Source organism: Ursus maritimus, unplaced genomic scaffold (genome assembly GCF_017311325.1).
Source record: "Ursus maritimus isolate PB19 unplaced genomic scaffold, ASM1731132v1 scaffold_6, whole genome shotgun sequence".
In the NCBI taxonomy this organism is placed as follows: Eukaryota; Metazoa; Chordata; class Mammalia; order Carnivora; family Ursidae; genus Ursus; species Ursus maritimus.
The window spans coordinates 46,078,186-46,222,364 of NW_024426774.1; positions in this window are offsets into that span (position 1 = coordinate 46,078,186).

Below are 144,179 nucleotides of genomic sequence, written 5' to 3' on the forward strand. Positions count from 1 at the left end.
TGCCTCCTAACAACTCAGTTGAGGCAGAAAACAGAGTGTGAACCTACTGGCTTGCTTCTAACAAATATAATATGGCAAAAGTGAGAGGATGTCATCTCAAAGATTAGATTGTAAAGAGTGTGGTTTCTATTTCATTTGTTCTTTCTTACTCTCTTGCATGCTTGTTCTTATGAAGTCAGCTGCCCAATTGTGAGCTGTCCTAGGAAGTGGTCCCTGTGGCAAGGAACCAAACGAGGCCTCCAGCAAACAGCCAGTAAGGAATTGAGGCCCTGAGCTCAAAATTTCATGAAGAACTAAATCCTACCAACAACCACAGGAATAACTTGGAGTGACTCCTCCCCAAGTTGAGCTTTCAGAGGAGACCACAGCCCTACTTCACAGCTTCACTGCACCTTTAAAACAGACCTTGACCCAGAGTCACCCAGCTAAATCACACTTGGATTCCTAACTCACTGCTGAGACAATAAATCTTTTTGTTTTAAGTCATAAAATTTTGAGGAATTTGTTACACAGAAATAGATACATCATGTACTAGAGAAATACGGGGAAATAAAAGTGTACTTTCACTGCCAGTGGAAATGTAAACTGGTAGAGTTGTTCTGGAGGGTAATGTGGCAATATTTAATAAATATATGAATCACATTATATGATTCAGTGATTCCACTCCTGAGCATATTCCCTGAAAAACTGTCACAGACATTCCAAAAAGACTATATGTAGGGATGTTACAGAGTGTTGTTTGTTGTAGCAAGGAGTTGAGAGCATCCTAGATGCCCATTATTTGGGGAATGAATAAGTAAAATGTGATGGATGCACACTGTATCATACTATACCACAGATCTAAGCAATGATACAGCAAAGGAGATGGGTTATTGATTGAAAATAGTGAAAAAGGCATGAAATTATAATATAATACTATTTAGAGAAAATTAAAATATTTGTTAAATAACACAATGTATTTTTCAAGGATGCATAAGTATCCTAATACATGTATCAAACACATTAAACTAGGTGTCTTTATATAGGGATGAAGTATGATAAATATTTAAAATAACAGAAAAACATTGAAAGGACAAATTGTAACAAACTGTGCTATTAAATACGGGATATGACTAATTCAGCTCTGTTCCTAAAACATCAACAGACAAGCAAACACAAAAGGGTATGTCATCTTCTTTTCCTAAGTTCTCATTTCAACTGCATCTCAGGAGTCTTTTCAAGTATATCACATCCTTACTCCTTTTTCCAGTAAATCACTGAAGAAATGGAGTTCATTTAAGGCACAAAGGTGCCTTCTCTTTAGAGAAACAACTTCACCAATAACTTTCTTTATTCTGAGGTTGCATTCAAAGGAAATGAAAAGCTTTCCCAATATCAAAAGTACCAGAACTATATTAAGAAAGTTTTAGTGACTACTGAAAAAATTCAGGCAAAAGATATTAGGTAAGAATACATTGTGGTGAATTAGTGAAAAGTATTATAGGATTGTTCACATGTGGAAGCTTGGAGAGTGACAGGCTTATCAGGTGATACAACATATTCCCAGTTGGTCAGCTCAACTCAGTAAGTATTTATTAAATAACTATCAATTTATACAGTGTTTTTCCCCTCACCTACATGAGGAAATACAACCAAAGTATGTGATAAATATGATTCCCTTCCTATAGTAACTTTTTAAAATTTTTATGTTGGAAAACCAAGAGACATTGATATAAATACAGAGAAATATAAAAGACAGAACTAAATAGATAATGAATTGCAAAACACCATCAAATGTGAGGGAAAATTATTATCCCCATGCAAAAATACCCCTCTGAAGATTAAAAAGAATTCACTAATAGTAAGAAGATCAGTAATCCTATTTCATGGCTTGGCAATACTTTTCAGATGTGATAACTAAACCGAGAGGAGCAGGAAATATAAAAATCTCTGTATGACTAACTTACACCAAGACATTCTAACTTAATTCTTAGCTTTAACCACTAGACAGAACTGCTTTTATCAACTGTACTTTCTCTAGAGCTTATTCTGTCAAAAGATAAGAAGTTCTTTAGCCAATGGGTGGTTTTGAATAGAGCAGAAGGAAATAATTCTATGCAATCGGATCAGAAAAGACTGTCATTGTGTTGGGTAATAATATCCTGTTGTGAGACTGGTCCTTTCAGGCAAAAGGTTTTAAAGAGTCATCATATATATGTTCCTTATTATTTTCCTCTCCATCCACTAGCTTAAAGAGTAGGTTATTCCTGACAAACACCAATTATCAAGTATTCTAACAGTCCTGGGGATCTCTTCTTAAAAATATAAAATAAAACAAATTAAAAGAGAGAATGAGCAAGAAAAATGCATAGTATTTTGTAAAACCATCAGAATAAACCATGACATAGATCTGCTTCTGAGGGAAATAACTTAGAAGAAAACAAAATATGGTTTTCTTTTTATCCTTCGTCATTGAACTCAGCGTAAATCTTGGAAAGATTTCTTGGCTAACAGTAATATATGACTTCTAGATTGAAGCTTTGTTTTGTTTTTCCCTCCCTCTCTCCCTATTATATTGTTAAAATTGATGATAAGAAAAACTTTCAAACTTGTGTTAATAAGGCAAGCTGCTCTAGCCTTACACGTGATAGAACTGCGTGGACATGCTCAGAGTCTGGCAGCTGTGGCTAGGACAGCGAGAACGACGAGATCAAGGAATTCTAAGGAGTATTACATACATCTGAACAGACAGGCTTTTCAAGGGTAATAGAGACAAAATTTGGAGGGAATACCAGTTATAACTGGATTAGCAAAGTTAGAATTGGATTAGCAAAGTTCCCAAGTGTCTGACTTTTCTTAAACTTCAGTACATTGAGAAAATGAAATTAATTGTTCAATAAATCTGATTTAAACTATGTGATTTCCTCATCTAGCTACAAGGCTCTACGTCACAGGGGACATTCCCCTCCTAAAAGAAAACATTTGGATTATACTCATTATGAGCATAACAGTATCAAATACCATGGTTCCAGTGAACTGTGACATTGAAGTATGCTTGCCATTTTTTTTGGACTAAGAAATATCATTCTTTGACCATCAGCTATGCTAATGATAAAATTATTTCTATTTAAACACCATATTTTTCACAACTCTGCAGTTATAAATCAAAGAAGGAGGATTGTACTCATCTATAAACTGCTCATTTTTTTCCGTAAACTTTCATTTTTCTAGAGTGGATTTATGTGCAGTGGAACCTTCATTGATACAATAGAGTCATCAATTCAAAAACACTCCCAGCCACTGCTTTCGCAGTGTATATACATTGTGTATATACATTTGTGTCAGTCTGTGTGACTGTATTCCTGCACATGTGTGTGCGTGTAAATGGATGTTTTTTCACATACAACTGAGACAATACTTTTTGATAAAGCCAACCATCCACACTGAATGTCTACATTTTCCCTCCAAAGAATATATTTATTGCTGCTGTTTGGTCTTTTTATATTGGAAAGAGCAAACTTGCAATTTACAAGAACACTCCCCGAGGTTGAGCATGCAGAAGCAATCTTGAACACCTACTTAATAATTTTCTCTTAAATAAATAGCTATGACTTTAGCTGTGATCTTTTCATCTCTACTGGGTTGCTAATTACTATGGTAGATTATTAATTCTAAGCTGAATGTTTCAGGGTGCCATGGCCTGCTGGGGCAAAACAGGCCAATCTAATGGGGGCATCCAGGTCATTAAAGGGTGTGTGCTGCCAACAACACGAACATGTAAATTAGTTCAGGGAATGACACTATGAATAAGTGAGTCTGATAATTATATTGGGACTTATTTACATTTCCAGGCTACAAATGGGCTATGCTCCAAAAGTTCTTAGGCAGGTTGGTGCTCGTTGAGAACTCAAAATGCACAGAAACAATGAAGTTAAATGGAGCCTAAAGTCTCAGACTCGCCTGAAAAACCTATTTTACCCATAGTAGCTTAAAGACTATAGATTTATATTTAAAGTAGAAAGAGACTACAAATAAATAAGAAATAAGAAGTGGATATATGTATTTTTTTTTCTCAATCTATATTCTGGAACGGAAAATACGTTAGGTGATCTTGTAGTCACCATCAATTTAGACATACCGACTCTGGTTCTCAGCAGCAAGAGAGGGAAGATGGGGTTCAAGGAATATGTCTGCCACATAGTAGAAACTGATGCTATTAAAGAAGCCCTAAAGTGATGGTCCCCAGTACTTTGTCTAGAAGCCTGTTGGAGCTTTGCTCCTCTCCCACTAACCCGGGAAAGAATCTCTGGCATGAAGCCCAGCCCAAGACGTCTTCTTCTAGAATCTAGAGTGAGGAAGAAATTGAATGTGCTGTGCTGGGTGTGTGCGTGTGTGTGTGTGTGTGTGTGTGTATGTGTATTGAACTGGGGAGGATAAGGTAATAATCCATTACTCTGGCTTCAACCACATCTGTTTATTCCTAAAGTCCAGAAAATTGTTTAAGAGCTACCAGTTGCTGTCTCTAAAGGAGTTCACATCTATCAATAAAGAAAGACTAAGCCCATGCCACAGCATTTACTGCCCCTACTCTGCCTTGTTCCAAAACTTTCCCTCCCCAAAACCCCACAAGAATGTCCTGGGACACAGAAGATGTTGTGATGACCTATTTTTCCATCTCATCTTCCACACACCTCTGGTGGGAGCCTGGACTATAAGCAAGTTTTCTATTCCATCTGACACTTCGATTTCTATGTTATCAAGGATTTTATGATGCAATTTTACAGACCAATTATACAACAAGGTGAATCCCAGGTTTCCCCCTGACTTTAAATTGGTCACAAATATGAAAGCTTTGTACACTGTTCTAACTTCAACAACTAGTATGGAAACTGAGAACACCTTAAAAATTGAAAATTGTACTTAAAAGTGTGCTCCACGTTATCTTTTGTCTTTCAACTTGATGAGTATTTGCTAAAGCCCTTTGCTTTTTAGGGATATGCCAATAATAATAGTTACTGTAGTTGTTATAAATGATCAGATGAAAGAAAGGAGTTAAAGCCACCAGCTTATAACCCATTCATTCTCTTTACTGGAGGGGTGCCCCCAAGGTCAAGAAAAAAGATAAATAAAAGAAAAAATAGAAAAAAGATACCTAATATCCTTGTCCACTAGACCGCTGGGTAATTAGACTAATGATATTTCCTAAGAGAAAGAGACCTTATCTAGCAACACTCTGAACAGGGTGCCTATGGTTAAAGGATCACTTATAATATATAAACCCATTTAGTGACAACTAATACATTCATGAGTCATGGCTTCCTTAAGGATGTCACATTAACTATACAATAAATAGCAAGGGTATAAAGGGGCAATGTTTCATAATTCACACAGTGCCTATTGTGGCAAATACCCAGAAAACCTCACTTGGTGATCCCATTATTCCAGCTAGAGAGAGTAGGATCCATGTGGGAAAGTACTTGGGGAGCTGCCCTTGATGTCTCAGACCTCTCTTTGCTTTGTCTTCTCGATCTTCTATGGACTTAAAGTTATTAGCAAAGTTTCATACAGGGTTAGATTTCTGGTTCTTATGAGTCTGATCTGATGGTCTGATTCCATGTGTTACCTTGTCGGGTTATAAACTCAGCTGTGAAAAAATACAACTTTCTTAATTTTTTTTTTACTCAACATATAATCTGCACCCTCTTCTTCTCACTGGTTTGGCAAGAAACTTCTGTCTTTGTCCTCAGTCTCTTCGGAGCCCCCCTCTTCATTCCTTCTCTAGGATTAGATGAGTTCCTGAGTTTACACAGTATCAAGGTGTGGGAGGAAAGAAACAATTGATAAAAAATTAGATCACCTTGTGACATTCCCTGTTCTTTGCTGCATGGCCCCTTCAAGTCTGGTAGCCTTCTGCTGCTTCCATACTGTTCTTCACACCCATTCCTGATCCCATATATCTAGACTCATGGTACCATATTTCCCCTCAGGAACTTGCCATCTTCTTTCTCTCAGACCCATGCCCTCTCTGTTCTCATAACTTCTCCAAACTCAGGAAGTATTTTCCCAAACTAAAGAAAATCTCTTTCTCCCTTTCTCTCTCTCAAAAGAGGAAGTGTATTAGTTTTCTGTACTGCTGTGACAAATTACTGCAAACATAGTGGTTTGAAACAACATTAATTCATCTCAGTTCTGTAAGTCAGAAGTCCCAATACAGGCTAAAACCAAAGTTCAGCAAGTTTGTGGTCCCTGGCAAAAACTCTAGGGGAAAATACGTTTCCTTGTTTTTTTCCAAAGTCTAGAAGCCACCCATATTCCTTGGCTTGTGGCCCCTTCCTCCATCTTCAAGGCCAACAACATCCCCCTATAAGTACCGTGGGGAAAGTTGCTCCATTAAAAATGGACCCTTGTAATTACACCCAGATAATCCAGGATAGTCTCCCCATTTCAAGATCCTTAACTCAAAGTCCTTATGCCATGTAAAGTAACATATTCACAGGTTCCAGGAATTAGGATGTGGAAATCTCTGGTGGGCCAATATTCTACCTACCAGAAGAACCTAGCAAGATATCTTTAACAGGCTTAAATTTTTGTAAAATAAATCCAGGAAGGTGTTAACATGAAACAGAGCTGAGCAATTTTATTTAAGTAAAAATGCGTTTATTCAGGAAAGCAGAGGAATGGCAAGTTGGGACAAGCAAGCTATGGTGAATCGTAGTCAGGTCCAAAGAGACAAATGGAAGGTTAGCTTTTTTTAGGTTTTAAGGAAATTGGGGAGATTTGCTTTGAACAAAAGTTTACTAGGAAAGAAGAGTTTGAGTCGTAATGGTTTTTCACTGGCTGCAAGCAGTGGTTAGTGCCTTGTTGCTGGGCGAGGGAGGGGTGTTCCTTCCTTTCATTAAAGGCAGGAGATAAAATTATTGTGTGAAAAAGGTCCTCCCTTGTCAAAATAATTCTTATCTTCCTTCTCCCTGCTGGTTTTGCAAGCTGCAAGGAGTGGGTCAGCATGAGAGCGCCCCCTTCAGGACTGCCCACCTCCATTTTAAATGAGGTTTCCTTTATTTTCACAAAGGCTAACGTGTTCATGTCCATATTCTAAAATACTCTTTGGATATAGGAAGTTAAATAATTGCATTCAATGTGCTATAATTTATTTAGTGATATCCTCTTGTTAGACTTTCAGGAATTTCCCATTTTTCATCATGAATCATGTAATAATATACCTTCTTACATGTGAATCATTCTGTGCATTTTTAAATCATTGGTTTAGCGTAAGTCCTGGAAGTAAAATTACTGAATTATTGATCACAACATTTTTAAGACATTTAGCATGATTTGTGGTTTTCTCCCATCCACCGAAGGAATCTAAAGGCCCCTGAGGACCAGGAATGCTGGAGTGGAAGGGACTTATTCCTGGAGGTGAATCATTTGGGAAAACTTGGCACTGGGCCTTGGAGGAAACCGCTTCCTTTTCCTTGATAAAAATCCTTCCACTTGTCACTGCTTACATTTTCTGGAAATAACTTTTTCAATTGCTTTTTAAATGAAAATTTTAAAATCACTCATAACCTCACCAACCACTATTTAAATTTTAATCTGTATTCTTCTACATACTGTGTGTATGTGTATACATAATATATACATACATATGATGCAAAATATATTACTTATATTATTTTGTACATGTAAGATCAACTTTTCACAAATATAAAATAATGTTTCAAAACAGCTTTATAGTTATATCATTGTATATAAAAGTAATTATTTTCTTAAGACAATAATCCAGAAGTAGCACTGCTAGAATATGTATGTTTTAAGAAAACAGTTATTACTGGGGGCACTTGGGTGTCTCAATCAGTTAAGCGTTGACTGGCGATTTCAGCTCAGGGCATGATCTCATGGGTGGTGGGATCATGAGCCCAAAGCAAGAGTCGGACGCTCAACCGACTGCGCCACCCAGGCACCCCTTCGTTGTCTTTTAACTGTATTGTTCTTATTTTTACTAGCAGAGTGATTATAAATTTTATGGACAGATTTAATAATTTTTAATTTATTGTTTCTACTTTTGTACTAGTGTTCTGGGAATCCAAGCAAGATATCTTCAAGTTACACTATGCTTTTGTGGAAGCCTGAGAATCCCTGTATACCACAGCCCCTCTCTAGATCCCTAAACCTCCGCTGACCACTCTCAGTAAAATATGACTAACTACATAATTTGTGGCACTCAGTGCAAAATAAAATGGAACAAATTTCCTTGTTCAAAAATTATTAAGAATTTCTAGATAGTGAAAGCGGAGCATTAAACCAACCACGGGGCCCTTCTAAGCATGGGACCATGTGTGACTACACAGTTCACATACCCATGGAGTAGGCCCAGCTTAGAGATATTTGACCCAACACCCAAAGATCTAGGCTGGCTTGTCCCTATAAAGGCTGGTGTGAATCCTCTACTCAATAAGATGCCTTACACTAAGTAACCACTGGTAGAATCATTCAGTTTCACAGTTCTGGAGAATTTAAACTTGAGAGAGAGTGGGAGACAAAAAGAGGAGACAGAGAGCTGGAAAGCCTATACCTTTCTCAAATGTTTAGCTACTTGACATACCCACCATCACTGCAAAATCCTCTTTCCCTCTACCCTCTGACCTTTACCAGACACTAACTTCTTGGGTATAAAGTATTTGGTTGTTTCCCTGGGTGTTAAATTCTAACTCATTTAAAAAGAGTTCTGCACTAATCTAAGTTACTTTTGTGATCTTTTGGCATCATCACTTTTCACTGACACATCCTAAATTTTTGGACCGAGACAATAAGCACATAGCAATACATTACTGGGAAGGACAACGAGAAGGAGCAAAAGTCAAAGGTTCTATTTCAGCCAATGTTACATTTGAGATGTTCACTGGACATTCAAGCAGAGATGCCAAGTGCTCCGTAGGCCAGGGAGAGGTAAGAGACAGGAGATAATAGATTTGGGGATCATTGACATATAAACACCTGGGACTGCATAGACCTGCCCGAGAATAGTGAGGAGAGAGCTCATAGAGGGACCAGGAATGATGCCTGGCCACTCAGGATTAAAACAAATGATTCCTGGGTTATGACATTCTTCACAATTTTTGTTTTCCAATTTGGGTTCTTTCTATTCCATATTTTCTACCATAAACAGGTATAATGCTTGAAGCCATAAAAAAGTAATTAAAAATTGAGGTCATTTATTTTTGTTTTTATAGACCTGCCAAAGACCTGGCTTTCAAGCATTCAGTTGTTAATTAAAATGTGAATGGTAAATACTTAATACTTACACATTTTACTGTATGTTAAATGTACTTCCATAAAATGCAAATGCAAAAAAAAAAACAACCCATAATTGGTAAGGATTGTTGTCGTGCAGATATTACAGTTTTTTGGGGGTTTTTTTTGTTTTTTTTTTTAGAAGAGGACAGAGCACACTAAATGTGAAAACACTTGATAACTAACTTATATGCTTACAGGGCTTTTAGTTTGGAGTGTTTGGATTTTTTTTTCTCTTGCCAGAAAGAAAAACCTCCTAAAAATGCTTTCTCTCAGTCTATTGTAAAAGAAAGCACACTGGGAAAAATGAACAAGGTAAAAAAAAAAGAGAGAGAGAGAGAAATGTTACTTCAAATGTCATTATCATAAATTCAAGTTGCTTAAGGAAACCAAGTTGTGCCCTTTGGTGGCAAACTCGAAAATGCATCCTTACATCACCAGCTCATCTACTCAACAATGGTAAAGAAAACAGACATGTTCTCTGACCTCTTTTGGCTTAAAGTCTGGTGAAGGAGGCAGGTGTTAAACCAAAAAGTATTTGAGATGAAATAGAAAGAGAGGGTTTGCTGAACAAGGCAATGTGAGGGAGCACCTGGAGAATGGAAGGTCAAGTCATCAAGACATAGAAACCAAGATGTGGAAGATGAATAGTGTGGGAGGCTGAATAATGCCCCCAGAAGTGTCCACATCTTCATGTCCAGAACCCGTGAATGTTGCCTTCGGTGGTGAATGGACTTTGCAGATGTGACTGAGTTAAGGATCTTGAAATGGGGAGATACTTTGGATTTATCTGGCTGGGCCTTAAATAGCATCACAAGTGTCTCTGCAAGAGGAAGGCAGGAGCAGCCAGAGTCAGAGGAGAAGGCCATGTGATGACAGAAGCAGGGAGTGAATTGTGTGCTTTGAAGATGGAAGTGGGGCCACAAACCAAGGAATATAGGCAGCCACTAGAAAGAGAAAAAGGCAAGGAAACAAGTCCTCCCCTCCGAGTCTCCAGAGCAGTCAACCCTGCCGATACCTTGACTTCAGTCTAGTGAAACTGATTTTGGAGTTCTGGTGTCCAGAACTGTAATTGTGTTATTTTAAGCCACCAAGGCTATGGTAATTTGTTACAGCAGCTCTAGGAAATTAATGCAAGGAGGGATTATCTAGAAGAAGAGAAAGGAATGTGAAGATGCCCTCTAGAGAACTGTAGATACCCAGTGCATCAGAAGAAAATGCTTGGCATTCAATATTTTGGAGGAATAATAAGTGAATGGGAACAAAAGCATGAGATTAGGTTGGGAAGAGAGGACAGCGATAGATTATGCCAGGCCTTGCAGGTGTTAAGGATTTTTTTTTAATCATAAAGGCAATAGGGAAAAAATGAGGAATTTTAAGCAGATGAGTGATTTTTCAAAGATGACTTGGGCTCTTGCATGAAGGATATAAATTGTAATGAGGGCAAAAGGGAAGACAAGTTTGAGATTATTGGAGGGAAGGAGCTGTCCATTAGAAATACAGGTTCGAAGGAGGGTCAGATAAGGCGGTAGGAGCTGGGTGCCTAGTGGGGGTACTAATGCCAATCATCCATGAGATGGATGCTGAGGGTAACAAAGGTCTGCATTTATTTTGTCTAATTTATCTTGCAGTTCCATTTTGATAGATGCCCCAATGGCTTAAGATGGTTTCCCATGGTTTTGTAAATATGGAGTAGAGTGAAATAATTTGGCTTATTTTAGAATCAAAGTGATCACTCTTTAGGTAGATCAAAGGTCAACAACCTATGGCCATGGGTTAAATCAGTCCACTGCCACTTTTTTATTTTAGATATTTCTTCCTTCTAACATAAGCATTCAATGTTATAAATTTCCCTCGAAGCATTGCTTTTGCTGCATCTCACAAATTTTAAGAAACTGCATTTTCATTTTAATTTAATTCAAAATGTTTTAGAATTTCTCTTGAGATTTCTTTGACCTATTATTTAGAAGTGTGTGGTTTAATCTCCAAATATTTTGGCATTTTCCAACTATCTGTTTTTGATTTCTAGTATAATTCTACCATGGTCTGAGAACATACTTTGTAAGATTTCTATTCTTTTTAATGTGTTAGTGTGTGTTTCATGGCCCAGAATGGGATCTATCTTGATGAATGTTCCATGTGAACTTAAGAAAAAATGTGTATTCTGCTGTTGGACAAAATAATCTGTAAGTGTCAATTAGATCTAGTTGACTGATGGTGCTCTTCACTTCAACTTTATCCTTAACTGAATTTCTGCCACCTGGATCTGTCAATTACTGAAAGAGGGGTGTCGAAGTCTCCAACTATAATAGCGGACTTGTCTACCGCTCCTTACAGTTCTGTCGGTTTCTGCCTCATATATTTTGATGCTCTATTGTTAGACATGTAGGCATTAGGGATTGTTATGTCTTCTTGGAGAATTGGCCTCTTTATAATTATGTAATGATCCTCCTAATCCCTGATAATATTTCTTGTTCTGAAGTCTGTTTTGTTTGAAATTAATATAGCTATTCCCATTTTCTTTTGATTCGTGTTAACTCAGTATATCTTTCTCTCGCCTGTTAACTTTTCATTCATCTGCGTATTTATATTTAAAGTAGGTGTCTTATAGACAATATATGACTGGGTCTCTGGTAATCTCTGTCTTTTTAATTGGTGTTTCTCACTGCCTGTTTTTGTAAATAAAATTTTAATGGACTGTAGCTGTTGTATATTGGTTTGATATGATTTCAAATCCACTTGTATATGACAAAAAATGAAATTGCTTTTAAGAGTCAAGTTGTTTTGATTAAGAGTGAAGTAAGCTGTGACAGGATATTGTAATCTCATCTGTTGTCATTGGTAAGTACTCAGCTCAGCTGCTGAGGGGCCTGGATGGGGCTTATCGATAAAAACATAGGATAAAGCAACTACGGCAAGGGGACATTTGACTATAAATACAGAGAGTGTGTGAGGAATACCCGAGAGTGTTCAGTCTGGGCAAGGTGACACTTTCCTGATCTGAATAGCTCTCCAAACCTTGGGGCAATTAGATCCCACTGAGGTAAAGGCAACTCTTTTATGGGCAGTAATGAAAGCCAAAAAGCAACCCCAAGAAAGATCCTCTTGCCTGTCAACACCAACACCATGGTTCCCTAGCAACGTACTCTGGTAACAGGGGACTTGTACTTTTGCAATGGCAGCTGGACATCAGCTCTGGATCGGCCAAGCCATCTCTCCCGAGGACCGACTCATATAACGCTACAGCTCCAATTTAGACGTTACTCCTTCCCTCTTCCTTTGCCAGAAACACTAGTGTGATTAATCTGTCATTGACTTGGAGTTTCTTATTTCTTTTTGCTTATAAAGAAACATTTTCCAGTATGCTATTGGCCTGTGAAATTCCTACAGTGAACCTGTGTTAAATAAATTGCTGGCAAATACAAACTCAAGTCTCTGAGCATTAATTTGCCTCCTGAAACAAAACCATAGCCATCATCATTTGTTTATGTGTTGTCTGCGGCCGCTTTCATGCTACAGTGGCAGAGCTGAATAGTGCAACAGAGATCACAGAGCCCACAAAGGTGAAAATATTACATCTTGGCCCTTTATAAAAAAAAGTCTGCCGACCCTTGTAAGATCCCTGCCCTCTATTACTTGTTTCTTGTCTTATAAATGATTCCTGACAGTTTGGGTCTTTTGTGGATTATTTTTCCCCAAAAGTGGAACCATTCACAAACCAACTGATAGAAATATTGTAGACAATATGAATACTGTTTTACTTGTCACTTAAAAAAAAAAAAAAGCATCAACGCAACAAATGTCCTACCTCTAGCCACCTCTAGGGGGTGATGCACTACTACTCTGGGTTATATTAGCAGAATTCATTAAATACGTTTTTTAAGAAGTTTCATGGTAAGTGAAAGAATGTTTCTATATAAATGTAATGTATTAATAAAAATGAGTAATATCTAACATAAAAAAAGTACTTCTGGGTTCTATATCGTGCATTTTCTTCCCACCCACTGCCTACATAAGTCTCTGTAGGCTTAAACCAGCTGACAAATTCTGGTGTTGCATAAATCATATGCTGGCAATTTAAATGTATGGACTTTTAAAAGAAATTCATGTTATTTTAGCGAGCCAAATGATGAATATAATTCTTCTGTGGTTGGCAATGACATGCTGACATCAGCTTTCACGAAAGAGCTTATCCGGGCATCCATGTTCCGCCTAACCACAGCAGTGACTTAACAGAGACCTAACATTGCTACCTGCTAATATGCTATTGACCCGCGGATATTGATGGTGACAGGCCAACCATTATGCCACAATTAAAAGCTTCTTTCAAAAGAGAAAAGAAAAATCACCCCAAATATAAATTTTAAAATGCATCATTTAATATTTATGAGAAATGCCCCCAAGATGCTGAGTTTAGCAATTGTATAATGAAAGTGCCACCTTTTTTAGAGAAGGATTATTCCCCACTGTTGCACAATCAAGGAATTTTTAAGTGACCTACGAGTCAAAGAAAAGAGAAGGGGGGGAAGGGTGATTACAAATTAATAAAGCATGTAGTACCGTTTGATTACCAGCCACTGCAGTGTGAAATGAGTTGGTTTTAGTCCAGCTGTGCCGACTGATGGCTATCACCAACCTGCCTCCATGAGTGCCTGATGAGCCGGCCCCCCCAGGAGGGTTCTGGGGAGGAGGTGGAGGAGTGGGTGGCAAAAAGCAGGTCAGAGCTCTGTGTGGGGGCGAACAGAGTTTCCATCAAGGACTTGGTCAGCCTGCTTTGTGACCCTGAAATACCAAGTGACTGCAGAGCCTGGCTATCAAATTTTAAAACTTTTTGAGAACAAAGTGCACTTTACAAAAAAAAAAGAAAAAGAAATTCTTCATTTCATAGAATCAAATGAAATGGAGTTGCAAGTGGCCCGAGAAAGCATCTAATCGAGTGGTTCTCTGCAATGACTGATCATCAAGATGGTTAAGCGCCTACATATTTCTAAACTCAGCCAGAGACCGGCTGATTCAGAACCTCTGGCACGAGGCCCAAAAGTGTGGTTTAAAAAAATCAAAATAAAAAATCCCCAGTTTGAGGTGTCAAATGACCCCCTATCCACACTCTTGCCATGACCTCATCACTGGTACACTATACTTCTCCACCCTTTCACGTGCGCCAGTCCCTCTGACTTGCTTTGGACCACGACATGTGAACAGAAGTGACATGGTCATTGTGCCAATTTCAAACCTAGGCCTTTAAGAAGCCTCCCATGTTCATTCGCACTTGCACTCTTATGTCTGCACCACTGATACAGAGAAAGCTCCTGTGGTGGCTTTAGAATACCTGCAGAATGATTATATGTGGAAGAGAATCATCCCGGCGGTCCCAACCGACCCACATATCTGCAGCAGGAGGCAGAGCTAACCCAGCTGAGCTGAACACATGTCAGCAAGTCCAGCAGGACCAACTCAGTGGAGTCGCAGACACATGATAAATAAATGCTTTTTGTTGTATGCAACAGAAATTTTTGGTTGGGGACTCTATTCACAATGTATTGTGATGCCAGGCAACAGATACCTGATACGTTCAGGAATTCTAATAATCACTCAAGTTTAGAAACGATTGTCTAGTGCACAGGTCAGCAAACTACAGACCTTGCGTCAAATCCAGCCAGTTGTAGGTTTTCGTAAATACAGTTTTATTGGAACACAGCCACACCCATTCATTTACCTATTGTCTACCACTTCCTTCTTGCTAGTTGCAGCAGGGACGGTCTGGCCCCCAAAGCCTAAAATATTTACTATGGGGCCCCTACAGGAAAAATTCACTGAGTCCTAATCTAGTCCAAAGTCCTGAATTTTAACCCAAGAAATACAGACATGGAAAGAACAAGTACTTTTGCCAAAATTCACAGAGCAGAGATTCTTCTAGAATTCAGGCCTCTAAATTCTAATGCAATGTTCTTTTCACAATGATACACGAATTTCTGAACGTTTCGAAATTATATTTTAGAAAGGGGAGTCTCAAGCAGCTTGTATTTTCCTCTCCTCTATATTTTTTCTCTATTTTTAAAACTTGCTGCAAGCTAGTTTTCTGATTGAAAAAAATTAACAGATTTATACCAAGGTTATTAATGGAAAAGCATTTTTTTGTACTCTAATCTCCAGGGTATTTACATCATAACAAAGAACTCTATTTAGCCCCCAAAAAAGCAACAGAAAACTTTGGTTTTTTTGATGCCACTAGCTGGCCAGTACTGAAGGTACAAGGCGATCTGTTGGCAGCAACGAGGGATATGGCTGACCCTGGCCCCTGTGACCTCAGAGAGAAGGAATTAAGGCCTATATATATATAGGATTGAATGGATTTAGAAGATCCTTCAGCCCAGTTAAGAGAACTCCTCAATGGATAACCTTCCCATTCAAAAAAAGTTCTTCTAGAAAAATACTTAATTCCGTATAAGCTAGTTGTTTTTTTTATCCAAAGCAGCATGCTTGTTAACTCACAGGATATTAACACAACCCATACACGAGATGGTGTTATAACTAAGATCAAGATCTAAAAGCAACAATCAAGCCACCTGGGTGGCTCAGTCGGTTAAGCTTCTGACTCTGACTCTTGGTTTCAGAACAGGTCACGATCTCGAAGTCGTGGGATCAAGCCCCAAGTCGGGCTCTACACTCAGCGCAGAGTCTGCTCAAGATTCTTTCCCTCTCCCTCTTCCTCTGTCCCTCCCCCTGCTGGGTCGTGCTTGCTCTCCCTCTCTCTCTCTCAAATAAATAAATAAAATCTTTTTACAAAATAGAAATAATAAAAATAAAAGCAACAATCAAGAATTGCTTTCAAGAAAGGGATAAAGAAAGGGGGGGTAATCAGAAGGGGGAATGAAACATGAGAGACTATGGACTATGAGAAACAAACTGAGGGCTACAGAGGGGAGGGGGGTGGGGGAATGGGATAGACCGGTGATGTGTAGTAAGGAGGGCACATATTGCATGGTGCACTGGGTGTTATACACAACTAATGAATCATCGAGCCTTACATCGAAAACCGGGGATGTACTGTATGGTGACTAACATAATATAATAAAAAATCATTATTAATAAAAAAAAAAAAAAGAATTGCTTTCATGTCTTCCAGTTGAGACAAGATGACTACAAGGCATAGAGGTCGTGTGGCCATTGGGTACTTCGAACTCTTAGGAGGAGGGTCTTATTTAGGTGTTAATCTTTAACACCCAGTAATCTTCCTTTAAAGAATTCAAAGGGATTACTGTATCAGAGACTGAGTTGAAGCAATATAAATAATACCTAGCTTGCCCCCTAGATTTCTGGTACCCCCTGTACTTCCCATTGCTGATCAAAAAGCAGGAATAGGAATATCAATTAAACCAAGCCATTGTTTAAGCCATGCAGTGATTTTTTTCTTTCACTCAAATTCTAAATCTGGTCGAATTCCTAAAACGTGTCCTCTGGAAGCTGGGTGTTCCTTTGAAGTTACTCAACCCAAGCAAAAAGGAGCCTTTCTACCATTCTGACCTAGCAATCAGATTAGAATGTTTTATAATCAGACATTATAATTTCTCATATCCCAGAACCCTAAAATTGTGTTTCAAGACTTTCATTTCCACAAGATACTATGATGCATTTGATTTGCAACTTGCCTTATCTATAACATGAATGTAATCTCATTTGATCCTCACAAAAAACAGTGAGAATAATATACTTTATATGTGGAAACTAAGGCTCAGACCTGTGAATTTATTTTGCCCAAACTTACATAAATGCTAGATGCTAGGGAATTTAGCTACAGAAAACAAATGAAAATGCAATTTGTGAAGATAAATCGAGACTCCCAGTAGCAGACTAGTGTTTCCAAGATAAAGACAGTTGTAGTAAATGGTGTTCCTTGTACAGAGAGCTCTTCCTTCAGCTTGGAGGTATTTAAGCCCCCGGCAGCTGGGAGTATTGATGGCTGACAACTCAAGAGCGCAGTCTTTGGCCAAAGAGCACCACCTCCACTAAGGTCATGCCCTCTCCCCTAAGCCAGCCCTTGGTGACGGAAAGGGGAAAATACTGAGGTCAAGCTCCCTTGCTTTAGGGCAGAACAATTCAGAAGGGCCACACAAATTCCAAGGTTCCTGGTGGGATTGACTGAAGCCTATGTGGTGAGCGCATCTCAGCTGAACATCTTCCCCACCCAAACTACTTCTCCCATCCCTCAGGACATGGTCACAACAAGCACTCTCCAATAAACATTCTGTCGGGTGTCCCAACTGGGTGGGGGCCAGTGATGCAGGTGGTGAAAGAATTCACCCAAGACAGAACAAAAGAGATAGAAGTTTACTGAATACACCACAAGGGAGCAGTGGGCAGGACAGAAGAGAAGAGACTGTCTGCAACAAGGCAGTGGTGAGGGGCCGCAGTCATAGGGTAGAGTGAGGGAGTATGGAATTTTCCCTTTTTTGGTAATCTTAGGAACAGTGCGAGGTTGTAATTGGTCAGTTAGGGCCTATGATTATTTCGAGGCAGGTCACTTAATGCACCTGTTTGCATTCTTTCTGTCCGTTGCTGTGAGCTCTTTTACCACACTCAGATTTCCATTGCCCAAGCCTGTTGCCTAAAAGCAGCCTCTATACGTTGCATGCAAATCTCTCCTCAGAGTCTATTTCCCAGGGAGCCCAACCTACTAAGTAGTCTGCTTCACACCTCAGAAAGACGGTGTCTGTAGCAACTGACAATTAACCTGAGAAAACCACACAAGAATCACACTAGCTTTAAAATTTCTCTAGTTTGTAGAATCAAAGAATTTGTGAACTGCAAGTGAGTTCCAAAACTAAGGAGGGCCATGGTCTCCACAGAAAAAGATTAGTGGACATTCAAATGCTCCTTTCCATGGATCTTAAATCTTACAGTGAGGACGAGCCATCTTAATTTGCAAAACATGCCCTCATAATAGGACCTAATATTAGTATATGTTTCAAACTTTTATATTTATTCTATCTCTTCATCTTCACAATCATCCCGTGAGTGAAACAATTATTAAGCCATCTTACAGTTAATGACCCCAAACTTGAAGAATGCGAAGTGACATGCTCTAGGGCAGAGAGGATGAGAAAATAAAACCAAGTCTTTCCGATTCTAAGTGTGTTTTTCTCACAAGTCACAGTGGCCTCTGCAGAGTCAGAGGCTAGAGTCTATGCATGTTCCTTGACTTGCAAAGAATCTGAATCCAAGACCAGATAAAAAACTGTTTTATGGGACAGAACAACAGCAAAAGAAAAAAAAAAGAAGAAGTCAATATTTTATGTTGAGCAGAACTGGCATTTCATTTATTAATGTAAGTCATTACCCGATCTCAGAGTGCTATTTTAGCTGTTATTACTATAAGTTGCCAAATGTGTTTCTTAACGTGATAAGTAAAGGCTTCGAGCTTCTTGAATTATTGGACAATTACCAGCTTTTGCCTCTTCAGAAATAATCCTTAAGGTATTTTCTCCCAAGAAAGTTCATAGGGGGCTTCCCGAAACGTCATGCAGTTTCAGATATCCAGCCCCCCATGCCAAGTTTCTATTAAAATAAAAGGACAGCAGAACATTAATCCAGGCAAGAGTCTACAGCGGATGTAGAAGGAAAGAAAAAACGCAGCCCCAAATGGGGATCTCTGAAGAATACATGCAGATGAAACGTTGAAGACTATCGGTGAGATACACTCTGTAGCTCCTCCTCCTGAGAAAACCGTGCAGTGTGGGGGAAGTTGCCAAGGAAACTGGAAGACCCAAGTCAAACCTTCCCAGTTTGGAAGGTTGTGCATTGAGAAGAACGTTGACTGTGGGAGGGGAGGGTGTGGCTCCACTTGGGAGTTCAACTCCATGCTGCCTAAAGCAAGCAGGTAACTCCTTATTAACAGCATCCAAAAGCACCTCGAAGGCCCCAGATTTGTCACACTATCCTTGCCAACTGAAAGACAGCAGGAATCAGCAGAAAGGAAGCAGAGAACTAGTAGAGCCAACCACGTGAACCCCAGGGGCCAGACAGAAAGACAAAGTAAGGCAGTCCCCTCAGCCAAGGTTCCTCCAGAAGAAAGAACTACACTGAAAAGCATGGATTGTTCAAAAATTGGTTATGAAACAGACTGTAAGAAACCAGAGGGAAAATGGTAGAGACCCCCTACGTCATTCAGTAGGTAGAAAATCAATACTCTAAGGAATAAGTGTTCACTGTTTTAGTTACAGCAATACTATTGTGGTTATATCCATTTAAAGAGATACCTAAAGAAATATATACAGAAGAAAGAGCTGACATCTGGGATTCACCTCAAAGTAATCAAGAAGAAAGGAGTGGGGGGCGCCTGGGTGGCACAGCGGTTAAGCGTCTGCCTTCGGCTCAGGGCGTGATCCCGGCGTTATGGGATCGAGCCCCACATCAGGCTCCTCTGCTATGAGCCTGCTTCTTCCTCTCCCACTCCCCCTGCTTGTGTTCCCCCTCTCGCTGGCTGTCTCTATCTCTGTCAGATAAATAAATAAAATCTTAAAAAAAAAAAAGAAGAAGAAGAAAGGAGTGGGTAGGGGTATAAACGAAACAGGATTGACCATAAATTTGTAAGTGCAAATCTCATTATTATGCACAAAAGAGCTCCTTACATTATTTTTCAATATTTTCATAATAAGAAGTTAAAAAAAAACATTTTAGGAGAGTTAAGGTTTAATATAAATAAAAGGTTTAAATAGAAATAAAAGGTTTAAATATAAATAAAAAACCCATAAAATATTAGGGAAAATGTTGGTAAACATATATTTAAGTCTTTGTAACGCATAACCATATAGGTAGAATCTATCCAGGAAAAAGCTACTATGTTTGAATACATAAAATGGAAAACATCTACATTTATATCTACCTATAGTTATACATATAAATACAGTTAAAACACATATATATAGTTTCAGAAAATACTTAATAACAAGGGAAATTGCACACGTTAATTTTTAAACAGATTATAAAACTCATACAGTATCATTCAAAATTTTGCATGTTTGTATTAATTCGTTCCTTTTGCTAAGAGCTGGGCCATCAAAGCAAAGAACTAAGACAGAGTCTGTGCCTCAAGGGGAGATGGATAATAAATAATCCACTACACCTAAAGTGTTTATGTGCTATGAATGAGAAGCACAGAGAATTATGATAACATATAACAGGAGATACGATCCAGTTGAGTTGAGGAAGGGCAACAAGGAAGAATCCCTTGATTTTTTTAGATGACAACTCTGAGAGATACCTGGGAACTAACTAGAAGGAAATAAACCTTAAATAAAAGTATAATTTTCTCATTCCTAGAATGGCAGATAAATTTTTATTTTATTCAATATACTTTTTTATACTTTTAAATAATATATTCAATTGCTTTTATAAATTGAGAAAGCAAATCACATATTGCAAAAATAAAATATAATGAACTAAAAACTAGTTTTTCTTTCATATTATAGCTTCTTTCTCAGTAATTCAAATGCATTTTGTTTGAGAGGACTTCAATCTTCAAGTGAAAAGGTGATTTTTTTTTTTTTTTAGTTTCTCTTGGAAAGTTCCAATGTAATTAGTAAATTAAATGTCAAGTGAATCAGAATTTTTGTTGAAACTGAAAACATGATTATTTTTCATTTGCCAAGGCCTGGCAAAGTGACTAAATATATATGCATCTTGAAAGGAGATGGAGGAATTTGGAGTGGGCACAATGCACACAGAATATAGGTGGGTATTGATTTCTAAGTGTCAAGTGAGAAAACTAGAAATAGAACACAGAGTGAGAGACAGAAGAAAAGTGAATGGGAGGGAAGTAGACAGAAGGGGCCAGGAAGGGAAAGGTGGGGGAAGGGAGGGGAGGAAGAAACAGGTATCTGGGTGCACAGGTGGTAGGCACACATATGCATGCTCATATATACCACCAGGGTGTAAAAACTGCCAATGCCTCAAAATAATGGGATGCTGAAAACATTCTTACTTTATTTATTTGGTTTTGCTAGCATTGCTCTTGTTCATAGGAAGAAACCAATAAGCAGTTAAGTTTGCCAGTACAACTCGAAGCACATAGAGTATTTAAATTTACAAACCCTTCTAAGAAATATAATTTCCTAATCACAATCTCCTCTGCAAGAAATGGAAAAAATGTTTCATTTGCAAAGAATCTTTTGTTTTTGAGGCAAAGAAAAATCTAGCAATAACTCTTTTTTGTTAGAAATTAAGAAAATTTAAATTTTCTGTCACTTTAACCTAATGCGTTCAGATTTATGCCAATATTTGGCTTCACCATGGACCATAATTTCTGTACTTAATGTGATAGGAATCATAATGAACAGGATGATGGAAAAGGAGAGGCATAATTTTAAAGTTAGACTGGCGTGGCTGTTTCTAATATTAGGGAAGGTTATTTAGCCTTCCAGAGCATCCGTTTACATCTGTAAAAATCAGCTGTGTCAAAATGACATGGTATGTATGTAAAATCAGTTTTTGGTAAGCAGTAGAGAAATGAAGAAAAGAGGACCTGGTAATGTATTAATAAATACTCAGGACGGCATACAAATGTTTTAACCAAACTACTTTTGCTGTTCTATCATTCTGTTCTTTGATTAAAACTCAAGAAATGGCAGGGTTGTTCTTATTTTTGTTTGTTTTTTGCCTGTGTTCAAAGTTCTTATTCGCAGGTGATTTCCCTTATATGTCCATCTTTTATGTTTTGATTTAAGATGACAATAGTTCTATTCAGAATTATGAAAAATAGTCTTCAAGTGAAAAATAATTCTAAGCTATGTGTCTGTCATAGTAAATAAATTAAAAAACCCACCAATCCACCTAAAACCAGGGAAAACTATGAGTGGCCATTTTTGGTAGGCAATTTCCTGGCACAGAAATACCCTATGGTTGAATTACAGGAACGCCTGGATGAAAAAGTCATTAATATTAACTGAGGAAGCCCAGACTGCATTTTACTCACGAGATTTAGGTATGAGCTGATTAAAGAGTACTTAATAAATCCACTTGGGCAAAGTTATGGCACTTGGGGGAGATTTGAAATAGGACTATAATTGTGAAAAGTTCATGGGATGCCAATTCATACCAGCGACTATAATAAAGGTGGCCAGAAGTAACAGGTCTGGGACTGTGGCTCAGATAAATTTTCCAAGGTAAAACAGCCACTAAAAAGGTGTTATACCCAAAAATAGAATTTTCTTTCATGATTCACAGAAGCAAAGGCTTTCAAGAGACAAAGAACCTAGCAACTCGATGGATAATAGTGTGTTTGCTACTGGAAAGCAGAGGAAATAAGGAGCTGAAGATGGGAGGCTTGAATAAACCAGATAGGACCGAAATGCCAAATGCTTTGATATTCATAAGCAAAATACAAAGTTTAGACTGTGGGTAGAGACCTTAGAACTACAGAGAAAGGTATCTTTTTTTTTTTTTTCCCACTTCACTTGTTAGATTATGTAGAGAAGAACAGCCTTCTGCTTAAATGGTCTGCTGCACATTCATCTATTTGGGGACAGAATGCGAGCATCCTAAACGGAATGAATCCATCCTGTCTCAATGGCATATCTGATGCAATATTTTATAACCTACTGCATTAAAAGCCACCCCTGTATCTGTTGTCCACAATTTGCTAGCATTAGGCAAATTCTAAAACCAAGGGTCACTTGACTCTCTTTTTAGAGCGTTTTTCTATAATTAGGAATCACCTAGGAACCTATGAAAAATTACAATCCCCATCTCCCACCATTCGGATTCTGATTCAGTAGATCTCAGGTGGAGCAGAGTTAACAAATGTCTGAAGTGACTCCAAAGGCAGGTGGTCCACAGGATGAAACCATATTCGAGAGAATAACACACTCTATACCCATCCATTTTTCAAAGAAACAAATGAGAAATTCACTTAAACCTAATTGTTCCATTTTTTCTTACTCCTTAGCCTTCAAGAAAGTAATAAATTAAGAAGCTGACTCATCAATGGATGCTAAAACCAGTGGGTGAAGTTTGATATTTTCATAATCTGAAAGTAGCTCTCTGAGAAATATGTATTAATTATTGTACTTAATAAGTAAATTTAAATTGACCTTACAGTGATGACATCTGGCAGACACCTTTTTAGCCAAGTGATAAAAGTGAACATCAGCTGCCATGGGACAATTCAACCTCGAACTGAATAGAGTAACAAGTCTGTGATATTTCTGCCAAAACCACATAACCTGAATTGGAAATATTTAATGATATGTATGAGGAAATATTTAACAGATATGTAATGAAATTAACTGGGCTCTACAGTTTATAAGTATTAAGTCATGAAAGCCAAGGAAGGACTGAGAAATTGTTCCAAAGTAAAGGAGACTAAGGCAACGTGACAACTAAATCCCATACAGGATCCCAGATTCAATGCTGGACTGGAAAGAAAAGAGAAAAAAAAGAAGCAGGTCATATATGTTTGTTTGTTTCTTTCTTTGTTGCTATAAGTGACATGCTTGGGCTAGTGGAAAGAAATTTGAATGGAGTTTGAGGGTAAGGTGGTCATACTGTACCAATGTTAATTTCCTGATTTCGATGGATTTATTGCTGTTATGTAGGGGAATAGCCTTGTTTTAGAAAAATATACATTCAGCAATTTAAAGATAACAGGGCATCATATCTGTGTCTGATTCTTAAATGATACAGAAAATATAGAGAAAGCTAGACAGACAAAGCGAGACAGAATGATAAAGCAAATGTGGTCAAACGTTAAGAAAGGTGGAGTTTGAGCAAAGGGTATGCAGGTGTTGTACATTCTTGAAACTTTTCTATGATTTTGAAATCACTTCATATTGAAAAGTAAAAATTGAGAGAGAGGGAGAGACAGCGCAATCTCAAATTCATCATTATAAAAATAGCTATATGAATCCCTAGGGTGAGCAACAAGCACCAGGTTTTATATTTATCCCACGACATGCCATTTACAAGGGGTAGATCTAATATTTAAAGTCACATAAATGTGGAAAGTCAAAGGTATGTCTGGCGAATACTACCCAAAACAAACTGGTACAGGTATACTAATGAGAAACAAAGGAAGCATTAGGTACAAAGCATTGATAGAAACAAGGGAAAGTTATGATAGGACTTCTAATTAGTCAGTTATAAATTTATATATGCACTGAATTACACAGTATCAAAACATAAGTTAGAAAGCAAAAACTGACAGAACCGTAAACAGAAAAAGACAAGTTCACAGTGAAATGAGAAATTTTAACACATCATCTGGAACCAATAGATCAAGCAGACAAGAATCAGTAGCACATGGGAACTTGTACCTTAGCAAGCTTGACATAAGAGCTTACATAGAATACTGCACCCATACCTGCAGAATACATATTATTTTGAAGCACATACAGAATACTTACAAAACTTCCCAAATATTTGCACCATACATACAGCAAGTCTCATTACATTTTAAAGGATTGGTATCACACGGCCGACATTCTCTAACCAAAATGCAAATAATGAAGAAATCAATAACTGAAAGATAACTAGGTATATTATAAATGCTTGGAATCCCCTGTAAGTGGGAATTTCAGATATAGTTTACCACAGTCCCTACTAGTCCCTATTGAGCCAGAAGCAGGACAGAATGAAGCGGCTATTCGTCATGAAGCAATGATGCATTATCATTACTAGCCATTCTGTTGGTTTGCATAGTAAACAGATTTCCTTGATACTCATGTCACTATCTAAAATGGGCAAGGAGAGACAAGCCAATGGGAATATTTCAAGAAAAATGGGTACAGAATGTATTCACTGTGCAAAGAAAGTGGGTATTAGCAGAATATGACTTAGTATGTTATTATTAGGCAAGCCATAATGCAATCTATGATCAGTATACAGACAGAAAAGGTGAGTGATGAAAAATCAATGAACTTTAAAGAAAGAACTGAAATTTCTAAACTTTTCAAGGTAAATAAAATAAGCACTGCTACAGTGCAATGCCATTATGTATTAAGTGAAAATTTCCTCAGGCTTTAAAACCTTTTGCAGGTGGTGAGCTTATTAAAAAAATAAAAAAGTGTCTAGGGGATGCATCTGAAATTATGTACATTAAGCAGAAATAATCAACTGCAAAAACACGTCCAGCCAGAAATATTGTAGTTCAATGTATTGTAGATTTGGCTAAGCATTTATAGGACACAGTGCATGAAAAAGTTAAATCTTTTGTGGCATTTTCTATTGCAGCTGATGAAAGCACAGATATAAATAACACCACACAGTTAGCTATATTTATTCATGATGTCATAAGGAATTTTGATGTGACCAGAGGACTTTTGGGCAGAATGCCCACGATAGGAATAACATCAGGAAATGATTTTTTGTGTATGTTAGGAAAATGGTCATATTGGACAAATTCAAAATTAGTAGTCAAGACTACAGACAGTGGGCCTATAATGGTCAGTGCTACACAAGCTTAATTCAAGATAGCAACATGATCTTAGGTCATAGAACATTACATCATTCACTAGAGAGATCTTTGTGCTAAAAGTTAAAAATGAAACTTACTGTCAAAGCAGCCACTACTACACAGACTGTGTGAATCTCAGACAACCCAGTAGTTGGCTTGATGAATTAGACACTGCACTGTTTGAAAGGAGCTGGCTTAGTGGTGATACGGGGCTGAGGGTTATTTTTTAAACTATTCAAAAAAATTTACTTGCATGTGTTATCCAAGAAAAACCCCCAAGATAGTTTACCAGTCAAATATTGGATCAGGCTTGCTCTTCTCGGTTGACATTACAACCCATCTAAACCCTGAATATTTCTTTGAATGGTGGTCATACGTACCTACACAAAAATGTATGATTCCATTCACTGACTCCTAGAAGAATTGGGAAGGTCTTGGTCAAAGAATAATTACTAGGTCACCTTCCTACCCTAAAACTGGTTTCTAGAAATGAAAGCGTTGCCTCAACTACACTCTCGAACTTGTGGACTAAATACAAAAACAACTGTGCTAAAATACTATCCATATTCAGAATTACCTATATCAATTATTTTCAAATTATGAAAATGGATAAAATGAAACACTACCCCCACTTAAAGCATTATGGTTGAATATTATTGAACATTGAAATTCAAAATGCAAGACTAAGGGCGCCTGGGTGCCCCAGTGGGTTGAGAGTCTTGACTCTTGGTTTTGGCTCAGGTCGTGATCTCGGAGTCGTGAGATCCAGCTCTAAGTCAGGCTCTGCGCTGAACAGCGAGTCTGCTTGAAGATTCTCTCCCTCTGCCCCTCCCCTCACTCACTCCCGCACATACACTCTTTCCCTCTCTCTCTCATAAATAAATAAATGTTTATTTAAAAATGCAAGATTAACATTTGTATCTGCATTCTGTTAAAATAAGCTATAAGGGGTTGGGTTCCAAATCAAAGAAATAACAAATTATGAAAGATCATAAATAATTATATTGTTCCATTTGTAGTTTTCATTTTCTGAATTGAAAACAATCTCTAGTTCATACATTTCTATGTTATGTATTTCCATCCTTTATCACTTATTTATGTCACTTCCCTGACCCTTTTAACTATATATGTCCCTCTTTCTTTTTTACCTCCAGATCTACATTTTTAACTCCCTCCTAGCTATCAATATTTTTGGATGTCTGTGGCACATCAAACTCAACACCTCTAAATCTGAATTTAGAAGGCTTTTCTCAGGAATTCCTAATACTGGCTTATCAGCCAGTCCCTTTAACCAGCCCTTCACGCTGAATCCAAATTGCCTACCACCTAGAATGTCTCCTTCTTTATCACCCAATGCAGCCAGCTTTCATCACAAAAGCTCTCCTGCCTATCTTCTCCTTCCCAGTCACATTGCCTTGGGTTAGTTTTCGGTCACTGTCACATCAAGTATCTGCAGTGCCCTCTTCGAAAGATTTCCTGCCTTCAAATTCTCCAACCTCGGTCCATCCTATATAATGTCCCAGAGTAAATCTTTTTCAATACCCTGCTGATGCGGGCCCTCTTCTGCCTACACTGTTACCGACCTTGTGCTACTATTGACCACCCACAGTATAAAGGTTGTGCTCCTTCGCCTGGCAGACAGTCCCTGTAGTCTGCTCCCACCCTAACTCTCAGAGTCCTGATGCCCACGACTCCCCATCATGCATATTTCTCAAGTAACTAACTGATTATCCAACACACTGCAATAGTATTTACCCTTTCCCCCACATTCTTATCTCAGCTCATGACCAGAAAGTCCTTCTGCCCCATTTCTACAGGTATTACACACCTGAAATTCATTGAGAGTAAACCTCAAATGTTCTCACCACAAACACACACACGGCAACTATATGAAGCGATGGATATGTTAATTAGCTTGACTGTGGCAATCATTTCACCATATCAAAAATATCCCATTTGTGCCTTAACCAGCAATTTTTATTTGTTGAAAAGAATTTCCTCACTGCTAGAACACGAGCAGGACGTGGATTTCTTTGTCAGTTTTGCTTATTGCTATGTACATGATATGCAAACTAGAGCCTTGCCTGCAAGAGTGCTCAATCAATATCTGTTCAATAAAAAAAAAAAAAAAAAAATGGAGAAGACCACCCAGGTTAATAAAACACTTCTTGAGAATCTAGAGAAGACCATTCGTTCACCCAACAAATACCCCTTTGGTTTCAGTGATGATTCAGGGGCAGTGCTAGACACAAAGTGTATATGGTGGGGGAAAAAAACAAAAATGTAAATATAATTGTTACCATCATGGAGCTTACGGTCTAGTGTGGAATCACTGAGCGAACAACCAAACAACAACGACATGCACCTGAAGACAGTGGTCAGCAAGGAGCTGTTCGGGGCACGCGTGGAGTTCTGAAATACTACCTATAGGCAGCTGGTACTCTCTGTTGGTCTGCAGTGAGTCCCGCCATGCTGCCCTGAAGGTGAAAGGGGAAAGAAGGGTGGGACAGACACAGCCAGCACCAGCTCTCCTTCCCTCTGAATTAAGTTAGTGGGCTGGCAGCAGGGACGAGGCACAAGTAAAGTCTATTTTCCTGGAGAACGGCGGAGTTTAGATTCGGGCACTGGCAGGAAGGCAGTTTTTCTAAAGTATTCCCATGGCTGCTTTCAGTAAGGTCCTCATTAGCCTTGATGCAGGTTTCCCTTGATGATGCCCTTTACCCTGACTTGGAGAGACTGCAGCTTTTAAGGAGGCAGTTCAGTCCCCACTGTGGCTCAGTCCTTGGCCTAATTTGGGTAGTACAATAATTCTCTCCAACTGTGAAGATGATGAGATGATTTTTCTGTGATTTCTTGTTTGAGAATTGGTGACCAAAATCTACAAGGAAACCACCCAGCCTGTGAGTCTTTTGGACTCTGCTGCTGCTAAGCCGGTGCCCTGTTGGTATAACGGGCTCATAATGCAGCTGGTCCCAAAGTGAAACGTTCCTGCGGCTCCCATAACTAGCTGTTTCAAATCATCACAGACTTTAGAATTTGAAAGTTCTGACAGATCATCAGACCTAATCCCAGCATTTATTAAAAAAAAAAACATTAGGAAACTGAGACCCTAAAAGGCTCAGTTGTTTCTATTTGACAAATAATTTAGGGGTTAAAGAGACCTGGGATCTCGATGCAACCTAAGTCTTTAATGAGTGAAGCTTGTTAAAAAGTTCAGGATCTTTCTTACATAAAGCGTAATATTTTAAGGTAGTAGGAAGAGTCCCTCCCAAGGTGTGTGTAATCTTTCATGGCCTTAATTCCATGTGGATCATGATATGACACAACACCTCACAGATACCGTTTTCATCCAGGCGAAGAGTTCTTTACCTGTGGCCTTGGCTGCCGGTCTGGGCTGTCTCATTAAGAGGACACACTTGGAAAGCTTTCATAGTGAATGCCATCATGAAGCAATGCTGAAAACCATCCATCCTGAAGTCAGAGTAACGTTGCAAACTTAACAATGGGGCTATTGGAGGCCAGCACATCCAAAGAATCATTCGTTTTCTTGAACTTTAAGGATGTCTTTTAAAAAGCAATATAATGAGAATAGTATATAGTCATCTTTCCTTCTGTTCCTCAACAAATGTCTACAGAAAAAAGTAATAAATGGAAAGCAACGTTTCTGTTGTTCAGTCACTAATAGAAACGGAAATTCTTGTATGGCATGTGGTTTTCCACTTCTAGCTATCAGTTTTTAGAGGCAGGGATACCATGAGACAGAGAGAGAGAAATGATAGAAGATAGATACATAGATAACTAAAGATAGATAAACAAGAGAGAGGTGGGGGGGGAGGAGGGCAGGAGGGAGATGAGAAGGAGGGAAGGGAAAATATTCCTGCTTTGGTTAGAAGTCTCCATTTGGGGGGATAGAAATATATATTTTATTTAAGTCATAAATTTCTCTGACCCTATGCCGGATCCCCTTTTTGGTTTTTTTATGACATCTTGGATTCCATACATTTCCGATTATATTCAGTTATTGACCATGTTCAATTAATTTTAAAACGTTACCCTCCTATTTGTTCCAAAATGCTTCCTGTCCTCCAAAATGCCTTCCATGTCCAGGGTAGGCATGTGGCTGAGGTGGGGAGGAGGATGTGACCGTTCATGGCACCCTTCCACTCCCTTGCTAAGAAGTAGAAAGGGGCAGTGAGCAGAAAGAAATAGGAGAGAACAGACTGGTCTTGTGTCACATAGGAGAGTGCAGGATGGTGCTGGCCTCCCTCTCATCACATCTACTGCTAGTAACCCAAGGTGATGTGGTGGCCTCTGAATGGATGTGGATGTTTCTCCTGGGAATGACATCTAGTATCACTTCAGTTGCCTCCTTCCTTGGGCGTGTTTTTAGAGGAGGACAGCTACATCATCCCCCAGTCCTGCCAGAGGTACTCACCCACAAATCTGCGCTGGCATAGAGACTACTTATGCGCCCCTGAGCAGCCATGCAGACTGACCCGTGTGTCAGGCCCCTTCTCTAAGTTCCAGTTCTTTCACAGGACCCACTGGAAGTGCTGAGATGAAGTGCTCAGATGGAGTGCTACACCCCATCTGAGAGCCGTGGGGGTTGGGCACAGTGCACAACCATCTGTTTAAGTCCTGCTCTTTGAGATACTCAGAGCAGATCTTTCCTTCCAAGACATTAAGGTCAGAAGTAGATCAGCATCAATCTTTATGATCACATGTGTCCCCAGATTTTCAGGAGACTCATGTCAGGCTCTCTCAGGAGCCTTCCCACCTACTACGGCCAAGGCAGCACTGAGTGGGCTATAAACCATCCATACAAAAACATTTGTTTGGGACTAGTTGCCAATCTCCGCATCCGGCAGTTCCCTCAAACTTTATGATTGATTTTCTAGAACCCTCTTTGCTTGCCTCAAGGGGTGGAAAAGTCTCTCACCATAACACTGCACCCTGTGTAAGGCCAAGGTCTGCTCACTCCCACATCCCCATACCACCTGCTTCTCAGACTTCTTATGTGGACTGGGGAGTGGTGGTGGGATGGTGCTTAATGGTGCTGAACTTACATCTCAGCTCTCAGTGAGTCCCACAGAGGAAGAGTCTGGCAGCTTGGCAGGGCAGTCATTGTACCTTTTATTGGGGGTTTTGTGCCTAGAGTAGAGGAGTTCCCCAAACTTCAGGTTTATTAATTCACTAGAAGAACTCACAGAGCTAAACAAACTCTGTTATATTCATGTTTATGGCTTATTATAGCAAAAGGAGATACCTTAAAATCAACAATGGGAAAAGGTGCCTAGAGCAGGGTCTAGGCGAGTTCCAGGCATAAGCCTCCAGTTGTCCTCTCCCATAGAGCTATCCAGACAATGTTTACCTCTCTGAGGAATGGTGTGTGGCAACATGCACAGAGTAGTACCACCCAGGGAAGCTTACCTGAGCCTTGGTGTCCAAAGATTTTATTAGGGGTTGGTCATATACACATAGCTGATCTAACCCTTCCAGAGGTCGAGCTTCCTTTAGAAGTCATATTGTCAGCATTGACTATCTGACATGGCTCATGGCTCTCAGGTAAATAAAGACACTCTTTTCAGGCAGGATACACCAAATGCTTAGAGGTTACTTCCAAGGAGCCTGGGAGAAAGGCCAAATCTTTCTTCGGGCAAGGTTAATCCCTGACCACACAATGCCTTAGCTGTAATTTTCGGATAATAGGAAAAGTTCACTTGATGTCCTGCTACACATAGAATTCTTACTTTCAGACCGTGGAGAAATTTGAAGACCTTCAATTTCATAGTGCTCTGTGGCACATCAGGAGCCTCTGCAGCCAAACTCAGCCAATTTCTGTTTTAGATGCAAACCTCTGCTTACGAATTCACTGGAACAAACAGGGATTCTGTAATTACCCAAGTAGTCCAAACGTGTGTATAAAAATGGGCGCAATAGAAACTTAGCAGGATTACATTGCTGATTGGGGCAGGACCACGAGTAGAACACAGATGTTCGGTAACCAAGCCTACGCTTGTGCCACCACAGAAAATGTGTCTGCTTCCCCATCACAAAGATGGGTTGAGCACCTACCACATGCTTACCATCGAACTCGTGGATAAGTGGGTGCAAAGGGCAAGTATAAGTTTTAGTTTCTGCCCTCAGGGTTCTCTGGTAATTATAAAGCACCAAACAGATAATGATAATAAGAAAATACATGTTTTAGACAAATATTCCAAAGAAATTAGAGAAAGGAAACACCACCAAAGGCAGTGGTTTCCCAGAGGAAGTAACACTTACATCTGCTTTTTATATCCCTCTGCAAAGGAGAATAACCACAAACTTTTTTCTCCACCACACAAAAGTGACAAATGCACACAATCTTCAAGTAACTCATCCTTTTCCTATTCAATCTCACCTAACTCAAACTCACAGCATCTCTCTTTAAGCCTTTCCAATTTTTTTCTGATCTCATATCTTCCGGGTGTCCCCTACAATTTTATGACAATATTTATTATTACTGATTTCCAATTATATTTGCTTCAGCTTATATTTCTCATGGAATTCATCATGAACTACATTTAGCTCACTTTGGACATTCCACCTTCTCAAAAATATTAATTTTTTCATCATTCTTATTCAGAAGACTCAATGTGAAACCCCAAATTTTTAAACAGTTGAGGATGTAAAGAGAATGATTCATTAGACAACGTACCAGACTGTCAAATGGGGAACAATATTTGTCACTGATGATCCATAATCTTCCTACAACAAACCTACATTCATTTTTTTCAAAAAATATTCATTGAAGGTCCATTGGATTTAAGACATTACTCTGAATACTCTATATATAGCAGAGGCATGACCAGGGCAGATAGAGTCTGTATTCTCATAGAGTTCTCCTTCTCATTAAAAGAGTCGGATAATAAGTAAAGAAATAAACAAAATGGGGGGAAGGGACTGGATGGCTCATTCAGTTAAGCACCTGCCTTCAGCTCAGGTCATGATCTCGGGGTCCTGGGATCAAGCGGAGCTCCATGGCGGGCTCCCTGCTCAGCGAGGAACCTGCTTCTCCCTCTCCCCTGCCTCTCCCCCTGCTTGTGCGCTTTCTCTCTCTCTGTCAAATAAATATATAAAATCTTTTAAAATAAAAGAAATAAAATAATTTCAGATCAGAATAAGTCTTAGCAAAGACTACAAAATAGTGACGTAATGGCAAGTGACTGAGAAACAGAACTACTATGGATCTGATCTTCAAAGGAACATCTCAGATAGGAAGTGACACTGAACTTGGCCCTGAAGGATGAGAAAACAAACATGGGGAAATCAAATCTGGGGACAGAGAAGTTAAAAGGAAAAGAAGCCGCAAATGCAAGGCCTGTCATGGAGAAGACTCGGTGAGTCTGAGGAACAGAAGGCAGTCAGTGTGTCCAGGACGCGTTGAGCAAGGGAGAGAGAGTGATAAACTGAGGTGAGGTCGCAAAAGTAGGCAAAGATCAGCTTAGTCAGGCATTTATAGGCAATGCGGAAAAGTTTAAATTTTTTCCTAAGTGCAAAGGGAAGTGACTGGAAAGTTCTGCAATTAGGTTTCCATTTTTAAAGGTAACTGACTGGCCTGAAGCGAATAAATTAAATGGAGACAAGGTGAAAGCAGACAGCTAGTTGGAAGTTTACAGCAATAATCTAGGTGGTTTAGGTTAGGGTGATAGCAACGGAGAGGCAGAGGTGGGTTGGTATAACTGGGAATATGATGATAGAACCAGCTGATGGATAGGTTCGAGGGAAGACATTGAGAGAGAAATTGAGAATGACTTCTAGGTTGAGAGCTTGGGAAACCGGGTAGGTGATAGAGACATTAACTGGGATCAAGAAGAATTGAGAAAAAAAAAAAAATTGGTTGGGCAGGAAATGAAACAGCTGGGTTTGTTGCTTTTTTGGAGGTTTTTTGATGGTTTTATTTATTTTGATTTGTTGGTCATTACAAATCTGAGATGCTAAAGAGATACTAAAAGAAGATACCAACAAGCATATGACTCAGAATTGGAGTCAAAAGAGGAGACATAAATTGGAGCATTACCAACATAAAAATTACACTTAATGCCATAAAATTGGTAAAGTTCACCCAATCTGTTGACAAATGAAGTAAATTACGTTAAACTAAACCATGAGTTGTTTTCACATTAGCGGTAGTGGACTCAGCATCCATATATTCTTATTCCCTCTAAGTGTTTATCAGGATAATTGGTTCACAATCATAAGTCAACTGGGGTTAACAGTGTAATTGAGGCCATATACCAGAGCAAAGTTACTGGTGGATTTTCACATCAAACCTGTGATTTTGGCTTCATTATCATGCCCTCTAGCCACTGGCAATGCTAAGCTCAAACAAATTTTGTAAGGGAGGTATTTGTCCTCTTTAGCTTTTTAATATTCAAAACCTAGCAAAAGAACAATTGTTATTAGATAGGATTTTCAAATAAGCAAAGACCAAAAAAACTCTTGATTTCTGAGTTTATAAGGGGACTCTGCTTTTTATTAGAAGTGACATGATTTCCAATAAAGTACAAATGCTCTCCAAACCTTGATCACAAGACTTAGACTTGCTTTACTCTATTTTAAATCTTGGCTCGCTGCTTCAAATTATAGATGACATTTCAGTGAGAAAAAGCAACAGAATTGGACCACTGTGGAATAAGCTTCACTAAAAAGGTTTAAAAGTTTCCAATATACAAAACTGAAACATTTTTATTAGCCAAATTACCACATTTAAACTCTGACTGTCTTAAATCTTATCCATGAGGCTTTGCCTAATAAAGCAATGTTTGTGTTTCAGAGAAAAACTAATCTGTGGATTAGTCTTGAGGTTAGAGAGGACCTGTAAGTAGCAGTTGCCTTCTACTTCCAAATTTATAACCAAATGAGAGATGGAAGCAGTAATGAGTAGAGAAGTCAGGTATGTTGCTCTAAAAATTCCACCATGTTTAAACATGAGGCAAATGATAAGATGCAAACAGAGAGGGAGGCAAATTATAAGAGACTTTTTTTTTTTTTAAAGATTTTATTTATTTATTTGACAGAGAGACAGCCAGCGGGAGAGGGAACACAAGCAGGGGGAGTGGGAGAGGAAGAAGCAGGCTCACAACACAGGAGCCTGATGTGCGGCTCAATCCCAGGACCCTGGGATCAGGCCCTGAGCTGAAGGCAGACACTTAATGACTGAGCCACCCAGGTGCCCCTATAAGAGACTCTTAACCCAAGGAAATAAACCGAGGGTTGCTGAAGGGGAGGTGGGTGGGGGATGGGATAACTGGGGGATGGTCATTAAGGAGGGCACTTGAAGTAGTGAGCAGTGGGTGTTCTCTGCAACGAATGTATCGATAAATTCTACATCTGAAACTAGTAATACAGTATATGCCGATTAAATTGAATTTAAATAAAAATTTGTTAAAAACATGAGGCAAAGGAAAGAATACATCCTCTTACAATGATAAGAAAAACTGGTAAGTATAGAGGGTGTAAGAAAAAGAATTAGACTAACAGTTGTGATGTGAAGAGATACATATAACATGTATAGAAAAACATTAAAATGTCACATAGAGAATCACCACATCTGGCCAAGGCTATGTATTGTGTCCTCCACACAGTATAATTCACATAGAATAAGACGTGAGTGGTACCATGGGGGTTGTGAATATGAATATGGATATGGATATTCCAAAGGAATATTCTGAAGATATGACACCTCAGAAGAAAGAGCATCCAACTCTTTCTAGTGAGGTTAAATAAAGCTTGATGGAGGAAGTAAAATTTTCACTGATTCTTGAGGATAAATAGATGTTTTCCAAAGTGGGGGGGGGGAGGCTAAGAAATAGATTATAGATAGAAAGTGGGGTTCTAGTTCACAAGGGACCTTGTGTGTGATATGCCAAGGGTACAGGTTTTACCTTGTAGGAGCAAGGAACATTGATGAAAGGATTTTAACCAATCTGTGAACTGAAGGGACCCCACAAGCAAGATACCTTGGTTTACATAAACCTATTGAACAAGGAAGAAAAGACCTTCACTATTAAACATTTAAGCCAAGTCTTGTGGCTAAGGCTGCATCCCACATAACGCTAAAAGAACCAAGACCATAGGGTGGATGGTTGGAGTCTTAAAAGTCATGAAGCTTAACCCTGCTCCAAGCCCATGCTGCAAACCAACATACAGCACACAAACCGACATCCACACACAAATGAAAAGAATTAACATTCATCCTTCAGAGTTAATTAAGGTTCTTGGGTTCTTTCCACATAATTTTCACTTTTCTTGTCTTGTAGACATAATTGGACATATGGGAAAGACAGTTGCTAGGCATAAATATGTGAGGGAGGTGAGAATTTTCTCCCAACCCACCTGGTCTGCGCAGGCTTCCTGCATGGGATAGAATTTGTGGAGATTTATGAATGAGGGCAAAAAGGTGGCATGGAGGATAGGAGGATGGAAATCACTCTAGGCCTATCACTCACTACAGAAAAAAATGGAATATAAATGCCTTGCTTTAACACTTTCATATTTTTAAAGGTGATTTGACCTACATAATTTCATTTGACCCTTATATTAACTTTATATAGGCCTCTTTCCTCATTCATTATTTAATTCATTCATTAATGAATATTTATAGAGTGACTACTATGCTCAGGAAATGAGCCAGGCACTTGGGAAACAGCAAGAAGAAAAATGTGTTCCTGCCTCAGCGACAGAGACACTAGAGGGGAAACGATACCCAAAATAGGTTAAGGGACCAATAAAGAATTATAAAACAGTCATCGTAACTCCTGTGAAAAAAAAAGGAGATGCTGAGATGAAGAATAATGGAGTGAGGATGGGGAGTATATTTTACTTCAGTTATGGTGGCTAGAAACACCCTTTTAAGGAGATTTAAGCTGAGATCCAAAGTATGAGAAAGAAACTAATTACACTAGGAATGATGGAAGGGATTCTAAACCAACAGAAGAGAACGTGCCAGGGGCCTGAGGTAGGAGAGAATTTAGGAGGATCCAGAAAGTGAAAATAGACCAGCATGACTGGAGCTGGGAAGAGAATTTCAGTTTCTGGGAAGCTGAGATTCAGCTGAACAGCTTAAATCATGTTGACCCATAGAGAGCACTTTAAGGAGTTTGGGCTTAATTTAGATGCAATGGAAGTCAATGAAAAACTTTCAGCAAGATAGTGGTATGGATTTACTGAAAGCTTATATTCACGTAAGATACCTAGGTTTGGGTTTGAAAAATAGGGAGAGGAGGGGAAGTTACAAAGTTACAGGATTCTTTGAGATGTGAGGCAAGAGTTTAATTTTCCTGGTTAATATTTAGACTTTAATGTTCCAAGTCACTTAAGGATACCTCTAAGACATCCAAGTTAAGATAAAAAACAGGGAACTGACTCTGTAAACCTAGAATTCCTGCTAATGATTTTTAATTTCTCAACATAAATACTGTTGATAAATGCAAGGAAAAGAAAAAGACCACCTGATGAGGAAATATAACTAAGGAATTAAAACCAGGATGGAACTTCCAACTACTCCCACATACGGTCAGATAGAGAAAGAGGAGCTAATAATGGAGCCCTAGAAGGCATGTCCAATGAAGTAGAAAGAAACCAGAAGGCAAAGGTGTCATAGAAGACAAGAGAAGAGTGTGTGTTAAGAAGAGCATGGTTAACTCTACTAAATTCTGGGAGAGATGGAGCAAGATGAGGATAAAAACATGCCAGTTGAATTCAGCAATATGGAAGTTGTAAATTAAATGATCCAGTAAAGAAAAAGATGAAGAATTTGCTTTCACTAGGAGCAGGAGACAAAGAGAAGATGGCAGTAAACTTACAAAGATTTGTAGGGTTCCTGGTGGTAAGATACAAGAGTTTGTTTCTTATGACTCTTACTTTCTCCATAAAGTTTGAGGCAAGGTTTTCAGCTGAATGTGAGAGTAGGAAATAGGTGTTAAAAGTTTGAGGAGATAGATACTCCTTAGTGAGTAGAAAAGTGAACCTATTAGAGAAATATAGTCAGAATTGGGAACTATACTAGGTGCCAAATTGAGATAATTGATTTAGAGTGAAGTTTCAATCATTTGATTTTTTTCCCCAGCAATGTTCAACTTCATAGATATAGACACGAAGAAGATACATAGCAATGTTCATGCAAGGTTTGTTTTTCTCAAAAAAATAAAATTGAGGGAAAAAGATACAAGAGAATTATGATTACTTACAAGGGAATGATTCTAAGGGCACAGCAGAATTTGATCTGAGCAAGGAGGAAAAGGAGTCCAGAAGAGTATGGGTAGATAGTGGAAAAAGCTATAATCAACGGATTGAAGACCTTGCAGATGTTAGAGGGAATAGAGGGGGAGATTTGGGAGGACCAAGCAGAGACACTGAGGGGGGGCAAAGAGCAGCACAGGAATGAGGGTCAGAGGATGGTGGGTGACAGAGGAGGTCTGGGCCCTCTAATGACTGCTGGAGGTAAGTACAGATAGGATGTGTGGCAGGGTTAGTCCTCGTTTCTCTTTAAGGAGACCTCACAACCAGATGTATCACCAGGAACTGAATGCTGCTTTGGTGGTGCAGCAAATACTAAAAAGCAACTGGGAAGGGCCAATAGGACACAGGGCAAAGGAGAAAACCAAGTCTTGAGGTAGCTCCCTTATGGGGCCAAGGTTGTATCACCCAGTAAATAACAGAACCGGGATGGATTTGAAAGTTATTTAATCATAATCTGCTATTCTTCCCACCATCCTAAACTTTATGAAGTGAAGTGCAGCCAGCCCCAGACAGGAAAAGGAGATACAGGAAGCCAAACATGTGTAGGTTTTCTTAATGAGAATAACCATACATTTAGACTTTAAGTGGAAAAGAGCCTGTTCACTTTAATATCTCATCCTTTTTTTTTATTCTTGAAATGTAGTTGTCAGTAACCCATTTTGCCAAAAGGGAAACTGAGGTACCAAAGAAGAAATAATTTGCTCTCCATTGTTCAGCAAATTAATTTTAGAAGGAGGAAAATGATTGCTTTTTAGGCCTACATCATACTCCCAAATCAAGAGGGCTAAATAAAAGAGTGGAAAATTAGTTTTGCTCTCTGTACCCTTGCCTGGTAATGAAATATCCAATTAAAAGAAATTATGAGCCTTTAAGGATGATTGCTCTTGCACAAAGTGAACTGGAATGGAAATTCATAACCACAATCCCATATCCATCATATAAGACTATTAATTGGAACAATTTTCATAAAAGCCTAGGTTGAACACTCTCATTAAGAAGGCATACCTTGTGAAGCAATACCCAGCTTCAAGTTTGGAAAATATTCCAGGGCTCTCTGCCCTTTGAGCCCCAGGATTCAGAATTGCTTTAGAGACGTCACTTATAGCAATGTTTACTGACATAAACAGCTGAGAGCTTGTCCAGGCCATGTTAGGTAACAGATCCACGGCTTTGCCTGATAAACACAAAGTTTTTGATAAGATCTTCAAGAAATGAAATTAGATGATGTGCATGTACTTTATGTATATATTCTTTTTTTGGTAGAATATTGTGTATGTTCTAACACATTATTGGGGGGGCAATAAAAGTCCATATCCAATTATCTAAATTTTGAGTAAAATTTAAACTTCTGACCCTCAAAGTCCTCTTAATAACATATCCATAAAATATTTTTGAATCACAGTTTGCTAACACAAATGTATTCACAAATATGTCATGAAATTTCCTTTGGCAGCTCTAATATTTTTCTTCAATTCTGTGAATACTCAATCTCTGTTTTTGTCAAATACATAAAGATATCAGAGTAGGAGGAAGTTTTTAAGCTCACTGAATACCGACTGACATTTAATTTTTTCTTTAGTATTTCCTGTGTACCATTTCCACAAAGAAATATTATTTCACAATTAATCATTTACCCAGACCACTATGTATTCTGCCAGGATTTTTATGTATTCTCATACAGGCAGTGTTAACAAAGAATAGAGTTCGAATTTGACTTGGAGTCTGGTTCTGCTTGCTGGGGTTTGCTCCTGTTGAGAACTATATTTCAGTATTTGCATAGGAAATCAATGAAAGGCTACAAGAAAGGAAGTAGATAATTAGCATCCACCTTTGGCACCAAACAGAGAATAGGATAGTAGCAACAATAATAGTTAATATTTCTTGAGCTCTTATTATGTTCCAGGCTCTCATCTTTGACCATTACATGTATTAATTCCTTAAAAATCTCCCCAACTGGTCCATAAGGATGCAGCATTCTTACACTGTTCTTACAGTATTCTACAAGCTATAATAGTTTCCAGTACCCATTAGGCCAATAGGAAAATTATTATAGAATCAGTCAATTCTATTTATTAATATTCTTACATGAGCTTGAGTGTGTAACTTGACAATGACACTGTGAAGGCAAACATTAATTCCAATAACAGCTAGTAGAAGAATGGTTGCATTTTTGCTCCAGGACCATAGATTTAAGCCAAGGAAATTCTCTACTAGGATAATATGCAACAAGCAGGCTTAAGATGATCTGCCATGCTCACGGAACAATTAATACGTAATGGATGTGATAAAGTCAAGGAAATCTGTAAGCATCATGAGAACCAGAGTCTTGGGGACATCATCAGGATAAATGTAGACTCAACAGTTGAGTAAAATGATTTCTCCTCTGAACTAAATCTATACATTTTTCTATTCTAATTATTACCAGCTAAATTTTACTAATCCTAAGTCCAAGTGCCACTTCTAAATCAGTACTAGCAACCTGGCATCACAAACACAATGGAGTACCCTGAAACCCATCCCCTAGGAGACTGATTCCTGAGAAAGTACTCAAATTCAGTCCACTTAACCTAGAGTTGGTGATAGAAGAGCACAGATTTCAACTCTGGAAACAACAGAGCTATAAAAAACACCGAAATGGTTCTCAGATTGGGTAATGCTTTTCTTTATATCTTTAGAGAAAGGAAATGTAAGTCCTAGTGAGGGGCCCAGGGTGGGAGGCTCACAGTGAGTGAGAAAATCTTCACAATCGGGTGAAGAGAATTGTACAAGCAAATTTCATGAAGCCAAGTGGAAAGAAATGATCCCTTTGGCCACAATGAATGAGACAGATACTACTCCCTCAGTGGGATCTTGTGGGTTACCGTTGAGTCCTATTTCCTCATCAAGATGGTGGTTTAACATGAGGGATTAACCACGGAGAATGATGAGTCGATTACTGTAAAATTAAATGACACCACATAAAAAAGGCAGTATTCAGGTTAGAAATTTGATTTGACTCATGCAATTTACAAAGTTAAGTGGCCAAAAAAAATTCTACCAGAGCCATGCACTCTTTACTCTCCGCAGACTCCTGACTCTGTTTGTGATTCGTTTAAGGATTATCTTTATATTATGAAGGAAGCATCCCTGGACTTGAAGGAGGAAGAAATTACAAAAAGCTGTACATGACCTATGTGAAAGGCAAGCAGAGTAAAAACTAAATCTTTGGAGAATGGTTAATATTGAGAATTTTGCAAACATAAATGTTTCTCTAAATGTCCACATAATTTTATTTTCTGTTTAAAAATGGGGTTAGAAAATTTTCAAGTGAAGAAATCTGTCCTTTGAAAGAAGACTAAAAATAAATTTTATGATTGTGTTTGGCTGAATATAAAAATCTGTGCTCCAGGGTTATTTCAATGGTTCATTTGTATAAGGACTTTGATGTCTCCGTAAACCGATAAAGGAAGCATGTGATTGAACGAAATGATTTCCAGAAAACGTCTAGAAATGTTCATAACAAACTCGGGAATTTGAGGGCAGAGGAGTCATAATAGGAATCAGTTACTATATATCTTTCTACATCATTTTGTATGTATATCCTTTTACATTATTTTTATTTTTATAAAAATAGATTATTTGTAAAAAAAAATGTTAAAGAAAAATAAGCATTTGTAAAAACTTCTGAGAATTTTTATTCTGTGTCCACACTGGTATTGCCATTAATGTTTCAAATATGTATGTCTTACAATAAACAAATAAATACATATGTGTTACTATAGCACACACACACACACACGCAGACATTCAAACATATAGATAGCATTTAATGTTCTCTTTTCTATGGGTATTTCTGAGTCCATTATTTTTTGCTAAATATTCAACAAAAAGAAAACTTGGTTGACTATTTAAATATAAAATGCTGCTAGGAGTTGGATCTTCATGAGAATAAATACTTGTTTATTTAATGTACTTCCTGACTGGTACTACAGGTGTGTGACCAATAACAACCACACAGGGATTCAAATAATGATGACCATCCATCTTTCTTCACCAACTTGGTTTATCAAATACCTTCATATGCGCATGTAAAATACTTTTTAAATCTCTAGACTCAAACTTACTAAAATGTGAAATGTTTTTCTTTCCTCCCTCAAGATTCCCTGCCTATATGGTGATAAGTCCAGAATCTGAGAGACTGACTCTACCCACTAGTTGATCCTCTACTGTTCATGCTGCTGTCTCATCAGGTTGGTGTTGTGATACCTTCCATGTCCCCTCACTGCAGTGTCTGAGGAATGCTTCCCACTCCAGTCTAGAGGCCAAAGAAAGAGGGGGCCATCCTCATCATCGCCCTCCTCTACAGTTACCCAGGTTGTCATGCCTGGGCTCCCAAAGCAACTGGTGCAAGCCTTTACAATGTACCCATCATGGCAGATTTTTAAAGACCACAAATTGTTTACTTTAAATTGTTTCCATAGAGATAGAATTTAATTCTCCTTCTCTTAAATCTGACTGGCCTTAGTTAACTTCATTGACTGAAAGAATGCTATGAGAGTGATATTTTGGGACTTCTAAACTAAGGTCATTTAAAGCTTTGCAGCTTCCATCTGGTTTTTTGATTGCTTGCTCTCAGGGAAGCCAGCAATTATATAAGACAACTAATCCCCCTAAGGTTGTCATGCTGCAAGGAAGTCCATGTAACTACATGAAGAAGCCATATGAAGAAAGAATGACGTCCAGCTGTCCCAGCACAGGTCAGAAATGTAAGTGAGGAAGCCATCATGGGCATTCCAGTCTCGGCAGACATGAAGTAGAAACCGAGGCCTGGTCTATGGCCCCCACTGAGCTGTCTCAGCCACCTCCAGCTGCTTGAATCTCCCCAGCTCATCATGGAGCAGAGACAAACCATCTCCCTTCAGAACTGCCCACATTTCTGACACACGAGTTAATGACCATAATAAAATGCCTTGGTTTACTTCACTAAATTTTGGGAGCAGCTTGTTTTGCAGCAATAGATAAGAAGAACAAATACATACACACACACACACACACACACACACACACACACACAGAGCCATTTAGCAAGGCATGTGCATGACTGGCATTCAGAACACCCCTTGATCTATTAGTTCCAATACACATTTCCTCCAAAAGATATTATGGCATCAGTACACTTTCAAATGTCTACAATTTAATCCATAATTATCATTTGTTATAAGTAATCTTTCCTTCACCTACCCAAAAGGAAAAAAAAAAAAAAGTCTTCTTGCAAATGTCAAAAAAGGATCAGAATGAATCCTCAAGTGACATAAATCCCTCGATGCAAGAGTGTGAAGGCTGAACTGGAGGTTGCCTGGCAGAGATCTAAATTCGGGGGATTGGGGAGAAGGAGGAATCTAAATTTCCCAAAGCCATAACTAAAGTAAACTGTCAGAGCATAATAGGTGGTTTGAGACCTACCTATTTCCTGGGATTTTCTCTGTGCTTAGTATAGAGCAAAAAATAGCAATCTACTTTCTTTGACCTGTTTGCCCAGTAAGTGGGTGTTTCCTTCCTACCAGGTCAAGGCAGTAGCTAAATGCTATCAAAAAGCCAGAAGGAGGAGGACACTCTTTTAAAGCACAAAAAAGCTGAAATTGCATATTGGAAATTGAAGGCTAATTGTTACATACATTTTTAGTGATTGTTTAAAATTGGCACTGCTCTATGTTGTAAAGAAACATATGAAACAACAGAAGAAATTGTGCAACTAAATTGGAACTTTACACCGGGTAATATTTAAAGAATTCCTCTCTTTTTGTCCGTTTAAGGGATTTCCCTGTTGATATTCATTAAGCAGTAGAGAATTTTTTAGTCAAAAATACATGTTATCAGGGAAAGCATGCAGCTACCTTAGAATCCCTGAGACATTAGGATGTCAGCACAGCACGCTAACCATATGACTATGTGCACAGAAACTGCAATGAACTTGATTAAGAAATGTTTAATAATGGCTGGGCCACAATTTTGGTGTTTGATTTTGCTTGGCCAATGTTTCTGGGATTATGCCAAGCTTGACTAGGAATTATTCACTGCAGTCTTGGGTAACATCTAAATGTAATGTGAATTTGGACCTGGAGTACAGATATGTTGGCTCAGCACACCGCCTCAGGTGTGGATTGAAGCTGCACCTGTGATGTTCTCTGAAGGACAAGATTTCCAAGTTCGGCTTTTTGTATCCTTACTGATCTGGGTGATAGCATTAAAAAAATACATGGATTTGTACAAATTGTCCAACTAATCTGTTTAGTTCAGTGCTTTAGATATCTACTCATAGCTTGTTTGGGTTTTTATTTGATTTGGTTACTATTTCAGTTTTTTGCCTATAGATAACCATGACAAAACTTGTAGATAATGATTTAACAAAGCCATTTTATTTTGGTCACAGTTCTTCAGTTCAGGAATTCAGGAATGATTCATCTGGGCAGTTCATGTCTGTGACCTTAATTGGGGTGACCAGGGCTAGAAGTTACACGCCCAATCTCTGGCTTTTTCACTCACATGGCTGGAGTCTCAGAGCTCTTTAGCCACTCTGTCTCCACCTGGTGTCTCATCCTTCCATGGCCTCCCCATTTCTCACAGCCTGGTGGTTTCAGGATGCTGACATTTCATAGAAGACAACTGGCTTCCAGGATACCTGGGCAGAATTGCAAGGCTTCTTAAGACTCAGCTTCAGAAATCTCAAGATAGCATTTCTGTCATGTTCTATAGATCAAGCAAATCACTAAGGCCAACCCACATTCCAGGAGAAGAGAATCTGACTCCACTTCTCAAGTGGAAAGAGTAGCAAAAAGTTTGCAGCCATCTTGAATCTATCAAAGTTACATTTTTATTTACCATTTTGTCTTTCAAAGTATTTGCAAGACTGTTAAATTGAGATATGGGCTTTCCCCCAAATCCCACCAAGAAATTGGAGTAATGGTAGTAATTTATCCACAGACACTTAGCATCTGCAATGACTTCTGTCTTTCATCTGATCTGTTGGTTAATTCCAAAGAGAAGTCATTTCAAGGAATCCTCAGGGTGGTCTCTGGCTATTACCCTTTGCAGTCCATTTTGATCCTGAAAGCCTCTAGAGAGGAAATTGGTCTATGTTCCTGAAATTCAGGAGTTTGTTTTTTTTTTTTTTTCAAAGGACCAGAGACCCAGAAAAAAGAAGTAATGCTTCATTCCAAAACACAAGCAGAAAAAAACACCATGTCCAGGAACCACTTAGCTCCACCAAATGCAGTTTGCTTAAAAAAAGAATTGAATGAAAAAAGGCTCAAAGATTCTCTAAGAATATTTCCAAAGGAGAAATGGGGTCGGTAACAGAACATCAGATGACAGAAAGGTGAGAAATGCCACCAGCAAGGAGAAAAACAAAAAAGGTAGAATGTAAATGCAAGTTTCCAAAGGAGGGGCTGGTTTATACAACTCTTGGCCCACCTGAAAGAAGAGTGAGAGCAGGATTCTGGCAATTCCCTTAAGTTAATATTTTCCTCCAGGCTATTTTGGATGGTTCTTTGCGTCCTTGGAAACTTTATCTGTTCTTTGGGGAAAGGCTGGGTTTTCTTTTATTTTTATGGACTGCTATTTTGTACTATCATGTTTGCTGGATGCTGCATGAACATGAACACCAACTGAATCAATCCTGAGACACTGCCAGGTTTATTAAAAATTCATTCATAATCGCCTGACAGCACCCCTGTTCCGGATATACCCTGGGATTCATTTGTACATTAATTCTCATTTGTAAACCACATTAGTCTTTCCTGCAGGAAAAAAAACAGATTGGGGAATCTAATGTGTTTACAGTTTAATGGACTTTAATATAAAGAGAACTTGTCTAAAGGGTTGTAGCAAGTCAGAGGATGCATTTCCAGAGAGGAGAAAGAAAGAGAAAACACTGACTCTAAATCAAGCCCGTAACCACAGCAGAGTAGAAAGCTAATAGGTAATCCCACCTAGTACGGGGCTAACCCAGAAAAAGCATAATGATCCTCAACCTGGATGTGTTTCTGCTAGGCTTCTGTTCAGACACATGTGAAAGAATATGCATACCAAATTTCAAGATGGACATTCCATCCACCGAGAGTGCATGAGAAAATCAATGAGCACATTAGGTGCCTATCTAAAAGCATAGTGAAAAACAACATATGGTGGGGTATACATCTGCTCCAATTCCATGAATCACAACCACCAGGAGGGATTTAATACCAGGACGCAGCCACATGAATGTTGGAGGCAGCTATTTGGTATCAGATTTGAAGCAGCCTGAATATTACAACATAATAAATGAAGAGATGAACTGTGATCAAATGCTCAGAATTCTACGGGTGCCTTCAAGGACAGGGACTTAGAAGATCTGGGCCAACAAAAGTGGGCTTTGGCTTGAAGCCTCAGAATTCTTCCTTCAGAACAGACTTTGCAATAGTTCTGGCTCTGTCAGAATGATTTTTCATTTAAGCTCAGCACATTTGGATATGAAAAGAAATAAGTTACATAGTGATTCCAGAGCACAGGATACCCTTTATATATATTACAAAATTGCTAATTCTGTGCTCACAAATGAAAATGATGTTTGAGAGACATGTTTCATGCCTCTGGCTTAAGATGATGATATGGGTCCCGGGTTTAACATCCTCAAAGAAATAAAATAGAGAAAAAGAGAACCAGAAACAGAAAATAATCCGTGTTATCCTTGGAAACTAGAGACAGGCCTATACACTCTCAAGAAATTTAAAGATTTCTACAAAAATAAAGAAGCAGGACTGAAGTGATAAAACGGAATGATCAAACCACAATTCACTTCAGAAGACATCTACTTGGAAATCAGGCTCAGATGATTTCTCATAAGGGAGTGAAAGGCAGAAAATGTTTGGTGGCCTCTGCTAGTAGTCAGATTCAATTATATCTAAATGCCATGTGATATTCTGGATTAGATCCTGCAACAGAAAAAGGACATTAGTGGGAAAACTGATGAAATCCAAATAAAATCTTTAATTTCGTTAACAGCATTTTATACCAATGTCAATTTCTTGGCTGTGACAAATGTACCTTGGTTATGTAAACTGTTATTCAGGGCACCTGAGTGAAGAGTATACAGGAACTCACTACTATTTTTACCACCTTTGTAAATGTAAAGATATCCTAAAATTAAAAGTATATGTATTTTTTAAATGTCAGTCATAGGAGCACATCTAAGAGTTAGTTACAGATCCCCAAAACAACATGAGGTCAAGATCCATCCTTGATGCATCTGTCCACAACTTGCCCAGAAAGCAGAGGTGGGTAATGCAGAAGGACCACCAATGCTGACTCCTCACCAGCGCTGACTGCCATTCTGTTTAGAGAATTCTGAGCACTGGATCAGCTAACTTACTTCTGGTGGCCATGACATCCACAGAAATGTAATCATTCAACACAAAGGCGATGCTCTCTGTCACCACCACCACCATCTGCATGTCAATCACCTCCTAACCAGGTCATGTGACCTGGCTAAGGCCAACCGAGCTACATCTAAGTATCACCTGTCTCCCTTAGCCAGACCTGCACTCCTCAAAGTGCACCCCACACAACTGTTGATCTAAGCAAACTGAAAACCAAATACTAAACTGTGTCGGAATGAGCAAAAGGAAAAGAAAATTATTGGATATACAATAAGATTCAACAGTTCCAAAGAAAATGATCAATTTTAGAAATTAGAATGTTTTCCCTCATAAACAGAGCTGCAAGAAACAGGAGAAAATTTTAGAAAATATCTCATTCATATTCTCAGACACATTCCAAAGATATTTCTAACGATGGAACAAGAAAAGCACCCATGGAGCCTGGAAAATTGGATATCAATTAGGATTGTTTGGAAATGAATAACATAAATGCAAAATTTAATGTTTTGGGAGAGCTGCTGAACAGAAGATTGAATCTTATAGGAACTGGCTCAGCAAATTAGAAGATAAGTGCAAAAAATCCTCTGAGAATTTGGAAGAAAAGTGCTATTATGACATTTTAGAGATTGAAAACAATGGCAAAATGGTAAAATATCCAGAAAGAATACATAGATATACATATATATACACACACATTCACATACATACATACTACTGTTTCTCTGACTCCTCAACAATAATTTTTATTAATTTGATGGGCAAAAAAAATATGTGATCTCTGGTGACCTATTTTACTTATACATTCATAGGATTTTTCAATATATCCTTGAAATTCAACTTTTATCGGAACGTCTTTCTTACAGCTTAGTTATTGTTTTTCTCCTATGGGAGACAGAGTTAGAAATAGAGACAGGGGCGCCTGGGTAGCGCAGTCGTTAAGCGTCTGCCTTCGGCTCAGGGCGTGATCTCGGCGTTCCGGGATCGAGTCCCACATTGGGCTCCTCCGCTGGGAGCCTGCTCTCTTCCTTTCCCACTCCCCTGCTGTGTTCCCTCTCTCGCTGGCTATGTCTCTGTCAAATAAATAAATAAAATCTTTAAAAAAAAAAAAAAAAGAAATAGAGACAGAAACAGATCTAGAGATAGGCCCAATGAATAAAATTACATTTTTCAAGAAAAAGAAAGAAAGAAAGAAAGAAAGAAAGAAAGAAAGACCGGCCCCTGGGTGGTTCAGTCGTTATGCGTCTGCCTTTAGCTCAGGTCATGATCTCAGGGTCCTGGGATCGAGCCCTGCATCGGGCTCCTTGATCAGTGGGAAGTCTGCTTCTCCCTCTCCCACCCACTCCCCCTGCTTGTGTTCCTTCTCTCGCTGCCTCTCTGTTAAATAAATAAATAAAATCTTTAAAAAAAAAAAAAAAAGAAGAAGAAGAAGGAAGGGAAGGAAGGAGGGAGAAAGAAAAAAGAAATCCAGTGTGTATGTGTGTATATATTATAAATATAAATATACTTATATAATTATTGCTTTTCTTCTACTGACTTCATATGTTAATATACATATATGTGCATACATATGTACATATTAGGATTTCCAAAAGAAGAAAATGAGGTCAATTACAAAGATAAGCTCTGATAAAACTTTCAATACAAAAGTAAATTTTTAAATCTTATGAATGTATAGGTACACAAGTCAGCAGCAATTAGATATGATTTTTCACCCAGCAATTAACTTCTAGGAATTTATCATAAGAAAATAAAGGTATTTGTCGCAGTCTTATTAACAATGACAAAAAATCAGACACCAATTGAACATCCAAAATAGAGTATTTCTTATACATATCATGGTCCATTCATATGATGGAATACTATGCAACTATTAAAAATGATGTAACGCATTTTATAAAACAGATTGCAAAATAGCATAAATAGAATAAGTATTTTCATTGTCAATATTTGAATACATGTATTATATATACATATGTGTATAGAACAAAATAATAAAAATACAGAAACATGTAACAGCTTATCTCTAAGAAGTAGAGCTAGATATGTTTGTATTTATTTTTCCTTTCATCTATATTTTCCAGTTTTGCTTCAATCAAACATATGTATTTGTGAATTAAAAACACATGTGTGGGGGTACCTGGGTAGCTCATCTCTATTAAAGCTCTGACTCTCCTTTTGACTCAGATAACAATCTCAAGATCGTGAGATCAAGCCCCCGCGTCCACCTCTGCACTGGGCTTGGAGGCAGCTTAAGATTCTCTCTCTCCCTCACTCTGTCCCTGCCACCCAGCTCACACATGTGCACGTGCCCTTTTTTTCTCTGAAAATAAAGAAAAACATGTGGGTACTATATTGTATACTTGAACTGATAGAACACTGTATGTTCACTAATGTTAATTAAAATAACTTAAAATAATGATAATAAGAAATTTAAAAATAAATAAATAAAACATACATGTGTATTTTCCATGAAAAAAATATTTCAAAATATATCTGCAGAAGGACAGAATCTCTAGAATCCTGATGTGTGTGGTTATTATAGTCAGAAACCATTTTCCTTAGGCTAAAGGGTGTGTGTGTGTGCACGGGCGGGGCGGGGGGAGCACTGGGAAAAAGTTGGGCATTTTTATGTCCTTTTCAAAGCTTAATTTTTATTTTCTTTTTGACATAAGTGTATTACATCGCTGCCTAAGAGTAAGCAAATATTTTTGTTCTTACCATTTCTTCTCTTCTTTCCACTTCAGGGTTCATATGAACATTTAAGAGTTGCTGGGTATAATTTTTTTTTTTCTCCAAGCTTGACTATTGAGATCATCCCCAACAGCGCATCTCAAAGAAGCCTTATATAATTCAAAACCCTTACGTGAATAAAATGTAACACGGTTTCTCTATAAGCTCTCAGCAAACCAGTGTCAAACATGTTGGCGCTGTTGGATAGAGAGTAAATGATTTTTACACGTTGTGTGCTTTTATTCTGTAACAAAGGCTAGGAGAGGAAACTGTTTTCTCCCCCTCCCCTTTTCCCTTCCCCCGACATTTTTCTCTTTCTTCTGCCTCCAGTGCCCTTGAAGGCTGCATTGAATCTGACAAAGGATAAAGTAGCAGGGAGTGGGAAACACTAAAGATACCAAGGGGCTCCAACTGCCTGTCTGAAAATCTGTTTATACAGCACCTGGGTCACTCTCCTCTGATAGGCTTTTCTCCATGTGTTATTGTGTTTATGTCAAGAAAAAAATGCCAGCATCCCTTGCTGCTGAGCGCTGCTCTATAGAATTCTGCCACCTTCATTTTCCACTTACTACCTCATTTTGTTTGAAAGAGGCTGCCTTTCCAGCTTCATCTGTGATCACCAAGAACACACAGTCTCCCCTTTGTTCACTGAGTGACCTTAATATTTGACTAAGGGTGAAATGTGTCTTGAAACCTAAACCGATTTTGGCAAAGAGGTTTTTAAAATTAATGTAACTGAGACTGCCACGCACAGAAATAAATGCTGCTGGTTTCATTGTTATTCATCAAGTGTTTCTCTGTGCATTTTGTCTGGGAATTTCAAAGTACAATGCCACTGTTCAGAAATGAATGCAACATCACAGACAGGCGCTTCCCTGGGGTACCGCGAACTGGTGACAGCCTGAGCACCCTGGTGTTATTTTTGTTTCTTGGAAGGGAGTGGGTTGAGGGGGAATCACACACTCCTGCCAAAATCAAGTGGCTTCAAGACTCAGGCAGCTGGACAGTCACCCAGGGAGGCAAAGCTAGGGAGAAGTTTGGCACCGAGATCTGATACAGGAGATAATATGAAGCTCTTATGCATATTCCATCACTAGTCCAGAAGTCCCAATAGCCTCTATTACCTAGGAATATCAAGCAAAATTGCCCTTTATCTATACATTCTGCCTAGAAGGAGTGTATTTTGGAGCAGAACATGCACCAAAGAGTGAAGAGAGGGCCTTCTTAAGCAACAGAGCTCCTTTCTCTTTCCTTCCCCAGCATTCCCCTGCCCTCCTCCAGTACCCTATACATTTATATGAAATAAAACCCAGGCAAAAACAAACACAATATTAAAAGGATAAATGGTCAAGAGAGACCCTTTCTAGGTGTTTGGGCTCAAAAGGTGGAAGGACAGGGACAAAGTCTAATTTACCCTCCTACCAGGTCCCCTCAGGGAAAATCTTGGACTTCGCCATTTCCCTGGATTTGACCAACAGGTAGGTACCCTTATTCTCAGGAAACATAACAAAGCTTTGAACTGGAGAGATTAAAAACTTGCACTGAGATATCATTTCAAAGAAACAAATCAAGGTGACTGTATAAAAACACTCAAGTGTGTAACAGATAAATATTTGGAAATCGTCCAGATACAAATTATTAAATTTCTTTCCCTTTCTATTTCATAAGTTATACTCCTAGATGTGGTAATTTGCTACAGTAGCCCTAGGAAAGTAAGACAATATGCTTCACCTTGATCTACTTTAAATAATTCCTCCATGTTTAAGTTTATTCTTAAGTATCTTTAAAATTTTGCTATGTAATTAGGATATTTTACATTAATTATAATTTTTAACTAGTTATCATTGGTATAAAAGGTTATTAACTTTGTATATTTGTTTTATAACAAACCATGCCAATAAACTCGCTTAGAAATTCTAACAGCCTTACAATTTATTTTCATGTGTTTTCCAGGTAGACAAACATATCATTTGCAGATAAAATAATTTGCTATCTTCTCAATATTTACACCATTTACGTCTTTCTTTGCCTTCTTGTTTTGTCCAAAATGTCCAGAACAATAGAGATAATCATAGTTATCTTTGCCTAGTTTTAGGTACTGCTTCTAGGGTGTCATTGTTAAGGATGATGTTGAGTGATTATTTCAGATGTTCTTGGCATATCAATGCAATATTCTTTTCCTGGTAAACCAAGGTTTTCCTTTTAATGAACAATAGTGTTAAATTTTATCCAGTGTCTATTAGGAAGAGCCTGTATATATTGTTTTTCATAATGTTAATATTTCCTTGCTTCCTGGACTAAACTCAGCTTGGTCATTATTTATTATTACTTTATGAATTTTATTTCTTATTATTTTACTTAGGACTCATATCTATAGCTGAGATTCACGTGCACTCTCTATTTTGTATTATCACCTTTAAGTCTTTAACTGATAGGTTTCCTTCATAAAAAGAATTAGGAAGTTTTCCACCATTTTCAATGCTCTAAGTTTGTATTCATTTCCCTCTTTCAAGTTATTTTTTTTTAAGATTTATTTATTTATTTTAGAGCTTGAGCAGGGAAGGGGCAGAGGGAGAAGGAGAGAGAGAATCTCGAGCAGACTCCCGCCCCCCATGAGCACAGAGCCTGAAGCAGGGCTCGGTACCAGGCCCCTGAGATCATGACATGAGCCAAAATCAAGAGTTGGATGCTTAACTGACTGAGCCACCCAGGTGCCCCTTTCAAGTTTTTTTTTAATCTTTATAAAATAATGTATGAATGTAATTAAAATATACACAAATTACTAAAAGTCTTCTAATAAAATCAAGCAGTCCTCTGACCAACCATTTTGCCACACATTAGTCCCATGCCTACTTTCAACTTTCTTAGCTAGTTTTTCTATTTATCTCTGCTTTTCTATATAATTGTTTATACTGTTGTGTCTTGACTTACCAAATAGAGACATTATTTATAAGCATCCAGCTATGGGAATTATGCTTTACACACCCTCCAACTTCCCTTTATCCTAAACTCTCAACATAATTATGCAAAATTATTTGATTACATAAATAGTTTATGGTTGTATATGATTTATAACTGAGACAGAGCTCTATGATCACACTTATTTTCTAATACAATTTTTCCTGGTAGCAATAACTGGTTTTGTTTTTTTTTTCATTTGTGTAGTTTTATCTGTGCTTTTCACTAATTTTTTTTTAAATGTACCCATTGATCTACCAGTAAGTTTTCCCAGTGCTTAAATCCAGACCGATGACATATTTCTTTGTAGACCTGGTGAGCAGTTGTCATCTGTGGACATCCTTTTTTACTCCTCTGTGATTGGTGCAGCGTCTCTTACCTTGTGTCTTCTTCTATCTTGTTTTTTTCCCCATGATTTTTCAAGGCAGTCTTCTAGCATCCAGTTATATTTTTGAAAATTCCAGTGTCATCTGATAACCATGTATTTATAGATGATTGTTTTTCTTTTCATAGAAGCCTAGATTTTAATCTAGATCGTGTATGTCCTGGAGACTCAAGAGGGAAGAAGGGGGTGAGAGCACAGGGTGGGGAGGTGGGAGAACTCACCAATGCACACCTGTCCTATTTTTAGTACAGCATCTATCTCCAGTTCTTCACCATTCCCAGTGTTCCAGAGTCCAGAGTGCCTCTATTTCTATGTCTTCTTAGAATAAGATTTATTGTATTGAGGAAGTAATCAGATTGTAAGTGAGTTGCTACTGGCTGTTATGTGGACATGCAATCGTTTTAATTACTCTATGGACTTGCAACCAATCAGTGGGTATTCAGCACTAAACTTCCTACTGCCTTGCTGGATGCTCAGTCTTTGCTGAGTTCTGCTGGGAAAATCTCTTCATTCGTTTTCGCCACGTCTTGAGATTTCAGCTTTCCTCTGCTCTACCAAGACAGTTTCCCCTCTGTAGCCATACTCCATCTTCTAAACACAAGTTGATTATTTCTCATCCCTTCCACTACTGTCCTTTCTCCCATTCCCTTTACCCTCATAGGTTTATCTTTTTATTTTCATTATTCTCCCTTAATATGATTGTGTTAGAATTGGAAAGGGAGCAGACACAAACGCATGTCTTCAATTAAGTGTTGAAGTCTACTAAGTAGAAAGAAGTAGCCTGAAATCTCCCGGAACACTTTTAAATACCATGAGAAATAACTTTTCTTTGAATGTTTGCTATAAATTAACTATTACATCATTTAGATCAATGCCTTTTATGAAGCTAGATACATTGACAATTTCTTCACTCTATTTCATTTCTATAGATTAGATTTTATGCTTTTGATTCAATTTTATTCATTAATATTTGCCTAGAAAATCTTTCATTCCTTCGGTAATTCTGAATATCTTATTAGAGCACTCTGTATATGGCCTTGTGTTATAGCTTTTGAAATTCCACTATTTTTGTATCTGATAGTCCGTTTTATATTTCTAGTGTACATTTATCCCCATCTCTAATTAGCTCTGTCAGATGTTTACATTTTTATTAGATGTTTTCAATGAAATTCATGTAAATATTTTTTGTTTGTTTTATTCCATTTTCTAGCTATCTTTAGTTTAAATCAAGTTTTTTCCTTATTTCACCTAAAGTTATTTTACTGCCATTTTTATAACTTTCTTAGTAAATATCCTGGTTTATTTATCTTAACTCTCTCTAGTAATAAAGGCATTTAAGACTACATGTATTGTGTCATTTATTTCTAAATAGTCTATAAATAAAGTTTTGATTTTCTCTTTGAACTGAGTTACTTGTGAAAAGTTGGTTTATATCTTAAATTTCAAAAGTGTTAAAATTCTTTAGCTGACACTTCCCTAATTATTGTAATTTTATTATTTTATGCTCAGAGAATGTGATTTTCAAGATTTCTGATTTGGGAATTTTACTAAGCCTTACAAAAATACGGGTTTTTTTTTTTTCTACATATGATATAGGAACTCAAAAAATGTATTTTCTCTTTATAGAGTCCACAGTTGGATGTATTCATGAAGTCAACTCTATGGGATTTCCCTGTCATTTTGCTGAAGCACATACATCAATACCTTCCTGATGGAAAACAAAAACAAAAACAAAAAAAAGAGCCTGAAAGGGAAATGTGTTGAGTGTCTGAATATCTGAAAATGACCTTATTTTATCATTTGACTGGTAGTTTGGCTAGGTAAACAATTACATATTAAAAATAATTTAAAGGCTTTGTTCCATTGTGTTCTAGCATTCAATGTTATTTATATTCTCTAATCCAGATTAATTTTTGCCTACTTTATTTGTCAATGACTCAGAGAGAGGTTTTAGTATATCCCCAGTTATTGTATTTCTGTCAAATTATCCTTGTGTGCACATTTTTTGCTTTTTCTGTTTCAGTGTGCTCTTATCTGGGGAATAAAGGTTCGTGATGCTTCATTTATTATGATTTTTACTCTTTATTACAAAATAATATTCACTATCCCATTTAACACTTTTTCTGAAAAATTTATCTTACATGTTTGAATGTTTTTGCTTGCATTTACCAAACTTACTTTTGGCAAGCATTTATTATAAACAGTCTGTGTCATTTTGTTGTAAATATATTCTTTTCTGTGAGGAAGATATAGATAGATTTTGGTTTTTGAGTGAAGAGATTTTATTTTAATAAATGAGCTTTTCCTATTTTTACCTATTGTTACATTATATTTGGTCCCACTTCTGACATCTTTAACACTATTTTGCTATTTTTTATCCTTCATTTATTTAATTTTGCTTGTATTTCCTCTATTTAGAAAACATATATTATGGCATCTCTAAATCTAAGCTAAATTTGAAGACCATTTCCTTTATTTAAATAATTCTTTAGCATATATTCGCTTAATTTTTAATCAAGGGTGAAATGGTTCCACTGTTGTGTTTTTCTCCTTTACAAATATTAGACAATAGTTTTGTCTGGCCTCAGCCACGAGCCCACAGTTGAGGGACACTCTGGCTATGCTTAATCACTGAGTACTTGCTAACAGTTGTTGAAATAAAAGATGCAGAATGAGGGCCATTTTTTTAATGAAAGTATTCGAATAAGTATTTCTACCTATTTAAAAGTCATTAATGAGTGTCTGATTCATTATGGATATTTTTAACTGGAAAATTACCAATAACATTTACCCAGCAACATTTCCTATCCTTTCACACTGAAAGCTACTTATTGTATAGGATATAATTTCAACAATGTAAGACCATCACACAAAGCAAAAAGTGGTGGCTCAGTCTGTTAAGGGTCTGCCTTTGGCTCAGGTCATGATCCCAGGGTTCTGGGATCCAGCCCTGCATCAGGCTCCCTGCTGAGCTGGGAACCTGCTTCACCCTCTCCCTCTGCCACTCCCCCTATTTGTACTCTCTCTCTCTGTCAAATAAATAAATAAAATCTTAAAATAAAAAAAAGCAAAAAGAATATAGAGATATATACTAACATGCTAACAGTAGATAATTCTGATAGATGTGCTCTGTAGAATGTTTTTCTTCCTTAAAATTTTATGTGTTGTCCAACATTTGCATAGTATGTAACACCATTATTATAAGAAATTTGCACATACCACATTATAACAATTATGTTTAGTGCATCATAAGCTCAAATAACACCACAACTTTACTGTAGGGAAAAAACAGAACTTCTTTACTTAGTCTAAATTCAACCTAGCAAATTTCTTTATTTTTCCCACCCAAATTCCAACATATTGCTGGTAAATGAGAAAAAAAATTAAAGAAAATACTGAATTGATTTCTATTTCTGGCTGTAATGGGGTTCCTTAAGGCAAACTTATGTTCCTTTCAGAAAAGCCAGATAAAATTCTAAAACATAAAAAAAGAAAATAAATAAACAAATCTGTTTGCAGGTATCAAAGAGCTACTGAAACAATCAGGCCATAAAAAGTCAAAATCACACAAAACAAGAAGACTATAAAGAGTGTGGGATTTTGTATGAGTTCACCCATCCTTTTAGGCTTTTTGGATTCTTAGTACCAAAAAAAAAAAAAAAAAGAGGAGAATCCAAGAATAGGTCTGTGGCTATAAGGCACAGAATCTTTCAGTACTTTTTTGTTAATTCCACAGAATAAAGAGCAAAATTAGAGTCATGGCTGACAAGACAGCCAAAACTTCAGAGGTCAAGATCCTCATGAAAAAGTAATCTCTGATCAGGCAACCTGACGCTTGGTGGCTTTCTCTTCCAACATTGGCAGAATTCTTAAAATGAACAGGGAAAGAGGCTAAGAAGAAAGCTGTTGAAAAGCAGAGAAAAAATTTTCAGAAGTCACATCCCAGATCTGAGGAGATAAAAATTGGAGTTCAGAACCCACTGAGGAAGAGAAGTTCAACTGAAATTTCTGGAGGACCAGAGAATAAGAACAGAAGCAAACTGGCAATAAATGTAGACTTGCAGGAACTACAACTCAGCCTTGAGTCAGTTCATTGCCTGATAAGATTGATAAAATCTGCCCCCCGTCTGTCTGCCTATGAGAGGGGAGGGTGACTTTGCTGGAGGAAGATATTATCATCTGGAGCCTCCACACAATGTATGACATTCAACCAAAAATTACAAGGACAGAAATTAAAAATGGACAATAGAACCAGGTTCATAGATGACTCAATTATTGGCATAACAGATAGGTATTTAAAAGTAACTCTGATTAATTTGTTTAATAATGGAGAAAAGTTGACAATACCAAGTATCTATACTGAAAATTAAATAAAAATTCTATAAATACAAAATGAAATTGAGAATTTAATAGATGGGCATCACAACAGATAAAATCCACCAGAGAAAAAGATGAAAGGAAACATGAATGAGAAAATAGCCATTTAATAGCATATGTATGCATATATGTATAATTACATATGTAAGATATATATATGTATATATACATGTATATATATGTGTGTGTGTGTGTATATATATATATATATATATATATATACAAGATCTCCAAGCTAAAGTGCAGAAAGAAAAATACAGAAAAAGAAGAAATATATGGAACATAGTGAAAAGGTCTAATATGCAGAATTGATGTCTCAGAAAAGAGAAAAGATAAAATGAGCAAAAAGCAGCATATGAAGAGATAACGATTTAGAATCGTCCAAACCTGATGAAAAATACTAATCCATTGTGTGTAGTTGCATTGTAACTCTCAACTGGTCTATCAAAACCCTATGTTCATTTCCAGTGATGCCGAAAGCCATGCCACTGACTCTTCGCCAAACTAGAATAGAATGTGAAGAGATGGATGGCATGGGTGGAATGGATGGGATGGGATGGGATGGGATCAAGAGGATGGATGGGATCAATGGGATGAGATAAGATGGATGGGATGGAATAGAAAGAACAAAATGGAATGGAATGGAATGGAATGGAATACAATAGAATACGAAATTAATATAACGTTGTGCTAATGGATTTTTCAAAAACATAATGAGAGAGAAGTCTGTGACAGCTTGCCAATATCTCATATAGAAAATGTACAGGGGCGCCTGGGTGGCTCAGTCGTTAAGTGTCTGCCTTTGGCTCAGGGAGTGATCCCAGAGTCCTGGGATTGAGCCCCACATCAGACTCCCCTGGGAGTCTGCTTCTTCCTCTCCCACTTCCCCTGCCTGTGTTCCCTCTCTCGCTGGCTGTCTCTCTCTCTGTTAAATTAATTAATTAATAAAATAAAATAAAATAAAATAAAATAAAATAAAATAAAATAAAATAAAATAAAATAAAATAAAATAAAATAAAATAAAATAAAATAAAATAAAATAAAATAAAATAAAATAAAATAAAATAAAATAAAATAAAATAAAATAAAATAAAATAAAATAAAATAAAATAAAATAAAATAAAATAAAATAAATAGAAAGAAAGAAAGAAAGAAAGAAAGAAAGAAAGAAAGAAAGAAAGAAAGAAAAAGAAAGAAAATAAATGTACAGATGGGTGGTTTGCACCTGGCTTCTATTATACTGTCTCGGTTTCTACTATTGAACACTTTCACTTAGCCTGGTTTCAGCTATGTAATCAGAGGAGTAAAAAAGATTCCTATTTGAATGAGACTGTGACTTCCCTGAGATCATAATATTTTAGTGGTTTGTGAGCTAGAGATGAAGTACAACCTTAAGACTGAGAGAGGATTCTAGAATCTGTGTGTATATGGAAATTCTGGACCTCTCTAATGTAAATTTATGCCTTCTTCTCGCTGCTGCTTTGTATGCTTCACCTGCAATCTTTCATGAACGTGTATGTCTGTATCTACACATATGTGTGTGTGTATGTGTGTGTGTGTGTTATATGAGTCTTTTAGGTTGTTGAAAACTAAAAACAAAAAGCAGACAAAATAAGGTTTCCATTAGCTAGGAAGTAGAGAGATGAGTATCTGATAACTTGCAAATCTGTGCCACACTTTATTTTCAAAACTATATCTAATGAGCTTTGAGCATTTGTACATTTTAATAAAAAAATAAGTAACAGTGTATCTCTTTTTACTTATCTTCCCTGGTAAAAGGAAGATTTTAATGCACACCTTTCCCCCCAACTTCTCTCACTCCCTCTCTCTCTCCCTTTCTCTCTCCCCCCCCACCACTCTTCCCTCCAACCCCAGATACACCCATTCTTGTCTTTACTAATATAATCTGAATTAAGTCTTATCTTGTACCTCTGAAAACGTTCAGCATTTCAGATTTTACCTTTCCCATTTCACTTCTCCAAGAAGATGTCTGAATATAAGAGGGAAATTTAAGAAGTCCTTATGGCAAAGAGAAGAATGGTGGACAAAGGAACTCTCAGAGGTACTGAATGTCCTATTTCCTGACTAATCTCTGCTGCCAGGTTCATGGACTGTCACTCTTTCTATAAGTGACCACAGAAAGACAACTGGACCCATCTAATAATCAGGCTGGAAATCTGTCACTGAATATTTGCCTTCAGTCCCAAAGCTCCTGCACAGGGTAGTCTCATCTTTTTTTTTTTTTTTTAAGATTTTATTTTTTTATTATTTATTTGACAGAGATAGAGACAGCCAGCGAGAGAGGGAACACAAGCAGGGGAAGTGGGAGAGGAAGAAGCAGGCTCATAGAGAAGGAGCCTGATGTGGGGCTCGATCCCATAACGTTGGGACCACGCCCTGAGCCGAAGGCAGACACTTAACCGCTGTGCCACCCAGGCGCCCCTAGTCTCCCCATCTTAATGCCATGCTCTGATGAGCCACCAGGCCTGTCAGCCACCTCCCACCAAAGATGATGCATTACTGTCCAGCATGATGGTGGAAATGTCTGTGAGCCCAGCTTTTCACAGAGGCTTACAGCCTCTACCTATGCTCAATAGAAGTGTTCTCATAACTTTCTGAACTTCTCTAAAGTTGTCTTTTGCCAAGTTGTAAGCCCCTAGTCACAAAATTAAAAATTGACTTTAATTCTATAGCTGCTTCTCTCCCTCCAATTTCCCTCTCCTCAAAGCCACAATGAGTGAGTTTTAGGCTTTCTATTTCCTCCACGGCCTATTTGCTACATTCCTAGCTCCCATCTCATGGATAAGACTTAATGGGGACAAAATACAGAAAAGAGCTCGGTTTACTCATCAGAGGACATGAATTAGTCTACTAGAAATCTATCAGAGGTCCTATTTACTGAAAGATAGAAGAAAATTACAACAGTATATACACAATTGCTCAAGGTTGAGAACTACATATGCCCAGAGGTGGAAGGAGAATTATCTCTCTTTCATACCTAGCCCATCAAGATATTTTCTCCCATTTCCTTATGAGAAGTTCTGCAACAGCTTTTCCATCTCAATTATTTTCCTATTTTTTTTAGTTTAATTTCTAAGTTTTAATGTTATAGTCAGCAGATGCTCAACATGTATTAAATGACTACATAAATAAATAAAAGAGACTGATTCTCATTAGTAGAACCTGAAAATACCTCAGTGCTGTATTAATATAGGAAAACAAAAATTAATGGTTCAATGAATCCAAAGAGGCAAAAGAACTTTGAATTCCTTTTAAAACATATTGTCTGGATCTGAAGTAGAAGATGGATGGCCAATAAGGCACATTTGACCAACATGCATGTTTTGCTGCCCTACGATATTTTTAAAAATCATTTAAGTACCTTTACTTGGAACATGAACTGTATAACCTAGCATGCTTTCCGCTACTCCCTAATCTCTTACATCTTTCCCATTTTATTCATTCATGTTGATGATGTTTGAGTTTGTGGCCCTGAGAGTTTATTTAAAAGCAGAATTTGACCAAAGGAGGTATGCTTAAATGTTTTCATTGGTATGATCAACAATTACTTTCATAAGCATTGTGTCACAGGTACCATATTTTACTGTTAAAACACACTGACTTCGGGCGCCTGGATGGCTCAGTCGTTAAGCGTCTGCCTTTGGCTCAGGGAGTGATCCCAGAGTCCTGGGATCAAGCCCCGCATCGGCCTCCCTGCTCCACCGGGAAGCCTGCTTCTTCCTCTCCCACTCCCCCTGCTTGTGTTCCCCCTCTTGCTGGCTGTCTCTCTGTCAAATGAATAAATAAAATCTTTAAAAAAAAAAAAAAAAAAACACTGACTGACAGTTTGAAGATACCTGTTAAATTAAAAAATATATATCTTGTTATGTACTTAGGAGTATCTTAACATGTTAGGTTTTAAAAACCAAACGTGGTTATTGAAAACAAACATTACATGAGAGGGTACCACTTCTACTTTAGATATACAAAGTCACAATAGTACAACACTCCTACCCTCACAGTGAGAAAAATCCAATAGTCTACAAAGTGATAACTCTTCTCAAGCTTATTAGAAAGCTGAAGTTGTAAGGCAACCAAGTAAACTAACTTCCAAAGGGTCCTTCCAAGGACAGATGCAATAGAAGAACCGTTCCACTTTTGGCAGAGGATGGGGAAAAGAGGTGGCCACCAAAAATGTGAAAGTAATAAAAGCTCAATTTTTTAAACATACAAAACATTTGAACAGACATGTCACCAAAGAAAGTTTTCCACACTACTAAACATTAGAGAAATGCAAATTAAAGATTCGATGAAATAGCACTACAAGTTTACAGGCATGGCTAAAACTTTTTAAATTCATAATACCCAGTACTGGTGAAGATGTGAAGCAATTAGAATTCTAATACTACTAAGTGCTACTCAAAAGAATGAAAATATATGTTCACACAAAGACATACATACCACTATTTATAGAATCTTTATTCATAATTGGCCCAAACCAGATATAACCCAAATGTCCATCAACTGATAAATGAATAAATATAGTACAATCCTATTACTCAGTAACAACTCAACAAAAACTAGGATACATCATCAACATGGGTGAGTCTTAAAAGCATTATGCTAAATGAAAGAAGACAGACACAAAGACTAAATAGTGTATAATTTTCTTCATATGACATTCTAGAAAAGACAAACTACAGGGACAGAAATAAAATCAGTGGTTGGCAGAGCCTGGGAGTGTAGGAAGGAATTAACTATTCATGGACATGAGTGAACTTTTTAAGATGATGGGCATTTCTATTTCTTGATGATGGTGGTGGTTACGTGATATTCATCTGCCAAGATTCATAGACCTCTACATTTGTTAAAGGATAAATTTTGCTGTATGTAAACTATACTTCAATAAATATGATATAAAAATTATATAAGAGGGGCACCTGGGTGGCTCAGTTGGTTAAGCCTCTGCCTTTGACTCAGGTCATGATCCCAGGGTCCTGGGATCGAGCCCTAAATGGGGCTCTCTGCTCAGCAGCAAGTCGGCTTCTCCCTCTCCGTCTGTGATCACTCTCACTTTTGCTCTCTCTCAAATAAATACATAAAACCTTTAAAAATTAAATTAAATTAAAAATAAAAATTATGTAAGAAAAGAGAATGTTTTGAATATTATCTGGATAATTTTAAGTTTAGCCAAATATCTATTCTCTCTTCCAGCCATCCAAACAGGAAACAACTGACTTGTCACACTAAATAAATATTAGTGAGTAAATAAGCCACTACCAATATAACCTGAAGAAGAGTGTTGCCATTTTAGCCATGAGAATCATTAAAAATAAGAAAACTACATCGTGTCTCTAGATCGATCCAGATCAGGGGTAAGAAGGTGCGGGTATATGAGATCAGAAAATGCTTCTCCCTTGAAAGAGAAGAATGCATTGGTGAGTTCCTCATGGAGGTTACCTGAAGAATGCTGACAAATACGCCCCACAAAACTGAAGAACCTCGAGGGCCTGAAGCTAAGTGAAATAAGTCAGAGAGACAAATGCTGTATGATCTCATATGTGGAAACTAAAAAACCAAACTCATAGGAACAGAGAACAGATTGGAGGTTGTCAGAGGTGAGGGGTGAGGAGTGGGGGAAATGAGTAAAAGTGGTCAAAAGGTACACACTTTCAGTTATAACACACATAAGTTTGGAGGATGTAATGTACAGCATGGTGACTATAGTTAACAATACTGCATTAAGATCTGAAAATTGCTAAGACGGTAAATCTTAAAAAGTTCTCATCACAAGAAAAGAAAGTGTGTAACTATGTTAGGTGATAGATGCCAACTAAACTTAGTGTAGTAATCATTTTCAATATACACATATATCAAATCATTATGTTGTAAACCTAAAACTAATGCAATGTTATATAGCAATTATATCTCAATAAAACTGGGAGGGATGGGGGAGAGAAGCAAACTAAAGAGCCTGCATTTGGACACGGAACATGATAGGGGACAATTTGCAGATAACAATAACAGTCGTCATGTGAAAACTTGCCTCTCCAATTATTAAAGCACAAAACAATATGTAGGAGACAAGCATATATAGGGAAGTGGTAAAGGAATGCCTGAGAAGTAGAAACTTCTAATTCAGGGTGAGAGACATCTCCAGCTACAGTGAAGGGAAAGGGGATCAGAGAGGAATACATAGAGCGATTTCATTTAATAGATCCAAAGTCCTTACTGCAATTGCAAAATCCTAAACTCATTTGGAGGAAACACACACACACACACACACACACACACACAAAACCTGACCTAACCTGACATGAGAATTTATAGACTGAAGTTATCCCACTTAGGCTAAATAGCCAAACATTTAGGTTGTAGAAATATTAATATTTAACTAGGGGTACAGCCCAGACCTCACTGGAAGTGTTATATGTGGTATTTAGACAGTATTAGTCTTTCCAAAATTTGAAATAATCTGGATTTTATTTTTTTTAAGTAATCTGAATTTTTAAAACACATCTTACCCCAAGGGTTTCAAATGAGGGCTTGTGGGTCTATGGTGGTAATGCCGTATTTCTTAAGCTGGTACACAGGTGTTTAAATTTTCTTATGACTTTTTTCTGAAATATTTTATAATAAATGGCTACAAGATTAAAACATTTGTCGATTTACCTAGAGTTCCCTGACCCCCTACCCTTACCTTAGAGAAGCTAGAAGCAGGAACAATTGATAATTCAGGATAAAACTGACCAAACTTCCCTCCCTACCCTCCCCCTGCTCCCATCCCACTGAGTCCCTTACATCGCAGGTCCGGCCTAGCTGAGAAGAGAGAATCTGCACTGGGTGTGAACTGGACTTTTTCATGCCCTTAATGGTGATTGAAAAGCTAAGATTTCTACCAGAGTTTCTGTCCAGGGGGTAGAGAAGGGAAATTTATCAGAGAATGTCTGAAGGCAATAAAGGGAGAAAAATAGAACTGATTCCTGATTACTCGTCCATTGACTTCAGCCTATTCAATAAAACATAATATGCTCAGAGTCCAAACAAATGCATGTTTTGTTAATCTTGTAAAGAGTCTCAGTGTTATGGCTGATTTCTTTATTGAGTTTTGATCATTAACTGCAATCATCATAAATTTATGGACTTCTGAGACTGATTTCTGTAGATAATATTGTGATTGTGGCTTCTTTGCTTTGCAGCCAAGTGAATGAAATGGACTTGCTTCATTAACTCTCTAAATTCCCTTCTCCTGTACCTTTGCTAATTGATTAAGAAAATATTTCTGACACGGTGCGGTATTTTTCTAGAAAATAATATTCATTTATTCTTATTTGGACTGACTGACTTGGCTTGAAGCACCACTGACATAAGCTGGGCGGCTGTGGAGCAAGGCAACAGTCCCCAAACCTGGCTGAGTATGAGACTCCCCAGATGTGTTTTAAAAAAACAAAAAAACAAAAAACTTAACGTTCTGATTCACTAGGCCTGGAACGGGGCCTAAGGACCTGTATTTTCAAAAATCTCTCCAGATGTTTCTACTGTGCAGCCAGGTTTAACAATCATGACTCCAGAGTACTTGTGTTTTTTAACAATGACCTTGAGGTAGCAGGCCAAGAAGGAGAAGGGAAAAAAAAAACACTTTTATTTACTGTGCTTATTCATTCTTGTTCACTCAGCTAAGACTTTCAGCACAGACTTTCTATGTATGTTGTCACTTTGCTTGATGAAATTCTTGAGATATAAGACGATCAATAAAAATTAAATGAACTCTTCCTCTGGGTGTTTTCTCCCTCATTATTATTGGCAACGTACGTGGTAGAACTAACTGGGTGGAGGCAACATTAAGCTAATATATAACACTTTGTGTTCAGGAAAAGAAAGTCTGTCCCAGCCTCTTAAAACACATTATAAAATAAAACACACATTTTGCTGATGGAAAGTAAAAATGCCAATTGGTGCAAAAATTAAACATGAGAAAATTGTATGCTATGCTCTAGCTACCTTAGTCTAATAAAAATCATCAAAGCCACTCACAATCCTGTGACTTTCACCTCCCATTCCTCTGTATGGAAATTTCTTCCTCGCTTTCTTTGTCCAAAAAACCATTCCTTAGTTTTTAAAAACTCTCAGAAGGAAACATAAATGTAAATCTTTGTGACCTGGGATTAGGCAGTAGTTTCTTAGATATGACATCTAAAGCACAAGCAACTAAAGGAAAAAAATAGAGAAACGGGACTTCATCAAAATTAAGATCCATGTGCTTCAAAAGGCAGTATCAAGAAAGTGAAATGACAACCCACAGAAAGAGAGAAAATATTTGCAAATCGTGTATCTGATAAAGGTCAAGTAATCAGGATATATAAAGAACTATCACAACTCAGAAATTTAAAAACAAATAACTCAATGTAAAAATTGGCAAAGGATCTGAATAGACATTTCTCCAAAGAAGGTATAAAAATGGCCGATAAACACATGAAAAGAAGCTCAACCCCCCGTTGCACGCAAATGCAAAGCAAAACCACAATGTGATACCATTTCATATGCACAATCAAAAAGATGGACAATAACAAGAGTTAGTAAGAATGTAGAGAAATCGGAACCCTCAGACACTGCTGATAGGAATGTAAAATGGTCCAGCCACATTGGAAAACAATTTAGCAGCTCCTCAAAACGATGTGCATGGAGTTAGCATATGACCCAAGAATTCCACTCATTGGTATAGATACACACTCTGGAGAATTAAAAATAAATGTGCACACGAAAACTTACACATGCATGCTCATAGCAACATTATCCATAATAGCAAACGAGTGTAAATAATCCAGATGTCCATCAGTGGATGAACAGATTTTTCAAAATGTATAAACAAATGTACAGCCACACAATGGAATATTATTTGGCCATAAAATGCCACTGAAACACACTATATCAGGGATGAAACTTGAAAATATTATGCCACGTGAAAGAAGCTAGACTCAAAAGGACACACATTGATTCTATGATTCCAACCACAGAAGATTCGAGGGTGAAATCCCAAACCAGCCCAAGAACACTGATGGAGGGCAGGGAGAGACCAAAGAAAGAACAAGCCACACCTGATTGGGAGGTGGCTGTTTCATAAGCAAAGGAACTTACTTTTGAAGCTTGTCTTGAGTGGCCGCAAGATGAGTAGATCTGTGCATGTGTCCACAAGAATCTCTTAAGTCTACAAAGAGGTCTCAACAGGATGAAGCCCTGTATACAACACAGTACTATCCAGGGCTGTAACCCTGGGGCAGTTTCTTCTTCGGGGAAGGCAGGAGGAGAGCCCATTCCAAGGACAAAGGAAGGGGTGAGAACCCCCCACTGCCCGGTCCTGCTCATGAGTCAACTGGCCATCCAGAAGCCCGTCTCAACAGCACTTCACTCTGTCAAGGTGTGTGGGCTCCAGGACAGGAAGGTAGGCGAAAAGTATATTCCAAGGACAGGGGAGGGTTTAGGAGCCTCCCCTTGCCCGGGTCCAGCTCCAGGGTCAACCGGCGGTCATGCCCTCTCAGTGACCTCCTCCAAAATCCATTTAAATGAAACGTGCAGGAAAGGTAAATCTGAGAAGACAGAAGGTAGACTAGTGGTTTGGGGAGGGGGGGACACGAAGCGTGACTATGAGTGCATATGTTAATGAGTTTCTTTTTAAGGTGAAGAAAATGCTCTGGAATTAGATAGCAGTGATGATTGCACAATAATTTGAATATACTAAAAAATACTGAATCGTACACTTTATTTTTTTTTTTTTTTTAAGATTTTGTTTATTTATTTGACAGAGACAGCCATCGAGAGAGGGAACACAAGCAGGGGGAGTGGGAGAGGAAGAAGCAGGCTCATAGCAGAGGAGCCTGATGTGGGGCTCGATCCCAGAATGCCAGGATCACGCCCTGAGCCGAAGGCAGACGCTTAACCGCTGTGCCACCCAGGCGCCCCCTGAATCGTACACTTTAAAAGAGTGGGTTTTATGGTGTATTAACTATATCTCCGTTTAAAAAAATAAAATAAAAATTAATTGGGTGTCCACAGTACTTTTCAGGCACGGTTACAAGCAAATCCTGTAATCCACCTTGTTACTCTTCGTATCTTGGGAAAATGTTGATTGTGGTGACTTGCATATGATTTTTTTTTTAACCATATATGACAACACTGCTGCAGGTAGTTGGGGGAGTTGATGGAGCTTCCCTTTGGGGAGTGTTAGTCTAGGAAGGGGCAAAGCCTGGGAGAGAAAACCAGAATCTGTGAAGCACATTCAGGACAGAAGGAGATGGGACTTCTATTTCTCCAAGTGTCTTGCTGTTGCTGTCTAAACCCAGCACTTTGAGAAGTCAGGAAGGTTTGAAGGCATGCCCAGAAGGCATGCAAGAAAGAGCTACTGCTAACCCACAAAGGAGGTCCGGGAGTCAGGGGGAGTGGCACCTCATAGCCAAGCAGGACAGCAGCGCTTTCGGAGGTGGTGAGAAAGACTCAGGAGCCAAGTCCACTAGACAGCCAGAATTTCTTATTGCATGCTACTGTCCATGTTGAATCTCTTGTTTCATCTTTTCTGCAATAAACATTAAGCCATGATCTTCTCGGCTTTCAAAAAGGAATTAAGGGAATTATTTATGCCCACACTTTGCAGAACGGGGAAAGGGAAATCCGCATCCCCCTGAAATCAACATCATGGAAAGAAATTTCCCAAGAGAGACAAGGATCCGCTGTAGAGTTTGCCCTCTCCCATGAGGAGATTCTCCCACCATTATAAAACTGCAGACTTAGGCTAATGTTTTACTAAAGTTGCCAGTGGGTTTCCCCATAGAATCCATTAAAAAGAAAAAAACCTTGGAGTTTCGAGATAAATGCTAATCTTAGAAAGTGAAAATTTCCCTTGGACAAACATCCTCTAGCCCTCTTGATTTCATTCTTCCCATCCCATACATGTATTTTTTTAAATAGCATATTTAGGTTCTGGTCATGTTATTGCTATTTTTGAAATCAAGCTTAAATCATATACATCACTACCCACCCCAACACAATGCAGCACACCATCCTGTTTCACTTTCTTCAACTATATCAATACCTGGATCCATCTTTCCCATTGATTTGTTTACCATGCCTCCTCTCTAGACTGCAAGCTCACTGAGACTAAGATGGGAACTTGTCTTTCTATTTCATTCAGTACCTGCTGTACTTAGCACATATTAGGCACTCAATAAATAGTTATGGAATGAATGAATGAATGAATGTCTTATATTTTTGGAGTAACACTGACCTAAAGGATATGTGCAGTCCTACAAATCAGTAAGATCTGACCTTTGTGTCCTGCAAATCACTTTTGTACCACTTCGTTGCTGGTAGAGGTTATATAATATAAACTAATATCCTCTACTGTTTGATCATTACGATTGTTGTTAAGGAATAAGTTTGAATGGATCTACCACACTCACTCATCTTCTTGCTACCAATGGCAAACATACAAGGAAGCATATTAGTAGAAGTGTCACCTCCTCCAAGAAGCCTCCTCTGATTCCCTTAAGGCAGATAGACATTTTTTGTCTTCAGTGTCCTTTCGATAAGATCTCATTTAGGCAATTATCTAGTATCGTCCTTAGCTGTTTCCTCTCCCTTTTGCCACACACTGTGTCTTTTTTTCCTACTTTCCTAATATCTGACACATGGCAAGAAATCAATAAATACTAGTGAAATAACTGACTAACTCACTGAAGTGGGAATACTATTTTTATAAATACATCAAGTTGTTTTCTTTGGCTTTTCCTGGGCTGTAACATCCCCCTTGTTATTACAGAGGCCTCAGTAAGATGAGGATTATCACAGCAGGAATTTGAAGGAAATAAAAAGTAGGTTTGAATTTTTGACATATAGAAAAGGATTATTTTTAGACTCAGGATATGCTGTAAGGGAAAGCACTGGCTATAATGGAAGGGTGTTAGTCCTGCCTTCCAGTCCAGGAGACATGGAAAGGAGAAAGGGAAACAGCAGGGAAATGTGATTAACTACAGACCCTCATGGGGTTTATGAGTTATGATAAGAGCACTCAAATGAGCGTGGGGAAATCTGTCCAGCAGCCCACTTCTCTGGCGTCGTAGACTGGACTAGCTTCAAGCCTCAGGGGGAAGCAGCGCGTGCAGTCTGCAGCCTCATCCTGTGGCATGGGTGCAGGGATGGGGCCAATGTTGATGGCCCGAGACAATGTTCCGGTTCCCCATGGCTTTTGAGCAGCCTGCAACGGATCCAGAAGTTCCCAGGACCCCCACAAAGGGGCTTAGTGGGCGGTGGGATTTGGGCAAAGATACTTCCCTGACAAGAGGCAAATGGCTGAGAACCACGAGCTTTAGTAGCTGGCGTCCAAGTAATGTCCACAAAGAACCCAGGAGATTTAAAAAAAAAAAAAAAAAAAAAAAAACCCACTGTGGGAATGCACAGTGCCCGGATAGACAAAATCTGACTTGTATATGCCTCCCTGGATGAGACTAACTGAAAAGCAATGGACGAGTGCCCGGAACGCAGGGCCTCCCTTGAAATTTCTTGGCTAAAGCGACCAGACCCTGCTGCGGCTCAAGGTTCTCATCCTAGGGAGTAGATGTTTAAGTTTTGAAGAAAAACAGGCACCTGTGGTGGTCACGTACTTCACGGACTCTTGCCTCCTCGCCCGTATCACAAGCTGCCCCATATATTATTGTCCTGACTTAAGGTTACACTTACCTCCTTGCTTTGCGCTTGCGCCCTGGTGTATCCATACGACTCCAGTAACAGTGGAGACTAAGCTTCGCTCGAGGCCCTTCGCCCCTAGAGCGTCTGCTCCCCAGGCCTCTCCTTTCTCCTACTAAGGTGTCTGGAGTCATCTTTTCCTTCGCTGACTGGAGGTTTGCTGGTCAAACCCAGCAAGTGGTGCCCCGCGTGAGGAACTTCTGCCCGGCGGCGGCGGAGCCCTCGGAAACGGAAGGGAGAGGACTGCGCGCAGGAAGTAAGTCGTGGGAAGCCTGCTTGGGCTTGCCGAGTTCCGGGGAAGTTTGGGCTCCGGTTTCCTGTCTCTATCATGGGTCAGCGTTTCTCCTCTGCACAAAAGCCGTGCGTTAAGGTTCTTAAGCAGCTCCTTAAGGGGAGCAGGGCCTCTGTATTGGGTTTGTTAGAGACTATCGAACATAACCCCTGGTTCCCTGATCGAGGAACTTCAGATTTAGAAGTATGGGAAACAGTTGGAAAAAATTTAAAAGGGAGCCATGAGCAAGGAAAGAGGGTACCTCTCGCCTCCCTTTCATTGTGGGGGCTAGTGAGGTCCGCTTTGACTCCATTACATATTGAAGATACACCTAGCGTTCCAAAAGAAACAGAAAGAGAATTCCCTGCCCCTATGCTCCCCGCTTCCTCAGTTCCCCCTGTTAATTCGCCATCCCAGTAGGACGAGTTAGCGGAAAGGGAGGAACTCCCTCCCGCCACCCTTCTGGGGGAAGTTCCAACTGGGCTGCTTGTGCCCCTGCCCTGGGGGCAACCATTACTCAAAAATTGCCTTTCAGAGGCTATTCTCACAGAGAACTCTCAGCTTTCCGCATCATAATGGGACAACAACAACAAAGTATTTCGGAACCATTTGCCTTCAATGCCTTTAAAGAAATAAGAAAAACCATACCAGAAAATGGTGCCTAGAGCCCATTTTCAAAAGGCCTTATCGCCTCTCGTGGACCATTATGCCATGTCACCATGGGTTTGGCAAACTCTCTGTAAAACAGCCCTTGAAGCTCCTCAATATCTTTTTTTTTTTAAGATTTTATTTATTTATTTGACAGAGAGAGACAGCCAGCGAGGGAGGGAACACAAGCAGGGGGAGTGGGAGAGGAAGAAGCAGCTCCCTGAGGAGGAGCCTGATGTGGGGCTGGATCCCAGAGCACCGGGATCACACCCTGAGCCGAAGGCAGACACCCAACGACTGAGCCACCCAGGCGCCCCAGCTCCTCTATATCTTATTTGGTGATCAGAATTTAACGATTTATGTGAGCAAAAGGCTACCCAAAATCAGATGGCTGGAATCCCTATAACAGCCCATATGTTACAGGGCTGAGGACAATATTCCGCAATAGACCAGCAGCTCAATTTTGATCCACAAGTGTATGACCGGACTTCTCCCTGTGCAAAGAGAGCCTGGGAACGCATCCCTGAAAATAATGCGACACAGGGTTCGTTTGCTAGTATCAAGCAGGGACCACAAGAGCCCTTTATAGAGTTCATTGATAAACTACAACAGGCAATAAGGAGACAAGTCAATCATAATCAGGCTGCTGATATCTTACTGCTTCAGCTGGCCTTTGCGAATGCCAATAAAGACTGCCAGGATGCTCTGAAAGGAGTAAGAGCTAAAGCCACTGCTGTTGGAGACCTTATCAAGGCCTGCCAATATGTAGGAACAAACCCACAAAGCCAGGGTTTTCGCAGCGGCTCTCAGACCCCCAAAATCCCAACAAGAAAAGAGAAAGGAAAATTCCAAAACCTCTTTTCAGTGTGCCAAGTCCGGTCACTTTAAAAAGGATAGTCGTTCCAAAGCTCCCTCCTCTAAAGGAGGACTCTCTTTTAATCCTCATAAGGATGTATGTCCCATGTCCTAAAAAAGGGCTTTCATGGGGCTAAACAATGTAGATCAAAATTTGATTGTGATGGGAATCTCCTTTCCTTGAGAAACTTCAAAGGAGGCCCAGCATTCTGGGCACTCCTTTGCTTTTCAATTAGTCTCATCCAGGCAGGCATATGCAAGTCAGATTTTGTCTATCCAGACACTGAATTCCCACAAAAAAACAGACCTGCTTCCACTGGGAGGATGGCAGTCTAGGGGCTCCTGCATATACCTCAGCCCACGTAACGCCCTCCTTCACCCCCTCTAAAATCCAGGTGCTTTACTGGGAGAAGCAGGAAGAGAGGAAGAAATTGGAAAGGTTGAACATTTACCTGAAAGAGGTTGGAGTTATTTAAAGAGACTAAATCAGCAGAGAGACGGAAATAACATCAGTTTGGCAAATTTAAGTTTTTCTTTACACAATAGTCTAGGCTCTTAGCGCAGAATGTGATGAACTATTGAATAAAAAGCGTTTTTTTAAAAAGTCATGAGAGTGGCAGTTTGCAATTCACCCTGTCAATAAAGGCACCAGGAACCAGGGGCTGAGTTCCGCTACTGCCCAGGCAGAGCAAGCTGCATAACCCTGGTCAAGGGAGTATTTAGTACCTCTGGGTATTAGGTGTCTATTGTTATTATAAAATGAGCTATAGTGAGGACATAGGATAAGGCAACCTCAAAGCAACCAACCAGTTCTGATATCCTAAGATTCTTGTAAACACAGGTGTTGGTGAAATGCGTCTCATGAAGACCATTTGTGAGGGAGATGGGTGCTTGTTTATATGGCAGGAAAATAGCACTCTGACTCTCAAACAGACTAACCCTCAAATCTTAACTTTGTTGTTATGCTACCTAATGGAATTAATTATATGGTTACCTAAATTAAGAAGCTTATTTACCATTCTTCATCTTTTAAAGAAATACAACAGCATTTGATCTCAACAATAGTCTCTAATCCAACTACCATGGGAAATAGAGCAAATCCTAGAATGTGTTCTGGGTAGAACAGCATGAAATTCTGTTTAAATGATATGGTGATCACCTATATGCTACGTAAGTGACGTAAGTAAATTATTTGATCTAGATCTAGAAAGATGCTTCCTATATAATGAACAGCACTTTGGATCATGTAATTTCATCTCATGTTAATTACCAAATTTTCTCTCAATAAAAAAATCTTCGTCATTGCTCACCACAATATATAAGTGAGCTTAAGGGGGGAGAATAAAGAATAGAGAGAGTAAAAGAGAGAATAAGAATATGAACTCATTCTAGAAGGAGTCTTTGCCACATGTGAAATATATTGGAATGGAAATCCACAGAAACATATTAAATGGAAATTCAGAGGCAAAAAGGAAAAAATTTCTGTAAGGGAGAATGAAATATGAGTGCACACCTTCCCCAAGCATGCCACTAGCCATTTGCTTGCCCTAGAGTATGTAAGCATTCCTTCAGGATTTTTCTCCTTCAAAATCAAATGAGCACCAGCATTGGAAAATAGAAAAGCTTGCGGTAGCTGAGGAAAGAGGACATCCAGTCAACATCATCTATTGTCGAAGAAGTCATTTAAAAACTAATCTGATATGAAGCCAAACGGATGGAAAAGCTGGTGATATTACTGATTAAATTTGATTGCAATTTAATGTACATTACCAAGGAGATAGTTTTAGTTTTACAATATGATATGTTATAGCATCAACCTAATGTGGAAGATTAAAACAACTTTGTGTGTGTGTGTGTGTGTGTGTGTGTGTGTGTGTGTGAGAGAGAGAGAGAGAGAGAAACAGAAGGCAGATATTGTATGAGCAAGTAAAACTTTGATAGCTGAACCAAATGTGAAAGGTTAATTTTACTCCTGGCTAATTCCAACCAAAAGAAATTGTAACAGCTCTCTCCAAGAGCTCAGGACTTCATCGAAATTAAAAATTTTTGTGCTTCAAAAGTCCCTATTAAGAGCATGAAAACAGGGCACCTGGGTGGTTCAGTGGGTTAAGCCTCCAACTCTTGATTTTGGCTCAGGTCATGATCTCGGGGTTGTGGGATCAAGCCCTGTGTCAAGCTCCATGCTCAATGCAGAGTCGGCTTGAGATTCTCTCGTTCCCACTCCCTCTGCCCCTCCCCCCACTTGTGCACCTGCTCTCTAAATAAATAAATAAATAAAATCTTTTTTAAAAAAGCAGGAACATAAACTATGGTTTGGAAGAAAATATTTACAAATCATACATCTGACAAAAGAATTGTACATAAAATGTATAAATAATTCTCAAAACCCAACAATATGAAAACAATAAATTTAAGAATTGGCGGAAAAGAAAAAACATTTACTAAGGAAGATATAAGGATAAACACATGAAAAGATGTTTAACATCATTAGCCATTGGGGAAATGCAAATTAAAACCATAATAACATACCATAACACACTTATTATTAGAATGGCTAAATTCTTAAAAATACTGACAATACCAAGTGGAAGCGAGAGGACATAGCAACTGGAACTCTCATACAACACCGGTGAGAAAGCAAGATGGTACAAACACTCTGGAAAGTAGTTTGGCAGTTTCTTTATAAAGTAAAACATACTCTTAACATACGACCTACCAATTCCACTCTTGGGTATTTACCCTAGAGTAATGAAAACTCACTATATTCGTTTGCTAAGACTGACATCACAAAATACAACAGATTGGGGGGTTTAAGCAACAAAAATATTTTCTCACAATTCTGGTGACTTGAAGTCTGAGATCAAGGCGTCAGCAGGGATGGTTTTTTATGAAGCCTCTCTCCTTGGCTTGTAGATGGCCATTTTTTCCCTGTATCTTCATGTGGCCTCCCCTCTACACCTGTCTATGAACAAATGTCCTCTTCTTAAAAGGACACCAGTCATATTGGATTAGGGTCCACCCTAATGACTTCATTTTAACTTAATTACCTCTTTACCTTCAAATACAGTCATATTCTGAGGTACTGGGGATTAGGACTTCAGTGTACAAATTTGGGGGATCATAATTCAGCCCATAGCACTTCATCTTCTGGCCCCCCAAAATTCTAGTCCTTCTTACATGCAAAATGCATTCACTCCATCCCAATAGCCCCCAAAGTCTTAATCCATTCCAGAATCAACTCTGAGTCAAAAATACCACTTAAATAAGTTGTGAGTGAGACTTGAAGTATAATTCATCCTGAGGCAGAAAATTCCTTTCCAGCTTGAAATCTGTGAAACCAGACAACAAATTGTCTCTTTCTAATCTACCATGGTGGGACAAGCATAAGATAGATAATCCCATTTCAAAAGGGAGAAATCAGAGAAAAGAAAGGACTGATGGGTCCCAAGTGCAAAACTTAGCAGGGCAAATCCCATTAGATCTTAAGTTTTGAGAATAATTCTCTTTGGTCCAATGCTCTGTCCTCCAGGCCAGCTGAGGTGGCTTTGATGTCTGAAAGCACAAGAGTGGCAACCTTTCCCCTCAGCCTGGGGTAGTGGCAGCCTGCTCTGATCAAATTGAAGACATGCCCCACCCTCTGAAACCTAGGAGGTGGCCATGATGTCAGGAACTGAGGAGGAAACAGCATCACAGCAACCCCGCCCCAGGCCTGTTCCCTCTGTACCCTTGGTGGCAGGGGCCACCTTGCTGACCTCTTCCCTTTCCTTGACAGATAACACACATTCACAGACAAATAACTCTAATGGACTCTCTTGTAGAATCCCAGAAATCCAGCAGCCTCCTCCCTTTATTTCATCCTGTCTCCTTCCCCTTCAGTCTGTACTGGCAGCATTTCTGCCCATATAACATTTGCAAAACCCTTGTTGGTCTCCAATGCAACAGGGGTACAAGCCATCAGAAAACAGGGTCCTGCACAGATCTTTCTAGGATAACCACATCTCTATTCCTGGCTTCTGCTGAGATGGTTGATTGAATTCATGAGTCATATCTGTAATCTCTTTAGCAATGGGTGCCGACCACACCCTTGAGGGTCTCTGCAGAACATGCTTTCTGACATTTTGCAATATGGATAAGCTGAGAATTTAGCAAATCTTTATATATTGATTCCTTTTTGTTTAACAATTCCTTCTTCAAAGTATCTCTCTCCAGCAAAGAGAAACCATATCATGCTTTCAACACTTTACTTAGAAATCTCCTTAGCTAGATATTCAAATTCATCATTTACAAGTTCTACTTTTCACAAAATAGAACAAAATTCAGCCAAATTCTTTGCCACTTTATAACAAGGATAGTCTTTCCTCCAGTTTCTAATAAGAAAAAATACCTATGTATAAATTTCTATAGCAACTTCACTCATAATCGCCCCAAACTGGACATGATCCAAATGTCCTTCAGTAGGTGAATAGATAAACTTTAGTACATCCATACTATGGAATGCTGCTCAACAAGAAAAAGGAATGGACTATTGACACATAACTTCAATGACTCTCAAAGGCATTATGCTGAGTTAAGGCAATTTTAAAGGTTACGTATTGTATGATTCCACTTATATGACATTTTCAAAAAGACAGAAGTATAGTGGTTGCCAGGGGTGAGGTGGGTCAGAGATGTGACTATAAAGGGAGACCGTGAGGGAATTTTCTGGAGTGGCAGAACTGTCCTCATCCTGATTGTGATGATGATTTCATGAATCTATACCTATGTCGAAATTCGTAGAACTATACATAATAAGAAAAGAAGTCAATTTTACCATGTGATAATTTTTTAATAAAACAAAACTGTCAAAACTTCAAAAGAGCTTAATCTATTTTAGCCTAAAGTTCTAACTGTACCCTAAAGAAACTATGATTTACACCACAAAATTCCCTTAAACTCTCACCATATGTAATTATTGCAGAAAAAAACCTAGGAAACTCATATTGACTCAACCTCTGATACATTCTACCTTGCTCAATTCTGATCTTTCAAGGTTCTAACAAAAATTAATATCACAGTCATATGCCCAAGAGGTGCAAGCTGTACTTCTAAGTATCCCCAGATATACCCCTGAATGATACCAAACAAGGAGGGAGGATAGATTGAAAGAGAAATAAAAAGTCTGCCTTAAAGGGACCACTTCGGGTTGTTTTTTGCTTTTTTTTAACCACAGATCCTGAGATTATGCTGTAAGTCATACAACTGTGGATTCCTATTTCCTGATATAAATACTGCTCAGAATCACAACCTGGGCATCTATTCTCTCCAGGGGTCAAACTCCGAGTTTCACTAAAATAAGAACTGGATTGTAGACAGTTTCTTCCAAAGACTTTTAAATCAAAGTGCATGCTTAGGACAAAGAACTTACATTTAATTTGTCTTCTCTTACTGCCTGCCCCTTTTCTTTATGTTGGTTCAAGATAGGGTGTTATGATTCTCTTCCCCTAGTTTTTTCTGCTGTCATCTTCATTGTCTTTGCTCCTGTAAAGACTTTGAATTCCTTAATTCACCTTTCCCAATCAGTGGCTGCCAACTTTTCCCACTGCTGGATTTTGTCATTCAGCCCCAGATCTTTAGTAAGAATCTTATAGCCATACCCAAAAATCCAAATGGCACTATTTTTTACCCCAAAACTAATCATTACATTCCCTTAAATATTCAGCATGGGGTGGGGGCATGGGGCGGCAGTGGGGAGCCTAGGTGGTTCAGTCGGTTAAGTGTCTGACTCCTGATTTCAGCTCAGGTCATGATGTCAGGGTCGTGGGATCAAGCCCCGAATGGGGCTCTGTGCTGAGCACTGAGTTTGCTTGTATCTCACCCTCTGCTCCTCCCTGTGCTCTCACGTGCTCACTCACTCTCTCTCTATAAAATAAATAAGTAAATAAAATCTTGAAAAAAAATTCAGACGTGACTGGGTGGCTCAGTTGGTTAAGCAGTCAACTCTTGTTTTGGCTCAGGACATGATCTCTGGGTAGTGAGGTGGAGTCCTGCCTCAGGCTCCACACTCTGTGCAGAGTCTGCTTGAGATTCTCTCTCTCCCTTGCCCCCCCCCACTCATGCTCTTCTCTCTCTTTCTATCTAAAATAAATCAATCAATCTTAAGAAAAATTCAGCACAGGAATATTATGAACCCTGATATATTTTAATTGGACCTTAGTCCTGTATTACTAATCGCTGGTACTAACATCTCCCTGAGCTTCAAAGGTACTTAAGAAACATCAGAGATAAGAATGGCTATAGTTCAGTTATTTCATGAAAAACCTATTTAGAAATTAGTACATGAGGGGCGCCTGGGTGGCGCGGTTGTTGGGCGTCTGCCTTCGGCTCAGGGCGTGATCCCAGGTTTCTGAGATCAAACCCTACATCAGGCTTCTCCGTTAGGAGCCTGCTTCTTCCTCTCCCACTCCCCCTGATTGTATTCCCTCTCTTGCTGGCTGTCTCTCTCTGTCAAATAAATAAATAAAATCTTTAAAAAAAAAAAAAAAGAAATTAGTACATAATCTAATGATCTATTTAATATCACCTAAGGTAATGGTCCTCCACAATGAGGCTAATTAAGTCCAGAGAGGAATTGGTACTGACCTGTTATCATAAACAATACATTTATGTCCCCTCATTGTGTACCCCGAGGAATACTCTTGCGTTAACAGATGGCCCTCTCATGCTTAGCATACACAATTGAACTACCACTACCAACCACCACTCACCTACCCCTGTTGCTTACCATGCATTAAGAGCACAACATATTAATTCAAAAAAGGAGTCTGAGATTTTTAATTTCCCCAGATTACAAAAAAAAATTCTATAGATAGGAGTTCATGAACAAAAATATATGAGCTAAAGTAGATTTCTGATTACCAACCAGATAGGAAACGAAATGGCTCAAACTCTACTAGGGGCCAGATCAGCATAAACTCATCGATTATATAAGTCCTGTATAATTCATGTGTTCTTGACCACTTACATTGGCCAGTCAATACAGAGTCTGTACAATTAATCATAGATGTTGTTGTGACTGGGTGAACATTTCAAGGAAAGGAATTCAATTGGTCAACTAAAAAAGAGAGAGAGACACTGGTTATCTAAGATTGACCAAACTAACCCATCAAACTACTCCCTAGGTAGGCCTAGCCCAACTAGAATACTGGCTATGAAGTGGGTTCCAACATTTCTGTTGTTGTCCCTATACTCCTTGCTTCTCTACTATCTGATACCCAGGTGCTTGACTGTTGCTAAGTAGTTGTTATCCCAACATAACCTCCCCTTGATCATGGTGCAATGAAAAAGAACCGAAGTTCTCTCAGTCAGCTCAAGATCACTGGATTCAGAGATTGGCTTGAAGAGGAGATTGAGACATTGTAATAGGGAGTGGTATAGACCTGGCCGAACTAACTGAAGTGTTAGTGTCAATGGAAGGACACCCACAGCCAACAGATCCAAATACATCATTTATACTCCATGTCTGAATCACAAGGTTTCTTACAGAAGCCACAGATAATTGAAATTGTCTTTCCTGGTAACTGTCCGTTTGCTCAGAGACAAATGATCCTCTTTGATAGCTTTCAGTCAGTCAGCTTACCCAAGGGGGCAAAAGAGATTCTGTTCTAGAGACCGTAGGCAAATTTGCCTTTTTAAAAATCTGTCCGTATTTCAGTCCATGAAAAATCTATGTATGCTGTTTCTCCCTCATATATGAATAAACTTCATGGCACTCCTACTAAGTATGTTATGGTCAGCTTATCATGGTATACGGACCTGTATATATATATATGGAGAGAGAGAGATTCCTCTGTACATGTATAACAAATTTTATTCAACCATGCCCTAATGTAAAACTGGGTTATCTTCACTATTACAAAGCAGTATTGTGGGAGATGTTTTTGCAATTTATATTTTCCGTGATTATTTCCTTTGAGGGATCTTCAGAAGTAGATATACTTGATAAATGAGTATTCAAAATGTTGAGAATTTGAAAGAAATTACCAATTTGTTTTCCAGAAAGATTCTACAAAATTTACTTTCCTGCCAACAATATATGAGACCCAATTTAACTATATCTTTGCAAGAGCCAGGCATTATTGCTCATACTTGGGAAAAAAAAAAGTGCTGACACTTTTTTAATTTGTATTTTATTGATGATTCTTCAGTTGAAATCTCTTATGTAAGTTTTGTACGCCATTGATCTTTCTATTTCTCATCAGTTAACTTGCTTGTTCATGTACTTTGCATATCCTTTTTTTATTATTGATTATAATAGCTTTGCATATATAAGGGATATTAAGTATATTAATTTAATGCAGTAAGATTTTACCAAAAATATCTATCCTGTACATATGTAATCTCAATCAAAATAACAATGAGAATTTCTATACAACTTGATGACCCATTTATAAAATTAATCTGGAGGAATACATATATGAGAAGAGTTGAAACATTTTTAGAAAATGAGTGTACTTCGCTTACTGAATATATGTTATGTAGCAGCATTTCGAACAGTAACAACTGACTACAGAAAAGAGAAGGAGAGGGGCACCTGGGTGGCGCAGTCATTAAGCGTCTGCCTTGGGCTCAGGACGTGATCCCAGCGTTCTGGGATTGAGCCCCACATCAGGCTCCTCTGCTAAGAGCCTGCTTCTTCCTCTCCCACTCCCCCTGCTTGTGTTCCCTCTCTCCCGGACTGTCTCTGTCAAATAAATAAAATCTTTAAAAAAAAAAAAAAGAGAGAGAAAGAGAAAAATGTCTTCTACTTCACACAATATAAGAATGACAAGAGAGTTATTCTAGGTCTTAAACTCTAAAACTAAAATCGAAACTATAAAATGATCAAAGAAAGGATACATTTTTAAATAAACTTTTTAGTTTAGAATAATTGTAAATTTACAGAAACGATGTAAACATAATACAGAGGACTCCCCTAAACTCTCAACCCCTCACTGGATTTCCTCTACTGTTAACATCTTATATCAGCATGGTACATTAGTCAAAACTAATTACCAAAATGCTGGTATGCAACTGTTAACTAATCATCAGACGTCTTTCAGATTTTCCCAGTTATCCATGACAGCACTTTTTCTTTCCTACTACATTGGAAAACCTTTTCTAAGACATGAAACTGAGACACCGTAAAAGGAAAGATTGATAGATTTGGCTACATAACAGTGAAAATGTTTCCATATGAAACACCCTGTGTACATAATGAAAAATCAATGAAAATGTCAATGAGTATTTATTAATTTTTTCATCCATTCCAAAATATCATGGAGAGCTTACTCAGCCCTGGAGACAGAGCAATGAACAAAAAGACAAAATCCTGTGTATCCCTAACACTACCTTCTAAGGAGAGGGAAGAAACAAGACAACAAACCAAGTAAATAGTCAAGTTTCTAGTCTATTAAGAGGCATTAAATCTTATAGATATAACAATAAAGCAAGGAGAGGAATGGGGAGGTCTAGGTAGGAGAGATGGGACCAGTGGGAATATACCATTTTCAATCGAGCAGTCAAGGTAACTTACCTTCAATAAGAAAGTGTCATTTTTAAAAAATGACAAGGAATAAAAGTACACATATCTGGGGGATTGTGTTTCAGGCAGAGATAAGAGCCAGAACAGAATCTGGGCATATATTCCCCTGTGGCAGGAGGGGAGTAACCAGGGAGAGTCATCCAGGTGAGATCTGGGCCATAACAGCGCCCAGACTGGGAAAGATCTCAAAGGCCAGCATTTTTTAGTTTTGTTTTCATTTTGTTTTAATTTAATCTCACTGAGTATATAGTAAAGTAAAATATAATATTCTTAATATAAAAAGAACAACCAAATAGCAACAATATATTATCATCAACCCTAAGGACAAATACAAATTAAAAGTAAGGAGCTTAATGCTCCCCGTTGAAAATAAGAGATTTTCTTCCCCTCTTTTTTCTTAGAGCATTGACTTTAGAACACTTGTAATTGTAGGGTACTTTCTCATCTCTTTGATGTATATATATATAAATCCTTTTGAAAACTAGATAGGCCTTTTGTCAGCTTTATGATCCAAGACTGTCTTTCTCAAGGACCTGGGAGCCATCTATTTGAAATGTAATTATCAAGGGAGAGAGCACCCCTATCTCCCTATTTCCTTGGGAGGCTAGCGCCTACCTTTCGTAGGCACCTTGCTCCAAGTTGCAAAACTACCTCTTGTCATAAAGCTATGAAAAGTTTCTTTTTCCCCTGGATAAAGCCAATTAGCTAGCACTGATGGTCACTGCGATTACCAGGTGAATCCAGGATAAGCTGTGTGTGACAAATGGTGCTCTTCAGTCTAGTTATTGTTTATCTTGAGAAAATGCACAGAATGGCTGGAATCTGCTAGGCTGTGTAAGGGGTGGGATTCCTTTCTGTTTGTGCAATCTCTTAGCGGATTTCCTGTGATGTGCATTACATTCTAGCTTGATGCTTCTTCAAGAACAAACTGTTTCCTTTCTCCACTACCTTTGTGGAGAGGCTTTCTGGGTTGGGAGATTTGGGTTTTCATTGGATTTCCCCAACACAACCCATATTGCATGATTGCTATGTATTAGGCACTGCGTGAGTGTTGACACCTTTAACATCCTCACATAATCAATAAGAGATTTGCATCAATGAGAAAAGCAAAATAACCCAGTCAGAAGTTAGGAAGGGATATTCACATGCCATTAACACAAGAAAGAAAGAAATATAAGAAAGAAATAAAAATAACAAAAAAAATTAAAAGTGACAGTCTTTCTAGGAATAAATAAAAACTAAAAGAAGTTAGATATTTTTTCTCTATCAGACTGACAAAAAGTAAAAAAAAAAAAAAGAGAGAGAAAATGATAATGTCGATCATTTGACGAAAGCATGGAAAAAGAGACACACTCACATACTATAAAAGGGACTCTAAAGTAGAAAAAACATTTTTTTAGAATACATTAGCAGGAACTCTCAAATTGAAATCAGAGTTATACACACACATATGTATATAATTTTTAATGTGCTTTCTTCTTTTGCCTTTCCAAACACAAGACTTTTGCCTTTTTCCTCCCTAAGCATCTATCTGCTCAGGACAACATTCACTGTTGTTTAAAAAGAAAGATTAAGGAAATGTAAAGCTTGCCAAAATAGAAACGTGTAACAGAGAATAGATTGGCAAGTCGGGGTAATGTCTTGCTAAGTATTTCTCAAATTCCTTCACCTCCGGCTTTTAGCATAACAACCAAAGTTGGAGAATGTTCTTCTCTAATCTAGAGGAGGTCTACCTGACTTCTGGTAAGGCTTAACAGGAATCCGGAAGTGGGAAGATATTGCTCAGGGAAAATAAAAGGAAACTTGCCCTCTCCAGGTAGGAATGTGTGAGAGAAGGAGAGAGAGATAGAGAAAGAAGAGGCATGGGTTAAAATGATCAGATGAGTGGCCTGCTTTGCCGTTCCTGGGCTCTAGGTCAGAGAGGGGGAGAGACATTATGGAATTTGGGGTAATAATAAAGTCTAAAGTGAAGCTATTGCCCCACACTTGTTTAGAAATTCAGAGAGAATTTCCCAGGCTGCTTTCCAACCCCACCAGGGGTGTTACCACAGCAGACTAGGGGTACAGCATTATCTAGCAGAAGGCTTGGCCTTCTCAGTCCACTCTCAAGTCCAAAGTGGTGTGGACACTAAGTTAGTAATCACCAGGCTAGTCATGGAGATCACCATAGCAAGATGAAGTGGCCCTGCCACAGAGGCTGGGGGAAAATCCACTGAAGAAACTGATGGAAGGTGCAGCATTCACTTAGGAGCCTGCAGCCAACAGGATCTGAAGTAGGGCTGAGTCTGCCAAAAAACACCACTGGGCCCCAAGCAAACCAAGAGAGAAAAATCTTGAGTCACACCAGCTATTGACTCAAGTCAACCATAAATATCAACAGGGCAAATGACGGGCTGCAAGGAGAACTGCCTAGAACACTTGCCTCTGACTTGCCAGTCTCCAGAGTTCAATTTTGGGATCCCATAAGTGTATACTCTTAAACCAAAAATACCACTCTAGAATATCTATTCTACAGAAATTCTCGCTCGTGTGTGTGAGACATTTCACTATGGAATTACTTGTAGTACCCAAATATTAGAGGGAAAAGTACAATGCTCAAATAGAGGAAAGTAGAATTAAATACATCAGGGAACCACCAAACTACAGTGTACTATTTGAAGGTTACAAATTGCAGTGCCTGAGTAGCTCAGTCAGTTAAGAGGCCAGCTCTTGATTTTGGCTCAGGTCATGATCTCAGGGTCCTGAGATCAAGCCCCGTGTGGGGCTCCATGCTTAGTGGGGAGTCCACTTTAGGATTCTCTCTCTCCCTCTGCCCCTCCCCCTGTTCTCTCTCTCTCAAATAAATAAATAAATCTAAAAAAAAAAGTTACAAATCATATGTAACTCTATATACTGGCATGTAAGAATAACTAAAAAAATACTGTAGGTTGCACAGCAATATGTGTAAGATGATCTGATTGTTGTAATGAGTTACATGTTTAGACCATACCTTTTATCCACATGAATAGTGTTCTGCATTGTTTTATGTACTTCTGCCTTCCTTTCACATGACATTTATAAGTCAGGGTAAACTAATATGTTACAACAAAAAGCCCTCGTAGCAAATGGCTTAAGAAAGAAGTTTATTTCTTACCCACATAACAGACTATGTATGAATGGACCAGGTCAGCAGAACAGCCATGTTCATCATTTAATGGGGAACCCAAGTTCCTTCCAACGCATGGTCCCCCATGCCCTTGATCATTGTTGCCGTCTTCATGGTTAAAGCTGGATCACTGCCATGTCTGAAAGGGCATGCCTGATGTCTTAAGTTCCAGACCTGAGAGTGAAATCTATCACTTCTGCTCTCATTTTTTTACAAAAAGATGAGTCACATGGCCACAGAAACCCTCAAGAGCTAAGTATCATATAACCATGTGGGCCACCATGGACCCAGCCTCCACTAGTGTGGTATATGGGCTAAATGGATTTTACCGAGCAATGAACAATCTTTACCATACCACCCCGATCTCCTAGCTTTTGTAAGAAAATTCTGGAATAATTTAAAGATCCTATTTACTATTTCTTCCATTGGATTTCTATTTTTTTGATAATCCTACAATCGTAATAGCTTTACCTCTGTGTTTTATGGGCTTTGTTTCTCACTGCCATTTTTTTACAATTTCTCCATCTTTCTCACTCGTGAGTTCCTAATTTCAATGCATTTCTCAGTAAGTTACAAACATTTTATTGATTTATCTTTTCAAGAACAGCACATTGGTAATTTGCTTTCTGATTCTTCCATCTCTCAGAATGCCTTTCTATTGCTCTTGCACATGAATAATCTTCAGACAGATATAGAATACATGGGTCACAATGATTTTTGCTGCAAAATTTAGTGTTGGTTCATTATCTTCTGGAACTGAATATTTCCAAGGGAAAGTTTAATTGGCAGTCACTAGAATGTTCTGCCTGGATACAGAAATTTCAACAAGATTCTCCAAACATGGATTGTTTTAGCTAATTTTTTTTCCCAATTGCATAACTGTTATGAAGATTCAAGTCTTTCCTGAGGCTGAGAAAACTCTGTATTTTTTTCTTTGTTGTTTCTTCAGTCCAAGTTCTCTTTCTCTCTCTGGAAATCATCTTATATTCAATCTCCTGAGTAAGTTCATCATGACTCTTTTTTAATTCATTGTGGGGTTTTTTTGTTTGTTAAGATTTTATTTATTTATTTGACAGAGAGAGAGCAAGAGAGCACGAGCAGGGCGGCAGGATAGAGGGAGAAGCAGACTGCCCGCTGAGAAAGGAGCCTGACGCAGGGCTCGATCCCAGGACCCTGGGATCATGACGAGCCAAAGGCAGACACTAAACCCACTGAGCCACCCAGGTGCCCCTAATTCATTGTTAATAACGTCATCTTCTGTGTTCTGCAGTTCACGTTTACCTTCCTTCTATCACATACAGCTGTTGCATCTATTTAGTCTTGTATGCTGGGGAGGGGAAATTTTTATTTTGATAAAATTCAGAGTGTAGAGAAGATCCACTGTGGTGTTTTTATATGATAAAGCATGAGGCCGTGTTTTGTTTTGTTTTGTTTTTATCATTCTTTACCTTAAACTATTCCTTTTTCATAGATGCAATGGCCTTTTAAGCTCTTTCAAAAACACAAAATAAAGTTTCTGAAGTTATCTCCAGATCCATGTAGTAAGTTTGCTTCATAGGGAGATTTTTGCTCTGATTCTTTAAATCCCTTTCTGATGAAGGGCTGAGACTTTTTTGTATGTCTGTTGATTCTCCTCTACTTGTTTCATCCTTAAAGTGTGGGAGACTGTTGGTGGTTCGACAGGAGTAAAGAACAGTCTATTGTCCAGAATTAGGAAAGGAGACTTTTTTAAAAGAATGTCTTGTTCTCTTTGTAAATGCTTTGTGGTCCATATAAGGTAAAGAAGGAGACATTGGCTTTGCCGTGTCTGTTTCCACAGATCAGAGTTAGATTGTCTGTGAGGAGGCGGAGGGGGGATGGCCAGAGGGAGCCTCAGGTCACAGTCTCTGCAGCTGTGATAAAGGGTTTCTTTTCAGTTTACCCTTGAGTCTCAAACCGAGGGAGAGTATATTGCCTTCCCTTTTCTAAGAGGTTTGAATTCTCTTATTAGAAGCAAGACATGGGCAGAACCATCTGCTATGCTCCTCTCACTCTTACTGGGGATTAGCAGGAAAACACCAAAAAGTGCCACAAGTTCTCTTTGGCACCATCCATGGAATGACTTTTCCACTTCACAGAGAAATGTTTTTTAAAAATAGTTTATGTAAACTGTTTTTGTGTTTCATGTAAAAACTATTGTTCCTAGACCAGGTATCACAAAATTCCTATAAGAGGACTGCATGGCTGTTCTAGGAGAGAAGAAATTGTGGGTGCAAATCCTGGACTGTACCTTTGGTCAGGAAGCTTGTAGATGTTAGTGACTTCCTTAGGTGTCAAGAGGGAAGCTGAAGTTTGTTGAAATTAAATGGGATCCAACCAGCCAGATTTAATAGATCTTTACCTGAAGAGAGGCCTTTCGGTATTAAGCACTGGAAGGCTATAAACAGATTTCAGCATCACCCAAAATCTCTGCCTTCTGTGCCCCAAGCAAAGGAATTTAAGGTCAGAGGAATAATGTTTCCAACTTGCTGGAAGAGAATCCCAGCCCAGCCCACTGAGACTCAGCAAGGCCTGGTCAGCCCTTCACCTTCACTGCCATTACCCTCACTCCCCTGCAGGCGGCTCAGGGGCAGAGAACCTTCAGACAAGTAAAGACTCCCACCTTGAAGCTGAGAACTAACGGAGCGAGATGGTGTAGGCATTGCATTTAGTAAGAGATCCCTGTGTATGTGAAAACTGTTAGACGGGCTCTGACTTTGAAACCCTGAAATTTCACTCTCAGTTCTACAAAAGGTATTAGGTATCTGGTCTCGCTCTGAGAGGGCAACGTTCCTGCGGTTGGCAGCTCCCTGCAGCTCATTCTTTCTGAATCAGACGTTCACTGAGAACGCACTCAGATGCCTACCACTATCTGTTGACGCTCGTGTATCCTCAGTTTCTGAAAGAACTGAGATTTGCTCTCCACCCTAACTTCTCCAGGGTTTGCTCCTGCTTTCCCCTACAAAGCTCTCAGCCCCATGCTCCACTTAGGACTGCATCCACTTATTCCCCAAGGCAGCTTTAACTCACTCCTACACAGTGATTCACAGTTTGGTCAGAAACCCTTCTGGAGTATGCCATCACTTACAGAGTATTTTACTGCAATTCCTCTAACATGGTGGAGGGCATTCTTCCCTTGCTTTGAAACTTACACAGATTTTTCCACGTTCTTACATTCCTTTGGTTACTTCGATGGAATTTGGGAAGGAAACAGGAATTAAAATCACAGGGTCAGTTTGTCTTCTTTGAAGCAAGCCTCTGACTATTTATTTTAGACTCGTGTCCTGAGAGTCCTGACAGCCCATTTACGGGGTGTTAAGTGCAGGTGTTTGGCAGTCGGTGCTGTGGTAAGGCCATGGGGCCTGATTTACAGAAGAGACTATGAAGCTGAGATGAAGAGAATATAAACGCTGGTATTTCACAGGGCTGGGAATTAGAGAGCCCTGAGTTCTTGTCTTTGGCATTGAGTCAGGCCATAACTCAAGAGCGATGTCTTCATCTCTACATCTCAGCTTCGCCACCTATAAAGTAAACAGAAGAATGCACAATCCCGTCCCTAATGCCACTTGCAGGGAAATAGCTATGGACAGGGAGAGGAAGGGGCAGTTTATGAATTCATAGGGAAACCCAAGCTGCACAGGCAACACTAGCAGTAGAATAATAGACAAAATCACAAGCACGTGGGGGATTGTTTGCCACCTGGCATAACGATGGATTGAAAAAGAAGTGAAAACTTAAAAATGTTTGCTCATTTTCGAAGTTACAACATGATTAATGTCTCAGTCTAATGAACACAATACATTTTTATTTATTTGTGTATTGTTTTTCTATCTTCCTCTCTTTCTTCTCAGGAAGACCTTTAGACACATCCAAAAGAAAGGCATCAGTATAATTGATCACAGACTTCAAAACACAAATGAACATTGAAGGGAAAGAATAATTCTGGAATTAGAAATGCAATTCTTTTTCTGGTTTGGTAGCAAAACACCAAACACACATTTGTACAGGGTCAGTCCCTATTGCACTAAAATCTGGGTGAGTTATAAGAGGCTACAACTGGAAATTGAACCCACATTTCTTCCCTGACAACATAGCATATTAGACTCTAATCACTCAGCGCTGCATTGTTATTTACTATTTTCCTGCCATCCACACTCATGTATATTTATGTGAAGTCCAGAAATATCCAGCAGCACTTACTTCAGATGATTATCTATGTCCTAATCAGAAATACTAATCAGGAAACACATAACATACTCAAACCCTATTGTGTAAGACAAACAGCATCCGGAATACAGAAAAGTCCTGCTTAGATCAAATGCTCTTCAAAGTATCTTTCGCTTTTTACAGCAATAAGAAAAGAAAAGAAAGACCATTTCCTCCTTATTTCTGAAGTTGGAAAGTAACACAATATGAAAAATGGATCCTCTACCAGATCTTCTCAACAGAAAAGAGCAGAGATCAGTCCAGCACTAATTTAGACCCATGGGTTTTTTTTCCGTATTTTCAGTCATAAGGAGTAAAAGTTAAATACATTGAGACCTTCAGATCCTTTTTCCTGTACATGAGTCCCAGCTTCAAAATAGTATCATAGAATTCAGAAGAATGATTCAGCCATTCTAAGGCATTTACTACTGCTGACAATAGTCTGATAACCTATAGATTTTCCTAACAAATCCACCTCAAAAGGAGAAACATATGAAAAGAAAAATTGTGGAGTTTTACATATTACAAAAGTTATACCAACTGGATTTTTCAACCTTAAAAACAATTCTGTATGTTTCCCTTTCTTAAACTGGGTGATTTTTTTTCTCTGACAGATTAATGCTTAGAAAATCCTTTTATAGGGATGCCTGGGTGGCTCCGTCAGTTGAGCGACTGACTCTTAGTTTCAGCTCTTGTCATGGTCTTATAGGTTGTGGGATCAAGCGCCATGTCAGGCTCCCAGCTCCGCAGCAAGTCTGCTTGAGATTCTGTCCCTCTGCCCCTCCCCCTCCTCCCCCACCTTTCTAAATAAATCTTTAAAAAGAAAAAAAAGAAAAAGAAAATCCTTTTATATGATGAACAATCACCTCTTTAAAGTTTTTTCCAGGTGTTGACAAATGGTCATCTTTGGTTTTCTTCTTTATAGCAAAAAAGTAGAAACGTCTGAGCATTGGCACAGGCCACACACTCAAGTTTCATCAAGGCTCTCCCACTCCTTCCAGCCACTCTTCTACGCTCTCCTGACACTAGAGCTTAGAATTATTTTCTTTTATCTGGGTTTCAGTTAAAATAATGTTTTTTAAGCATATATGTTATGTGAATTCAAATGATCACTGTTTGCACACCAAATCTATAGCAAATCCTCCAATGGTCTTATTCTTCAGAGTATATGCTCATTAGGTATCAATCCAGCTGAAGACAAATGCCTTTAGAAGGTGGTACAGTGTTCTTTCGGGATGCTATTTAAATAACACTGATTTATATTTAACAGGAGTTAGGCTACGGATGATCACATTTAAGAGGAAATTGTTGCATGGTCAATCTAGCTGTTTGGGGCTGACTCTGATTCTTCACCTTTTAGCCAATCCAGTGGTTTTCCGTGCAATTGCTCACTGATAGAATTGAAAATCTGACCTTGACTATTTCACAATAAATATTGGTCATGGCAAGGAAACAGAATCATAAAATCTGTAGTAATTTACAGATAACATGCTAAATTGAAAATGGGGTAAATTCAGTTCCATTCATACCAATAAGTTATTGTGTGACCGTGAAAAAAAAATGAAGAGAGTAGCTAAATCTCTCTATGGCTCAATACATCATCTTTAAAAATAGTTTTTGTGATTTTATTTCTCCCATTGGTCAGGAGCTATGTGAAATCATTAAGGTAAATTCAACCATTTTAAGATAATTCAGTAAACAACCCATCTATCAAATATTTGTGAGAAAACAAGAATGTACCTCATTCCTCAAATACTTCCACAAGTTATAAACATTGTTAATATCTTACGTTAGTACCCCCCAATAGCTATAAATTATTTTGAATAAGGAATCACACATTTTTATGAATCAAATAATTTTGCAAGATACATATATTAAGACATTATTTAAAATGGCATGCCCAGTTCCCCTTCAACATGACATTTAATCAAGGCAGGAATGCTGAATGAATGAGACATAAAACATGTTTGCTTGAGCAGGAACAGAACGTGTGCAAGGATTTAGAATATAAAGCCCCAAATAACATGAAAAACTGAACAAGGCTCTACAGTTTTATGAAAACAGAGTAAGAAGCTATTCCATGGAAAGACATTGACAAGAAATGTGTCCTATTACATAACTTTGCATTGAACTGATTATCTATGTAAGTCAAAGAGTTTTGTTTGTTTGTTTGTTTAGTCAGTTAGTTGGTTGGTTGGTTGGTTGGTTGGTTGGTTGGTTGGTGTTGGTTGGTTGGTTGTGTGCAGCCCAGATGTCTGTATGAAGTATTTGGAGTGTCTGATCTAAAAGCTCAAGAATTTGAGTAGTTATGACTTAAAAAACAAAAACCAAAACTCCAGTGTGATCTAAAAAGAGAGAAGAGCTAAATTCTCAAAGACTACAATGTTCCATTGTCCCAAGGCTAGTACCTCAGTCCTTGCCCTGGTGTTCCCAGGACTAGATGGTGATCTGGGCAATGTGAGATGATTAGAGCTAAACCAGGGAAAATGCTGTGATGATACTTAAAATGAACAACACATATCAATAAGCATTCCCAGTTATAAAAATGAAAGACCCCATGAACAAATAGCCATGCAAATGTCATCTGCAGGAAGACAATCAGTGTCATAAATGCACAGACAGGCAAAAGTATAGGTAAGAAGTTGGTGAAATGCAGTCCTGCAGTGACTGCTACAAATAATTTGTAAGTAAATGCAAGTATTTGAATTTCATTTTCAGATACTTTAATGTCTGAGCCTTCAATGCAACAAACAAAATCAACCCCATTCTATCGGTTCATTACAGAGACTCTATATAGCGGTTGAAGACTGCCAGAAAATACAGTCTCCCGGGTGCTGATAAAAGTACATTTTTTTATGCAGGTATCATCTGCAAAGGAGTAGCCAAAGAAGCAAAAGGCTAAAGAAATGCTTCTGCAAAGGTTGTTACTAAATTCAGTGAGTTCCTTAGAAAATGTATTAAAGAATACTTGGGGCTTAAACAATTCTTCCTTAGAGGGAGTCTAGCTAGTTATGCCTTTAAAAATTTATTTGTTGAGAAGATTGACTTAATGAAGAGACTTCTATTTGATATTACATCCAGCTGCTTTGCAAAATTGCTAAGAAAGAAGAATTGAATCATCTATGTGGATACAGAAAAGTTGAGTATTAATGAACCATAGCCATTTCTCACTTTTATGAATGCTTTAAGCTGCAATGAGCAGGAAACCCACCCTGCAGTAGTTTCAATAAATAATGGTTTCCTTTTCCCAGGTAACAAGAAGGCTGAAAGCAGATGATTACAACATGTTAACGTCTCCAAAATGCCATCAAGAACCCAAGTTCTTTCTCTCTTTCTGCCCTTCCATCCTTAATATGTTGGGTTTTATTCTGCATTGTCACTTTACGATTGCCAGGTATCTGCTTTAGCTTTGGACATCACACCTGTCTTTGAAGTTGAAAGAAGTAGGCAGGGATAGCAACAGCCTCATCCATCCTCTTCTGTCACCATCTTGGACTGCTAGGACTGTTATAACAAAATACAATAGACTCTGTGACTCAAACACAAATATTTATTTTCTGACAGTTCTAGAGGCTAGGAAGTCCACATCAAGGTATCAGCAGATTCTGCATCTAGTGAGAGCTCTCTTCCTGGCTTATATATGGCCACCTTCTCTCTATGTGCTCCTATGGCCTTTTCCTGGTGTATGCTCATGCAGGGGGCCAGGGCAGTTGGGGGCAGGGGGTGTCTGTCTCTTCATCTTCTTGTGAGGGCATTAATCTTACCATGAGGATCCCAGTCTCATGACCTATTTAAACCTCATTGTCCCTCAAAGGCTCCACCTCCAAATACCATCACCCTGGGGGCTAGGGCTTAACATATAAATTTGGAAGAAACACAAATGTTCAGCCCAGAACAGTCAGAAAAGGCAAAAGCTTACCCAGGAACACTCCCCAGAATTTTACTTAGTCTCATTGGTAAGAACTGGTTCACATGATCCCTTAGTATAAGGGCAGGGAAGGTGAATGTTTCATGGAGTACCTTTTACCGTAAACAATATTAAGGCTACCCTAGCAAGAAAGGAAATGGATATTGGGTAGGTAACTGCCAGTGTTTGCTATACGTGCCTAACGCAGCATAGTTTGCAAAAGTACTGGGACTTCCTTTAGCTCTAATAAAAGTGATCCTATTCCTAAAACTTTGCAAGATTTATAGAAAGAAGTAGAGAAAATAAACTGGGAGAAACTTAGAAATCACTCAACAACACAAAGACTTTTTCCTCCCAATAAAAATGTTTACCATTATCTTGAACTTCTGCGATGTTTCTAAATCTCCTCATGCATACTATAAACATTGTAGTTATATATGTCTTAGGAATTTATTAAACGGTTTTAATGATTTCAACTTTGTATTAGTTTATTGAATTTATAAAGGTTGTACCGTGAGACAGAGGGTAGCATATAGTAAAATACGTGTCTATAGGAAGCAATAAAATATCTTTTTTTATTTATAATGAGGGTAACAGTGATGAAATGAAATCCCTGCTAGCATCCATCTTTATTACTGGTGCTTAAATCCTCTGTTGCAGAGACTTCTCTTTGTAAAGAGAATCCTAAAAAAAAAAAAAAAAATATATATATATATATATATATATATATATTTCTAGAATGAGGAACAAAAGTAACATTAGGCTTCAGGGCCGTTCTATTGGGCTTTTATTGCATATGGTTGCTATATTTCAGGGATTGGAACTAAGTAGCTCTGTATCTCAATCTATGTAATAAGTCTGCTTTATAGCACTGTTCTACTTCATTTTTATTTTAAAGTAATGCCTTGAGAGAAATAAAATAAGTTTAAAAATGAAGTAAAACAAAAACAACAAAACAAAAACAGATCCCATCATGGCTCCTAAAGTAAACCAGAATACATCACTCTGGCACTGAGTGTCTCATCAAAACACCTTGAATTCGCCATTCTTGCCATGTCTTATCCACAGGAGAGCTTATTAGATAAGAGACTGGTTCTCATGAGCACATTTGGCTTCTGGCAACAACAAATTTCTTCACCACCTCTATTCTTCCAACCATCCATTCATCCATTCAAATGATATTTGAATTGTTCAAATGACATTGATATTGTGTATCAACTGTGTAGTGAGCAGTGTGCTGAAAACTGGTAATACAGAGAGAAATTGGACATTACCAGCCTTCAAGACCTATTGCGGGCACAGTCAGGGAGGTGAGCAATAACCTTGGTTATACCCCCATTCCACAGCCTTTCAAATACACAGCCTCTTTCTCCTATGGACAACTGTATGTGGATGCAAGAAAGCTTCAGGAAGAAACACCCCCCATTGTCCCTGAGAAAGTTCTAATTCAAATCAAGTTCGTAATACTTTCCCAAATGGCATTCCATCCCATTCAGTAACATTTGATAACATCTTACAGTGTGCTAGCTACGTCCCTATTTAATTGTCACAACAGCTCCATGAGGTAGTTATGAGTATCCCCTTTAACTCTAGTCTCTGAAAGAATATTAGGTCACACATTCTACTCTGACACAATGGCAGCAAAGAAATTAAGGCCAAATTCCCCAAAAGCTACAACTCCTCTTGTCTCCCTCAGAATCAACATTCTATTCAACTGGCATTTTTCTGTATTTCTCAGAGATTAAGGAATGTCATTTCTTCAATTCCTAATCTGTGTCCATGGGCTAAACAGACAAGGGAGTAAAAAAAAGGACAAGTTTAGAAAGCAGGAAAGAAAGAAAATATTAAGGAAAAATTTAGTTACACGTATATTTTTCTAAACTGTAACCAAAGATAAAAGTGATAAACTCTCAATTTTCTGCAGCTCCCTTATCCAGGGATCTCAATTCTACAGAAAACAGTTAAGGAAATAGAGAGGAAGCAGAAGTGTCTCTGACCAGCTGAAATAATTATAGGCTTCCCCACTATTTGAAAGTAGCAAGTTCCCACGAAAACTTTGGTAAGCAGAAACGGTATAAAGCGAAGAAGCAGTTGCCACTAATTTACATGGAAAATTTTTTGAGCATTCCCAGACCCAACATAGAACCTCTCTTAAGCTTTCCTGATACCTCAGGCTGCATCTTGCTAATGAGGCACAGAATAAATTGAGATAAGGCATTTGATGCTTAGAGTAGGTCCCAGGGAAGGAGTTGGTGGGGCCGCGGCCTCTGCCGCTCTGAGTGCACTGCCTCTACAAAGGCTCACTGCAAAACAGACACCGGAGGCTGTTTTCACTTTACCTTTTGTTCATAAGAGAGAAAATCTTCTTCGGATTTCTTTCATTAACAAAACCAGGTACTAATGTAGGCCTTTCCTGACCATGAAGTAGTGTGAGACGAACTTTCGAAAAGCAGGAGACACCTGTACGTCATTGGCCATACCCCTCAGATCCTAAAAATACCTCTTTTAGACATGGTTCTATCAGGCTTGGTTGTCTGGTGTTGTAGTCATCAGGACATTAGACTTTGAAAACTGGTACTGGGTGGTAGTTGCTAGCTTGAGAGAGACAGTCACAGAGAGAGGAATAAGAAGTGACAGCTGAAAGCCTGTTGATGAGCACAAAGACAGAAAACTGATCAAAAATAGACACAAGAGCTCAAAAAACACTACAGATGGGGCTCCAGGACAAATATCCTTCATACTTCAAAAGTCCCTGAGGGGCTATGATTCATATGACAACACTGGGTTAACAAGAACAGCTTGAAAGATATTTAATACCCTTTGTTAAGAGAGTTTATGACAATACCTATAAATAGGATCATGGAGAATTGCGAAGATTAAGAAAGGTTGCATAAGACAATAGAGGCAAACTCAGATCTGGGTGAAGATTCAGCCCCTTCCCGCACTGTGTGCTTAGACAAGTTACTTAACCTCTTGAGTCCCACTTTCTTCTCTGTAAATTTTTTAATTCACGTATTAATACTTAGTTCTTATAGCTATCAAAGAACTAAATAAGTCCAGGTTTATTACACGTGGAACACTATGCCCAGCAAACAGTACACAATAATGTGGCTTTTCTTCATTTCCCCTGATTTTAGTTATGTGGGAAATTCATTTCTCTGAAAGAACTTCTACTAAAATGCCACATGAACAAGGTACTCTTGGTGTTAGTAGAAAGGTTTCTATAAAATTGTCAATTGAGCCCCAAGTCCAAGGTGATGAGATAACTTAGCCCATTTTATCATACTTGCCTAAACCCACTGGAAAGTTCAATGAATGTGAAAGTCGGTACAAGCAGTAATTTCTACCTAATGTATCAAAATCACTGTACCACTGGTTTCTCTTGATATTTCATTAGCTGAGTCTTGCACCTATCATACTGTAATTAAGAAGCCTCACTAATGAAGATGGCGGCTATACCCTTTGTATTATGGGAAGCGGACAGTGAGGAGAAGCAGCGAGTTGGAGGCAAAGCTGGCCAAGATGGGGTTGACTTGTAGGGAGTTCTGGATGCCTTGAAGACTGACAGTCGAAGAAGAGAGTCAAAAGGCCACCAAGAGGTTGAAAGGAGATGTAAACAGAGTAGAGGTGAAAGTGTGGAAAGCATCAACAGAATGCCAGAGAGTCTATTGGACAAGGATCCCTTGCATCACTATGTCAAAAAAACATTTCTGTTAATTCCCTTTAATTGCAACTTGTTACTTCAGGTATTTATTCATCCTCATTCAATTATGTCTATATTTCCTTGAAGCTCTCATGATTTGCTTAAGTTTTCAATAGATGCTAAAAGAAAAAAAAACACCCTGCCAATTTGGGAAGTTTTTTTATTCTTCATGCCCCAAAGTTACAACTGCATCAATCAGAGCATATCTGAATCTCCTTTTGTATCTTATTAATTTCAAAACATGGCAGCTACCTCATTACTATGCGTATGGATATGGGGTGTGGGTATGTGTGGTGTGTGTGTGTGTGTGTGTGTGTGTGTGTGTGTGTGTGTGAGTAAGAGAGACAATGAATCAGAGACAGAAGTTACATTTCTAAAAGACTTTGGAGCTAAACTAAATCATCGACTTTAAAGAGAGACTTTTCCTCCATGTAATTTTCTTATAAACATGGGATTCATTATTTTATTAATGTTGAGCAAGTTCACAGTTCTCTAGATCATGGGTTGGCACACTATGGTCTCCTTTCCAAATGTGACCAGATGCCTATTTTTGTAAATAAAGTTTTATTGGATATTGGAACACAGCCATACCCATTTGCTTATGTCTTGTCTATGGCTGTGTTCACACTGTGTTCACACAGCAATAGCAGATTTGAAGAGCTTCAGCACAACATGTGTGGCTCACAAAGCTGAAAATATTTACTATCTGGTGCTTAGTAGAAAAAGGTTACTGACCCTTGCTCTTGACAGGAGGTCTCTCAAATTCAATCCAGGTCGTGAAGAGGTGATCCACTGGAATGTGAAATGAAATACTGACAGTTCTATTTCTATTTATCTTTTTCCTCCAAACAAATAATTATACTTTACAATTATTTGATGGCATAGATTGACCAGGATATTCCCAGCTTGCCCCTGGATCAGATGGTTGCATTTAAGTAATATGGCTGAGAAGTCCTAAGGGAAATGAGTCCACAGATGGGAGGGGAGCATCCCCCCTCACTTGTTCACTTCCAACTCATGGTGACATGGAACATTTTATGTGTGACTAATTAAGTGCATTTAAAAATCTTCCTACATATCCAAATCAACATATACAACATGGACTTGTCACTTTAAAAGATTCCTGCAGAAAAACCACAAACAAAATTCTAATCCTACAAGCACAAGTAACTAACAAGGAAATAAAAGAGTTACACCTCCTTCTTCAAGTAGGAACTTTGCATTCACTATGATACTAAATAAAACAATGACTCTAAACAGGTTTGACAAGAAGTCAGCTCAGATCACTCAACCATCTTAAGAAGACTATTTGAAATACAAATTTACATCCTCAGTCATTTCTGATAAAAAAATCACACTATGTGTATATCGTGCCATGAAACATTAGAAAATTGTAGTAGTCTGAAACCATCATGCTTACTAAAATATTTTTAAATAGTTTATTTAATCTTCCTCTCAATCTTTCTTATTTCTGTTTTATACACATATATTTTATAGTGTGTACTACAGTGCATGATAATATACTATTGAGAGTGTATACATAAATACGCACAAAGGGTAAAAGCTCAATTTTTTTTTTTTTATTGCTAGGGGTCAGGACGTTAAGTTTTTGTACCACCACTCTAGAAGGTAAAAAGTATTAAAAGACAAACCGAGGCATATTAAAAATTGTAAGAGTTTGAGCGAAAATCAATTCCAATGAGGCAGTGCTTAAACCAGAAGTGATTAGGAGCACTCCACCAAACTGAGCAAGGCGGATGACTTTAATAGAGAAGATAAGGAAGGGAATTATTTAACTGACTATAGCTTAGAAGCTTGCCTTATTTGGGAAAGCCTGGTTGGCTATTTGTGATTAGTTGTCCTTAGGTTTCAATATCTTAACCTTGAGGCGCTTACAGGCTTACATAAGTTTGGTTTGCTTACCTAGGCTGTTCTGACATTAGCACCACCTCAGAGTAGTAGCCTTTGTTTAATTAATTTAACAAAGAGTAGAGAGAGTTTGTCTTGGTCTAGACCTCTGTCTGCCATTTATCTTTCAAAAGCATAGAGAACCAGGGGAAGTTTACCCAGAAAAGAGTCTATTAAAATTAGGAACACAGAAGCATATGCGTTGCTTTCCTTATTAAAACAAAATAATTGGAACTTTTCTTTCAACTTTATTTTAACCAAATGGAAAAAAAAAAGTTTTATGGGTCTCAGATTTGATCATTTATCATCTATGAATGAGAATTACATTTTGAAAACCAAGAATACTAGACAAAGCCAAAAATCTGTGACTGTTGAACAAAGACTGATTTTAAGGAATTCTAAAGCATAATATATCTAGTTAAGGCTGATCGCAAAAAGGGAGTTGATAACAAGGATATGAAAAAAAGACTAGGCAAATTAAATATCTCCTTAGTCTGCATTGTTATTTAAGTTGATAAGCAATTTTTTTCCTGCAGAAATCTAAATATTCTTAAGTAATAGATTATATCAAAAGAATGAGAACCCAAAGGATATGCACATATGAAAAACACCTACTATGTACCTGGAATCATGCAAAGTTTGCCCAATTCATGCTCACCACAATCTGTATTATATAGATTTAAAAATTGAGGCTGAGAGAATCTAAGCAACTTGGCCAAGGTCACCCAGCTAATAAGTGGAAGAATTGAGATTTTAATTTTCGTCTACCCAATGCCAAAGACAGGACTCATCTACTGAAGCATGATGTCTCCCAAAAGTAAAGCTGTGCTATGCTGAAGGCTTTTTCTCTAGCAATTATAAAAAATAATGGGACACCTGGGTGGCTCAGTCTGTTAAGCAACTGCCTCTTGGTTTCAGCTCATGTCATGATCTCAGGGTCATGGGATCCAGCCCCCCATCGGGCTCTGCACTCAACACGGAGCCTGCTTGGGATTCTCTCTCTCCCTCTCCCTTTGTCCCTCCTCCCACTCGTGCATGTTATATATACATATATATACATATACATGTATATACATATATACATGTGTATACGTATATACATGCACATGTACATACATGTACATGTATATACATCTGTACATATATGTACATATGTATGTATATATGTATATGTACAGATGTACATATATATATATACACGTATATATATTATAGACTGTATTCTTACAATAAAGTAAGTTAGAGAAAAGAAAAGTCCTTAAGAAAATCATTAGGAAGAGAAAATACATTTACAGTATTCCTCATATAAGTGGACCCATGCAATTTAACCCATGTTGTTCAAGGGTCAACTCTACCTCAAAGTTGACTTAGTGGCCCTAGTAATGACCTTGCTGTGCACTAATATTTTATATTGAGATATTTTATTTATAAAATTTATATTTTCTATTTATATTCATTTGAACTTTCACCACTGAAACAAAACTATCTAGCATGATTGGGTTCTCTGACCCATACAAATCTATTCAATTAATCATATATTTGAACAATAATACCAAGTGCTTACTATTTTCCAGGCCTGGATCTGGTGTCTTTATATGCAATAGGTCATTTGATTCCATAACAACTTCTATATGCATGCCATACTTTTCAACCCTTTTGCTATTTTGTCTCAATTGGCAATAAATCAAAACAGACCAACACTTTCATTTAATACTTCAAGTTCTCACTGAATCTCCAATCTTCTACTGTAAATTGATTTAGAATAGAAGAGGTCTCCTTAAAATCAGAAAAAGTCCAAAAATTTCCTAAATTTGACCAAGAACCAGTGTGACATACAGCCTTACTGTTCTCTCCCACAAAGATGGCATCACAAGAAGTTCTTTCATGCTGTGTGGTGGAAATCTGAGTGAGGAATCTGAACAACCTTAAGTACATGTTTGATACGCTTCTCAGTGATTTACCCAGCACCACACAGATGGTATGCGCTGGTATGTTATATAAAAAGCCAACTCCATGGGGCACCTGGGTGGTGCAGTCATTAAGCATCTGCCTTCGGCTCAGGGCATGATCCCAGCATTCTAGGATCGAGCCCCACATCAGGCTCCTCTGCTATGAGGCTGCTTCTTCCTCTCCCACTCCCCCTGCTTGTGTTCCCTCTCTCGCTGGCTGTCTCTTTATGTCAAATTAATAAATAAAATCTTTAAAAAAAAAAAAAGCCAACTCCAGTTCACCAAAATGTCAAGGTGTTATACTCCCTAAGAACCAATAGCTAAACTTGTATCTTGTTGTTAAAAAAAAAAAATTAAACTGAGTAAAGATCTCATTGGCTTTATTCAATGATTCATGAATCAAGCAAACAGGTTCCCATCAAACAGATAGAAAGGAGCTCTGAGAAGCTGTACAAAATGAAGGACTTTTACAGGCAGGAAGGAGTGGGAACAAGGAAGTAATACTAGCAAAAAGTGGACTGGTTATAACAAGGTCACTCTCCTTTAGAGGATGGCAACAGATTACCTCACTAGTGTTGACCAGGTGGTGCCTGATTGACTGGTTTAAGATTCTATTTCTGGGAGAGCTGAAACTGTAAGTATTAAGTCTTGGTTTGAGTATGTGGGGCTCTGCATAAGTGGCTCCATTTGGGGCCTGTTGTCTTGTTTTTAACATCACCTATAAGGTTGACCCTACCAAAGCCATCTTGTAGTTCCCATCAAAAAAAGAGTGAGATCTCTATAGGCTACCTGCTTCTCTCTCACTCTTTTTAACAAGTATTTTGGGCTTAATTCAGTTCTTTCTTTTGTTTATGTAATTTACAACCTTCTTTTTTTTCTGAAACTTTTGATTCTCTGATATTTTCAGCAGGTTTATGTATTTTTAATTTCCTTTGATCTGTACAAAATTTCTTAGTACCTCTGAAGAAAGAAAAATGAGGCAGAACAATAAATAGATTTTTTTCCAACTATCTTGAATTTTCTCTCCTTTCATCTTTAACGAGGATCTCATCATTTGGACAACTGATGCTTTAGAATTTGCAATTATAATCATGCTTTTAAAAACTGACAGAGTGAGATTAAGTAAATCAGTGCACTTTAGAGGTGGAACAAATTGAGTAACTTTTTTGGCAATTTAATTCCTCCCCCTCTTAAACAGCAAGCCTTAATTCAACACATTCAGTATATCTGGCCTAAGGATAAATATTTAGCTCAGGTAGAAACACTGTGAACTGATAATTAAACCCAAAAGCCTTCCACAAATTGCTTATTTAAAATCTTGTGCTTAATGGAAGTTTAAATCTAAGTAAATACATTAAAGGGAAAAACGATGCTACCACTCTAAATAAGATAAAAATGCTATATAAATTTTTGCCTTATACAGGCTTAAACTTTAAAGACTTAGAATCCATCAGAGTCATATAGAAGATCAAGATATGTTATGAAATTTCATTTTTCTTATCCCATGAAATATCAGCACATTTCAGATTTGTTTTATCTTTTTGCTATTAACAGATTGTCACTAGACTTTTCTGATTCAGTATTTAATTTTGTTAGTCAATTAAAATTATCCACATACACTTACTTTTTCTCTGCAATTTCTTCTTTAATACCTTAACTAGAATAATGCTAGTAAAATTACATTTCTTTTTGTCCTGAGACCTCAAAGAAAAATGTCTAAACTTGTGATGAAAATAACAAGCAACTGATATTTCTCTTTACTCTAACTTTGAAATAAGGTTTAGAAAGAAAAGCTCCAGAAGATGATAAAATTAGATGTACTTTCTTTTTAATGATGAACTATTTATGTTCCTTATTCTGGACATTTTTCCTTCACACATAGAATAGAATAAAGTAGTAAGAAAAAACATTTTGGATGTGTTTAAAGTTCCATCTCTGTGTTTCACAGAATCCCTTGATGATTTTATCTTCCAAAATCATAGAGACCATGTTGTTATCATTATTTTTAAAATTCAACAGAAAATGGCCCACATACTTGCATATGCATAAGCACACTAAAAAAACAAATATACACAATAAGCTCATTGTGTATCTTCTGCTGCTGAAAGCCATGCTATCTACACACATACACAGATATATTAAGCCAAAACCAAATGCATCTGTGGGTGGAAAAACTTCTTGCAGTTTTCTACCCTTCTTCAGTCATAATTAGTTGACTGAAGAATTGCTGAAGTTCCTAAATTTTAGTTGACTTAAACTACATTGTGTATAAGAATTACTAGTGTACTTGTTAAACAAATAGATTGCAAGGTTCCACTCAGAAAATTCTAATTTATTTCATCTCTTCTGAAACATCCCAACACTGTTGTATGTGAACTATAGGGGCCCAGGGCAGGCCACTCCATAAGGTGCCACTTTGGCATACCGATTACTTGGAATTAAAAGTTACTTAGGTAATAGACAGTGCAAGAACATTCTGACCCCCTCTGTGTTTCCAGAAAGCAGGAAATAAATCTCCCAGGTGAAAGATACATTCCTTGTACCAGGAAGTAAAGAGACATCCTTATCACCAGAGGTAGGTAATTCAGAGGTGAGAAGGCTGTAAAAACAAACCTTATTACTTTTACTAACTTTTCATTCAAGCCCAAATTCTGTTTAGAAATCCTTACTATCCAAAGTTCCCCAACATAAGTTTTCTTTGTCTTGTCAATTCCTCACAGATTTATATTTCTTCGTCTAAAAAGCCTAAAAGTGGCTTGCCTTGGTCAATTCTTTGTGTCTCAATTTTATTAGTGGGCTTTCATGTGCATGTAATTAAACTCTTTTTTTCTTCTGCTAATTTGTTTCATATCAATTTAATCTTTAAGACCAGCTAGAGGAAATTTGAAAGTTATAGGAAATTTTATCCTCTCCCCAACAGGACCATAGTTTTATAAACGTCCTCTCAAACATGTCCTCCTCATTCCCAAAGTTTATTTATAGCTTATGGAAGAAAATGGCTTCTGAAATGTTTTCCTACCTGGAAAAAGAATCTGAAAAGTCCTATTCATCAGTCAAAGCCAGTCCATGAATCACCTCTTTAGTGGAGGTTCCCCTAATTTTCCAAGACACAATCTCCACACTCCAACAGTAGCAGGAATCCTATTAAAGGCATATGTCACCTGTGGTTAACAAGGCACTTAGATGGGTTCAGAACCAACTGCTGGAGTATCCAGCAGTGCAGGAGCAGGCATATGAGCATGGGCTTCCACTCAGGAGCACCAGCTGCTTCTGAGTTCTGAGTGTTACCCCTTCTTTCTTCCCTCTTCTTATCTTCATTCTCTTCCCTTTTTTTTAATCTCAGTCCTTCTGACACCTTTGTATTCAATACCTTGTTTGAAATATTAAGAGTGATTCTAACAATTTTCTTGGATAATTCACCAAAATCTGAACTCAATGACCTAAATTCAAACTTTTTGATATGTCCTGTCTCATCTGACATAATTTACAGAAAGGATTTCACACTCATGTCACCCAACAGGATCTATAAGATACTCCCTTCTCTAAGGCATTGAGCTATGTATTATTAACTTAAGAGTTTTGCATTAATGAGGGAAGCTGTGGCATCCTTGGAAAGTTCTGCAGCAACTGTCTTTGCTATATTATAAATGACAGTGGATGATGCTGCCATTGTACTAGACATCTCCCTGATTTTAATGGAGCCAGGTGGGAGAGTATAACTGGCAGAGATAAGATGAGTAAAATTACCCTAATGGGCAGCAAGAACAGAATGGCAATCAGAATGCTTTGTCACACAGGGATCCTTGGGGATGGCTTACTGATCATGGTATTTCTGTGAATTAGATAGATGAGAAATCTACTTAAATATTATTTGATGTATATAAGAAAGGAAGGGAGGGAGGGAGGAAGGAAGGAAGGAAGAGAGGGAGGGAGGAAGGGAAGAAAAGAGAGAAAGAAAGAAAAGAGAAGGAAAGAAGGAAAGATCTCTAGGTCTGGTGAGTAGAAACCTTGAGGAGTCATGGCCTCTCAGCCTATTCTCAGTCTTAAACTAGTTCAAAAGTTAGTTAAAGTAGAGGACAGGCCCTGGTGAGAAAGGACCTTACTAACTATTGCAAAATACATTCTTTGACTTTTCCTCTAAATCTTCCCTCAAAGGTTTCTATAGCTGTTTACCAAGGTCACTGTACAGTGCAGAAGGTGAAATAATCGGATCATCCAAATCTAGACACAGGTTCTGAATTGGTGCTGATCTCTGGATATTCAAAATATTTCTATTTTCTGCCTAACCTTATAGGTGATTACGGTGGTCAGATGATAAAGAGATGCGGCCGTAGCCTACCCTACAGTGAGCCCATTGGTCTATAGACCATCCTATGTTTATTTTCCCAGTTCTTGATGGTGTAATTGCAATAGCCATATTCAAAAAAATTACAAAATCTTCTACTGGCTCCTGATGAATGAAATAATGACTATTATCACAAGAAGGAACAATGGTAAGCCTTTCATATGCCCATAACTATCAGAACAATAAAACAAAAGCAATTCTACATCCATGGGGGAATTACAAGGATAAATGGCACCATCAAAGATTTGAAAGATTGAATTTTGTGGTTGTCATTACTTCCTTATTCAACTCCCCTATTTGATCTGTGCAGAAGGTAGATGAGTCTTAAAGAATGACATAAACGTAATCAAGTGATGATTCCAATTTCAGCTCCTAAAAGAGATGTGGTCTGTTCATTAGAGCAAATCAACACAGCAGACACTTTATTTGTAACAGTTAGCAAAGGCCACTAAAAGTAGTTTGGTTTACATGGCAAGAGCAATAGAATATCTTCCCCAACTTAACTCTAGGTTATGGTAACTTTGCAGTTTTCTATTATAATCTAGGAGTCAGAAACCTTGATCATTTTGACATTCCACAGAACACCACAGAGACCAACAATGATCGGTTGAGTCACATATCATATCACTCTGACAGACTCTCCTGCCTCCCTCTTCTACATTTAAAGGCTCTTGTGATGACGTTGGCTTACCCAGATAATCTAGGATAATCCTTTATTTTAAGGTCAGCTGATTATCAACCATTATTTCATCCACTACTTTAATTCCCTTTTGCTGTAGAAGGTAACATATTCACAGGCTCTGGGGATTAGGATATGAACATTTTGGGAGGCAATTTTTCTGTGTGCACTAGAACTTTATGACCCAGAAGATTCAACAATGCTGAAAGATTCTGTGGCAAATTAGGAATGCCTTATGAAGACTCAGGAAGGTTCCAATTAGAAAATCAGAGCAGAAATCGCCAGGATTTTGGAGCAAAGCCATGCTTTCTTATGCATATAACTACCCTTTGAAAGAACAACTCTTGGTTTGCCTGTGAGCCCTACTACAGATGAATGTCTGACCAAAGGATACTACATGATCAGGAATCTAACTTATACATAATGAATCGAGTGCTATCTTATCCACAAAATCATGAAGTTGGACACGCACAGCAATATTTCATCATCAAATGGAAATGAGACTGAAATTAAGGAAGTCCTGAAAACAAAATTCTCTTAGAACCTTCTCCTGCCACATTCTTGCTTCTCTGTCCATTCTTAAATACTGCCTTACAGGGTGTTCCATATGAACAATTGTCTAAGAAAGAAAAATCTTGGGTCTAGTTTACAGATGGAGCCACATGACATGCTGGCACATTCTAGAAGGATAATGCTACTGCACTGCAGTCCTAGTCCCTGAAAGACAGTGAGGATAACAAACCATCGTAGTGGGTAGGACTGTAAGAAGTCTGTCTGGTTGTCCAATATGCAGATATAGAGAAAAAAAATCTGATGTCAGATCTTCACTGACTCACAGGCAGTGAATGTCTTTAGTTTAACCAGAAACTTGGAAGATACATAATCTGATTGGTGATAAGGATGTCTTAGGAGGGGCGCCTGGGTGGCTCAGTCATTAAGCGTCTGCCTTCGGCTCAGGTCATGATCCCAGGGTCCTGGGATCAAGCCCCGCAATGGGCTCCCTGCTCATGGGAAAGCCTGCTTCTCTCTCTCCCACTCCCCCTCCTGGTGTTCCCTCTCTCGCTGTGTCTCTCTCTCTGTCCAATAAATAAATAAAATCTTAAAAAAAAAAAAAAAGGATGTCTTAGAAAGAGGCACATGGATGTATGGCTCAGAAAGGACAAGAGTAAAAGGAAATTTGGGTCTCATTAGTACTCACTAACAAGTATCCACTATAAAGAAAGCTCTCAATAATCAGGACAAGATTACACATTCTGTGAATGTCAACCAGCCCTTTTCTCAGCCACCACAGTTTTTGCCCAACAATCAAAGTGAATACAGAAATAAGGAAGGAGGACCCAACAACACGGACTCTCCTCACTAAGGCTATTCAAGCAGCCTCCACTGCCTGATGGTCTGCTTACTAATAGCAGAAGACAATGTGGATCCCTCAATGTGGGATCACCCAGCCACCTAGTGGCAGATTGATGGCATGGATCCTTTCCCTCACAGCTCATTCACGGTGGTACCTGTAATGGGTTAAATAGTGCCCCCCCCACACACACACACACAATCTACCTACTCAGAACCTCATAATGTCACCTTATTTGAAAATACAGTCTTTGAAAATGTAATTAGTTTGGGACGTCCAGATGAAATTATCCTGGATTTGAGACAGGCCCTAAATTCAATGACTGGTATCCTTATAAGAGGAGAGAGAGAGGGGAAAAATGGAAATGTGAAGATAGGTTATCCTGCCACAAGCCAAGGAATGCCTGGGTCCACCAGTAACTGGCAAAGGCAAGACAGGATTCCCTTGGAGCCTTCAGAAAACGGATGGCCCTGATGACAACTCTATATAAGACTTCTATCTTCCAGAGCTGTGAGAGACTAAATTTCTGTTGTTTAAAGCCACCCAGTATGTGGTACTTTGTTACAACACCCCTAGAAAAGCAATACACTACCATGCTATCGTACACAACATCACTTCTCACCAAGGAGCTCATTTTACATCAAAAGAGTGCAATAATGGACTAACATTCAGAGGATCCACTATTCTTACTATGGTGTCCCTGCATCTAGAAGCAGCTGGTGTGAAGTAATAGTAGAGTGGCCTACTGATGTTTCATTTATGTGACACTCAAGGGGGAGGGGGTGCTATCCTTCAAGGTGTGGCATATGCCTTGAACTGATAACCAATATATGATGCTTCCATGGTTTCTTCCATGACCTTAAAAGATGGATCATGGAACCAAGTGGTGAGACCACTAGTGGCTCCTCTATTATACCTAATAACCCACTCACAGGATTTTTGCCATGCCCCCATAATATTGGGCTTCGCCATTTTATAGGCCTTCATTCCTGGGAGAGGAATGGTTCCATTAAGGAGTACAACTGTTCGACTGAACTGAAAGTTGAGATGGCCACCTAGATATTTCAGGCTTCTCATGACACAAAATCAAATGACAAAAAGAATAATTATCAAAAGGAAATTGTATTGCCATCACACAGTAAGAACAAGGAAGACTGTTTGGAACCCTTGGGATTTCCTAATGCTTCTCTTATTATTTCTATCCCAATTATAAAAGCTCAAAGAAGACAATAGCAACCCAAAAAAAAAATTATCAGTGATTCAGATACTTTAGGAATGAAGATTTGGAACTTTAAACAGAAAAGATACTGGCTGAGAGCAAGGAAAAAATGAAATGTTAGCAGAAGAATAATTTTATAAATTATCAACAGAGCCTTGTGACAAGTTACAGAGATGAGGACTATAGCAACTATAAATATTTTTCTTCCTTGTTTTTAGGTAGACATATTTGTAGATGTTAGGTAGATATATATGGAACAATTTTGCTTCCCCTCTGTTTCACCCATTTTTTTATTCAGAGGGAGTTAGTGATAGTTAATTTTATAATTTAAATAAGGAATATTCAGAAGGAATTGTTCAGTGAATTAGATGAGAAAATAGCATCATTTTTTATAAAAGAGGTGCACGCATTCAATCAGATACAAACAGAATGTTGTATGGAAATTCCATATGAGTAGAAGGATGAGAATGGATGCTGACTGGCCCAGAGTGGACAGTGTCAGTCACCTGAGTCTTTGTTTCAATCCCTCTCCCCACCCTTCTTTGCTCTGCCAGGTATGATAGAAAGCTTGGAGGCTGAAAACTAAATTTTCTTGCCTCACTTGCCAGCTGGACTCCAATTAGATTCTTCCAATGGGAGGCAACATGAGATAATGGGAGGAGAAAGAGGGGAGAATCACACTTTCCATCTCCAATTATTGGCAACATCTTTGGCAACAAGAGTAGCATCTACAGCACGACAATGACAGCATGGATGGAGATTGCAGCTTTGGTTGAGGAAACCAAGGTTTCTAGAAATCTTCAGCAAACATGGAACAGATGGCCATAGAGTTCCGAACACTAAAGCAGTGTGTGCAGACACATGGATTCTAGTCAGTAACACAAGCTACTTCTGCTCTCTGGGTATCATCTCAATTTGTATTCTCTCCCCTAGCTCTTTTCAAAGTCTGTTTGGCTCTTCCAGTTGCTCCAGCCCATATGTAAAATACCTAGAGAGGCTTCTGGTTTCCTGATTATACGCTGATCGATACACCAGTATAGCTTCTGGCAATCTGTCAACTCTCTGGGGTGTCACTTTTAAAAATCAATCGTTATACATCGCACTTCTCACAGGTGACCTGATCTTGGATTTTAAGGTTCTAGACTTGTGGAACAATGAGTATTAGGCTGTTTCTTCCCAAGTCTTTCCCTATGAGAAAGTAATGTCCATTTCAACTGTGCCCAGAATTCTTTCTTCGAATCTTCACACCTTTATCTCAAAAACTTCTCTTTTACTCTTTTTCTTAAATCGACTTTATTTTTTGCTAATCTTTTCTTCCTAAATTCAGAATGAATACTCATTAATTGTAGAAAAGACAAAAGGGAAAGAAAAAACCCTTGGGACTAATAATCCTAAAGATTTCCATAACGACAGATCCAGAGAACCATCTATGTATCCTTGTGTCTAGGGGAGGTCATAGTGGATATGAATGAGGACAGTAGAGTTGGACAGACCTCAGTCTGAGCCCTAGCTATATGGCCTTGAGCAAATTAACTTCTCTAAGCCTCAGTTACACTACCTGTCTAATGGAGTTAATAAATGTACCTACCTCATAAGGTTGTAGCTTAAGAAGATAATGAATGTACAACAATCAGCACAGTGCCTGACAGTTGTCATTCAGTATCTTTCAACATCGTTTTTAATGCCTGCATCGTATCCTATCCCACTGTATAGTACCAAGACCCCAACTGTTGGATATTTAGTTTGTTTATATCTTTTTATTATTATTAAATAAAACACTGTTATGATAACACTAACTGCTACATTTCTGCCTACATATACTGATTATTTCCTTAGGATAAATTCCTCTTTTTTTTGTTAATTATTACTCCTTCCAGGAGGTTGTCACTGTCAAGGAGTTAATATATGTAAAACACTGACTGTCACACATACCAGGCACGAAGTATTAGACATGCACTTTCCTCCATCTTATGGTGGGATTAACATTTTGACTAAGTTTTTTTTCTTAAATATTGATAGATATATCTTCTAAGTCTTGTGATGTCTGGAAATCACTTTCTTAATAGCCTTTCCACATAAGGTTACCCTGATTCAGTAGTAATTTTTCAGTCTACAACCTCCTCCTCCGTGCCCTCCATACTCTGTGACTCCACTGTTTCCAGTATTTTGAGTAGTATTTAATATAACTAATCCACTTGGTTTTTTAAGTCTCTTTTTACTTATCTGCTTTTTTCTGGTAGATAAATGCAAAAAGGTCACAAATAGACCATTTGCAAAAAAAGAAAGAAAAAGAATAGAAAAAAGAAAGAAACACAGAAGGAAGTTTTTTTCTTTTTTCAAGATTTTATCTATTTATTTGAGAGAAAGGAGAGAAAGAGCATGAGCGGGGGGAGAAGCAGACTCCTCACTGAGCGGGAAGCCCAATGCAGGGCTTGATCCCAGGACCCTGAGATCATGACCTGAACCAAAGGCAGATGCTTAACTAACTGAGCCACTCAGATGCCCCAGGAAGTTCTTAAAACAAATGAGAAAATGTTCAGTCTTGCAAGTAAAAAAAAGGGGGGGGAGGGGGCAAAGCAAAACTGCATATCATTATTTTGCTTTTCAGGGTACCAAATATTAAAATAAAATTACACAATTACATAGCAAATGCTTGGAGGCGTTGATCCTCTCATTTCCACAAGTGGGAATGCAAATCGGTACAGCTCTTCTAGAGTATACTTCGGCAATTTTCTATACTCTTTAACCACGAAAAGCTACTTTTAGGTATTTATACTAAAGAAATAACTATGGATCTATAAAAATGTTTTAGGTATAGTGATATTTACCACACATTCATCACAATAAAAAATTAAGAAAGCACATAAATATCTAATAAAAATAGAACTAACCTATAAACGTAATACATGTATTCATGAGATTACTATGGAATCATTAAAATGTAATAAAGTGGATCGATGTCTCCATGAGAGTGTGTAGTGAAAAAAAGCAGTTTCCAAAGTGAATATTTGGTATTATCCCCATTTTTGTGAAGCAAGGGGGATATCTTCATCTGGTAGAGTAGGTTCTAAAAAGGTAAAAATGATTATATGGGAATATCGGAATAGAAGGCTTTTTATTTGTTTGTTTTATTGTGTATGTTTTTATTTTTCCAAAGTTAACTTAGATTACTTATGTCATGAAAAAATAAAAATGTCCATCAGAGTGAACTATATCAGTCATAATTAGCATATAATGAGAGTCTTTCTCCTTTAGTGTAGATTTAGTTTTCCCTGTAAGACTTTATTTCCTAGGAAAAATATGCACTTTTAAAACCAAACAGACTGCCATAAATTATTCCAAATCTCAGAGCACTACATACTTAACAATTTATACATTGATACACCATCTCCATACAACTGAAATGTCTATAAATCTATGTTGAATGACATGATTATATGAAGAAAGAGACAAAGTACCTCCATTCTACTATCATGACGAATATAATTACAGCAGAAATCATGAACATTATCTGAGTTGCGTTTGCTGCCCAGTACCTTCCTATCACAAATTAAAATCGTTTTCCCAAGAAACAATCACAGGGTAGTTTTCATTGTATTTTCATGAAGACAATTTATCCTAATCATTTTTGGGAGAAAAAGATATTAAAATAAACAAAACAAGAGCAGAGGAAAGATAAAAATGAAAAATTACACTAAGTATGGAGAGAAGCAAGGCAGAAGGAGACTTAAATAAAGAAGCTTGAGTCTTCATTTTGATCTTTGCCAAAAAGACAATCTTTGATAAAACTCTGTATCTTCCAACAGGATCTAAACTATATAAAGTATTGTTCTAGGTTAGAAGTACAAATCAATTCATATTCCCACTCTTTATCAGACACTTTAAGGGTCTGTATGCCGGTTTAGCCAGTGTTAATAAAGCAAGAATCCAGTGCTCTAGTCTGGAAGAGGATTTTGTTTTTTCACTTGCAGTCAACACTATTAATTTTCAGCAGCCATTATTGCTCTAATGAGCCATTTCTTATCACGTTTAGATGATCTGGATATGGGATTCCTATAACTTAGGATAATAGTTTAAATACTGGGTCAGGTAGAACAGTCAATCAAAATGAAATATGATTCCTTCCACTTTTGCTTCCCACTTCTGTCCTGTTTTCTTCAATGCATGACATGGTCCAAATCAAGTGAAGTCGACAAGTGAGGAAATTATACAGATAACTCAGCCCCCTAAGTACATTATTACGTGACAAACTTTCTAATTCCAAATCCTCTCGTCTATCGTGAAATTCTGCACTGCAATATTGAATACAAAATGTTATGAACAACAGGCTCTTCTTATGTGTGTTTTAAAGATTGAACATTTCAGTACAGAAAAGAAGAATTTTAAGAAAAAGAGTTGTGAATTTCTGGGGAAAATGGTAGTTGGGTCATAGTAACTTAACCCTGATTTCTTCTAAGAAGCTTACTGAAATGGCAAGAAATATGCATGTTTTTTCATTGAAACACCCTCCCTTAAGTCATTGTTATATAGGGACATTTCAATCGAAGGTAAGGGCAACTCACAACCGTCCTTCCTGATAACAGCATTCATGTTTCACAGGAAGAGAGAAAAGATCCCAGTAGCACAGCATCACAAAGAGCCTTATTTTAAACTATCAAATGCGGAGGTAAGGACAAGCTATGGGCCAAATGAGCAATCCTCTTGAAGCTCACAAACACTCCTACAAAACATATGTAAATATAAAAAAATTAAAACCCATAAAAGGAAAGAACATAAGAGCAGCCTTGAACACCTCCTCCCCAACACTAAATACCAGAATATAATGGTGCAAAATTTTTAGAAAATATTATTGTGTCCCAAGTTTCCATATCTAGCTAAATCAATCTTTAAGCAATGCCCCTCTCACCATTATTTGTCTTTCCTCTGAAGGTTTCAGGTGGTGTGAAAATATGAGGGATAGAGCAGTCCCGCTTTGCACAATAGTGCAGAACTATAAAAAATGCCCATACAAGCTGAAACTGTGTAAAGTGGCCTTTGTTCCATGATCTTTGAAAATTTCTGTCAAGGTATTAAAAACTCACTGTCAGTTATAAATTTAGATGGGGAATGAAAAAATAAAAACACTAATATATATTTGATGCGCTGTAATTTAAAACCTTAGAAGCATTGCAAATTAGAGTGTTTTATTTCTTTGTAAAAACTTTTCAAGAGTAGTTTCAAAAATTCTGCCCTCTCATAGTTTACCTCTAGCATGTGGAGCGAGCATCTTCTCTGTGCATTGGAAAATTATGCTCCTTTCTAAATTTGGATCATCTTCCAATATTTTATCCTTTGCACTTTCAGTGTCTTGAAAGACCCTCTGACTGTTCCTTTACAGGAAGTTTTTTTCTCAATGTCACTTCCTCTAGGACATCTTCATCTTTGTTATAACAACCACTTTCCTCACTTATGTCGGCAAGTTGGTCTTTGCTAATTTGCTGTGGCTGCCCATCTAGAATGGCAGAACCAGCATCAGTGTCTACGTTACCACAGTCCATCATTTCTTTCATAACTCCGTTTATGTTCCATTCAAATTCTACTGCCAATGTTATCATTTTTAGTTTCTTTGCTGCACTTTCATCTTTATTGGCTAATTTCCTCTTCGCTTATTCACCCTTGTAAAATGTCACATGATTTATCACTGGGAGACACAGAGACACCACAACTTTATGCACTGCTATCTATCCATGAGCTGAGTGACAGGTGCACAGTGACAAATCAAAAGACTTTGAAAGAAGTGGTATGATCAGCCACCAATGATGATGTGCATCTGTTATTATGTAATGATTTGTGCACCGAGGAGCTAGTAGAAAAATGTGTACTTTATGCAGTTCCTCACAGTTCATATCTCATGGTAAATGAAATTTGAACTGTGTTGTTAAGGACTGGTGTTATTTAACAAACTAGAATAACTGATAACCATGCATATCAAAGCCATGTAAAGCAAGATCTGCCTGTGTATTGGAATTTTTTTTAAGTATTACTATTTACCAGTATTATGATTTGAAATCACAAGAGAATGAATTTAAAATTTACAAGAACTATTAGAAAGTTTAGCAAGGTGAAAGAGCACAAGATAATTTTTAAAATTAGAAGTCCCATATTGTAACAAACACTTTTAAAATTCAAGAGTAAATGATCATTTTCACAATAGCAGCAAAATATGAAATGTGTAGAATGAAAGATTGTAAACCAGCTCATCCAGTACACATTACTATCCCCTCCTAGCTTACTTTCCTTAAACCTTATAACTACCTGCTGCAGGGGCACCTGGGTGGCTCCGTGGGTTGAGTGTCTGACTCTTGATTTTGGCTCAGGTCATGATCTCATGGGTCCTGAGATCAAGCCCTGATGGCCCCCACCCCCACCCCCAGGGCTTCACACTCAGCGGGGAGTCTACTTGAAGATCCTCTTCCTCTGCCCCTCCTCCTGGGCTCCTACTTTCTCTCTCTAAAATAAATAAATAAATATTTAAAAACAAAAACAAAAAAAAAGAATGTGTCTTTTTCACATTCATTAAAAAACAAACAAAACAAAACAAAACAAAACCCCTACCTGTTCCAGCCTCTGTTGCAGGTAAAGTTTGCTGTGTGACCTGGTTTTTACCTAGCAGAAGCATCTGCATGAAACATAGGGGAGAAAGCAAACCTCCTGGGGCAGAAGCTGCAGGCAGAAAAAAACAAATCTTCTGGCAAGCTCGATGGTGGAGAAAGTTTGTTTTCCCAGGACAGGCGTGGCAGGGTTGCAGGCATCTAGAACGTCCGAGGAGCTGATGGCAGTGACACAGCGCCACGTGGTCCAGCTACAATGGCCCCATGGAGTTAGGCAGCTCCCACTTGGCTGCTTTGTGCCTGGCTCAGATCCGGGAGGTTCTGCAGACTACTCAAGTCTTCTTTTTCAGTGAACAACCTTTCTGCTTACATTTGCTAGAGGATAATGTTGTCTGTAGGCATTTCTGATACACTTAGAAATACATTCGTCAACTAACACGTAGGATCCATACCATAAAACATTACTGAGGTTTATGAATATGGAGACTTTAATAAATGTAAATTGCATTAGGTTTCTCTTACTGTAACAAATTACCACAGACTTAGCAGCCTAAAATGACACTGATTCACGAGCTCACAGTACCATAGGCCAGAAGTCCAGGCCTCTCACAGCAGGGTTCTCAGCTCAGAATCTCACAAGGTCAAAATCAAGGTGTTGGAAGGATGTGTTCTCATCTGGAGCTCAGAGTCCTCTTCCAAACTCTTTTAGGTTGATGGCAGAATTCAGTTCTTCGCTGGCTGTCAGTTAGGACCTCCCAGAGGCCACTACCTGGTCTTTGATACAAGGCACGCCCCATTCAAAGCCAGCAATGGAGAATCCCCCTCCTACGTATCCCCATTGAACTTTAAATCTCTCTTTCAGGAAGGGCCTAAACTTTTTTAAGAGCTCATCTGGTTAGGTGGAGACCACCTGGATAATCTCCCTTTTGATAACTCAAACGTCAACTGATTAGCAACCTCATCATGGGATATCCCATGATATCCCATAATGTTCACAGGGCCTGCTCACATACAAGTCCCTGCCTCGTATAGAAACGATACCATGGGATCCTTAATAACCCTAGATTATTTCATAAGGATAATGCAAATTTAATCTAAATCCTACTAGAATGTTTAAGTAGAACTTTAAAAATACTAATTTCCACATTAAAAAAAGAAAGCAGGCCAAAACAAGTGATCAATTTTGAAAAAGAAAACTTTAATGGGTCTTGCAGAAGCAGATATAAAATTATATGATGTTCATAATTATATATCTTAAATTTTACATTTCAAAGTCATTATAATTGAAAGTGCTACAGTGAAACAAGAATAAAGGGAACAGATCTTTGGAACAACAGGAAAAAACAATGGAAAGACTAGAAAGAGTGGAAATGATCCAAATATTTCTAGATTATTACATATGTTAAAGGGTTTGTGTCTAATATGTAAGAGAAGAATGGATTATTCAATAAATGATGTTAGTATAACTGCTTAAATATTTGTGTAAAAATAAAATTAAATGCCTACCTCATACTATACCTTAAACTTCATCTGGGTTATAAATATAATTCAAAAAATAAAACAATAAGAAAGAAAATAGATGAATATCTCATTTCTGAGTGAATGAGAGAGGGGAAAAAAAACCCATAAACATACATATGTGACCAAAAATAAAGACCTTTCTTGGCTCCCAAACCACCACTTGACAGGCAAACAACAAAAGGAGAAAAAAACTGCAAGTTTTATGAGAGATACTTTAATAGTTCTTTAAGACAATATGGAAAAGCAAAACATCCCAATGGAAAAAAAAAAACTGGATGAAAACAGACAAAGAAAAATTTGAATTGCCAGCAAACTTTTGAAAAATGTTCAGTCTCTATTAATTGAACTAATGTAGTTAATTAAAGAACAATGAGCTATAGGGGCACCTGGGTGGCTCAGTCAGTTAAGCATCTGCCTTTGGCCCAGGTCATAATCCCAGGGTCCTGGGATCGAGTCCCACATGGAATATCACATCCATCGGGCTCCCTGCTCAGTAGGGAGTCTGCTTTTCCTTCTGCCCCTCCCCCCACTCATTCTCTCTCTCTTTCTCCCCCTCTCTTGCAAAAATAAATAAAATCTTTAAAAAAAAAAAAGAACAATGAGCTATCAATTTTTTTGCCTTGCAAAATACAGAGTTTTCAAATACCTTGGTAAGGGCATCCAAAAACTAACGTTCTTATTCACTGCCCATGTGATACTGTGTGAAAAGCAATTTGGTATTGCTACAGGCTTTAAAATGTAGGTACTCCATGTCTTAGAAATTCTACTTACAATCATTTGTAGCATTCTATGTTTACTTATTAGGAAACACTTATATTCTGTATACTATGTGCCAAGCTCTGTTCTAAGGGCTTTGCCAATATGACCCATTTAATCCTTACAACAACCTAAGGAAGTAGGTACTATTTCATTACCCCTATTTTACAAATGAAGTAATTAAGGCATAGCGAGGTTAAGTAATTCACTCAATGTTGATATGCAGCCACTAAGGGAAAGGGTCAGGATTTGAATCCAGGCAGACTGCTCCATGGACCAAGCTTCTAAACTCTATGCCATACAGACTTTCATGCAACCTATGACATTAAGAATGAATATTCTCAAAAGTTCTCCCAAAAGGCTTATCCTGTCAGCACTCAAACTATCTTTGTAAAGCCCTTTTTCCAGTATTCCTCTTCAGCTAATGCCAAATTTCCCTGCTCCTTCACAAGACAACTTCCCGAAAGTGTTCTCTTTTCTCCACATCCTTGCCAACATTTGCTATTTCTTGTCTTTTTGATAATAGCCATTTTCACAGGTGTGGTCTTGATTTGCTTTTCTCTGATGATTAGTAATGTTGAGTATCTTTTCATGTACCTATTGGACATTTGTATGTCTTCTTTGGAAAAATGTCTATTCAGGTCCTTTTGCCCATTTTTTAATTGGATTATTTGCTTTTGCTATGGAGTTTTCTGAGTTCTTTATATATTTTAGACATGAACTTCTTAACAGATAAATAGTATCTTCTCCCATTTTGTGAATTGCCTTTCCAATTTATTGTTTCCTTTGCTGTACAGAAGCCATTTAGTTTAATGTGGTCCCACTTGCTTATTTTCGTTTTTGTTGCCTGTGCTTTTGTTGTGTTACCCAAGAAATCATTGCCAAGACCAATGTCAAGGATCTTTTTCTCTGTGTTTTGTCCTAGGAGTTTTATGGTTTCAGGTCTTGCACTTACATCTTTGATCTATTTTGAGTTTTTATTAGTGGTGTAAGATAAGGGCTCGGTTTCATTCTTTTGCATTCGGATATCCACTTTTCCCAACACCATTTATTGAAGAGATTGTCCTTTCCCTATTGTGTGTTCCAGTCACTGTTGGACTGACACCTTTTTGAAGTTCGACCTTGGACAGCTTTTAGATCCCCATCCCTCTTCTCTTCCTGCTCTGTCCTTCCTGTTCTGTGTCAGTGGGAGGTTCAAAGCTCACAAGTCCCCACCTCCTGGCCACTATAAAAGCCTCATCCCCTGTTGTTCCACTTTGCTCAACCCAGCTGGACCAGATTGCATCCACCCTTTTCTGTCTAGAATGTCCCGTTATGTGAGTAACAATTTCTCGTACCCCTTGGCACTTTCAGCCTCATCGGTCTCAGTCAATATCTGAACCAGTTTTTGGTGCCCTCCATGGGAAGCCACAAAACACCTATGCTTATTGATTTATTTGTTGATTATCTCTTTCACCAGGCTAATCTGCATGAGAGTAGGAACTGAGTCTGTTTGCTATACTTACATTCAGTTATGTACAAGGCTTGATATCTACTAAGCACTCAGTAAATATTTGGAGATTGATACAATGAAGTGCATAGTAGCACTGTTAATAAGAGTAAAGAATTTAGGGGCGGAGGACTAACTCCTTAACAATAAGAGATTAATTAAATAAATTACTTAGATAAATGGAATATAAATGATACTGAAAAGAATACACACCATTTTGGAAAACTTTTGCTGTGTATTAGTGAAAAGAGCAGAATACAGAAAGAATAAACATGGTATGATCATATTTTCCTAAAATTTGTGTTTGCATATTAATGCACAATAAAAAGATTAAAAAATATAGTCAAAATTATTAATAGCAATTATAGACAAGTGATTTTAATTTTACTCTTTGTGCTTCTCTGTATTAAATATTTTTCCACAATGAATATGTATTCTTTTTTAACTTGACAAGAGGACTATTGAAAACATTTTAAATGAACAATCATACATTGTGAGACTGTGGAATTGTGACTTTTCAGGGTCTTAAATTCCAGTTCCCCTATGTCTTGCCAAAATCTATAGTGAAGGCATCCTTTTGACCATTAAAAATTAGAACAAACAGCTATACAAGAGTTAATTTCACCAGCCCCATCAGGATGAATCCTGGATTCTGAAATTCTGTCTGGGAAAAAAAGATGTTCCTATTGCATTCTACCAATGCTCTATTTACAAATAAAGTGGTTAAAATTCTCCTCTGAAAAATAGCCCAAGTCAGTGTTCAGTTCAAGCTAGTATTACACCTCTCTATACCTCATTGCACTTCTCTTCACTGCTCCTTTCTCAAGAAGACCCCCGTTTCTTCTCAAAAAACAAGTTGCACTTCCTTTGTTTTTCCAGGTGTCCCAGATGCCTAACCTTCTGGTTTACTGGGTTGGGACCTTTGCTTCACCAGAACTTCTTCTCTTCCTACCCATCTTCATGAGCCAGACTTGTTGACCTGGTGCCTCACCTGTCCACTCAAACGATCCATCTTTCTTCCAACCTCTATCTGGAGAAACTTCTTAGCATTCTCCAGTCTAGGATTTCACCTCCTGCCTTCCAGGCCAGTCTGCCATTTCTGTAGTGGGTAGAAACTGACAGAGCTAAAGTGAAAAACCTGGAGCTGAATAACAAAACCCTACCCTTTCAGAGCCATACGAGGAGGTCTCTGAAAAGACATGCAATTAGCTCAAGGTCAGGCAAATGCACATCCTTTATTACTCTGAAGTTTACTCCACGGTCCAAGATAAATCCCCTGGCAAACTGGGTAGGACTCTTTGGGCTAATCCCATCTGCCTGAGCCAAAGATCAGCCTCTAGGATTGCCCTGCTCTTTCCCCCAACATCCACAGCCTTAACTCTCACTGTTGTGGAGTAAGAAAATACAAAACACAGGAAAGAAGGAGAAAAGGAGTATCCAAGTCAGATCCCAGGCTTTCCTGGAGTGGGTGACTCTGTTCAAGTGTGAAGAGTTTCCAGGTTTGGTGGGGGTTTTTTTGTTTGTTTGTTTTTTAAGCGTACTGACCTGGTAAGAAACCAAGCTTCCCCAACATCCATGCCCTAGAAATGCCTTTTGCATTCACCCTTCCATATTATTTTGGAATAAGGGCTGACTGGCATAGGAGGTATACAAGAAGCCTAGAGTCCCCAGTAAAGACCAACACTGCATGACCTGGAACATGTTTGTGGGTGAATGGATGGATGGGTAGTTAAGTAAACTCATACTAGTGACTGATGTTAGGTGCCGACTGATTATAAAGATATGACCTTGAGCCATCAGAATAATCCCTAATGCAACAAAAAGCAGTCATAAATTTCTCTCTATACCTGAATGAATTCCCATGCTTTGTCCCTTTGTTGCTGTCTGTTGTTGACCCCACTTTGACTGATACTTCCTGCAATATCAATATCACATGTGACCCAAATTTACTTCCAGTTCTGCTTTTTCCTTTACACTAAATGGTGACCTTTGTCTGTGCATGCCCCAGGATCCAGCCTTACCCTGTTTCAATCAGGGCTGAGTCATACCAGGCTTGACAAAGCTTTGTGACCTCACTGGCTATCTGAAAAGAATGGACACATGAAAGAAGATGAAACTAAACAAAGGTAAGTCGAATGTATTCTACCCTTCTGCTCTTCCAGAAGCCTAGTCAGGGTATGGGGGAGGGGGAACCACAAGCTAAAACAGCCAAATGGTCAGCTTGGCCAGATTCTATACTAAAAGAAAACAATTTCCCTTACATTACAGAGTCTAAAGTATAGCTTTTGTTTCATTAACACCAGTACATTTTTTAAACATATTCTTACATGTCATTGCTCTTTTTTACCACAACCTGCTTGAGCAACAGCAATTTGCAGCCAACGTTCACAAGATTCATCTTGCAAACTATCTTTGCTAAGTGCTGCAAATTCCCACTGTACAGGGTGGGCAGTCTCAGTCAACTGTACTCCCAAACCATGCTGTATTATAGGTCCCAAATAAGCACCATTTTTTCGTGGGGTAATGCATGCTCAACCCTATTAACAGTAATAGTGTGCATGACCATAAGCCATTAATTTTGATGAGGTCAGGTTCGTGTCACCTCAAAGATTCAATGGCAGCCACAGGAGACATTGAAGTATTCCCACTTTGGTTCCTTTAATGAATAAAAATGTGAAAGTAGTTACAGTCCACCTGACAGTCAGACACCACAGGCCCAAGGAAAAGTTCACCCTGTCAGCAGTGGCAAGAGAAAAGTGCCAAGGAATTATTGCATTAGCTCCGTAAGAGTCTAATAGCCAAAAGATGGGGGGAAAAGGCACTGAACACACCAGGCAGAAATTACCCTTGAAGTCTTGAAAAGACTTTTTTTTAGGGTGAGTAACTTTATTTCTTAAGAATTCAGCAATATGGAACAAATTATTTGCTCAAGAGTCTGCAGTCATCCTGGAAAAATACATCAAAATCCCAGGGCTCACTTAACCACCTCATGGACAGCTATTTTCAAAATGAAGTGGGAAGATAAAACTTAGATCTTGTTCCCATAACTCATGAGCACATTTCCAACAGGCAATTTTGTTTTCAACTTTCATTACTCATTAATATTCAATTTAGGTTCCATCTTCTTTGGATGTGTGTAACATTTGTGAGCATCTAGTCTTTAATTTTGGGTGTCTACGGAAACCTGCTTGAGTATGAGAGAAAGTTTCTGACCTGCCAAAAGATGAGATTCACTGCTCCCTTCCCAACGGAGTGGGAAGGGGGAGGGAGAAAGCAATGATTTTGCTTTTCTGACTTGCAAATATCTTGTAAAGGGAAAATCATAATTCATAGCCCCATATGTACAAAATGTTTCCAACGAGTTTCATTTTAGTGGTATAAGCAATGAATTTTCTGCTAAATGCAGCAGATCCAGTCACTATACTTATAAAACAAAATGCATTTAGATTCTGAATATGAAATGTAATCTCTGGGTGCAAGAAATTCCAAATCAGCATTAAAAAATATGTAAGAGCAGCAATAGAAAATGATCTACAATTGCTAATTATTGTACTATTTTCAGTCCCATTTCTTTTCTAGTAAGGTCTGCTCTGGTAACTACTATGAAAATTAGGTACAGAGACAGATCAATAAACAATATTCTTAATCTTTGTCTCCAACATGAGACATGCAGTTTTACTATTTTTCATACAACTAGTGTGGTAGGCTGAGTAATAGCCCCTAAAGTTAACCGGGTCCTAATTCTTGGTGCCTGTGAATGTTACCTTGCATACCTTAGGGTTTTGTTACATGGCAGAACTGACTTTGCAGATGTAACCAAGTTAAGGATCTTGAGATGTGGAAATTATCCTAGATCATCCAGGTGAGCCCTAAGTGTAATCACAAGTGTCCTGACAAGAGAGAGGCAGAGGGAGACCTGCAGATGCTGCACTGATGGCTTTTAAACTGGAGAAAAGATCTATGAGCAAGAAATGCAGTTCTAGAAACTGGGAAAAGGCAAAAAAATGGATTCTTCCCCTAGAGCTTCCCACGGGAACCAGGCAGCTCCGATATCTTCGATGCTAATTTTACTCTGACCTCCAGAACTCCTAGAGAACAAATGTGTGTTGTTATCATCCACCAAGCTGGAGGTGATTTGTTGCAACAGCCATAGGAAACTACTACAACTGGTTATCACATTTTCTGTTTTTGTACTGCTGGTAGGATACGTGGTTTTGCTTGTCTGTTTTTATCTTTACCTTCTGTTAATACAAGAGAACTTGAGTTCATGCACATTTGGCTATATAACAGGGAGAAATCTCCTCCCACCCACTTATCACAATTTTACAATAAGAGATTTGTGAGGTTGGTGTTTTTTTTTTAACTACGGTGCTTTATTAAATTAAATGACAAATTAAATTTAGAAAGGTAAACAGGTAAAGATAGATAAGGAAAAAGAAAAAAGAGGGAGACAAAGAGAAGGAGGAGAGGGAGGGGGAGGAAAGGATGTGGACATTGACAGAGAGAGAAAGAGGTGGAATGATAGATACTGTGCTACTCACCAGTATTTCCAGTTCATGCCCTTTAGAGTACAAGATTGCACTTCCTTGCCCCTTAGGTTTAGATGTACCTATTTGAATAGTCTAGCAATAGATTGCGAGCAAAAAGGACAAATGTCACTTCTACATCCAAGCCTTTAATTGCCAGCACAATGCTCTTCAGTGCTCCTTTCAGACCATTGCAGGGACCAGGTAGTGGAGGCGCCAACAACCTGGGTAGATCCGTGAGAGAGGACAACATGGAACACAGAGCTCTCCCCAGTCAAAAGCCTGCAGTTTATTTTGACTAAGAGATAAATTTCTGTTGCATACAGTCACTGAGATATTAGGGTTATTGGTTACCACAACATAACCTAGCTTATACTTTATAGATGGATGATGGATGGATGGAGGATGGATGGATGGATGGATGGATGGATGGATGGATGGATACACACATACATAAATAGATGTGTAGATAGATACATAGTTACAGGAACAGACTAAGCTATCAGGACCAATAAAAATATAATTGAAGAGGATGATACAATTTCTACAGAATGTATGGCAGAGTTCCTTCTATCATATAATAGGGAGAAGTAGTGAAAGTTTTGCAGCAAAGGCTTATCTTATTCATATCTACATCTCTAGCTCTTCGCACAATGTCTGGCACTCATTAGACATTAAGTGGTTTAACAAATAAAGTATTATTGAAAGATGACAGTTTGAGGCCAAAAGTTTCTGACAGAAAAGCCCCCACTGTGAACTTAGAAGGTTTAGTTCAGTCCAATCAGAGTAAAAGTTGGGTCACCATTGAACCTAAGACAGCATAGGCCTGACTGGAATTTAAAGATGTTCTGCTTTCATTGGAACTAGAGTTTTGCAAAGTCCCTTCTCATGGATCTTTGAAAAGAAATGCCTAGGTATTTGTAAACCCAAGGTCTGAGTCATTCACTATTTTTAAGTGAAGGAATGGCTAATATTCTGCAGTTCTGCCTGATATTGGTCTACCAGAAAGACAAATACTGTGGACCACAAACTCTTTCAAAAAATAAAGAGTGAGTGTATAAACACACACCTATTCTAATCTGCCCTGGATTTTACCTTTACTATTCTCAAATTGTCAATGACCTAATAGGAAAGATTATCAGCACCTTTTTGGGAAAACTGTTTCTTTTGTATTTGTGAAAGAAAAGAATAATATAGCTCCTGGACAACCTGAGAGCAGTTTTGGACTTAGTACCTCATATACCAATTCCATGTGGAGAAAATAATACCCAGGTGACTGTATGAATGTCCACCTGGATATATAAAGATGGGACCATGTAAAAAATGAACAGTTATGGTCCTTTTGGTCCTAACAGAAACCAATTCTGTCTATCTTAAACAAAACCAAATTAGCCAACAATAAAATTTTAAAGGATGGGGGTAGTGTGGGGGTGGTAGAAAGTGTTGCACAGAGGGGTGCCTGGGTGGCTCAGTCGTTAAGCATCTGCCTTCGGCTCAGGGCGTGATCCCGGTGTTCTGGGATTGAGCCCTGCATCAGGCTCCTCCGCTGGGAGCCTGCTTCCTCTCCCACTCCCTCTGCTTGTGTTCCCTCTCTCGCTGGCTGTTTCTCTCTCTATGTCAAATAAATAAATAAATAAATAGTCTTTAAAAAAGAAAAAGAAAGAAATTGTTGCACAGAATCTAAGAAAGAAAGAAACAAAAGCCTTCAGAAAGGCAGACGCCACTGTGACTTCAAAGACCTCAGCTAGAGAAAACAATGAACTTTCTTTCAGAAGTTGTCTCAGTTCACCATTCCGCATTTCTAAAAGTAAGAGCCTGATTAGCCCAGCTTAGGTGAGTCCAGCCCTGGGTCATTCACATTTGGCCAGCAATAGGAGGTCTTATAGACCACCCATGATTGATATGGTGTCATTATCTGTTTGGGGAAATTTTCGGTTAAGGTGCAGTCACTGTGAATTGGAACATTAATCAGTACACAAAATATTTATTCAAGGAGAAGTAATGAATCAGAGGATAGTGGTTTGGGCTACAAGACAACAGAAAAGTCTTCAGTAATTATGGTTTGGGGGTGTTAAAGAGGTTTTTTGGTTTTGGTTGTGGTTTGTTTATTACATAATAAGGGGTCCAGTCAACCATTCAGTGCCAGAATTTTCAAAATTTGGTTAGCTTTTCCCTTGTAGTCATAAAGTGGCTACTGCATCACCAATCCTCACCTCTACAATCTAGTTCAGAAAAAGGAAAAAAGGGGAGTGAGTTAAGATGGCAGAGGAGTAGGGGACCCCTTTTTCAGCCGGTCCCCTGAGTCGAGCTGGATAGGTACCAGACCAGCCTAAACAACCACAGAATCAGCCTGAGACACAGGAAGATACATCTGGATCTCTACAAATGAATATCTCCAGTGCTGAGTATTGAGATACGAAGCGGGGAGCCGTGAAACCGCACACAGATATTGGAAGATAAACAGAGGGGGAGGGAGCTGCCGGCGTTTGGGCGCCGGGAAGCGGTAGCCACCTGCACGGGGGAGCGAGCGGGCTCCCGGACCGGCAGCGCGAAACAGCAGACTGAGACCGTGAGCCGGGAGCACGCGCCACCAGGCATCTCGCGGAACACCGGAATCCCGGTGTGCTCACTGGATTCAGACTGAGACCAGGAGCTCCGGGAGCGCGCGGGGCGGCTGGCGGCTGGCGGCATTAGAAACACAAAGGACAGAGACGCGCCGGCCCTGGAAGTGAGGGCTGGGACGCCGGGTGTGGGGCGCACATCCCGGGACGCTGCAGGGTTGAGCAGCACCAACAGTAACAGAGTTAAAGTGGCCAGAACATTAGTAGAGAACGGGCCGCAATCCCTCTGTTCTGTGACAGAGGCTGAAATTTGGCCGCTGCTGCTCTGACTCTCAGAAGAGGCACAGCAAACCGCCAGGGAAAGCCGCCAGAGAACAAAAGCCTGGAAATACCGGCTCAGGGAGTGCCCATCCCCATCCCCCCTCGCAGGGGACGCCGAGACTCTACCCAAACAGGATTGCCTGAGTATCGGCAAGGCAGGCCCCTCCCCCAGAACACAGAAGGCAGGCTGAAAAATCAAGAAGCCCAGAACCCGGGCGCCTGGGTGGCGCAGTCATTGAGCGCCTGCCTTCGGCTTAGGGCGTGATCCCGGCGTTCCAGAAAGGAGTCCCTCATCGGGCTCCTCCGCTGGGAGCCTGCTTCTTCCTCTCCCACTCCCCTGCTTCTGTTCCCTCTCTCGCTGGTTGGCTGCCACATAAATAAATAAATAAAATCTTTAAAGAAGAAGCCCACATCCCTAAGATCCCTATAAAACAAGTGGCACGGCCTGGGATCCAGTCAATAATTTGGGCTCTGGAAACCCCGCAACCTCTCTTCATCAGAATGACAAGAAGGAGAAGCCCCCCCCAGCAAAGAAAAGACAGTGATTCTGTGGCCTCTGCCACAGAAATAATGGATATGGATGTAACCAAATTATCAGAAATGGAATTCAGAGTAACGATGGTCAAAATGATGAGTAGAATTGAAAAAACTATTAACGAAAAGGTTACTGAGAATATAGAATCCCTAAGGACAGAAATGAGAGCGAATCTGACAGAAATTAAAAATTCTATGAGCCAAATGCAGGCAAAACTAGAGGCTCTGACGGCCAGGGTCGCAGAAGCAGAGGAACGGGTTAGTGAATTGGAGGATGGGTTAATAGAGGAAAAAATGAAAATAGAAGATGGTCTTAAAAAAATCCACGCCCACGAATGTAGGTTACGGGAGATTACTGACTCAATGAAACGATCCAATGTTAGAATCATCGGCATCCCCGAGGGGGTGGAGAAAAACAGAGGTCTAGAAGAGATATTTGAACAAATTGTAGCTGAAAACTTCCCTAATCTAGCAAGGGAAACAAACATTCGTGTCCAAGAGGCAGAGAGGACCCCTCCCAAGCTCAACCACGACAAACCTACGCCACGTCACGTCATAGTGCAATTCGCAAATATTAGATGCAAGGATACAGTATTGAAAGCGGCCAGGGCAAAGAAATTTCTCACGTACCAAGGCAAAAGCATCAGAATTACGTCAGACCTGTCTACACAGACCTGGAATGAGAGAAAGGGTTGGGGGAGCATATTTAAAGCTCTTTCAGAGAAAAACATGCAGCCAAGGATCCTTTATCCAGCAAGGCTGTCATTCAGAATTGATGGAGAAATAAAGACATTTCAGAATCGCCAGTCACTAACCAATTTTGTAACCACGAAACCAGCCCTACAGGAGATATTACGGGGGGTTCTATAAAAGTAAAAAGGCCCCAAGAGTGATACAGAACAGAAAGTCACAGCCAATACAAACAAAGACTTTACTGGCAACATGGCAACATTAAAATCATATCTCTCAGTAATCAGTCTTAATGTAAATGGTTTGAACCATCCCATAAAACGCCACAGGGTTGCAGATTGGATAAAAAGAAATGACCCATCCATTTGCTGTCTACAAGAGACTCATTTCGAACCCAAAGATGCATTCAGACTGAGAGTAAGGGGATGGAGTACCATCTTTCACGCAAATGGACCTCAAAAGAAAGCTGGGGTAGCAATTCTCATATCAGATAAATTGGATTTTAAACTACAGACTATAGTTAGAGATGCAGAAGGGCACTATATTATTCTTAAGGGAAGTATTCAACAAGTGGATATGACAATTATAAATATATATGCCCCCAACAGGGGAGCAGCAAGATACACAAGCCAACTCTTAACCAGAATAAAGAGACATATAAATAAAAATACATTAATAGTAGGGGACCTCAACACTCCACTCTCAGAAATAGACAGAACACCCTGGCAAAAACTAAGCAAAGAATCAAAGGCTTTGAATGCCATACTCGACGAGTTGGACCTCATAGATATATATAGAACACTACACCCCAGAACCAAAGAATACTCATTCTATTCTAATGCCCATGGAACATTCTCAAGAATAGACCATGTTCTGGGACACAAAACAGGTCTCAACCGATACCAAAAGATTGAAATTATCCCCTGCATATTCTCAGACCACAACGCTCTGAAATTGGAACTCAACCACAAGGAAAAATTTGGAAGAAACTCAAACACTTGGAGACTAAGAACCATCCTGCTCAGGAATGACTCGATAAACCAGGAAATCAAAAATCAAATTAAACAATTTATGGAGACCAATGAGAATGAAAATACAACAGTCCAAAACCTATGGGATACTGCAAAGGCAGTCCTAAGGGGGAAATACATAGCCATCCAAGCCTCACTCAAAAGAATAGAAAAATCTAAAATGCAGTTTTTATATTCTCACCTCAAGAAGCTGGAACAGCAACAGAGGGACAGGCCTAATCCACGCACGAGGAAGCAGTTGACCAAAATTAGAGCTGAAATCAATCAAGCAGAAACCAGAAGTACAGTAGAGCAGATCAACAGGACTAGAAGCTGGTTCTTTGAGAGAATCAATAAAATTGACAGACCACTGGCAAGACTTATCCAAAAGAAAAGAGAAAGGACCCAGATTATTAAAATTATGAATGAAAAAGGAGAGGTCACGACGAACACCATTGAAATTGGAAGGATTATTAGAAATTTTTATCAACAGCTATATGCCAATAAACTAAGCAATCTGGAAGAGATGGAATCCTTCCTGGAAACCTATAAACTACCAAGATTGAAACCGGAAGAAATTGATTCCTTAAACAGGCCAATTAATTATGAAGAAATTGAGTCAGTGATAAACAACCTTCCAAATAACAAAACTCCAGGCCCGGACGGTTTTCCTGGGGAATTCTACCAAACATTCAAAGAAGAAATAATACCTATTCTCCTAAAGCTATTTCAAAAAATAGAAACAGAAGGAAAGCTACCAAACTCATTCTATGAGGCCAATATTACCTTGATCCCCAAACCAGGCAAAGACCCCCTCAAAAAGGAGAATTACAGACCGATTTCCCTAATGAATATGGACGCCAAAATCCTCAACAAGATACTTGCTAATAGAATCCAACAGTACATTAAAAGGATTATCCATCACGATCAAGTGGGATTCATACCTGGGATGCAAGCGTGGTTCAATATTCGCAAATCAATCAGCGTGATACATCATATCAACAAGAAAAGACTCAGGAACCATATGATCCTCTCAATCGATGCCGAAAAAGCATTTGACAAAATACAGCATCCTTTCCTGATTAAAACCCTTCAGAGTGTAGGAATAGAAGGTACATTTCTCAATCTCATAAAAGCCATCTATGAAAAGCCTACTGCAAATATTATTCTCAATGGGGAAAAGCTGGAAGCCTTTCCCTTAAGATCAGGAACTCGACAAGGATGCCCACTCTCGCCACTATTATTCAACATAGTACTAGAAGTCCTTGCAACAGCAATCAGACGACAAAAAGGGATCAAAGGTATTCAAATTGGCAAAGAAGAAGTCAAAATGTCTCTCTTTGCAGATGACATGATACTCTATATGGAAAACCCAAAAGAAGCCACTCCCAAACTATTAGAAGTTATAGAGCAATTCAGTAACGTGGCGGGATACAAAATCAATGCTCAGAAATCAGTTGCATTTCTATACACGAATAACGAGACCGAAGAAAGAGAAATTAGGGAATCCATCCCATTTACAATAGCACCCAAAACCATACGTTACCTTGGAATTAACTTAACCAGAGACGTAAAGGACCTATATTCTAGAAACTATAAATCACTCTTGAAAGACATTGAGGAAGAAATAAAAAGATGGAAAAATATCCCATGCTCATGGATCGGAAGAATTAACGTAGTTAAAATGTCCATGCTACCCAGAGCAATCTACACTTTCAATGCTATCCCGATCAAAATACCGAGGACATTTTTCAAAGAACTGGAACAAATAGTCCTTAAATTTGTATGGAAACAGAAAAGGCCCCGAATCTCCAAGGAACTGTTGAAAAGGAAAAACAAAGCTGGGGGCATCACAATGCCGGATTTCGAGCTGTACTACAAAGCTGTGATCACAAAGACAGCATGGTACTGGCACAAAAACAGACACATAGACCAATGGAACAGAATAGAGAACCCAGAAATGGACCCTCGGCTTTTTGGGCAACTAATATTTGATAAAGCAGGATAAAACATCCAGTGGAAAAAAGACAGTCTCTTCAATAAATGGTGCTGGGAAAATTGGACAGCTACATGCAAAAGAATGAAACTTGACCACTCTCTCACACCATACACAAAAATAAACTCCAAATGGATGAAAGACCTCGATGTGAGACAGGAATCCATCAAAGTTCTAGAGGAGAACATAGGCAGCAACCTCTACGACATCAGCCAAAGCAACCTTTTTCATGACACATCCCCAAAGGCAAGAGAAACAAAAGATAAAATGAACTTATGGGACTTCATCAAGATAAAAAGCTTCTGCACAGCCAAGGAAACAGTCAAAAAAACTAAGAGGCAGCCCACGGAATGGGAGAATATATTTGCAAATGACACTACAGATAAAGGACTGGTATCCAAGATCTACAAAGAACTTCTCAAACTCAATACACGAGAAACAAATAAACAAATCAAAAAATGGGCAGAAGAAATGAACAGACACTTTTCCAATGAAGACATACAAATGGCTAACAGACACATGAAAAAGTGTTCAAAATCATTAGCCATCAGGGAAATTCAAATCAAAACCACACTGAGATACCACCTTACGCCGGTTAGAATGGCAAAAATAGACAAGGCAAGAAACAAGGAGAGGATGTGGAGAAAGGGGATCCCTCATACATTGTTGGTGGGAATGCAAGTTGGTACAGCCACTCTGGAAAACAGTGTGGAGGTCCCTTAAAAAGTTAAAAATTGAGCTACCCTATGATCCAGCCATTGCACTACTGGGTGTTTACCCCAAAGATACAGACGTAGTGAAGAGAAGGGCCATATGCACCCCAATGTTCATAGCAGCAATGTCCACAATAGCTAAATTGTGGAAGGAGCCGTGATGCCCTTCAACAGATGACTGGATTAAGAAGTTGTGGTCCATATATACAATGGAATATTACTCAGCTATCAGAAAGAACGAATTCTCAGCATTTGCTGCAACATGGACGGCACTGGAGGAGATAATGCTAAGTGAAATAAGTCAAGCAGAGAAAGACAACTATCATATGATTTCTCTCATCTATGGAACATAAGAACTAGGAAGATCGGTAGGGGAAGAAAGGGATAAAGAAAGGGGGGATAATCAGAAGGGGTAATGAAGCATGAGAGACTATGGACTATGAGAAACAAAGTGAGAGCCTCAGAGGGAAGGGGGCTGGGGGAATGGGATAGACCAGTGATGGGTAGTAAGGAGGGCACATATTGTATGGTGCACTGGGTGTTATACGCAACTAATGAATCATCGAGCTTTACATCGGAAACCGGGGATGTACTGTATGGTGACTAACATAATATAATAAAAAATCATTAAAAAAAAATAAAAATAAATAAATAAAAAATAAAAAATAAATAAAATAAAAAAGAAGAAGAAGGAGAAAAAGGAAGGGATGGTGTCTGAAACAAGAAAGTGCAGCTGTCAACTAGATATCCATCCACACACACGAAAGTGAAGTTGGTGCCTTCCCTCACACCATATGCAAAAACTAACTTAACATGGTCAAAGGACTAAAGGTAAGAACTAAAACTATAAAACTCGTAGAAGAAAACATTAAATATAAATGTTTGTGACCTTGGGTTAGACAACTATTTATTAGATATGACACCTAAAGCACAAGCAACCAAAGGGGAAAAAAAAGAAAAATGGGACTTCACGAATTGGACTTCATGAAAACTAAAAACTTCAATGCTTCCAAGGAAAAAAAAATCAAGATAGTGAAAAGACAATGTACCAAATGGGAGCAAACATTTTCAAGTCATATATCAGATAATGCTCTAGATCCCAAATATGTGACTAGTACAACTCAACAATATAAAAGCAACTAATCTAATTTTAAAATTGTCAATGGTTCTTAATAGACATTTATCCAGGGAAGATATAAAGTGGCCAATAAGCACATGAAAAAAAGCTCAGCATCCCATTCCTAAAGAGAAATGCAAATCAAAACCACAATGAGATACCACTTCACACCCACTAGGATACCTGTAATCGAAATGATGGACAATAACAAGTGTTGGCAAGAATGTGGAGAAACTAGAACACTTTTCTGATTGAAATGGAAAATTGCGCAGTGCTTTGGAAAGCTGGTTAGCAGTTCCTAAAAAAATTAAACATAAAGTTAGCATATATTCCGCAATTCCACCCCAGGTATGTACCCAAGAGAATGAAAAACATGTTCACACTAAATCTTGCACATGAACATTTGTAATAGAATAGCCAAATGTCCATCAGCTGATGAAGTGAATAAATAAAATGTGGGGTAGCCTCATAATGTAATGTTATTCAGCCATAAAAACATGAAGGACTAGTACATGCTACAATATGGATAAACCTTGAAAATACTATGCTAAGTGAAACAAGCCAGACATGAAAGTCCGTATCTTATGTATTCCATTTATATGAAATGTCCAGAAAAGGCGTAGAAACACAAAGTGAGGTATTGTTTGCAAGAGTCTAAGAGAAAGGAGTAGGGAGTGACTGCTAAAAGAAAGGTTCTTTTTGAAGAAATGAAAATGTTCTAGAATTAGAACTAAAATTGCTGATGGTTGCAAAACTCTGAATATAATAAAAGTCATTGACTTGTACAATGTAAAGGGGTGAATCGTATGGTATGTGGATTATATATTTCAATAAAGCTGTTAAAATTTACAACCAAAAATACAAGGAAGAAAAAAAAAAGAAAAAAAAAAAACAATATAAGCTTCCCTAGGAACCCCAAAGCAGAATTTCTGCCGAATCTCATTGACATAACTGGCATTAAGAGTAAAGGGAAGTAAGGACGCCTGCCTGGGTGGTTCAGTCGGTTAAGCGTCATCCGCCTTCAACTCAGGTCATGGTCTCAAGGTCCTGGGATCCAGCCACCTGGGGCTCCCTGCTCAGCAGGGATTCTGCTTCTCTCTCTCCCACTGCCCCTCCCTTGCTTGTGCTCCCTCTTGCATGCCCGCCTTCTCTCTCTCTCTCTCTCAAATAAATAAATAAAATATTTTTAAAAAATAATATAGGGAAGCAAACTATAAGAGACTCTTAACTATAGAGAACAAACTGAGGGTTGCTGGAGGGGAGGGGAGCCGGGGATGGGCTAAATGGGCGACGGGTATTAAGGAGGGCACTTGTGATGAGCACTGGGTGTTATATGTAAGTGATGAATCACTAAATTCTACACTTGAAACCAATTTTACCGTATATGTTAACTAGCTAAGATTTAAATAAAAACTTGAAATTAAAAAGAAAAGAGAATAGATAGTAGCAGCTTCCTAGGGTTACGACTTCAGGGGCCCTAGAAAAATCTCTGTCACCTGCAAATACTGGTTAGGACAACTCATTCAGCATTACTCATTGTTCAGCATTACCTGAACAAGAAAGATGAAACTCAGGCTTTGAAGTGAATTAGACCCTAGTTTTAATTGCAGCTCTGCCACTTTGGAGAAACTCACATCCTCTCATTAGTCCTCTGGAAGATGCTGCCAGGACTCTGCCCACTTCCCCTCTCATCCTTTTCCATTTTTGTGAGGACTGGCCTATGATGCTCTTCCTTCTCAAAGGTCTGCACCACACCTATTGCTAGAGGTGAGAGATAGCCCAAAGTACCTGAGGATGTAAGCAACCTTTGGCCAGTGACTAAGGGAGACAGGGGTATGAATACCCCAGTCATTTTGCTGCCATGAGGCTATCTCTGAGTAAAGACCCATAGCAACTGCAGAGCCAAGGCTGAGCACCCTTGCTTAGCCTCCTTCTCTGCTCTACCCAATTTTCCCACCGCAGTGAGGGATGTTTCCTAATATCCCTTCCACAGGTATCCTCATCCCAGAGTCTGCTTCTGGGGAACCCAACCTAAGGGAGCCTCAGCTTCCTTACCTACAAAACAATTATAAGGACAGGGGCGCCTGGGTGGCACAGCAGTTAAGCATCTGCCTTCGGCTCAGGGTGTGATCCCGGCATTCTGGGGTCGAGCCCCACATCGGGCTCCTCTGCTGGGAGCCTGGTTCTTCCTCTCCCACTCCCCCTGCTTGTGTTCCCTCTCTCGCTGGCTGTCTCTCTCTGTTAAATAAATAAAATCTTAAAAAAAAAACAATTATAAGGACAGCAAGGAAAAAGGTCTATAATAACAGCAGAGCAGGCCCTTGATCAATGGAGATTCTTCTCTGACTTTCAGCACCATGATCTCTCAGAACAGACTTGTCCTTGGATCACTTCCTGTAGAGCATGAACAGAAAGACTCTGAAGAGACTAATGATGTAGTGAATGAGTGAGTGAGTAGGTGGGCAAAACAGGAAAACAGGGAGACTTGGATGCAACGTAACATCGTAGTTAAGAATGTGGACCCAGGGGCGCCTGGGTGGCACAGCGGTTAAGCGTCTGCCTTCGGCTCAGGGCGAGATCCCAGTGTTATGGGATTGAGCCCCACATCAGGCTCCTCTGCTATGAGCCTGCTTCTTCCTCTCCCACTCCCCCTGCTTGTGTTCCCTCTCTCGCTGGCTGTCTCTATCTCTGTTGAATAAATAAATAAAATCTTTTAAAAAAAAAAAAAAGAATATGGACCCAGGGAATCCAAACCTAAATTTGGATTTCAAGTATTCCAGCTACCTGGGCACATTATTTCTCTAAGTCTCAGTTTTCCCCCTCTGTAAAATGGGGATAATAATAGTACAAATCTCAAAAACTGTTGAGGGAATTAAATGAGATAATCGACAGCAGCCGGCATACGTAAAAATTCACTATTGTTATCGCGGTGGTGGCAGTGCTGGTGGCAGTGGTAGTTACTTCTGTTGTACATGTATGTAGCCATAGTAGTAGAAGTAATCTGGGGGCACCAAAAGCAAACTTCACTGACTTCACGATTTTGCCACATTTGAAGTTAGATCCAATTTGACAACTAGGCGAAATTCCAAACACCTTACGACAGATGCAGTTTTAAATTTCATTCCAAAGGATGAAACCCTATGCCCCATGTTGAGTGCTGGAAGTGTTTTGCCTGGTGGCAGAAGGCACTAGGCTTTTGTTTCAGGCAGGTGACACCAGGCAGAGATTTTAATCAGCCCCCAAGGGGGCCTTCCTAACACCACCCAGGCTTCTGGTAGTGGGAGAAGCGCCGCGGCTGTCAAGCTGACACTTTGCTGACTACGAAAGCCTCATAAAGTAGCCAGGGTAGGTGTCTATATACTTGTTTTTAATTTTAAAAGGATGAAAAATGCATGGAGCTAGGACTCAGGCAGGCATAAATTATACGGGGTGGCATGTCAGTCAGCAAGCACAACAATGAGACCTAAGAAGTTGGAGGACTAGGTAAACACCTGTCAAGGGCCGCCTTGCCCACATCTCAGACACTCACGCTGCTAGGGCGTGCTGTGGCGATGAGCGATGCGGCGGGTGCTCTGGGAAGCTGTGTGTGCCTTGCCCTGGCAAACCCTTCCGGGAAAGCAGAGACAGGTTTCAGTTGTACCTGTGTAAAGAGAGTGACTTCAGACGTTCTGACTCAGGTTCATTTCAGCTAGTGTCCTTGCTGCACTCCTGCACAGTCCGTTCCCCAAGAGCCCCAGAGTTATCCTGTTACAACAAACACCAGTTCGTGTCACACCCCTACTCAAAAACCCCCTGATGGCTTTCAGAACACATTGTACAAAATCAAAAATTCTTACCTTGAGCAGCAAGTCCCAACATAATCTGGCCCGGATGTCCTTAGTTTACCTCATTTCCTGCCCCACCCCCCTACCCCCGCCGCTCGCTCGCTTTATTCCAGCCCACTACCTTCCTTTGTCTTCCTCAAATTTGCCAAGCACCCATCCTTTCCAGGACCTTTGCTCCTGTCCCCTCTGCCCAGAATTCTTCCCTTCCCTCCCCAGGTATTTCTGAGGCTCGCTCCTTATTGCACTCAAATCTCTGCTCAAGTCTTAAACTCATCAAAGTAGTCTGGTCCCCAACATGGGATGAATTTATTTGTACACATGTCTACAGCCTTTCCCACCACGGACTTTAAGTTCCATGAGGACAGGGGCTCTTTTATCTACAGCTATATCCCCAGTACCTGTAATGAGCCTGCCATATAGTGGGCTCTCAGTATTTGTTTAATGAATAAATGGTTGAATGAATGGATTCATTGAGAGCATGTTACATATCAGGCAACCATGTTCAAAATAAAATTCAATGGATAAAGGACCTTAGAATCTAAGTCCACACATTCAGAGGTGGCTATTGAATACTTGGAAAGGCAAGAGCCCAAACTTAGATATGCAGGAAGTATAAAATACACACTGGATTTTGAAGACTTAATATGAAAAGCCAATGCAAATAGCCTCAATTTTTTTTAACTGGCTACATTTCAACATGATAATATTTTGGATATATTGGGTTAGGAAAAATATATGATTAAAATTAATTTCATCTGTTTCTTTTCACTTTTTTGAATGTGGCTACTAGAAAACTTTTAATTACATATTGCAGTTACATTTAGTGCTTGCATTATATTTCTATTGGACAGAGATGGTCCAAAGGGAGTGACAGGTAGCAAATGGATTATTTCCAAATAGCTTGGGTTAAGAAAGAGGAATTTTTTTATTATCAACAAGGTGATATACGAAGGTTGAATGAGGGACAGTGGGTACAACCTGGATGTTCAAAGCCTGCTGGAGGAACTGATGTATTAAGTGTGTTTTAAAGCAATGCTTCCCAGGTGAGTACACACCGGATCACTAAGGGATACTGTTAGCATGCAGATTCTGACTTAATTGACCTGGTTTGGGGCCTGAGATTCTGTGTTTCTTACAAGACCCCAAGTGGTACCAACCTGAAGGCTCTGTGGACTACATTTTAAGTAGAGAAGTTCCAAAGGTTCATTTAGAGTTCGCCAGGTGAGGAAGGATGCGAAGGGATTCAGACTGTTAGAATGTTAGAAGCCTCACCCAAGACTGTTCCAGTATCTCCCCTGCCAATGGTGGGAAGATCTGGTTTCTTAGTTGCTAAGACTGCATTTAAAAAATTCCCCAATGCCCAAAGCTGCTGTCCTTGTCCTGGATGCCTGGAGGAAACAAATCAGAGAATGTTGATTTGGGAATTCACGCAATGTATAATTTACTAAGAGATCACCAAGCCAGGATACGCATTACTCAGGTTGAGCCTGAGCCTCAGACTGCCAAAGCTTCAGCCCCAAAGTCAGGGCCTCTGCTCAGTGCACCCTACCCCGTTTCCTCCAGACCTACACTCTGGACTCAGGATTTCCCTGGTTGGGGGTGGGAAGGATATGGCGTTTAGGGTCTAGTTAGCCAGTGGCTCAATTGAAGGGGTTATCTTGCAACTCACCTCCTTCTTCCCCATCAGTGAGAAAATTCTGAAGCTTGCAGTGGGGAAACACCAGAGGATTTATGAAAGTTTGTCCCCACAGAGAGTGGTCAGGGTCTCAGGCATGTACTTATGTTCAAATTATACATATAACATATTCGGGACTCAGTACATCAGAATGAGGCAAAGAAAACTATTTGAGAGAAAGGCTACAGGAAGACATTGATGGGATTGGGGGATGGGTTGCCGTGTATGTGTCAGGCATGGGCTGCTGGTCGTGCATAAGCACATAAAGTGAAGGCAGAGAATAATGTGGATGACAGTGAAAAAAAGATAATGCCCAGACACAGACGTCACATTAAGGAGCATGAACTTTATTCTGAGAGCAAAGAGAAGCTGATGTAAAGTTTTGAGTCCCAAAGTAACAAGGCAAGAGGTGATTTGAGAGGGACCACCCTGGACACAGAGCAAAGGGAGGGTTTAAGGGGGCGGGATGGTTAGCAGGTTCCTACGTTGTTGAGGTGACAGGTGATACAGGCATCAACCAGGGGAATTTCATGAAGAATTTAAGTTTAAACAGGACTTGGAGATTAAAGTGGGGAGGTGTGGAGAGAGAATGCAGGCCGGTTCTCTGGTTTGGGGCTCAGGTTGAAAGATAGTAGTAGCAGTGCTATGAACAGAGACTGTACATACATATATCCCAAAGTCAGTATGCCTGGGCTTGGGCTTGATGGGAAAGATGCCTGGTTCACTTCAGGACCTGGTGATTGTCAAGTGGCCACAGAATAAACAAGCATACTCGAATATATAAATCCAAAACTCAGAAGAGAAATCACAGCTGGACACAGATTTGAGGGTCATCACAACACAGGTGGATGACAAATAACGATAATAGATAATATTGCCCAAGGATAATGTATAGGAAGAGGAAGGCTATGTGCCCCGGACAAATGCCAAGGAGGAGAAGGAAGGGTGTGTGGGATGAAGTGAGTGAGGTCCAAGCACACTCAAGAGAAAATACTGGCAAAGAATGAAGAAGGGTTTCAAGAACCATGGTGGTTAACGTCATCAAATGGGGGTCCATAAAATAGGAATAGCAAAATTTCACTAGGTTTGGCTATTAGATCATCAATGACCTGTTCAGTAGCTGTTTTGCGTACTGGGGTCAGAAGTCAAATGACAAGATTGAAGAATAATGAAAAAGAAAGTAGAGAACACAAATCTAGTCACTTCAAAGAAGCATGATGAGAGGGAAGGATGAGGTAGAACCGTGGTTCAAGGAAGACATGGTTCATGGAGGGTCTGAAGGATTTTTTGTCTCCTTATTTTTGGTTGTTTATTTTAGAATGGGAGCAATTTTTCTACTTTAAAAGGAAAGGAATTTGAGTTTGAAAGAATTTGTAAATTCTGGGGCTAGATTCTGGCCTCTGGGAGAGAACTTTTGGTCCATAGTGACAACATACACACACACACACACACACACACACACACACACACACACGGTTATCACATAGTGATATATACACCTGCACATCAAAGTTGTGTCAAATAGTCATAGCACACAAACACACGCGCCAAAATTAGTTTTGAACTATAATTTTGTAGTTGTTGGATTTATCCCAATTTTGAATTCTAAGAAGATAAAATAGGAAGATCACTGGAGTCAAGAATCAAAGATCCAAGTCATAGTCCTGGCTCTTCTTCCAAATGGTCGTGTGACCTTTCGGTCACTCTGTCCTTCCAAGGTTCAGTCACCTTACCTGAAAAATTGGAAAGCCTAACTGGTTTGGGAACGACCTCTTAAATACCAGCTCTGATGGACTGATAGACGCTGCTCAGCACGCTGTACTGTAGACGCTTCTGAGGCTCTGAGCTGAGCAAGCAAGACTGTTAGAATAGACTAGCAATGTCTGCCACGGTCAGGAAAATAGTAGTGTTAAGTGTTTACCATTTCTAAACTCCCGAATTAGAACATTCCATGATTCATTAAACACATTATGATCCTGTCATACATTATGACTTTGGCCTAGTAAAATGCTCTGTAGCCATTTTTACCCCTTATTTAGTCCAAAACCCATTATTTTTTTTTACCAAAGAATTGAATGGATCTAACATCACTATCTCTGTGGTTCTATTGAGAAACCAGGCCTATTCTTTTCTGTTTATCTTTCTAATGGGCTTCTATAATAGCCATACCATTTAGGGAAATAAGCCATTGGTTGTAAAAACTGCCTTCAGATATTTAGAACCGCATTGTTTACTGACTATAGAAGGCTCCAAATAGGGTCTAGAGCAGTTTGGATTGTGATGGAACTTATTTTCAAGCCAGATCTATTGGGCCTTTCTTGCTAGATTCAAATGTCATATTTACAGCATTTGTAATGCCCAAATGAGGGTTCCAATGCCCTGTCCCTTCCATCCAGGTGCACTGCCCTCTGGGTGTAATTACACAGAGATGTATGACCACTAGCTCTCTGCAGCACAAAAATGGAAGACTCCTCCTCTCTCAACCACCCCCAAACTCTCAAGGATATCTCTTTTCTAATTGGCCTCCATGAAGATAGCTCTGCTTACACTTGCAAGCGGACTCAGGCCCTGCCATTAACATATGACACTTCTATCGGGGGGCCTGTAACTTCTCATAATTCTCTCTGCCTACAGCACTGTCGGGAGGCTCAAATGAAGTATAAAGGAAAGCATTTGTAAGGTCTCATTGTTCATAAATGGTATTATTACTGTTTTTACTCTCTTTCCTGGCAGAGGCCCTCAACAGGGAACGATGGGGATGTTTTATAACTGCACGTATCGCTGGTACTTGGTCAGAGAACCAGAGAGGCAATTCACCCGGCTTTCAGCAGAACATCCTCAAACTCAAAAGTTATTAAGTCCACAAGGCCAGGGCACTTTGCCATTCATATCCCTCTTTATTGTGGTGAGAATTTTTATTTGTAAGAAAAGTTGATCTAATATAAAACCTGGTGGTCCCCTATTCCTTCTGCCACGTGCCTGTCCCCTCAGGGCCAAGTCGGCAATCCTCGGCTGTCTGTGAACATTGCTTCTGTCTCCCTTGTTCTTTTAGCTCCTGGAAGAACTCTGCTGACCTGTGTGTTGCTTGCTCCCTGACTCCCTTCTTCTCTGTTGTTGCTTCCATTTTTTTCACTGTTTTTTCCAGCATGTGGACACTGTCTTGAGCTGATTCTCCATATTGCTGTTGCAATGATCCTCGGGGCCTACTGTACGACCAATACATTACAAGATTCTGCCAACTTATTTTTTATTTCAAAGCCATCATTCTTGTCTCTGTCTGGCTTCTTTTTTGATTTTTGCCTTCCTGTAAGCAAGCTTACGTTTGGTATTTATTGTCTTATCTCATCTTTAATCTCGTGTTTCATAGAACCCAGGCTTAATTGAATTTTATTGAAAGTACGAGCAGATGCTGCCTTAAATTACTTTTGTTTCCTACGGTAAATCTTTTTTCAAGTATGTCCTTCCTTTGCCTCCTATGAGCTCTGTTCTTCCTTTGTGCTTCAAAGTCTTTTCATAGGCCCCAAATTGATATGTGTGGATTTTTTTTTTTTGCCTCCAGTTAATCCATACCCAAAAATGAGAATTCTGCACAGACCTGGAATATCCTCCAGAAACAGGTGCAGTAAGACACTAAAAATGAAGTACTTTCTCAGTTTCAGTGAAAGCTCCCACATTAATAGGGGCAACCAGGACTAGATACATAATTTTCTGGACCCAAGCTGAAGTGAAAACACAGGGCCCCTTGCTCAAAAATTATTAAGAAGTTCAAGATGGTGACTTCAGAGAATTAACCCAAGCACAGGGCCCTTCTGGATGAGGGATCCTGTGTAACTGCCAAGGTCATACACCCACGAGGCCAGCCCTAGGGGCAGTGACCCCCACCATCCAAAGCAGGGTGCTGGACCACAAGGTAGGACTTACAAGAAAGTGTCTTAAAAATGGGTTTTCACATCTCAGCCCCTCACCCAGGTAAAAGGTATAAAAGGATTGAACTGAAGCCACTGACAAGTGAGTCGAAATTTGGAAGATTGCTCTGGAGCGCGGTATCAGTGTGCTCCTCAGTGAAGAGTTTCACACCAGGAGAAGTTGCAGGGGGGCAGTGAGGGAGCAGCCGCACCCTCATCCAGAGTAACGCAGTGGCGTGTTCTCAGGGAGAAATTTCTGGGAACCTACACAGATGCCTCTGTCAAAGAAAGTACCAACTTTGAATGTCTGCCAAGTCAGGAGAGCACCAGATCATGGCGATGCCAGCCAAGAATCCCCTTTCCTGCCCCGGCCTCCTGGCCTGGGTGTGGGATCCGAGGAACAAGCAGAGCAAAGAGAGAAGAAAAGCTTTATATTGAGATTGTGGTTATTACTCAGTACTCAGGTCTCTAAGGGATCAGACCGTGTCTATTCTCTGAGAACCACTGGACCGGCCGGATAGTTCACCAAAGGCCAAGGGGAAGAAGCGATGTTGCAGGCCTGCACAGACGTGCTTTGCAACTGGACCTCACCACGTCCTGCTCACTCACACGCACAGAATTTGTGTCTCTCCTGCACCTCTCCCAGTTCCGCCTGCTCGCTGCAGAGAGACCTCTGGCGGGATCTTCAGATGAGTACCGTGCCTTTTTCATGATGCGGCGTGGCAGAGGGAGCAGGAGAAAGCGGGGTTTCAGGCAACCTCACTCGGTTTGGTGCAGCTGCAGCTCCAGGTGCCAGGCGGGGTGATAAAGGCGTCTGCTGCCTCAAGACACCCTCACAGGTCCCCAGTTTGCCATCACCCTGAACCCAAAGAATCTGCTGCTGTGAGAAGTTGTGCCTGCAAGCCTTCCGCTCAGAACAGCCTCCTTCAGTCCTGTCAGTGAAAGCTGGAGGGAGGGGTGCTGCTGTCCACACCGAGTGTAAGCCGCTGAGAGTGGTCACCCCTGGGGGATCCCCACTCAGGGTGGCTTGAGGCCTTTTTGCACCCCCCTGACCAAAAACGTCTGCCATGTTCTGCCCCTCAGCCCGCCGCTGCCGTTAGCCCCAGCCCTTGCTTCTCGAAGCTCGAGCCCACCGGCGAGCTTTGACTGAGGTCGTGCGTCCCCATCCTGACTGTACCTCACAGTCACCTGAGGAGCACCGCAAACACCTATGGCTGGCTGGGCCTCCCCAGACCCATAGCGACCAGCCGACTGGGGGCGAGGCTCCGACGTGGGCTTACATCGCACTGCAGGCAATCCCAGTGTGCAGGGCCCCTCACGTGCTATTCCATTTGTCGCTCAGTTCAGTCTCATCTTGCAGAAATCCCTCATAGCCTTTGGCATGTGGGTGACAGTGTTTCCTATTTCTCAGTGCTGACACAGGTTTTTTTCATATTATTATATTGAGATCAATTCAGATTTGTCTGCAATACAAGGAAGACTCTCCTAACTGTCAGTGTTAGGAAATAACTGTATAACATAAGGAAAATATGAAATCTTCCTCCACAGAGCTTGTGAAAACAAGCCAGAGTCATCTTGTTTCCTGCAGCTCCTTAGGTGAACAGCTACCAGGCCTGGGTCCTCTCTCGTCCTATGGATTTACGCTATAATCTTAATCATACTAAGTGTCCCCCCATCGTGAAAAAGTCTCCATGGGCAATGCCTTCTTAGTGAAGGGGCAGAAATGAAGAGTTGTCCTTGTGCAAGTAAACAAATACGAATTCCTCATCTCTCCATAATTGCGATATTGTATTGATGCCCGATTTTGAAAAATACATTGTTTACTCTAAAGGTAAATTCGAGACTGCCTGAAAATGTAGACTTTCCCTCAGAGGAATAAAATTGATCACTGTGTCTATTCCGTGCACACTTAAATATTAAAATGTAATGATCACACAATGCATTGGATTACATTCAGCCTCTAACTTGTCTTTGTCCATTACCCTCAGCATCAGTAATTATTGTCACTCCATGCCTTAACAAGCTCTCATATTTGTCCACTCTTTAGGACTGAGCATGCATTTCCTCTAGGATTTTATTCACCTTCATTTACCTCCAGGGCTTGTGATGGAAATTGCACCATCTCAGATATCTGGCTTCTTCACGCAGATCTTCTCTATCCCAAGGAGAGCAAGCAGATTGTTCTGCTCCCTCCCTATCCTGAGCACTATCCAGGTGCTGCACACAAGAGGCCGTGAATAAATGATGAAACCAAGTTTTAGCTTAGAGCTTGCTGTGTTTCATTTGCATAGCTATAATGTCAGATTCATTATTCATGAGCATATGCTACAATGGCCCTCCCCTTATAGCTCAATCCTCCACCGCTTCTGACTCTCAGATGTGCAAGATGAACCATCTCTCTTGCAGCTTGCAGCAATTTCTCCTTTCTGAGTGCACAGTGGAGTGATGGCCCTGTTATTTATGCAGGTGTGGATCCTTGGATGCATAACATTTACAACCCAACATAAAATAAAACTGAAGGTTTTGATACTGAAAGTCGTAAGCATATTGGGTCAACAAAAAAATTAAGGAGCAGGGACTCCCTGTAGAATTCTGGTGGAGGGAAGAGTTGGTCC